This window comes from Hyla sarda, chromosome 2 (genome assembly GCF_029499605.1).
Source record: "Hyla sarda isolate aHylSar1 chromosome 2, aHylSar1.hap1, whole genome shotgun sequence".
NCBI classification, from domain to species: domain Eukaryota; kingdom Metazoa; phylum Chordata; class Amphibia; order Anura; family Hylidae; genus Hyla; species Hyla sarda.
In genome coordinates this window covers 449829263-449973441 of record NC_079190.1, presented here as the reverse complement: position 1 = coordinate 449973441, position 144179 = coordinate 449829263, and the positions used below count along the sequence as shown (strand labels likewise).

The window sequence follows — 144179 nt, the reverse complement described above, 5'->3', positions numbered from 1 at the left end:
AAGTGCATACCACATACCTACATCTAAGTGGTGTACTATTTTGTACCTGTTAATCTGTCAAGGGCCCTGGATACTGTGAAAGGCCAGGCAAAACTACTCACCAGCTGGTGCTGCACTCAAATATTTTAAGCGTACTGTAGTGCATTTTTCTCCCCTCATAAGTGCATACCACATACCTACATCTAAGTGGTGTACTATTTTGTACCTGTTAAACTCTCAAGGGCCTAGATACTGTAAAAGTCCAGGCAAAAGTACTTACCGGCTGGTGTTGTACTCAAATACTTTTAAGCATACTGTAGCACATTTTTCTCCCCACATAAGTGCATACCACATAAGTACATCTAAGTAGTGTACTATTTTGCACCTGTTAATCTGTCAAGGGCCTAGATACTGTGAAAGGAAAGCCAAAAGTACACACCTGCTGGTGTTGTAGAAAAATACTGTTTTAAGCATAGTGGAGCGCATTCTACTGAGCTTATAAGTGCATACCACATACGTACATCTAAGTGTTGTACCATTTTGTTCCTGATAAAGTCTTAAGGGCCTAGTTACTGTAAAATGCCAAAAGTACACACCTGCTGCTGTTCTAGACAAATACTGTTTTAAGCTTAGTGAAGCGTATTGTACTCCCCTCATATACGCACTAAGTATGTCAGGCAGAGAAGTGCCAGGACGTACACAGAGGAGTGACAGAGGCCTAAATTCATCAGGCACAGGCAGAGGTCGCAGCAGACTAGGGGTAAGTGGCAGCAGGAGTCGCAGAGAGAGGCCTGATTGCCTGGTATAAGCTAGCAGTCGTGTCTCGACCAGCAACCCATCTGCCGTCATCCATTGGTTAACACGGTCATCCACTTCATCCCAAGTGACATCTGATACCCCCAGTAAATAGTAAATAGAGTTCCGCAGACACAACCCTCAGTTGGCATGGCCTGGGAGCAGTCCCTGTCCTCCCATTTCCCCTGTACATATGGTGTTCCCTCCCCTACAGAAGTATCTCATGCTGTGGTTTCAGCTCCACTATTGTGAGGACGATCTAATAGTGAACAGTCAGCAGCTACTGCACAGCCAAGAAGTGGAGGAGACATCCGCCGTTTCCTCTGCTTGGCAGGCAAGTAGTGATGAGGAGAGTGGAGTGGGAGGTGGTGTTGCCAGCGTTCAGGGTCATGAAGCAAACAGGAACCTGAGGAGGAGATCAGTGACGTGCAGACACTTGTTGATGATGACAAAGCCGATCGTTATTGGGAGCCGGGTGCAGAAGGGGCTTCATCATCATCAGGAGAAGATGGTTGCAGATTGCTCGTGAGGCAGCAGCTGAGCCAGAAAGGTGGTAGCATGGTTGGCAGTCAGCATGATGGCAGAAGTGGAAATTCTCCCAAATGTGCCCAGGGGAGACCACCTGATTCTCAGCTGCCTAACTTCCCAGGAGGTAGAGGAACAGGGGTTCCCAGAGTCGGTGGCAGTAGCAGTCAATGAGTGCAGACTGTTGGTGGGAAAATCAGCTACTCGGTGGTGTGGCAGTCTTTCATCAAGCATCTGGAGCAGGTTAACATGCAAGATGTGCCGGCAGAAGGGGAAGCATGGCCAGGGTCCTAATGTTGGCACCACGGCCCTGCGACAACATATGCTGAGACACGATAAAGGGGCCTGAGAGAACCATGGCTCGGATGGGGTGGTCCAGCCTGCTGCATCACCCAGCGGTATGTCGCTCCCTCTTTTAGCCAGCCAAGGCTCCACCACCTCAGCCGAAGGGAGCTGTGTGTCACACCCTACTTCTGTCACTCCAAATGCTCCTGCTCCTCCTGCTTTTAGTCGGTCATTCCGTCAGCAATCCATCGGTGAAGCCATGTCCAAGAGACAACAGTATGCACCCACTCATCCAACGACGCACAAGCTGAAATGTACTCCTGTCTAAGTTGCTGGTGCTGCAGTCCCTCCTTTTCAAGAGGTAGACTCTGCACCTTTCAGAGAATTGATGGCTTGTGCCGAGCTGGGTGGGAAGAGAGTCCCAAGTCGTCATTTCTTTGTGAAGAAGGCAGTATCAGCCCTGCACAATTTTGTGGAACAGAAGGTAGGCCAGTCCTTGAGCCTTTCCGTGTGCACCAAAGTGCACGGCAGCGCCGACCTGTGGAGCTGAAACTATGGTCAGGGACAATACATATCCTTTACGACTCACTGGGTGAATGTGGTTCCTGCACAGTCACAACACCAACTTACACAGGTCAAGCCGCTTCCTCCTCCACACTCCCAGGCCATTGGTCTTGTGATAGTGTGCGACTCTGCCTCCTCATCCTCCACCGTGTCCTCAGCCTTCACTGCCCAGACAAGTCTCAGTGCCCCTTCAGCATGCCATGCGTGCAGAGCACGGCGGTGTCACGCTGTTCTTCACATGGTTTTCCTTGGTGAACGGAGTTACACTGGGGAGGAACTGCTAAAAGTAATTCAAAAGAAATCAGAGCATGGCTTACTCCACAAAAACTGGAAATGGTAACCATGGTGACTGAAAATGGGAAGAACATCTTGTCTGCGCTGCGACAATGAAGGCTGAGCCATCTGCCCTGCATGGCACACGTGTTCAATCCCGTTGTCAAGCAGTTTCTGAAGTGTTCCCCACATTTGCAAGACATCCTAACAATAGGAAGGAAACTTTGCATGCACTTCAGCCACTCATACACCGAAAAGCACACCCTCCTTGAGCTGCAGCGTCAAAACGGTATCCCCCAACATAGCCTGATTTGCAACGTTGCAACATGTTGGAATTCCACACTCCATATGTTGGACCGACTATATGAACAGAGAAAAGCTATCACGGATTTCACGGATTTCTTGATAATGCAAGCCGATAGGGGTACTCACACACCAACACTTCACAAATATGGATAGTGCAAAACAGATTTAAGGCGCTGCTCCCCAGTTACAAACATTCCTCCACATCAGACCTTTTTTCACCCATCTTCGTCACCGGGTACTTGTATTGTCACCCACTGTACCACTCTGTCACAGGGTCACTTTCAGGACTCCTGATGCTGCTGCCACCTCCAGGCTGTCTCATTCAGCCATTATATGTTTTCTTCATGCTGCCGCCACCTCCACGCTGTGTCATTCAGCCACTATGTGTTTTCCTCATGCTGCCACCACCTCCATGCTGTGTCATTCAGCCACTATATGTTCTCCAGCCTTACACATTACATCCAGTTTCAAATATCCCCAATACCCATATTTGGTACCCCATTAACCTAGTTCCCACGGTTCAAAGGTTTTCTTAATTACCAATTCACCTACATTTGTCAGTCACGAGTAAAAAAAAGTAAAACCACAACACTGTAACACTCCGTCCCACCCCGGGACTCAAACCACGGCATGGTCTCCCATACACTGTACTGCCAAGACCCTCCTGCTTATTTTACAGTTTGACATTCCACGAGATCCCCATAGACCACAATGGGCCTATTGGATTCAACAGGCAAAAAATCACAGTTAATGCACTAGCCCATTAGTTCCCTCTACCATTAAAGAAGGGAGGGCTCAATATTCGCAAATATGTGCATATGCGAAGAGCAGAGAGGGATAATTGGGGATCACTGTGATGTGTACTGTGAACAAAAAAAAAAAACGAATATTCGTAATTGCAAATATATAGTGCTATATTCGCAAATTTGCGAATATACGATATTCGCAATTAAAATTCGAATTGCGAATATTCGTGAGCAACACTAGTACTACACCCCTATTGAGCCTCTCTGTGGGCCAGAAATAGCCGTTTTTAATAGTGATTTGCTGCAAATAAATTTGGTCCAAACTGAAGTTTTTCAAAAAATTCTGAGAATTGGACGAATCAAGTTTTTCAGAAATTTGTTCATCTCTAATTTTAACCAATCTTGAATGACCCATTTAATTACCTCAGGTCACTAAATATATGGGGGTCTACTACCATATGGGCACAGAGGGGGCCTAATTGCTACATGTCTTGGTATACTGGATTCCATCAGTAAACAGTACAATTGTAGTATGTACGATGAAAATATTTTCTCCTTGTATACCGGTAATATTGGTCTCAGTATACAGGATTTGTTCAGTAACAGTATGATGGTAATAGGTTTGGTGATAATATTCCTCCTTGTATACTGGTATTATTGGTAATATTAGATCTCAGTATACCTGATTGGTAAGTAACATTATGGTGGCAATATATATGGTGATAACATTTTACCCCTTGTTATTTGGTAACTGTATGACTATTATTTTGAAGTGTACAGTGTTATCTGATGCATAGAAAATTGTCTTAGCTGTGTTAACATTATATATATATATATATATATATATATATATATATATATGTGTGTGTGTCTGTGTGTATTTTATTACATTTTGTTTTGTTTTTCATGTTTGAGTGTAGAGTCGCCTCTGCGGCAGAACATGCTTTTGAGTTTAGTAGAACAATTTGTACCAGCTTGAAGTTCCAAGCTGACTCAGGGCTGATCCTAGGGTCATGAGCGCCTGGGTGCAGGATTATTTTTTTGGCACCCCATAGATGGATGTGACTATGTTATTTGTGCCTCCCCCGTACAACTGTTTTTATTTTTGCAATATAAGGGTATGCTCATATTTTCATAATCCTCTACAGATTTTCCGCAGCAAAAAGGCCTCAAATAGACTATGTTGCTACCCATTGACTTTAGGGCTATGTTCACATGACCAAAAATGTGTGGAATGTCTGGGAGAATATTCCACACATCTGAATAATCCGGTTGGTGCTAGGATCACTCGTAAATGCGCTATGCCAATCACAGCAATGCATTTACGAGTGGAATACGCTGAAAGAATAGACAAATTCTATTTAGCTTTCAATTTACAAGAACTTGTTTATGATGTGACTGTTGCAGGGTTTTGGGGATTTTGCGGTTATTTGGTAGTTTTATTTTTTGGGTGCCCATGTGTGGTTTTCCGAGAGTATATATTTAGATGTAGTCATCATGTCTTGGTTTATTGTCACAATAACTGAAAAATTGTATAAAAATTCCATGCTTTTTTTCACCACAAAACCAATGCATTTTACCACATGTTCAGTGTAGTCTCCTAAAGTTAATGGTTGTTGGTCTTTACTTACATGCAAGCAAGAAGGACTGTGGAAAAGTGTGTGCTATGTTGCCTGGCAACAATAGGGTCAGGAAGCCAGGAAGTGATCAGATACATGGGGAGCAGAGCAGTACAGGGATGGAAATTACTTTACTTATAAATTCAATTTGGGAGATTTATTAAAACCTGTGCAGAGGAAAAGTTGACCAGTTGCCCATAGTAACCGATCAGATTAATCCTTTCATTTTTAACCCCTTAAGGACCCAGCCCAAATATACCTTAAGGACCCGGCCATTTTTTGAACATCTGACCACTGTCACTTTAAGCATTAATAACTCTGGGATGCTTTTACCTTTCATTCTGATTCCGAGATTGTTTTTTCGTGACATATTCTACTTTATGTTAGTGGTAAAATTTTGTCGATACTTGCATCATTTCTTGGTGAAAAATTCCAAAATTTGATGAAAAAATTGAAAATGGATATTCCAAATAAATTATACATTGATTCACATATACAATATGTCTACTTTATGTTTGCATCATAAAATTGATGTGTTTTTACTTTTGGAAGACATCAGAGGGCTTCAAAGTTCAGCAGCAATTTTCCAATTTTTCACAAAATTTTCAAAATCGGAATTTTTCAGGGACCAGTTCAGTTTTGAAGTGGATTTGAAGGGCCTTCATATTAGAAATACCCCACAAATGACCCCATTATAAAAACTGCACCCCTCAAAGTATTCAAAATGACATTCAGTAAGTGTGTTAACCCTTTAGGTGTTTCACAGGAATAGCAGCAAAGTGAAGGAGAAAATTCAAAATCTTCATTTTTTACACTCGCATGTTCTTGTAGACCCAGTTTTTGCATTTTTACAAGGGGTAATAGATGAAAAATCCCCCCAAAATTTGTAACCCTATTTCTTTTGAGTAAGGAAATACCTCATATGTGTATGTCAAGTGTTCGGCGGGTGCACTAGAGGGCTCAGAAGGGAAGGAGCGACAATAGGATTTTGGAGAGGGAATTTTGCTGAAATGTTTTTTGGGGGGCATGTCACATTTAGGAAGCCCCTATGGTGCCAGAACAGCAGAAAACCCCAACATGGCATACCATTTTGGAAACTAGACCCCTCAAGGCACGTAACAAGGGGTCCAGTGAGCCTTAACACCCCAAAGGTGTTTGACGACTTTTCGTTAAAGTCGGATGTGTAAATGACAAAAAAATTTTTTTCACTAAAGTGAAGTTTTTCCCCCAAATTTACCATTTTTACAAAGGGTAATGGGAGAAAATGCCCCCCCAAATTTGTAACCCCATATCTTCTGAGTATGGAAATACCCCATGTTAGGATGTAAAATGCTTTGCGGGCAAACTACAATGCTCAGAAGAGAAGGAGTCACATTTGGCTTTTTGAAAGCAACTTTTGCTGAAATGGTTTTTTGGGGGCATGTCGCATTTAGGAAGCCCCTGTGGTGCCAGAACAGCAAAAAAATACCCACATGGCATACTATTTTGGAAACTACACCCCTCAAGGAACGTAACAAGGGGTCCGCTGAGCCTTAACACCCCACAGGTGTTTGACGACTTTTCGTTAAAGTTGGATGTGTAAATGAATTTTTTTTTTTTTTACTAAAATGCAGTTTTTCCCCAAAATTTTACAAGGGGTAATAGGAGAAAATGACCCCCAAAATGTGTAACCCCATTTCTTCTGAGTATGGAAATACCCCTTGTTAGGACGTAAAATGCTCTGCTGGCGAACTACAATGCTCAGAAGAGGAAGAGCACCATTGAGCTTTTGGAAAGAGAATTAGTTTGGAATGGTAGTCAGGGGCCATGTGCGTTTACAAAGCCCCCCGTGGTGCCAGAACAGTGGACCCCCCACATGTGACCCCATTTTCGAAACTACACCCCTCACAGAATTTAATAAGGGGTGCAGTGAGTATTTACACCCCATAGATCTTTGGAACAGTGGGCTGTGCAAATGAAAAAGTTTATTTTTCATTTTTACAGACCACTGTTCCAAAAATCTGTCAGACATCTGTGGGGCGTAAATTCTCAATGTACCCCTTATTACATTACGTGAGGGGTGTAGTTTCCAAAATGGGGTCACATGTGTCGGGGGTCCATTGTTCTGGCACTATGGGGGCTTTGTAAACACATGTGGCCTTCAATTCCGGAGAAATTTTCTCTACAAAATCCCAATGGCGCTCCTTCTCTTCTGTAGCATTGTAGTTCGCCCGCAGAGCACTTTAAATTCACATATGGGGTATGTTCTTACTCAGAAGAGATGGGTTTACAAATTTAGGGGGGCTTTTTTCCTATTTCCCGATGTGAAAATGAAAAATTTAGGGTAACACCAGCATTTTAGTGAAAAAATATAATTTTTTTCATTTTCCCATCCAACTTTAATGAAAATTCGTCAAACATCTGTGGGGTGTTCAGGCTCACTATACACCTTGTCACGTTCGGTGAGGGGTGTAGTTTCCAAAATGGGGTCACATGTGGGTATTTTTTTTTTTTTGCGTTTGTCAGAACCGCTGTAAAATCAGCCACCCCTGTGCAAATCACCAATTTAGGCCTCAAATGTACATGGTGCACTCTCACTCCTGAGCCTTCTTGTACGCCCGCAGAGCATTTTACGCCCACATCTGGGGTATTTCTGTACTCAGGAGAAATTGCGTTACAGATTTTGGGGGTCTTTTTTTCCTTTTACCGCTTGTGGAAATAAAAAGTATGGGGCAACACCAGCATGTTAGTGTAAAAAAATAAAAAAAATTACACTAACAGGCTGGTGTAGCCCCCAACTTTTCCTTTTCACAAGCGGTAAAAGGAAAAAAAGCCCCCCAAAATTTGTAGTGTAATTTCTCCCGAGTACGGAGATACCCCATATGTGGCCCTAAACTGTTTCCTTGAAATACGAAAGGGCTCCGAAGTAAGAGAGCACCATGCGCATTTGAGGACTAAATTAGGGATTGCATAGGGGTGGACATAGGGATATTCTACGCCAGTGATTCCCAAACAGGGTGCCTCCAGCTGTTGCTAAACTCCCAGCATGCCTGGACAGTCAGTGGCTGTCCAGAAATGCTGGGAGTTGTTGTTTTGCAACAGCTGGAGGCTCCGTTTTGGAAACCCTGCCATACAAGACGTTTTAAATTGTTTATTGGGGGGGGGGGGGCAGTGTAAGGGGTGTATATGTGGTGTTTTACCCTTTATTAGGTGTTAATGTTAATGTAAAACTACAACTCCCAGCATGTACTAATCACCGAAGGGCATGCTGGGAGATGTAGTTATGCAATAGCTGGAGGTACCCAACTACAACTCCCAGCATGCCGAGACAGCTGTTTGCTTTCTGGGCATGCTGGGAATTGCAGTTTTGCAACATCTGGAGAGCTACAGTTTTTAGACCACTGCACAGTGATCTCCAAACTGTGGACCTCCAGATGTTGCAAAACTACAACTCCCAGCATGTCCAGACAACAAACAGCTATGTGGGCATGCTAGGAGTTGTAGTTTTGCAACATCTGGAGGGATATAGTTTAGAGACCACTGTATAGTGGTCTCAAACTGCAGCCCTCCAGCTGTTGCAAAACTACATATTCCAGCATGCCCAAACAGCTGTCTGGGCATGCTGGGAGTTATAGTTTTGCAACATCTGGAGGGCTACAGTTAGAGACCACGGTCTCAGACTGTAGCCCTCCAGATCTACTTACCGGCTTCCGCAGGATCCCGGCAGCCGTCCTCTTCAGACGCACGTGATGCCGCCCGCCGATCAACGTCGCCGCAGCCTCCGGACGGGTAAGTGGACGTCGGCGCCCGGTCCCCTTCGGTTCCCCGTTCTGCCCCGCCTATTGTGGGAGGGCAGGACGGGGAAAACGAAAGTTAAACCCCCCCGCCCCCGGTCTGCTATTGGTCGTCGCCTCTGACGATCAATAGCAGACCAATAGCATGGATAGGAGGGGTGGCAACCCTGCCACCTCACTCCTATGCCTACAGGGGGATCGTGGGTGTCTTAGACAACCGCGATCCCCCTTCTATTCCGGGTCACCGGGTCACAATAGACCCGTATGACCCGGAATCGGCGCAAATCGCAAGTGTGAATTCACTTGCGATTTGCGCCGATCGCCGACGGGGGGGGGGGTCTGATGACCCCCCTGGGCATTTGCACGGGGTGCCTGCTGATTGATATCAGCAGTCACCCCGGCCCGGTCCCCGCCCGGCGCGCGGTGGGGACCGAAATTCCCACGGGCGTATGGATACGTCCTGGGTCCTTAAGTACCAGGACGTCAAGGCGTATCCATACGCCCTAGTTCCTTAAGTGGTTAAAGAGGGCTCTACAAACTTAAAGAAGTGCACTGATTGGTTGCTATGGACCATTGGTCAACTTTTCCTCTACACAGGTTTTGACAAATTGACAAAACAATGTACTTCTGATCAATTTAACACTCTTCAAACATAACCTTTATTAAACTGAGTATAAAATCCTCAAAAACAATAAATCATGCAAATAAATATGCAAAAATGTGCACCACCAGATAGTGTAACCAAATACTAAACAATCATAAACAGTCAGCAGAAGAGCAAGAAACGCCGGCACATACGGAACTAAGCAGCAGTTGAAGCGCACAGGTAGCTTGTCACGGAGGTGCGTAGCCAAACAAGAAGCGCTATGCAGGAACAGGCGTTTATTTCGGTCCAGCAGTCATAAGAGCGTTTACAGGCAGGGGAGCGGGATGGAGGGCGGAGGAGACCGGACCGGAACAAGTTGTTTCGTGCAACTGGGTGTACTTCCTCTAGCCAGAATCAGGAAGTGCGCCCAGTCGCACAAAACAACTTGTTCCGGTCCGGTCTCCCCCACCCTCCATCCCGCTCCCCCGCCTGTAACCGCTCTTATGACTGCTGGACCGAAATAAACGTCTGATTGGTGAGTGCGGACTCTGGTCTCTCTTTTTGTTCCTTCAAATACTAAACAATACCTGCCACATGTAGCACTACAGTTGTTGTTTTTGAGTCAATGCACTTCACAAAAATCTGTGAATTTTAACCACACAAAAATGGTGTAAAACCAATGATAAATCCCCCCCCCCACCCCAAGAAGTTTTGATCATTTAGCATTTGGTGTCTTTTTACAACTGCGTGTGATTCAGTATTCAGTGTGCCAAAGTATCTCCCTCTGTTTTATTTGTGCTAAGGGGTGGGGGGGGGGGGGGGGGGTCCAACCAACAGCATATGGCAGTTAAGTGTGAGAGGAGCTATGATTGGATGAGGCTGGACACCCCCCCCCCCCCCACCCCCTCAGCACTCAAGGCTGCATTTCCTGTGTTTGGGCTTCGGTCCAAAGGCTGTGTATGAGATGGGGGAAAATGTGCTCTTGAGCTTTTTAAAAGGGGTACTCCGGTGGTCAACATGTTTTTCCGTTTTTTATTTACCCTATTTGTTTTGTTTCATTTCTATTCTTGTTGTTTAGGCTACTCTATTTCCGTTCTTTGTTGTCTTTTTATCCCCCACTTTGTTTTCCTATCTTTTCTTATATTTCCTGTTTCTTGCTGTGCAGAAAACTACAAATCCCAGCATGCCACATGCCTTGCTGATTTGGGGCGGCTCCTTTTTTTGTTTGTTTGTTTGTTCTGCCCTTTACCCACCCTACTATTTTCTCGGGTCGGCCCCCTTATACACAACACACTAATATAATCTGCCCTGGTTGGGATAAACTGGCATATACACACAAAAGGGACTACAACTCCCAGCATGTGTCATTCAGGAGTCTTCAGTCTGTGGTATAACACCAGCATGCTGTCTCTGTAGGCTCCTGGGGGTTGTAGTTCACCACACCTCTATAGGGCATACACCAGTGTTTCCCAACAGGGTGCCTTCAGGTGTTGCAAAACTACTACTACCAGCATGACCGAACAGCCAAACGCTGAAGAGACCCTGGTTGGGAAACAATGCACTTTGTTTGTAATATACTGAATTGGCTAGAACAGTGTTTCCCAACCAGTGTGCCTCCAGCTGTTGCAAAACTACAACTCCCAGCATGCCCAAAGGCTTTCAGGGCATGCTGGGAGTTGTAGTTTTGCAACAGTTGGAGGCACACTGGTTTGTAAACACTAGCATACACACACATAACAGGGACTACAACTCCCAGCATGTCATTCAGGAGTCCCCGTCCCCCCCCCCCTTCACACATAGAAATCATCCCCAGTCGGAGATTTATTCCCCTGCAGTCTATACATCCCCAGCCCGTGCAATTTGGTATCCTCCCCTTCACATAACACTCTTATCTTCTCTGTCTTCTTTCAGTGCAAACCTTCGTCCTCAGAAGACAGAGCGGTGGGAGGGGAGATGAGGAGCTGTGTACGTCCTCTCTCTCCCCCTGCTCTGGCTTCTCATGCACACCTGTGTCCTCCGGGAGGGGGAGATGAGGGGGTGTGGCTTTTTTCTCTCATGCAGACCTCCGTTCTCCAGGAGGGGGAGATGGGGGGGGGGGCATGGCTTCTTTCTCTCATGCAGACCTCCATCCTCCGGGAGGGGGAGATGGGAGGGGGGGGCATGGCTTCTTTCTCTCATGCAGACCTCCATCCTCCGGGAGGGGGAGATGAGGGGGCGTGGCTTATTTCTTTCATGCAGAACTGTGTCCTCTTGGCTCTGAAAGAACAGAGAGAAAAAAAGCCCTGACACGTTGTCCACAACCTAATCCCGACATGGCCGACGCTGTGGATGACAGTAAGAGATCCAACAAAGAACTAAAGAACTTCCTGGCCCACAAACAGGGAAGAAAAAAAGACACATGCTACACAAACATATAATACATGTCAATTGCAAAAAACATGAACATTAAAAGATGCAATATAGCCAAAAATCTTAACACCGGAGTACCCCTTTAACCCCTTAAGGACTCAGGGTTTTTCCGTTTTTGCACTTTCGTTTTTTCCTCCTTACCTTTTAAAAATCATAACCCTTTCAATTTTCCACCTAAAAATCCATATTATGGCTTATTTTTTGCGTCGCCAATTCTACTTTGCAGTGACATTAGTCATTTTACCCAAAAATGCACGGCGAAACGGAAAAAAAAATCATTGTGCGACAAAATCGAAAAAAAAACGCCATTTTGTAACTTTTGGGGGCTTTCGTTTCTACGCAGTGCATATTTCGGTAAAAATTACACCTTATCTTTATTCTGTAGGTCCATACGGTTAAAATGATACCCTACTTATATAGGTTTGATTTTGTCGCACTTCTGGAAAAAATCATAACTACATGCAGGAAAATTTATATGTTTAAAAATGTCATCTTCCGACCCCTATAACTTTTTTATTTTTCCACGTATGGGGTGGTATGAGGACACATTTTTTGCGCCGTGATCTGAAGTTTTTATCGGTATGATTTTTGTTTTGATCGGACTTTTTGATCACTCTTTATTCATTTTTTAATGATATAAAAAGTGACCAAAATACGCTTTTTTGGACTTTGGAATTTTTTTGCGCGTACGCCATTGACCGTACGGCTTAATTAATGATATATTTTTATAGTTCGGACATTTACGCACGCGGCGATACCACATATGTTTATTTTTTATTTTTTTTACACTGTTTTATTTTTTTTCTGGGAAAAGGGGGGTGATTCAAACTTTTATTAGGGAAGGGGTTAAATGACCTTTATTAACACTTTTTTTTTACATTTTTTTTGCAGTGTTATAGGTCCCATAGGGACCTATAACACTGCACACACTGATCTCTAATGCTGATCACTGGCGTGTATTAACACGCCTGTGATCAGCATTATCGGCGCTTGACTGCTCCTGCCTGGATCTCAGGCACGGAGCAGTCATTCGTCGATCGGACACCGGGGAGGCAGGTAAGAGCCCTCCCGGTGTCCGATCAGCTGTTCGGGACGCCGCGATTTCACCGCGGCGGTCCCGAACAGCCCGACTGAGCAGCCGGGTCACTTTCACTTTCACTTTAGAAGCGGCGGTCAGCTTTGACCGCCGCTTCTAAAGGGTTAATACCGCACATCGCCGCGATCGGCGATGTGTGGTATTAGCCGCGGGTCCCGGCCGTTGATTAGCGCCGGGACCGACGCGATATGATGCGGGATCGCGGCGCGATCCCGCTTCATATCGCGGGAGCCGGCGCAGGACGTAAATATACGTCCTGCGTCGTTAAGGGGTTAAGCACAAATAAAACATAGAAAACTTTTTTTTTTAACAAAGTATATGAGAAATATTTTTTATTTACCATAAGGAGTGCAATCATTTTAATTAGAGTTACCATTTAAAGCTTATGACTTATGACATAAAAAAGGACTCATTCACCCACTGCAGATATCTCACTGGCATGAATCTCTCTTTAGATGTGTGGTTGGAGCTGAGGAGTAAGCATTATATAGTTACATAGTATGGCTGAAATTACATATCCATAAGTTCAACCAAGGAGGGAAGGGGTATGCTAAATAATGGGGATGTGATTCTATATTTCTACATATACAATAATGTTATTTTGTTCTAGGAATGTATCTAACCTGGTTAGGGGATGGTGTCAGCGGTGCAGTTAAGAGTTCATTTACATGTCTCAGTTGAACAGGTTTAGAATTAGGGTAAGGAGTACATTGTTTTACTCAGGATCACCCACACTAACAACCTGTATATTTAGGTTAGTGGGGTGCATCCATTTGTCAGTTTTCTTTTAACCCAGGGATATTTACCCAGCTTTTATTTAAATGATATGTTTTGCCCTCCTAATATGCCTTTGTTTTCTATACTTTAAGATAAAATTAAATATATTGTCGTCTCTATAACTGAGGATTTCATAGTTTGATTTCCAACCAGCTCCGCATGATTATAAATGACCAGATCCAACAGAGCATCACTTTTTGTTGGGTCCTCCACAAACTGGCCGATATAATGATCCTGCAATAAATTTTCTCCCCTTTGCGGTCTTAGATCAAGCAATATCTGGATAGTTAAAATGTCCCATTGTACCCACTGTACCCACAATGTCAGATCAGGTAACGTCAGCTTTGGAGAAAACATTTCTCTTTTGCCCTTCCTGTTTTAATCTATTTTCTACTACCTGGATAATGATGCATGTATTATTGTATCTCTTATTATTACTATTTTTTATATCGCCATTGTGCATCAAATACTGTGAATTTTACTGTGATGATTTATTGATTGGTACTTTCCTCTAAGCCCAAGGGACGGGCAATCCTTCAGCCATGGTTCCCTTGAGGTTTCCTCCGCAGGGGTTTTTTCTTCTCCTGCTGGGGGATGTCTCTTTGTAAGTCTCTTTGTTGTGTAAGGTAGTTGGAGTTGTTTTAAAGGAAATTAAGGGGCCTTTACCATATTCAAAATGTAATACTGTCAAAAAATGCTATACAGTATGTCGAGTAGTGCATAATATATAAAACATATCTAAAAAAACATGATGCAAGTCTATGGGAGGGGGTGTGACGGCCGCCACACCTCCTCCCATAGACTTGTATTGAGGGGGCAGGCCGTGACATCCCGAGAGGCGGAGCTGTGATGTCACGATGCTCCAGCTCCTGTATTGCCCATCATGCATAAAGTTTGCTCTGTGCAGTAATGACAGCAGGGTGCTGCAGGCGAGATCCCGGGCGTCCCCAGCTGCGGGACCCCCGTGATCAGACATCTTATCCCCTATCCTTTGGATAGGGGATAAGATGTATAGGAGCGTAGTATAGTTCACACATACACTGCATTTTACACAAACAACTGTATACTTCACATAAATTGTATAAATTTCATGGTCGCAGCAGTCACAATCATGATGGACCCCCCTGGGACTGGTCACCATTGCTGCCACAATACCTGGCTGATCTGCCGGTGACTAGTGTTGAGCGGCATAGGCCATATTCGAATTCGCGAATATTCGCGAATATATGGACGAATATTCGTCATATATTCGCGAATATTCACATATTCGTTATATTCTCGTTTTATTTTCGCATATGCGAACATTCGCGTATGCGAAAATTAACATATGTGAATATTAGCATATTTAAAATTAGCATACGCAAAACTTCGCATATGCGAATTTTCGCGAGCCAGTCTCACACAGTAGTATTACAGCCTTCTTTACACCACACAAGCTGGAAGCAGAGAGGGGTGATCACTGTGATGTGTACTGTGAAGAAAAAAAAACAAAAAAAACCGAATATTCGTAATTACGAATATATAGCGCTATATTCGCGAAATTCGCGAATTCGCGAATATGCGATATTCGCGAATAATATTCGAATTGCGAATATTCGCGAGCAACACTACCGGTGACTGTAACTGTACAGTTTCGACTTGGTTTTTTTCAGGCCCAAAAAAACCCAAGAAAAAAACGCCGGAATAAACGCACAGCATTTTCCTGTTTGGCATTTTCCTGTGTTTACTTGTGTTTTTTGTAGCGTTTTTTTTTGTCTTTGAGTGGAAATTGCCCCAAAAAAAAAAAAAGGATGCAGTATGGATGGAAAAAAATGTATTTAACAAAATTTAGATTTTTTATATCAAAATGTTAATACTTTTTTAAACAGGGATCAATTTATGTGGGCGGGCAGGGGACTTAAAAATGTAGTCAACAATAATAAAAATGTAGAAAGGGGCCATTTAAATGTAAAAGGCATACATTTTTTATAATTAATTTTGTTAAAATGTTTATTAGTAATGTCGTTTAATAATGCGTTTAATAAAGTGTGTGTGTTTTTCACTTTTTTTCTTAATTTTTTTTACATTTTTTATGCAGTATCACTATTCCCAGCATGGAACACACTGTTCCATGATAGGAGTAGTAGTTCCTGTAATAATAGACACATCGCCCCTGGTGACACACCTGACACCCGATGCGATCGTCCAAAATATAGCAAAGATGCGGAGTGGCTTTCTCAAGCGCTCGCATCTCTGCACTATACTCCAGCTGGCCAGTGATGTGAATAGAATTCACATCACTCATTCATAGTTTCCGTCCACTTTTTCATTGTGCCAGCTGGAGGGGGCGTGTCAGTCTGTCTCCCTCACAGGAGCAAGCCTGGGCAGTCAGCCAATCAGTACTCTCTACTCTGTAACCCTTTCCTCTCTGGTTTTACGCTTTGTCATGTGTCAGAGGAAGATACTTGGAGCTTGTCTGCAGTAATCAGAAGACATTATGGTGAATTCATAACAGGATAAAATGTCTAAATATAAGAATAGATCTTTATAAAATTAGTGCAAGGATTTTTTAGATAAAAGCTATCACTATGTGTGTCATTTATCTTTGACAGATTCCTGAATGTCTGATCAACTTCTTTGTCATTCATGAGTCCGAGAAAGCTTTCACTATTTCAGCATGCTGGGAGTTGTAGTTTAGTTACAACTGAAGCTGCAATATTTGTAAATAACTGTGTTAGAGCAGTGTTGCCTCCAGCTGTTTTAAAACTACAGCTCCCAGCATGTCCACGTTTATCTGTAGTTTTGCATACACAATAGAAATCTCCTATACTGAATACCGGATTGCTTTACGGCCAGTATCCAGTATGCTGTAAAATCTAGACTAGTCTGTCTGGGTAATAGACAGGCGACCCCTAGTGGAGGCTATTTTGAGCTTGAATTTCAGGTGAAAATTAAAAAAAATGTTAACAGGTGTATATTGTGAAATGTCATATTGTAATGAGTCCTGCAATATATATATGAAAAGTTTTTAACAATGACAGTACCTCTTTAATTGCAGGTACTACTGCTCCCAACATGGAGCACACTCTGCTCAATGCTGAGAGTTGTAGTACCTGCATCATTAGACAGATCGCAGCAAGTGTCACTTCTGACACCTGGTGCAATCTGTCTGTTAATACAGGTACTACAGCTCCCCGCATGGAGCAGAGTGTGCTTCATGTTGAGAACAGTAGTATCTGCAGTTAAGGAAAGATCACAGCGGGTGTGACTCCTGACACCCGCTATGATCCTCCTGTATAATGTATAGATGTAGGCGGCTGGACACTCTTTTATGGTCCCTTGCACTGACGTATTTCCGGCAGAGATTTGTGATTGGCTGGAACCATCCCACCAATCACAGCTCTCTGTGGGAAATATGAATAGGTGTACAGTATATATATATATATATATATATATATATATATATATATATATATATATATATATATATATAGCAGTGCAGGGGACCATAGAAGAGCAACCCTAAGCTATACATTATACAGAATCATATTATACCTGTGATCTGTCAATTAGTACAGGCACTACTACTCCCATCATGTAGCAGTGTGTTCCATGCTGGGAGTAGTACTACCGAAAACATTTAAAAAATAAAGAAAAAAAAGTTAAACAGACACACACACTTCATTCAACACATTATTAAAATACATTATAAAGTTTAACAAAATTAATTTTAACAAATATATAATTTTTACATTTAAATGGCCCCTTTCTACATTTTTATTATTGTTGGCTACAGTTTTAGTTCCCTGCCCACCCACATAAATTGATCCCTGTTTAAAAAATTATAAAAAAAAATTGTTATAAAAAAGATACATTTCATTAAATACAATTTTTTTCATCAATACTGTATCTTTCTTATATTTTTTTTTAATGGTACCCTATGAAATTTTATTTTAAAAAAAAGGTATCTCCATCCCTTTTTTGAATCCCTAAAGTTTTCTTACTCCCATTGAGTTCTATGGGAGAAAAACACCACAATTTCAGGGGGAAAAACACCATAGGTTCAACATACTGCGACTTTGCAAAACCGCCAAGGAGCTGAAAAATGACAAAAAAGAGGGAAAAAGCATCAAAAGGATTAAAAAATTGCCAAACTGAAAAACGCAAAATGGAAAAAGAATTTTGCGATTTCTTATTGATTTACAGCTATCATCTGTCCACAGTGTTTTTTCAATGAAAAAATTTCATGGGGGTCGTTTTGACATTTTTTGGGGAAAAACACACACACAAAAAAAAAAAAGTGGAAACTTAACCTAAGGGTAAAACTCAAAAACAAATTATCTACACGAAACAAAAAAGGGTCCACATATTGCTAAAAGGTCATTTTATTGACATAAACCAAATAAAAACATGTACCGTATATACTCGAGTATAAGCCGACCCGAATATAAGCCGAGGCCCCTAATTTTATCCCAAAAACACAGGAAAAGTTATTGACTCGACTATAAGCCTAGGGTGGGAAATACATCATCCCCCCATGTAATCATTCAGACCCCCATCATCATCCAAACCCCCGTCATCATCCCCCCCTCATCATCACCGCCTGTCAATCCCTTCATCAGTGGTCTTCAACCTGCAGACCTCCAGAACTTACAAAACTACAACTCCCAGCATGCCCGGACAGCCAACGGCTGTCCGGGCATGCTGGGAGTTGTAGTTTTGAAACCTCTGGAGGTCCGCAGGTTGAAGACCACTGCGGCCTTCATCATCATCCCCCCCCCCGCCTCATCATCACCCCCATCAATCCCTTCATCAGTGGTCTTCAACCTGCGGACCTCCAGATGTTGCAAAACTACAACTCCCGGCATGCTGGGTGTTGTAGTTTTGAAATCTCTGTAGGTCCGCAGGTTGAAGACCACTGCGGCCTTTGTCATCATCCAGCCCCCCCCCCTTTTTGTTTTGTACTCACCTCCCCTCGGCGGGAAGTTAGGGTGAGCTGCTCCGGACCATCTATGCTGCGGGCTGTCCATTTTCACCAGGTGGCCTCTTCTCCGCGCTTCGGGCCCGGACTAGTGACGTTGCCTTGACGACGATGCACAGGGACATTGCGCATGAATGTCCCTGTGCGTCGTCGTCAAGGCAACGTTACTACTCCGGGCCGGGCCCAAAGCGCGGAGAAGAGGCCCCCCCGGTGAAAATGGACAGCCCGGAAAGACTAATCCTCCCCACCGGACGGTCCATGCAGCATAGATGGCCCGGACCAGCTCACCCTAACTTCCCGCTGAGGGGAGGTGAGTACAAAACAAAAGGGGGGGGGCTGGATGATGACGAAGGCCACAGTGGTCTTCAACCTGCGGACCTCCAGAGGTTTCAAAACTGCAACACCCAGCATGGCCGGACAGGCGATGGCTGTCCGGGCATGCTGGGAGTTGTAGTTTTGCAACATCTGGAGGTCCCCAGGTTGAAGACCACTGATGAAGGGATTGACAGGTGGAGAGTTCACTCGAGTATAAGCCGAGGGGGCGTTTTCAGCACTAAAAATTGTGCTGTAAAACTCGGCTTATACTCGAGTATATACAGTATATGAAGCATCAGGAGAAAATCACAAGTAAGCACAGAGGCCACAACACATATGAAATTCACAGATAATGGGGGAGATTTATCAAATCCTGTGCAGAGGAAAAGTGGAGCAGTTGCCCATAGCAACCAATCAGATTGCTCCTTTTATTTTTAAAAAGGCCTCTGAAAAATTAAAGAAGTGATCTACAACTGCTCTACTTTCTTCTGCACAGGATTTGATAAATCTCCCCCATTATCTCTGAATTTCATGTGTGTTGTGGCCTCTGTGTTTTTCTCCTGATACCTCATATACATGTTTTATATTTTGTTGGTGTTAATAAAATGACCTTTTAGCGGTACGTGGACCCTTGTTTTTTTGGTGTAGATCTATTATGTAGTAGTAAGCCCCTATACTGCCTAATATAGCATTAGCTTCCCTATACTGCTCCCATATATTTTTTTATGGGGACAGTATGGATTCATCTGCGGTGTTCATGATAGAGTGGGGGAGGGCCAGGGCAATTTTTTGCATCAGGTGGCTTTCAGCCACACCCCTGCCTGCTGATCTATGTCCGCTGGCACTGCTCACTGATTTAAAGTGAGCAGCAGTGGCTGCCGGTTCTGATGAGTGATGCCCCCCCCCCCTAACATCAAACTGCGGTGTTGGAGGACATCACTAGTCAGTGCAGTACCAGACGAGCTCGCTAATGCGCCGAGCACCTGCACCTGAGCCTGCTGGCCAGCTTAAGGCGGCAGGGTGGAATCAGAGGTGGAGAAATAAAGTGGCAGGGGGGATCAGAGGGTGGAAATAAAGTGGCACGGCAGGGGGGGTCAGAGGGGGGGCAAATTATATAGCACAGGGGGTTGATCAAGGGGGGAGGACATAAAAGTGCACGGGAAGAAGCAGCCCGATTTGTAATGCTGATACTGGTATCATGTTGTACGTCGTAGGACACGCAACATGATATGTGCAATTGGCGGTACTGTGAAGGGTGCCCAGGCCTGAGCTGTGTAATTCCCCAAAATTTCTGATGACTATCTGCTTCTGTCTTATGTGATCAGCGATCCAGTCCTGTATGCCGACAACAATGATCAATGCAGTTCTATGGCACAGCATTGTTTGGTGTATGCATTCAAAACATTGTAAATGGTGAATAAAAGGTAAAAAAAAAAGTTCACAATTGAGAATAAGGCCCTTCCCTAATAAATGATTGAATCACCCCTCTTTTCTCCTTTATAATGCGGGCGGAAGCGGGTGGCTCTCTGCAGCGCTCAGCAATCTCCGCTGTGAACTCCGGCCAGCCAGTAATGCGAATAGAAATTCACATCACTGATTCATATTTGATGCTCAGAGCGTTGAGTGGCTCGGTGGTGCCGGCCAATCACAACTCTCAGCGCCAAATATGACTCTGTGATGTTAAGAGAACTTCACATCACAGCCAAGTAGGGCAGGAGATCAGAGAAGTGTGGCATGCCACCCGCTTCTCCAGATTGTAGAGGACGATCGCAACGGGTGTCAAGAGTGACACCCACTGCAAACTGTCTCTTAGTGCAGGTACTACAGCTCCCAGCATGGAACAGAATCTGTTCCATGCTGTGAGCAATAGTAGTATCTACATAATGACAGAAATCTATATATATATAAAACTCAACGTGTGTGTGTGTACGTATGTGTGTATGTATGTGTGTATGTATGTTCCACTAAAACTTCCAAACGGCTAAAGATATTAAAATGAAACTTGGCACACATGTTACTTATATGTCAACAACAAACATAGGATAGGTGATTTAACCCTTACTCACCCCCTTTTGCAAGGGGCGGGGTTTATGTTTAAAGTACCATACAACTCTATGGGAAATATATGTTACTGCATAACTTCCAAACGGCTGGAGATATTTCAATAATACTTGGTCACATGTTACTTATATGTCCACTTAAAATATAGGATAGTTAATTTAACCCTTAACTACCCACATTTGTGAGGGTCAGGGTTTTTGTTTAAAGTCCCATGCAAATCAATGGGAAATGTATGTTCTCACATAACTTCTGTACGGCTGGAGATATTTCAATACCTGGTACACATATTACAGGTCGGGATATGAGGACGGGATATGAGGACAGGATGGGAGGTAGAGATAAGAGGTCGAGAAAGGAGGTCAAGATAGGAGGACGGGATGGTCGGGATAGGAGGTCAGGATATGCGGACGTGATAGGAGGTGGAAATAGGAGGTGGAGATAGGAGGTCGGGATAGGAGGTGGAGATAGGAGGTCGGGATAGGAGGCTGGGATAGGAGGACGGGATAGGAGGTCAGGATAGGAGGTCGGCATAGGAGGTGGAGATAGGAGGACGGGATAGGGGGTTGAGATAGGAGGACGGGATAGGAGGTCGAGATAGGAGGACGGGATAGGAGGTCAAGATAGGAGGACGGGATAGAAGGACGGGATAGGAGGACGGGATAGGAGGTTGGGATAGGAGGTCGAGATAGGAGGACGGGATATGAGGTTGAGATAGGAGGTCGAGATAGGAGGATGGGATAGGAGGACGGGATAGGAGATCGGGATAGGAGGATGGGATAGGAGGTCGGGATAGGAGGCCGGGATAGGAGGCCGGGATAGGAGGTGGAGATAGGAAGTGGAGATAGGAAGTCGGGATAGGAGGTCGAGATAGGAGGACGGGATAGGAGGTTGAGATAGGAGGAAGGGATAGGAGGTCGAGATAGGAGGACGGGATAGAAGGACGCGATAGGAGGTCGAGATAGGAGGACTGGATAGGAGGTCGGGATAGGAGGTCGAGGTAGGGGGTCAAGATAGGAGGACAGGATGGTCGGGATAGGAGGTCGGGATATGAGGATGGGATAGGAGGTGGAGATATGAGGCCGGGATAGGAGGTCGAGATAGGAGGACGGGATAGGAGGTTGAGATGGGAGGACGGGATAGAAGGACGGGATAGGGGGTTGAGATAGGAGGATGGGATAGGGGGTTGAGATAGGAGGACGGGATAGGAGGACGGGATAGGAGGTCGAGATAGGAGGACGGGATAGGAGGTTGAGATAGAAGGACGGGATAGGAGGTCGAGATAGGAGGACGGGATAGGAGGTCGGGATAGGAGGTCGAGACAGGAGGACGGGATAGGAGTACGGGATAGGAGGACGGGATAAGAGGTCGGGATAGGAGGTCGGGATAGGAGAACGGGATATGAGGACGGGATATGAGGACGGGATATGGGGTTGGGATATGACAACAATATATGGGGATGGGATTTGAAGTCAAAAGCTTCCTCCTTTGTTGATTTTCCTACTCAACAAGGATGGAGGAAGGATAAACCGGGCAATGCCGGGTACTCCGCTAGTAGATAATAAAGTTGAAATTGAAATCAAACACAGTTTATAAAACTTATTTTAAAATACATGATTAATAAAAAGTTTAACAAAATGAATAAAAAAAATATATTATTTTGAGAAATATATGGCCCCTTTATATATTTTTAATATTGTCAGCTACATTTTTATGTCTCTGCCACTCACATAAATTGGTCTCTGATTAAAAATGAATAAAAATTGTTTTCTAAAAAATATAAATTTAAAAAATATAAATAGAAAAAATTAAAATTTCCCCTCCCCCTCCCCTTCTCTTTTTTCTTATCTTTCACCTCTTTCCCTTTTCTGTTAACCTACGTATTATTCTTTATTCCTGGCCCATGGTCTTCGACTCTGACATACCAATATACCTGATACCTGTCTGGCCTCCTTCCATCACATATTGTTAAATCGCATCTGATACCCCCTTAGCTGTGCCCCATTCCTTGTTCTAGGTGACATAATGAAGTTACACAATATTTCCTAGGTGACTATCCCTGCCACTGATTAAAACTTTCCACTCAATAATACCTCTTGCTTATGCTCTGGGAAAGAGACCATGTCAGGTTAACATTGTTGCTCTGTACCAATGATTGTTTTATTTGAATTGAATACTATTACTGTGAGAGTCTTTGACTCCCTTCTCTTTTTCTCATTTTGAATTACTACTGTTGTATGTTAACTTTCCATAAAACTCTTTGAATAAACTTTGATATTGGAAAAAAAAATATTATAGGGAAACAGGTACAGAACAGTCTAAAAGGCACAGTATGCATGCTGGTAACAAACACACAAGGAGGCTTTTTATAGTATATACCCAAAGGCATTGCATTTGAACGTCACCTTCTCACATTCACTGTTATTATCTCAAGCAAGTCTTCATTAGATTCCCAGTACTATGTAAAACTCCAGTCCTCCCTGATTAAGTTGGGCTTTCTAGGTTTGCCCAGATTTTTGTCAGTCCGCTAGGATACTAACCTCTACCCTCGGGCTTGCAATATGCAAATTCAGTGCAATTCTTATAGGATTGAGATATATTCAGGACACTTTACAGGCTACAGGGTCTGCTGTTCCTCTTAAAGGAGTACTCCCGTGGAAAACTTGTCAGTTATCAACTGGTGCAAGCAAGTTAAACAGATTTGTAAATTATTTCTTTTAAAAATTCTTAATCCTTCCAATACATTTTTGGGCTGTATAATACAAATTATTTTTCTTTTTTTTTTTGGGGATTTCTCTGATGTCACGACCACAGTGCTCTCTGCTGTCCATTTTAGGAACTTTCCAGAGCAGCATATGTTTGCTATGGGGATTTTCTCCTGCTCTGGATAGTTCCAAAAATGGACACAGGTGTCAGCAAAGAGCACTGCGGTCATGACATCAGAGAAGTACTGGAAGGATTAAGATTTTTTAATAGAAGTAATTTACAAATCTGTTTAACTTTCTGGCACCAGTTGATTTAAAAAAAAAAAAAAAGTTTTCCATGGGAGTACCCCTTTAACCCCAAGCTGACTTTTTTGAGAACCTTGGAAGCAAGTCTTCACAGGACTTCACCACAAGATACAGTAACACATGGGACAACAACACCATCTAGGTCACATGAGTCAGGCCTTGCTGTGCTGCACTTCCTAAGTTCATGGTCATTGATAGTGTTGAGCGGCATAGGCCATATTCGAATTCGCGAATATTCGCGAATATATGGACGAATATTCGTCTTATATTCGCGAATATTCGCACATTCGTTATATTCCCGTTTTATTTTCGCATATGCGAATATTCGCGTATGCGAAAATTAACATATGCTGATTTTCGCATATGCGAATTTTAGCACGCCAGTCTCACACAGTAGTATTAGAGCCTTCTTTACACCACACAAGCTGGAAGCAGAGAGGGGTGATCACTGTGATTTGTACTGTGAAGAAAAAAAAACAAAAAAAAAAACGAATATTCGTAATTACGAATATATAGCGCTATATTCGCGAAATTCGCGAATTCGCGAATATGCGATATTCGCGAATAATATTCGAATTGCGAATATTCGCGAGCAACACTAGTCATTGACAGGCTATCAGGCAACCCTCACACAGCTGCTACTCAGGTACTATTTCTTTGGCTTCCCAAAATCAAAGATACATTAACATAACATGCTTATAATACATTTTAACTATGGGGTATTTTAGGGAAACTTTATACATGTAATTGTGCTCAGGCTGCTGTTAAAGGGGTACTCAAAGGATAGAGGATAAGATGTCTGATCATGAGGGTCCGTCGCTGGGGACCCCTGCGATCTTGGGACTGGCAGCTTAGTCTTCCGGGAACACGGAAGCTTGGAGCTTCCGTGTTCATGACATTAAGCCACGCCCACTTCATTCATGCCTATGGGAGGGGGTGTGGTGGCTGTGGTCATTTGGTACAGAGCGGAGTTCGCTCCATGCACCAGAGGACTGGGGTGCCGCTGCAGAGATTGCGGGGGTCCCCAGTGGTGGGACCCCCGTGATTAGACATCTTATCCCTTATCCTTTGGATAGGGGATACATTTTTTTTCCAGCAGAGTACCCCTTTAAATAGAAGAAAAACATTTACTTATCTTCCTTGCTCTCTGCCCCACTGCATAGCACTTCCTTGATCAAGGTTAGCAAGAGAAATTTCCCACTTAGTCGGCAATGCCATATGCCATCCTGACCACAAAAATGTTGCCTAGTAGAGATGTCGCGAATTGTTCGCCGGCGAACAGTTCCTGGCGAACTTAGCATGATCGCGTTCGCATCGCCGGGCGAACATATGTATTTGCCCCCTATACTTTAACATTGCGGTAAACTTTGACCCTGTGAGTCCGAGTCAGCAGATACATTACAGCCAATCAGCAGTAGTCCCTCCCTTCCAGACCCTCCTACCTCCTGCACGGAGACTTCATTTTACCTTCATTCGGCATGCTGCAGGCTTAGAAAGTGGAGGGACAGAGAAGCTGCTCCTGCTGTAATAGGGAAAGCGATAGCTAGGTTGCTGCTAGGTGGTGTATTCAGGGTTCACTTTACTCCTAAAGCACTAGTCTAACATCTGCTTTAAGGACAGCACCCAAAAAAGCCCTTTTTAGGGCTCAAATATCAGTCTGTGTGTCTTGCAACAGCTGGAGGCACCCTGGTTGGGAGGGAACCGCTGGTTAAAAGGGGTACTCCAGTGTAAAACAAGTTCCTTCAAGCAACTAACTACAATGTTAAAAGGGCTGTAAGTTCAGTCCATGTGTCTTGCAACAGCTGGAGGCACTCTGGTTGGGAGGGAACCGCTGGTTAAAAGGGGTGCTCCAGTGTAAAACTTAATTTCCTTCAAGCAACTAACTACAGTATTAAAAGGGCTATAAGTTCACTCCGTGTGTCTTGCAACTGCTGGAGGAACCCTGGTTGGGGACCTCTGCTTAAAAGGGGAACTCCGCTGGCAACCTTTTTTGCTCATTGTCACACTAGTGCAAATCACATTAGGTGTGACAGCTGTTCAAATAAAATAAAAAAATACCTTTTTTGGCTGTGAAATAAAACCAGTGCTGCCTAAAGGGGGGCTCTAACTATGTGCTGCCTAATATGGGGGAATCTATGTGCTGCCAAAAGGGGATCTAAATATGTGCTGCCTAAAGGGGGCTCTCTGTGCGGCCTAAAGGGAGGCTCTTACTATGTGCTGCCTAATATGGGGGAATCTATGTGCTGCCTAAAGGGGGGCTCTATGTGCTGCCTAAAGGGGGGCTCTAACTATGTGCTGCCTAACATGGGGGAATCTATGTGCTTCCTAAAGGGGGGATCTAACTATGTGATGCCTAAAGGGGGGCTCTATGTGCTGCCTAAAGGGGGCTAAAGCACGTTATTCCAAAGAATTTAGGAATAATAGGTGATTTATGCCATTTATGGATTAAAACCAGACTCTGCATCAACTATGTAATTTTCCATGGGAGTTTTGCCATGGATCCCCCTCCAGCACGACACAGTCCAGGTATAAGTCCCCTTGAAACAACTTTTAAATCACTATTGGGGTCAGAAAGAGTCCCTGTGGGTTTTAAAATTCGCTTGCCCATTGAAGTCAATGGTGGTTCGCCCGGTTCACCGGTACGCGAACATTTGCGGAAGTTCGCGTACGCGAACCGAAAATGTTATGTTCGCAACATCACTACTGCCTAGTGGGAATCGGGCTCATTGAGAACAGCAGCAGTTGGGGGAGTGGGGAAATAAGTATAAGTTTTTCTTTAATTTGACAGCGGCCTGAAAACACTGGTCTATACAATTTGCCCAAGAGAATTCCCTTTAAGGGTAAAGTCACACTGAGGGCATTAGCAGTGGATTTCACAGTCAGCCATAAGAGCAAGCTCCCTGCTGCAGCTTGGTAGCTCTGTGTGTCCGCTCTTAGTGGCAGCGTTCCTGATGCGCACCTGCTACAAGCAGGCACTGTGACTATAGCAGCAAATCCACCACTATGAGCGGACACACAGAGCTACCTGGCGGCAGCAGGGAACTCGAGCTCTCTCTTGTGATTTGCCATTGGCTTGACCTTACCCTTAAGGTGCATTTAAAGTGGTACAATTATGCAGATTTTAGAAGGCAATCACTTTTTTAACATTCCAATCAAAAATACCTAAGAAACGCTGCATAAAAGTTTGTAGTTGCGGATCCAAAACTTCCACTATTTATTTTAAACTTTATGTACAGTATAATCTACAGTATTATTATTTTTTTTTTATTTATTTATTATTTTTAAATGGAGCTTCAATTTAATTTTATTGGTTACTTATATCATCAAAATTCCATGTGAAAAACTAAATCTTGTTATAGCTATAGGGAGTTTTTTTTTCTTTTCTTTTTTTTCCTATTTCCAACAGCATTACTGTTAGTTTTCGGCTCTGCGTGGTAATTTGACAGTGTAGTTTTCTAAAACAATCAGACTATTTGAACTGTACAGCCCTGAATTAGTTTCCTCGGATGTCTGTGTGACACAAACTGCTGAAAAATTCCAATCTGCGGGGCATCACATAGGCGGCTATTGATTGATTTGATATTTCAGCTTCTCAGACATGAATGGAAAGAGAGATTTCCTCTCAAATATTGGAGATTTGTGTCGCAAATTACAGCTTAGCTTTTCAAGAGAGCGTATTTTGTGTTGAGTGGCTAAAACTATTTATCATAGGATACACGCTCACTCTCAGGAGGATATTGACAATGAGCTATTATTGGCTAATAGATGTAACCATAACATTTTAGTGATAATTTTACCTATTATAATAGTTTTGTCCAAAATGAAATGAGTTTTTTTCTTTGTAAACATGTTGAAATGAAAAGTAATTGAAAAAAAAAATAAAATAAAAATTAAATGTTTCACCTATAAAATAAGCATTTATCAGACCCTCTGCTTATAAGACCCTCTGCTTATTATAAAAATAATTCAAACATACAAAAAAATCATTTTCTGTTTTAGTTAATTCGTATTCTACAATTTCTATGATGCAAAGGGAGTATCAGTGTTTCACATCTGTCCTATATTTACACTGCTGTGAAAAAAAGTATTTGACCAATCTTTCCAATATGTGGCCATGTGACCACTCTGCTCTTCACAATAGCACAGTGCTCAAATGACTGCATGCTCTCCCGTCACTAAGAGTACATGAATATTCAAATAATAGGCGGGCATTGTGCTGCATACAGGAGGAGGCTGGGAAGACCAACCATCCTCTAATGCACAATAATCCTTTTAAGCTACAAGGGACAATATTGTCCGAACTACCAGACGGATTTCTGACCCCTCATTCTACTCCTATTAACCTGCACTATAACCTAGTCCATTGGATTTAGTGCAGATGAACAGGCTGTTAGTTTCCCTTTAAGGCAGTGCAAGAAAATAATGGTGATCATGCAAAATATTGATACTTTGGGCCCAATTTTGGCTTTTCCAATTAGGGGGTACTTAACCCTATACACAACAATAAACACTGTGTAAAAACAGATGTATATTAACGATGAAATAACAGGTACTAACGGCTGAATAAATATTCATCCGTTATGACCGGTTATAACATCCCTCATGTATGGCCGTTTTAACACCTCTGCCTACAGACTCCCACAGCCAGGACTACTACTACTCCCATCATGAAACAGACTTGTTTCCATGATGGGAGTAGTAATTCCCTGGCTGCCGGAGTTTGCAGACAGCTAGGGAGGCTACAGTAGTGTTTCTACTACTACCCCCATCATGGAACATAGTCTGTTACATGATGGGAGTTGTAGTACTGGGGCTGAGGGATTGATCACACTGGGTCTCACTTCTGAGACCCAATGCGATCAGAAGTTATTAATCAGGGGAGCGGGCGGTATGGTCCGCAACCCTGCGATGTATCGTGTGTTTTAACTTTTATTTTGAAATCCTCCGCGGGGAGCCCTGAATGGCCGGTACCGAGGAGCCATTCAGGGCTCTCTGTGGGGTTTTTAAAATAAACATTGTGAGTGGCAGCGGGGACCATATGTATATAAAAAGCGCTGTGGGGGCAAGATATATAGCGCTGCAGGGGGGGCAGACATATAGTCTATATATCTAGCCCCCCAGCGCATTTATAATATGCCCCTCGCCGGCACATTAATAAAGATATGACCCCCTCTACCGCATATATATATATATATATATATATATATATATATATATATATATATATAGCAACAGAAGAATGCAGCAGCACACTGCCAGCACGAAGATATAGGTGAAACATAAATATGCAGTTAAAACATGGAGAGCTATACATCTATGGTGTAATAGATGCAAATGTGAAACTATGAAATAGTGAGGCACTTAGCTCGCAGATTTGTCTCCGCCGGCGGTCAAATAGCTTGGACGGTCCCACCGCGATAAGGTGGCCTCATTGGGATGGACCCTACACTGTTAATATGCCTCTATGTGAACAGTTCAGTAAGTATGGCAGGGTATGGAACATCCAAGACACCTTATATACACACCTGATAGAGGTGGGTGGGGTGCAAGGCCAACATGGAGGTATCCACTCCCCCGTATGTGCAATACAGACAAAGAATAAGTCAGCCAGCACTTTAGTTGATACCAAACTATTATATGGACCTGGCCTGCAGGTGCACGCTACTAGGCTAGATATACAGCAACAGAAGAATGCAGCAGCACACTGCCAGCACAAAGATATAGGTGAAACATAAATATGCAATTAAAACATGGAGAGCTATACAGCTATGGTGTAATAGATGCAAATGTGAAACTATGAAATAGTGAGGCACTTAGCTCGCAGATTTGTCTCCGCCGGCGGTCAAATAGCTTGGACCGTCCCACCGCGATAAGGTGGCCTCATTGGGACGGACCCTACACCATAGCTGTATATCTCTCCATGTTTTAACTGCATATTTATGTTTCACCTATATCTTTGTGCTGGCAGTGTGCTGCTGCATTCTTCTGTTGCTGTATATCTAGCCTAGTAGCGTGCACCTGCAGGCCAGGTCCATATAATAGTTTGGTATCAACTAAAGTGATGGCTGACTTATTCTTTGTCTATATATATATTTATATAAATATATATATATATATATATATATACACACCCAGGGCTGCCATCAGAGATTTTGGGGCCCCTTACACAGGTTAAGGCAGGGCCCCCTTCCCCCCAGTGGCCTGTCCCTGAGTCTGCCCCCAGGGACACCTCCTCCCCCTCCCCCCACATACACATAAACAGCCCCCATATACACAGCTCCCATATACATATACACAGCCCCCATATACACAGCCCCATATACACAGCCCCTATACACATCCCCCCAACACATATACACAGCCCCCACACATATACACATCTCCCATATATACACACACAGCCCCATATACACACAGCCCCCATATACACAGCCCCCATATACACACACACAGACCCCATATACACAGCCCCCATATACACATACACAGCCCCCATATACATATACACAGCCCCCATATACATATACACAGCCCCCACATACACATACACAGCCCCCATATACACATACACAGCCCCCATATACACAGCCCCCATATACACAGCCCCCATATACACATACACAGCCCCCATATACCCAGCCCCCATATACACAGCCCCCATATACACATACACAGCCCCATATACACATACACAACCCTCATATACATATACACAGCCCTCGTATACATATACACAGCCCCATATACACATACACAGCCCCCATATACACATACACAACCCTCATATACATATACACAGCCCCATATACACAGCCCCCATATACACATACACAGCCCCATATACACATACACAGCCCCATATACACATACACAGCCCCCATATACATATACACAGCCCCCATATACACATACACAATCCTCATATACATATAAACAGCCCCAATATACACATACACAGCCCCCATATACACATACACAACCCTCATATACATATGCACAGCCCCCATATACACACACACAGCCCCCATATACATATACACAGCCCCCATATACACATACACAGCAAACAATACACGCATACACTGCCCTTGCACACATAGGTTTGCCACCTTTCTTCCAAAAAATCCCATGGTAATTTGCATAATTCATTATATGTGCATGACATCACAGGAAGCTACGCACATGCCCATACACGTTGTGTCACGTAATCGCACAGAGGAATCAGAAGGGGATAAAAATGGCACCAGAGGGGGGATCAGAGGGGGCAATTGAAGTGGAACAGGGGATTAGAGGTGCAGTTGAAATTGCACAGGGGGGGATTAAAATGGCAGGGGGTAGGGTGGATCAGATGGGGGGATTGAAATGGTACAGGGGGTCAGAAGGGGGGACTGAACTGACACAGGGGGATCAGAGGGGGGGAAATAAAAAAAATAGCACAGGAGGATTCTGTCCCCTCCTGATCCTCCTGTGCCATTTTAATTGACACATTCCTGATTCAGGTCAATTAAAATGGCACAGAGGGATCAGGCGCTGCCTGTTCAGCATCTGGGGCCGCAGCCACTTAGTACAATGAGCGGCGGCGGCTGCTACTGCATCCGGCCAGGGCTAATTTTATTCTGGCGGCAAATTAAAAATACTGACTGGGTGGCAACCCTACATACACCCCCCCCCATACACACATACAAAGCCCCCACAACCACACACAGCCCCTACATACATACACAGCCCCCCACACACAGTCCCCCATACACAACTCCCATATATAGCCCCCATATACACACATACACAGCCCCATAACACATACACTGCCCCCATACACAGCCCTATAACACATACACAGCCCCTACATGCATACAAAGCCCCCCACACACAGTGCCCCATATGCAGCTCCCATATATAGCCCCCATATAGACACATACACAGCCCCCATATACACACAAAAACTTTAGAGATAGAGGATATCCCATGGGCTTGATTGAGAAACAAAAAGACAGGATAGATAGGACACAGAGAGGGCTTACTTTGGGACGCACTAGAAGATCTTTGGACCCACATTTAGCATTTATTTCAACATATAATGATCTTTCTCCAGACATTGGCAAAATTGTCAGAAAACATTGGCATCTACTTGGGGGATATTCACATATCCCAGAGCTGAGGTCACCTCCCATCATGGCCTATAGGAGACCAACCAATTTGAAGGATAGGTTGGTGAGGGCAGATATTTCTATGAAGAAAAGTGGCCAACAGTACCTTACGACCTTTAGGAAAGGCAGCTTTCCCTGTAGATCCTGCGTTAACTGTGGATTGATGGTCAAGGGTGATGTCTTTGTCCATCCATCCACAGGACAGAATTTTCTTATTAAACAATATCTTACCTGCGATACACCTTTTGTGGTCTATGTCCTGTGGTGCCCATGTGGTCTTGTTTATGTAGGTGAGACCACATGGGACCTCAAGACTAGACTAAATCAGCATAGGTATGCAATACGCAAGAAAAAACTTGATCTGCCCGTATCTAAACATTTTTCGGAATTTTCACATGGTGAGAGAGATCTAAAATTCATGGTCCTAGACCATGTACCACCTCTGAAGAGGGGTGGAGACAGACAGGGACATCTAAAAAGGTTGGAGCTGAGATGGATTTACACTTTAAATTCATTAAAACCACATGGTCTGAATGTGGACTTTAAAATTTCACATAGAGTATTGGGGAAGTAGTTGTTCTTAGATTCCCCCCCGGAATGTGTTTCACAGAAACCAGTGTACTTAACACAAGTGATTTATAGTATTATATTATGAACTGGTGGTTCTTCTTTTTTTAGGAATTCTACTAACCATGTTCTTTCTTTCTCTTTTTTCTGCAGTAACTGGATGGGAAATACAGTCACTCACTGGATTGTCATTGTCACTAAATAAATTATTGTTTTGCTATATGTATTGTTTGTTTGATCTGTTGGAAGTTTGGGGTACATAGTACTTATTGTTATACCTAGAGATTCTTCCATCCATATATAACCTATTAATTTTTTTCAATTATTTTATTTTTTATATTTTAATTAATTTTTATTTTTATCTTTATTTTTTTATTATTTTAATTTTATTATTTTTTTAATTTTCTTTTTTTCATCATTTGATACTTATATATATATATATTTTTATTTTTTTATAATTTTATTTTTTTAATTTTTTTATTTTATTTATTTATTATTTTCTTTCTGCTCTTGCCAACAGCAACGGAGTGGGTCCCGGGTGGACGCAGTTCCACTAGGAGCATGTGAATAGTCCTTGCTTGAGCCTAAGACATAACAGGGAAGGTGCAATTGTGAGCTGGTGAAAGTGATGACCTCAGACCATGGTTGCCACTGGATACCGTGCTCCAGCGGATTTGGATCCGGACATTTCATTGTGTCCGTGATCTGGAACTGTACTGGCACGACTCCTTGATAATATGTGACTTTGACTAAAACATGCCAGACTGGACCATTCCAGAGGAACACTTTATTAATTATTATTTTTTATTCATTTTATTTTATTTACTTTATTTTTACACCATCTTTATGTTCCTTTAGTTAGGACATGTGACATTATGCCATGGTGATTTGGACACTCGGTAGCCTCAGAATGAGACTTGGAGCGCAAACAGTATGTGTAGGTTCGGGGATGAAAGTGAGGCTTGGAACGCTGCGCGCGCGCGCAGAAGTACCGACACTCTTACCTTGTGTACTATCACCATGACTACAGGTCCTATGCACCCTCAGACTTCCGTTACAGATCCCTGGCGCACATGCGCAGTTTGAATCTACCCACGCTTACATTCTCCATTACTGTGGTGAGTTTTTTTCCCATTAGCGTTACTGCAGATATCTTGTTTTTAATATATTTTAATTCACATATACACATCTGTTCTGAGTAATCATCAGGACCCTATTAGGGATTACTTAATAATTTTGGGATTGCACATATATATGATTCTGTGGAAACTTTTTGATATATTTGCATTTATACACTGTGCACTATCTGTTTAGTTTGGAGTGATATATACTTTGTTATACTATGATTTTGTACACTTTTGTATTAATTGTATCTGTAATTGTGTGGCCTATAAGAATGATGGCTTTATTCACTTGTGTTATGCTTGAGAAAGACCAGGAGAGCTGGTTGAAACGTCGCTGTAACTTTCACCAAGATATGGAATAAATTTTATTTTTTGCACTTTCATCATTTTGTGTGCTGCGGATTTCTACTAATTTTTATATATATATATATATATATATATATATATATATATATATATATATATATATATATATATACACACCCAGGGCTGCCATCAGAGATTTTGGGCCCCTTACACAGGTTAAGGCAGGGCCCCCTTCCCCCCAGTGGCCTGTCCCTGAGTCTGCCCCCAGGGACACCTCCTCCCCCTCCCCCCACATACACATACACAGCCCCCATATACACAGCTCCCATATACATATACACAGCCCCCATATACACAGCCCCATATACACAGCCCCTATACACATCCCCCCAACACATATACACAGCCCCCACACATATACACATCTCCCATATATACACACACAGCCCCATATACACACAGCCCCCATATACACAGCCCCCATATACACACACACAGACCCCATATACACAGCCCCCATATACACATACACAGCCCCCATATACATATACACAGCCCCCATATACATATACACAGCCCCCACATACACATACACAGCCCCCATATACACATACACAGCCCCCATATACACAGCCCCCATATACACAGCCCCCATATACACATACACAGCCCCCATATACCCAGCCCCCATATACACAGCCCCCATATACACATACACAGCCCCATATACACATACACAACCCTCATATACATATACACAGCCCTCGTATACATATACACAGCCCCATATACACATACACAGCCCCCATATACACATACACAACCCTCATATACATATACACAGCCCCATATACACAGCCCCCATATACACATACACAGCCCCATATACACAGCCCCCATATACACATACACAGCCCCCATATACACAGCCCCCATATACATATACACAGCCCCCATATACACATACACAATCCTCATATACATATAAACAGCCCCAATATACACATACACAGCCCCCATATACACATACACAACCCTCATATACATATGCACAGCCCCCATATACACACACACAGCCCCCATATACATATACACAGCCCCCATATACACATACACAGCAAACAATACACGCATACACTGCCCTTGCACACATAGGTTTGCCACCTTTCTTCCAAAAAATCCCATGGTAATTTGCATAATTCATTATATGTGCATGACATCACAGGAAGCTACGCACATGCCCATACACGTTGTGTCACGTAATCGCACAGAGGAATCAGAAGGGGATAAAAATGGCACCAGAGGGGGGATCAGAGGGGGCAATTGAAGTGGCACAGGGGATTAGAGGTGCAGTTGAAATTGCACAGGGGGGGATTAAAATGGCAGGGGGTAGGGTGGATCAGATGGGGGGATTGAAATGGTACAGGGGGTCAGAAGGGGGGACTGAACTGACACAGGGGGATCAGAGGGGGAGAAATAAAAAAAAATAGCACAGGAGGATTCTGTCCCCTCCTGATCCTCCTGTGCCATTTTAATTGACACATTCCTGATTCAGGTCAATTAAAATGGCACAGAGGGATCAGGCGCTGCCTGTTCAGCATCTGGGGCCGCAGCCACTTAGTACAATGAGCGGCGGCGGCTGCTACTGCATCCGGCCAGGGCTAATTTTATTCTGGCGGCAAATTAAAAATACTGACTGGGTGGCAACCCTACATACACCCCCCCCCCCATACACACATACAAAGCCCCCACAACCACACACAGCCCCTACATACATACACAGCCCCCCACACACAGTCCCCCATACACAACTCCCATATATAGCCCCCATATACACACATACACAGCCCCATAACACATACACTGCCCCCATACACAGCCCTATAACACATACACAGCCCCTACATACATACAAAGCCCCCCACACACAGTGCCCCATATGCAGCTCCCATATATAGCCCCCATATAGACACATACACAGCCCCCATATACACACATACACTGCCCCATAACACATACACAGCCCCCATATACATACACAGCCCCATAACACATACACTGCCCTTGCATACATACAAAGCCCCCCACACGCAGTCCCCCATATGCAGCTCCCATATACAGCCCCCATATACACTCATACACAGCCCCATAACACGTGCACAGCCCCCATATACACAAACAAAGCCCCCATATACACAGCCCCATAACACATACACAGCCCCATAACACATTCACAGCTCACATACATACACACAGCCCCCCACACACACACAGCCCCCCCCCACACACACAGCCCCCCCACACACACAGCCCCCCCACACACAGCCCCATACCATATACACAGCCCCTACATATACACACACACAGAGAGCCAACAGACACACATACACTGCCCCCATATACACACATACACTGCCTCCATACACTTGCCCCTACCTGTGTGCAGTGTAGCAAGTTGCTCCGCTCCTCTATTGCGGGCGCCAGGTTTGGAGAGGAGGGACACGTGGGCCGATGTCACTGGCCTGCTGGTAGCTGACGGCCGCGCGCAGGCACGTCTCATACCAGCTGCAGTGTCAGTGTGCTGCCCTCCAGATGGTGCTTCCTCTCGCTCCAGCCCCCGATCCGGATCACAGCTGCAGACAGTGCAGGGCTGATCAGGCCTTTGAAGTCTTGTGCACTGCCTTTATCCTTGGCTGTTCCTTGGAGGGATCCGTCTGAGCCCTCTCTGGTGTGACTGACAGAGTACGGTCAGTCAGTCAGTCATTGTATAGTGACGCCCCCCAGCTCGCTGATTTTCAAAAAAACAAAACAAAAAAACGGTATTGAGCCCGGCGGGCCTCCCTGGGGGTCCGGGCCCCTTACTGGGGTACTGGTTGTACCCCCTGATGGCGGCCCTGTATATATCACCTGCAGCTCATTAATAAACATATTTGCCCCCCGCCAGCGCATATATATATATATATATATATATATATATATATATCCCGCCAGCGCATTAATAAACATATGACCCCCGCCAGCGCATATATATATATATATATATATATATATATATATATATATATATATGTATATACACCCCGCAGAGCATTTGTCATAATATGCCACCACTATGAATGAAAAGTATTTCTATAAGCAGTGCATAGTGCCAGCAGCCGACTGGCCAATGATGCTGATAGAAATACTTTTCATACATGCGGCGGTAAATGTATATAGAAGTGCCATGGGGGGCAGATAACGCTATATGTCTGCCCCCCCCCCCCCCAATGCATCTATAGACATATGCCACCACAGCTCTATGAATGAAAAGTATATCTATCAGCAGTGCATAGGGCCAGGTGGTCAGACAAAAAAGAACTATACAACTGTGATCAGACATTAAAAAAAAATATACAACTTCCTCTGGAGCATACAGCAGCTGATAAGTACTGGGGTAATTAAGATTTCTTAAATAGATGTAATTTACAAATCTGTTTAACTCTCTGGCAAGAGTTGATTAGAAACATTTTTTTTTCCACCTTTTAAGTTATGTGTAAAAAGGCATGAAAAGCTAAGACAACAGCTAAAATGTATCAGTAAATCAAAAGCATTCCATCTCTTTGTTAATGTCAGCTGGTTCAGTCCCAACTAATGACACCAAAAAGGTCTCATTGCCAACTTGTCACACAAGACACATCTCATCATGGGTAAAAGCAAAGAGCTGGATCAAGACCTTCACAACTTAATTGTTGTAAAACATAACAATGATGTTGGTTACAGGCACATTTCTAAGCTTTGGGATGTCCCAGTGAACATTGTTGGGGCCATAATATGGAAGTTGAAAGACAATCATTTTGCCTTAAATTTACCTTGACCAGGTGCTCCTCACAAGATTTCTGATAGAGGAATAAAAAGAATAATCAGCTTGTTTAATGTTTGCTGCAAAATGTTTGGGAAAGCCTGTGAAATACTTTGAGACTATAGTGTGGCATGAGAGCAAAATAGAACAGTTTGAATGCCCTAATACACACTAGTGTTGAGCGGCATAGGCCATATTCGAATTCGCGAATATTCGCGAATATATGGATGAATATTCGTCATATATTCGCAAATATTCGCATATTCGTTATATTGTTTTATTTTCGCATATGCGAATATTCGCGTATGCGAAAATTAGCATATGTGAATATTAGCATATACAAAATTAGCATATGCGAAAATTCGCATATGCTAATTTTCGCATATGCGAATTGTCGCACGCCAGTCTCACACAGTAGTATTACAGCCTTCTTTACACCACGCAAGCTGGAAGCAGAGAGGGATGATCACTGTGATGTGTACTGTGAAGAAAAAAAATAAAAAATAAAACGAATATTCGTAATTACGAATATATAGCGCTATATTCGCAAAATTCGCGAATTCGCGAATATGCGATATTCGCGAATAATATTCGAATTGCGAATATTCGCGAGCAACACTAATACACACTATGGAGAAGAAATGTCCATGCACATCACCCTATAAGCACCATACCAACAGTGAAGTTTGTGGGTAGGAATATTGTGATGTGAGTCGGCTTTTCAGTAAATGGTACTGGCAAACTTCACATATTTGAAGGAAGGATAAAGGGGCAAATTTACCAGGACATTCTTGACAAAAATCTGTTGCCATCCACTTGGATGATGAAGATCAAACAAGGGTGAACATTTCAGCAAGGCAATGGGGGGTACATATCAATAATGATGTTTCAATGTGTGATTTTATGTATATTTTTTGCATCAAATGGAGCATAGTTGCGCCAAAATTATCAATTGTCGCACGCAAGTTAGTAATTTTGGCAAAAATACAGCCCTACAAAAGGCGCAAACTCCTGGCCAGAATTCCAGGCAGAACTTTCTGACTGTGTGGCAGTAAAATCTGACCTTGGGACTTTGGCTTTTTTACAGAGGTAAAGCTCGCACAGCCAGGGCCTTTCTTGCTGTTTTTCATTTGTGCCTTAGTGGGATATTCATCCAGACCTCTGCCTTGGAAAAGTGTAGCATTTTCCCCTAGCAACCAATCAGGTTGCTTCTTTTATTGTTCAGGATCCTTTTTCCACTTTCTGGTTGGGCACAGTTTAAATGTTCTACATTCTATCGTTGTTGCTATTTTCTCTGTCATTTTATTTTTGGTGTGGATTTGCACCTTAATGAAGGTATTTGCACCAAAATTTGTGCCAAATCAAAAAGTCGCAATTAACGAATTCCAAACCAATGCATGATTTCAACTGAAATTACGACAAAAAAAAAGGGACAAAACACAGTCAAAAAAAACGGTGTAAAAGCCTTCATACATACCCCTCAATGATTCCAAACACACAACCAAGGAGACTCTGAAAAGGTTTCAATGAAAGAATATAAAGCTGCTAGAATGGCCAAACCAATCATCTGACTTAAATCCCATTGGAAATCAGTGGAATGAACTGAAGTTCATGGTTCATAGAAGAGGCCCAGGGAACCTTCAAGATTTAAGGACTGTTGTGTGGAAGTATCAGCCAAAATCACACCAGAAAAATGCATGCCACTAGTAAATATATACAGTCGAATCTCCCAATAGGGGTCACTCACAAGGAATAAAAAATTGTCCGCTATTGAGAGGTGTCCCTTATTGGGAAAAAAGGTTTAAAAATCTTCCTAAATGATTGAATAATGTACTGTACTCACTCCAGAGTGTAATTACCTCTAAAACACAATAAAAAGCAATATTACAGTAGAATCTCCATGTGTTGTTTAATTCCCCCCTCCCCCCATATAATTTCATCCCCCCTTTTATACCCTGTGCCATCTTATTTCTCCCTTGCATTGTGCCAAATTATCTCTCCCCCCCTTACCTCCAGTGCCACATCATTTTAACTCGATCCCACCATGCCATTTCATTCTGCCATTATCACCTTCTGAGAAGGAAGGATTGTCCGGCACCAGGTATGCTCTAAAAGATCACTTTTATTCATGCCATAGCAAGGAAACAGACATTACAGGACTGTAGTAATCTGACGCGTTTCGCTCTCTCCAGAGCTTAAACGTAGATTACGTTTAACTACGTGAGTCTACGTTTAAGCTCAGGAGATAGCGAAACGCGTCAGATTACTACAGTCCTGTGATGTCTGTTTCCTTGCTATGGCATGAATAAAAGTGATCTTTTAGAGCATACCTGGTGCCGGACAATCCTTCCTTCTCATACGCTGTTGAAGCCGGGGCGGGACCGGCAGGTCCGTGGAAGCACAGGTGTGTTGGGAATCTGCCTCCGGAGGTGAGCGGACACCATTGCATTTGGATGATTATCACCTTCTGTGTAAAATCATCACCGCCTCTTTATGAAGCGGCACAGGGGGATAAAGGGGGAACAAAATGGCACAGGGGGTGGTAAAGAGGGGGTGATAAATTTACATAGAAGGTGATAGAGGGCAATAAAGGGGGAATGAAATATCAAGGCTGGGAGAATCAAGAGGAAATTATGTGGCACAGGGGGTAATAAAGGGGGGGATGATTTGGCACAGAGGAAATAAAGTAGCACAAAGGGATCAGGGAAGGAGGGGGGGAATGATGTGGTTGACAGGGGTACTGAAGCAGGAGACCACTGTTTAAACATTGTTCTTCTGCTTCTGTGCTAGGGCTTCTCTAGGGGGGTGCAGCGGGGGCCTGGGCCCCTTACTGGGGTATTGGCTGTACCCCCTGATGGCAACCCTGTATACAAGGTAGGGCCGGCACATAAGTCTGGTTGTCCCCTATCGGGAGTGTTTTTTTCCCCTAATGGGAGTGTTCTGTCCCCTATTGTCCCCTATTGGAAGTGTTTTGTCCCCTATTGGGAGTGTTTTATCCCCTATTGTCCCCTATTAGGTGTGTACGTGTCAGCTATTGGGAATGTCCCCTATACGGAGAGTTCAATTAAAGTGTGTCTTATGGGACTCTGCTTGGGGAATTAACCCCTTAAGGACGCAGGACGTAAATGTACGTCCTGGTGCCTTGGTACTTACTCGGAGCGATGCCCGTGTCATGCGCGGCTGATCCCGGCTGCTGATCGCAGCCAGGGACCCGCCAGCAATGGCCGACGCCCGCGATCTCGCGGGCGTCCGCCATTAACCCCTCAGGTGCGGGGATCCGATCATTCAGAACGCCGCACGGAGGTCCCCTCTCCTTCCTCCGTCCGGCTCCCGGCGTCTCCTGCTCTGGTCTGAGATCGAGCAGACCAGAGCAGGAGATCGTCGATAACACTGATCTGTTCTATGTCCTATACATAGAACAGATCAGTATTAGCAATCATGGTATTGCTATGAATAGTCCCCTATAGGGACTATTCAAGTGTAAAAAAAATGTAAAAAAATGTAAAAGTAAAAGAAAAGTGAAAAATCCCCTCCCCCAATAAAAAAGTAAAACGTCCGTTTTTTCCTATTTTACCCCCAAAAAGCGTAAAAAAAATATTTTATAGACATATTTGGTATTGCCACGTGCGTAAATGTCCGAACTATTAAAATAAAATGTTAATGATCCCGTACAGTGAACGGCGTGAATGAAAAAAAAAAGTCCAAAATTGCTACTTTTTAATACATTTTATTTAAAAAATTTTATAAAAAATGTATTAAAAGTTTTTTATATGCAAATGTGGTATAAAAAAAAAAGTACAGATCCTGGTGCAAAAAATTAGCCCCATACCGCAACTTATACGGAAAAATAAAAAAGTTAGAGGTCATCAAAATAAAGGGATTATAAACGTACTAATTTGGTTTAAAAGTTTGTGATTTTTTTTAAGCACAACAATAATATAAAAGTATGTAATAATGGGTATCATTTTAATCGTATTGACCCTCAGAATAAAGAACACATGTCATTTTTACCATAAATTGTACGGAGTGAAAACGAAACCTTCCAAAATTAGCAACATTGCGTTTTTTTTTTAATTTCCCCACAAAAATTGTGTTTTTTTGTTGCGTCATACATTTTATGATATAATGAGTTATGTCATTACAAAGGACAACTGGTCGCGCAAAAAAACAAGCCCTCATACTAGTCTGTGGATGAAAATATAAAAGAGTTATGATTTTTAGAAGGCGAGGAGGAAAAAATGAAAACTTAAAAATGTAATTGTCTGAGTCCTTAAGGCCAGAATGGGCTGAGTCCTTAAGGGGTTAAAAACTGTCTGCTATTGGGAGGTGTCCCCTATTGGGAGATATCCACTAAGGGAGATTTTACTGTATCAGTAAGCATGTTTAATACTTTTTCCCTATATCCTCGAAGGAGAGGCTGGATGAACGGTAAAGAGGACATTTAAAGCTCCGGCTGTAGCAGTGGACTTCCAAGTACATGCTGCATCCATAATGTTTCACTGAAGTGACCAATTTGCACCTGGGTGAATATATCTTTTTTATACATGTGATGACACTAAAACCAGTACTGAAGATTAATGAAGATAAAGCATTGAATTCTAAGAAAATAATTTTTGTGTTGGTGTACTGCTTGTTATGAATATACTTTTTCCCTGTGTCATTTCACATTATTAGGCCCCTTTCACACTGCTGTTGCTCCCTGTCGAGAACAGCCATTAAAGTCTGTTTTAATTTTATTTTTATTATGGGACCTTAACGGCCGTTCTGGTGACGGGGAGCAATGAGCAACAACGGGTCCCGGTGGCTCCCATTTACTATTATGGGGGCTGCCGGGCACCATTGTTTTTTGATGGGAATAGGGGAAGAAAAGAACAGCACAAGCAGTAGTTTTTCTCCTGTTATTTCCCCGGGCTCCCCCGATGGCCGTTACACTGCCGAGTGAAAACGGCAGTGTGAAAGAAGCCTTACACATAACTTAATTTCTGAGCTTTATTGTTTTGGTTTCTAAATATAGTGAGAAAATGGTGACGTGTTCAATACTTATTTTACCCGCTCTTTGTATATATGTAGCTATAGCTGTCATCTATAAGTGCATGAGTGATTACAATATATACAAATATAATTATATTTAACAATGCTCTAGGTTTCTTCTTTTAGGAAAATAGATAAATAAATAAATTAATTAATTATCAATAATAATAGTATTATTATTATTAATAATAATAATAATAATAATAATATTAATAATAAATTGTAGTGTAATTTGAAATTACACATATCCAAGAGCAGCAATCACACATATGTCTAAATACTCGAAGGTTGTTATATGGAAAGTGTTTTGAGAGGAATACGTTGAGTAGATGTTTGACATTTAAGTGTAAAAATACAGAGTAAATTGCGAGTTGACAGTGTGTGGCATTCCCTAGGTATTACTACTGTGCTTTCAATATAAATAGTTCAATCCCACCATTTAGAAGAAAGCTCTGCTGAGAAACAAGTAATATTAATTAGGAGGAAACTGTAGCTGAAGTGAAGCTGTGAAGATGTATCGCATCTGTAACTAACTAGACTGCCAAATACCATCACATCTAATCCCTATGAATATCAAACATGAAGATGCTGGAAAGGAAGGGGAACAGAATGTTCCAGGAAAATTAGCGTATAAAAGTTACCAACGATACTTGTCTTTGTAAGTTGATTTTTATATATATATATATATATATATATATATATATATATATATATATATATACATATACATATATATATATATATATATATATATATATATATATATATATATATTTTAATATATACATTTTTTTTTGTTTATTTTAATTTTAAGTAATATTTTAATTTTGACAACCAGTGATGAAATGTGTTGAGCAGGACTGCATGGTTTACTAGTCTTTCTTAATTAATATTTACTTGTCTCTGCTCATCACAAAGCAATTAAGTCTGAAAACATTTCATTAGCACATTTATCTAAGTTAATATCAAAATTTGGTCAGAGAAAGTAATTAAAGTCCTGTAATAGAGCAGCATATGAGTATGAACCTGGGCCCAGACTGGCCAGAAAGTCGAATGTCTTCAGAGATAAACCAGTCACTTTAAAATAGTACAATGTGAACATACCTTTCAGAAGCAGAAGTTATCTGAATAGGAAGAGCTATTATTTCTGTTAAAGGGGTATTCCAGGCCAAAACTTTTTTTTATATATCAACTGGTAGAGACGAGCGAACTTACAGTAAATTCGATTCGTCACGAACTTCTCGGCTCGGCAGTTGATGACTTTTCCTGCATAAATTAGTTCAGCTTTCAGGTGCTCCCGTGGGCTGGAAAAGGTGGATACAGTCCTAGTTGACTTTTTCCTACGACTGTATCCACCTTTTCCAGCCCACCGGAGCACCGGAAAGCTGAACTAATTTATGCAGGAAAAGTCAGCAACCACCGAGCCGAGAAGTTTGTGAGGAATACGCCCTCATGTCCCGTCACTTAAGGACGGAGGGCGTATCCATACGCCCTCAGCATTTCCGATCACTGCCACTCGCTGGGCGGTGATCGGACAGGGATGACTACTGATAACTATCAGCAGGCATCCCGTGGCAATGCCTAGGGGGGTCATGAGACCCCCCCCCCCCCATGTCGGCGATTGCAACAAATCGCAGGTCAATTCAGACCTGCGATTTACCGCGATCCGGGCAAATCGGGTCACTGGTGACCCGATCTCCCGGAAAATAAGACTGATCGGAGCTGTCAGAGCCAGCTTCGACCAGCCTAAAGGATAGGAGCGAGGTGGCAGTGTTGGCCGACCACCAATGGCAGGAGGGGGGCGGGGGATTAGAGTTCATTTACCCCGCTCTGGTCACCGATCGGAAGTCGGTACAGAGCGCCGGAACACAGACGGAGAGGGGGGAGCATGGCCCGGCTTACCCGGACCTTCGGAGGCGGCATCGGCGGCATCCACGGAGCAGCGGCGCAAGCAGGAGGAGCGGCGGCCGGAAAGTGCGACTGAGAAGGCTGCAGTGAAGATCGCGATAAGTGATCTTCACTGTGGCCTTCTAAAAGCTGCAAAACTACAATTCCCAGCATGCCCACACAGCCAAAGGCTGTCTGGGCATGCTGGGAGTTGTAGTTTTGCAACATCTGGAGGGTCACAGTTTGGAGACCACATTATGGTGGTCTCCAAACTGTAGCCCTCCAGATGTTGCAAAACTACAACTCCCAGCATGCCCAGACAGTCAGGGATGCTGGGCGTGTAGTTCTACAATATCTGGCCCTTCAGATGTTGCAGAACTACAACTCCCAGCATGCCTGGACAGTCTGGGCATGCTTGGAGTTGTAGTTTTGCAACATCTGGAGGGCTACAGTTTGGAGGCCACTACTTAGCGGTCTCCAAACTCAGTGATTCCAACCCTTGTGCCTCCAGCTGTTGCAAAACTACAACTCCCAGACTGCACTAACAGACCATATATGCTGGGAGTTGTAGTCTTGCAACAGCTGGAGGCACATGGGTTGGAATCACTGAGCTAGAGTCTGTTTTCTAACCCAGTGGTTCCCCACCAGTGTGCCTACAGCTGTTGTAAAACTACAACTCCCAGCATGTACGGTCTGTCAGTCCATTCTGGGAGTTGTCATTTTGCCACAGCTGAAGGTTTGGGGCGCCCCCCCACCCCCCCATGTGAATGTACAGGGTACATTCACACGGGTGGGTTTACATTGGGTTTCCTTCAAGGAAACTTACTGTGAACCCCTGCCTGTGTGAATGTACCCTAAAAACACTACACTACACTAACAAATAATAAAAAGTAAAACACTACCCATACACCCCCTTAAACTTCGCCTGTCCCCCCCATTTAAAAATGAAAAATGGCTCATATGGCAGTGTTTCCTAAACGGCGCCTCCAGCTGTTGCAAAACCACAACTCCCAGTGTTGCCGGACAGCCATAGACTGTCCTGGCAGGCTGGGAGTCTTGCAACAGCTGGAGGCACCCTGTTTGGGAAACACTGCTGTAGGGCTTTGGTGGAGACAAGCCCCGTCCTTGTAACCGGGTCCACCCCTATTGCAAATTCCTTATTCAGGCCTCAAATGCGCATGGAGCTCTCTCACTTCAGAGCCCTGTCGTATTTCAACGCAACAGTTTAGGGCCACATATGTGGTATCTCCGTACTCGGGAGAAATTACCTTACAAATTTTGGGAGATTTTTCTCCCATTACCCTTTGTAGAAATGGTAAATTTCGGAAAAAAAAACTGCACTTTAGTGAAATTTTTTTTTTCATTTACACATCCGAATTTAACGAAAAGTCATCAAACACCTGTGGGGTATTAAGGCTCACCGGACCCCTTGTTACGTGCCTTGAGGGGTGTTGTTTCCAAAATAGTATGCCATGTGTTTTTTTTTTGTTTTTTTTTGCTGTTCTGGCACAATAGGGGCTTCCTAAATGTGACATGCCCCCAAAAACCATTTCAGCAAAATTCCCTCTCCAAAATCCCATTGTCGCTCCTTCCCTTCTGAGCCCTCTACTGCGCCCGCCGAACACTTGAAATACACATATGAAGTATTTCCATACTCGAGAGAAATTGGGTTACAAATTTTGGGAGGCTTTTTCTCCTATTACCCGTTGTAAAATTTCAAAAACTGGGTCTACAAGAACATGCGATTGTAAAAAATGAAGATTTTGAATTTTCTCCTTCACTTTGTTGCTATTCCTGTGAAACACCTAAAGGGTTAACAAACTTACTGAATGTCTTTTTGAATACTTTGAGGGGTGCAGTTTTTATATAGGGGTAATTTATGGGGTATTTCTAATATGAGGGCCCTTCAAATCCACTTCAAATCTGAACTGGCCCCTGAAAAATTCCGATTTAGAAAATTTTGAGAAAAATTGGAAAATAGCTTCTGAACTTTTAAGCCCTCTGATGTCTTCCAAAAGTAAAAACATGTCAACTTTATGATGCAAACATAAAGTAGACATATTGTATTTGTAAATCCATATATAATTCATTTGGAATGTCTGTTTTCCTTACAAGCAGAGAGCTTCAAAGTTAGAAAAATGCAAAATGTACAATTTTTTCATCAAATTTTGGAATTTTTCACCAAGAAATGATGCAAGTATCGACAAAAATTTACCACTAACATAAAGTAGAATATGTCACGAAAAAACCATCTCGGAATCAGAATGAAAAGTAAAAGCATCCCAGAGTTATTAATGCTTAAAGTGATAGTGGTCAGAATTGCAAAAAATGCTCCCGTCCTTAGGGTTATAATGGGCTCCGTCCCCAAGGAGTTAAGGACATTTTTTTTTGCACTTGAGTATTTTCCTCTACGTCTTTTAAAAGCCATAACACTTAAAATTTTCCATTTACACAACCATAAAATGGCTTGTTTTTTGCACCACTAATTGTACTTTTTAGTGACATCACTCATTTTACCACCAAATTTACAGTGAAATGAAAAGAAAATGTGGGTAGAAATTGGAGGAAAAAAAAAAGCTTATGTTTCTACGTAGTGCACTTTTTGGTACAAATGAGATGTTATATCTATTCTCTAGGTCGATACGATGAGAACAATACCAAACTTATATAGACTTTGTTTTATTTTCCAACTTTTAAAAAATATTTAAATTTTTGTATAAAAATTTATATGTGCAAAATTGACCTCTTCTGACCTAAAACTTCTTTAATTTACCTTACATGGGGATGTATGAGGGCTGATTTTTTTTGTGTCATCATCATAAGTTTTTTACTGACAATATTTTTGTTTTGATGGGACTTTTTGATCGCTTTTTATTAAAATATTTTCTGGTATTAGAAGCGACCAAAAATACACAATTTTTGACTTTGGTATTTTTTTTCTGTGCGGTTAAATTAACATTATATATATTCTTTAAAGTATTTATTTATAACTTTTTGGTGTAAAAGATAAACAAAAACATACAATAGACATGTAGCTCGAGCAGAAAGCTCCCCGACCTCCCACAATAACAGAGGAAAATTAATGAAAGTGAAGCATCGCAGGAATAAAAAAAAAGGAGATCCGCTCCAAGACAAACATAAAGACAAAAGACATACACACAAACAAAACGGACACACTCCCGGAGCAACCCCCCCATCTCACAGGCTAAGAAAGAAACAAACGCAGGAGAACTAACCCGTTCTGGGGGCACCACCCATTCACCTATCAGTAACCAGGGCATCCAAACTTTGCCAAATTTCTTTGGGCATTTGCAACTAATGTAAAGAGTCCTATATATTGGTACATATTTATTAACCAGATTGAACCACCACGCGATGGGAGGAGGAGAGGTATCCTTCCAGGCCATAATGATAACCTTATGGGCACAGAACAATAAAAAACAAATGAGTAGGCGCCTATGCAAGCCCAAGGCCAGATCATTAATAACACCTAACAGACATACAACAGGGGAAAACACAAAGGGACACTCTAAATGATCTGTCAACAACTGCATCACCTCTCTCCAAAAGGGTTCCACACAAAGGCAACTCCCCATAGCATGTATAAGAGAACCCACATCTGCTTGACACCTAAAACAAGAATCAGAAGAAGAAACACCAATACAGAACAGCTTAACTGGAGTGTAATACAAATGTAGAATTAACCTAGCTTGGATAAGCATATCCCTAGCACTGACCACCGTAGGCTAATAGGTTTTAGTAACTTCTCGCCACTGGTCCTTCTTCAGATCACGAATATCAGCCACTTTACAAAAGCCAACTCAAACGGGTCAGGGCCCACCGATTGAAGTTATGCATATGCCTTAGGTTTGGGAAGGTCAGGGGTACCTAGAAGTAGCATCAAGAGAGCCAAACTGCACCACTACTGCATGTCTCAGCTGAAAGTACTGAAATTGAGCACCTCGAGGGAGATTAACCCCTTAAGGACACAGGGCGTACCTGTACGTCCTGAGTCCTCTCCCTTTCTATAACCCAGGGCCACGGCGTGGCCCCACATCATAGTGGGTAAGGCCCAGCTTCTAACAACAGCCGGGACCTGTTGCTAATAGCTATTAACCCTTTAGACACAGCATTCAAAATTGATTGCCGTGACTAAAGTAAAAGTAAACTATCCCCCGCTAGCTCAGTGGGCTGTTTGGGACCGCTGCGGCAAAATTATGGCATCCCGAACAGATGGAGAACACGTGGAGGATCCCCTACCTTCCTCCTGTGTGTCCGATCACCGAATCACTGCTCCGTGCCTGAGATCCAGGCATGAGCAGTCAAGTGGCAGAATCATCGATCAATGTTATCCTATGGGATGACAATGATCAATGTAAAAGATCAGTGTGTGCAGTGTTATATCCCCCTATGGGTGCTTAATGTTGCAAAAAAAAGTGAAAAAAGTTAATAAAGATCATTTACCCCTTTCCTAATAAAAGTAAGAATCACCCCCCTTTTCCCATAAAAAAACAAAAAACTGTGTACATAAAAATTACACAGTTATATGTGGTATCGCCGTTTGTGGAAATGTCCAAATTAGAAAAATAAATTGTTAATTAAACTGCACGGTGAATGGCATACTCGCAAAAAAATTCCAAAGTCCAAAATAGCGTATTTTTGGTCACTTTTTATTACTTGAAAAAATGAATAAAAAGTGATCAAAAAGTCTGATCAATACAAAGAAATGGTACTGCTAAAAACTTCAAATAACAGAGCAAAAATGAGCCCTCATACCACCCCGTACGCCGAAAAAAGGAAAAAGTTATAGGGGTCAGAAGATGACAATTTTAAATGTATAAATTTTCCTGCATGTAGTTATGATTTTTTCCACAAGTACAACAAAATCAAACCTATATAAGTAGGGTATCATTTTATTTATATGGATCTACAGAATTAATAGAAGGTGAAATTTTTACCGAAAAATGTACTGCATAGAAACAGAAGCCCCCAAAATTTACAAAATTGTGTTTTTTCTTCTATTTTGTTGCAAAATGATTTTTTTAGGCTCTGTGTCGTCATATATTTTTGGGTAAAATTACTAATGTCATTACAAAGAAGAATTGGTGGCGCAAAAAACAAGCCATCATATGGATTTTAGGTGCAAAATTTAAAGAGTTATGATTTTTTAAGGTAAGGAGGAAAAAACTGGTCCCCTGGGTTAAAGCGGTCTTGTAATTCTGAGAAAGAGGGGAAAGAAGGGAATTCCCCAAACAAATGCATGGCAAATTTGACTCCATGATCACTCCAGAAACCAGCAGCCTCCAACTTCTGCAGGTGCTCAAAATGAGGGTTCCCCGACAGAGGTGCTCCAGGGTACATCACCGGTACCGGAAAACGTTTAGAGCCAACCGACCAGACCTCAGCCACAGTTTTAATAGGGACCAACAACCGAGAAATAGAAGGGTATCTATACAGGATATTAGTCAAGGTTTCATACGAACCCATGAGAACTCCTGCTAGGGCAGCAGATGCATTCACCAGATCCAGGTCGATCCACCAGGCAGCATACACCAATTGAGATGTTAAAAAGTAATTGTACATGTTAGGAGCAGCCAAGCCAGCCCGTTGCTTGGATGCCTGGAGCAGCGCCTAACCCAATCGTGGCCGTTTAGCCTGTCAATAGAAGGATCTCAAAGCGCCATTCAGCTTTACAAAATACTTCTTAGAAGAAAGTTGGAAAAGACAAAAACTTAGATAAATATATCATTTTAAAGATATTAATCCTGCCAGCTAGGGAAAGGGGCAAAGAGGACAGGCCTGTAATTTGACCGTCACCAGTGACAAAACGGGATCAAAGTTCAACCTTACATAGTCCCTCACACATGCACAAACCTTCACTCCCAAATATCTAAATTGAGTAACTGTTTGCAACCCATGAGGAAGAGACGGAATGGGGTCCATTGCCCCCGATAGTGGCATCAGGGAAGACTTAGCCAATTAAACTTGAGATCGAAAAAAGAACTAAATTCATCTAAGAGGACAAACAAGGCCCCCAAGGAACCCTGAACATCAGCCAAATAAACCAGTGTGTCATATGCGTACATGGATACTTTCTCCTTTAAGGAGCCCCTACGTACCCCCTGAATACAAGAGGACATCTGGATGGCCGCCACTAGCGGTTCTACCGACAGGGATAATAAAAAGGGAGACAGGGGACAACCCTGCCTCGTACCCCTACCTAGCTGGAAAGACTTTGAGATCTCCAGATTTGTTTGTACCCTGGCTCTAGGGCTATCATATAGCAAGCATACCCCTGCCCATAACCGTGGACAAAAACGAAGGACCCCCCCTAAGATACACCTTTTCCACAGTCAAAAGCTTAATACACATCTAAGCTTACTACACAACCCCTTCCGCAGCGGCTATATTAAGATATAAGTGCTGGACATTAATATCCGTGGCATGAAGCTGGTCTGGTCAGGATGAACGATAGTGGCTATGACCTTTCGTAACTGATTAGCTAATGTTTTAGCCAGAAGTTTGATATCTACATTAAGGAGGGAAATAGGCCTGTAAGAATCCGGTAAAGTCAAATCCTTTCCCAGTTTGGGAAGAACCACAATAAGGGCCTCCCTCATGGAATCAGGAAGCCTCCCAGTCTCCATAGCCACACTGAAAAGGTTTTGTAAAATAGGTATCAGCCGCTCCTCATTCGCCCTGTACCAGTCTCCAATCATTCCACCTAAACCCGGAGTTTTCCCCGTCTGTAGAGAAGCAATAGCCATAAAAACTTCCTCATTGGAAAAAGGGACATCTAAATTTGCTGCCTGAGCCGTAGTTAAGGGAGTAAGAGGCAAACCCCTCAAAAATGACACTAAGCCTTCCGGAACAGCCGGCAATTGAGAGGTATAGAGACCACTATAAAAGTCTCGAAATACATTATTAATAGCGATAGGGTCAGTCTCCAATATCCCAGAAGCCCCCCTAATATAAGGCAAAGCAACCACTGGCCTACTCTCTCTAGCAAAATATTCCAATAACCAACCATTTTTATCCTCAAATTCGAATATGGCCGCCTCTCTGTCCACCATGAGCTTCCAGCAAGAATGTCATCACCACCTCCTCCTGCAGCCAGCCGGGATGCATCCTCCAGACTTTGAAGGAGTGGCGAGGGCCTAAATCTAAGGTAAGTATAGGAGCTGAGTGGTCAGAGATCCCCCTAGTGGTATGCATGACATCTCTTACCAGAAGTAGAAGATCAGAAGAGGCATATGCCAAATCAATCCTGGAGAACGAGATATGTACCGCTGAGTAAAAGGAGAATAATGGGTCAGACGGATGCTTCCCACGCCAAACAGTGCCGCACTCCAGGCATTAGGTCCAGGGGAGCCGGAATCCGCTGCACCCGTGTGCTCGATACTCGGATCTGGGACCGCATTAAAGTCACAGGCAGTGGGGGAAATGTCAGCACATGAAACCACAAGCCCAACGATATTACAGGTGCGTGCATTTGACTGGGCCTTCAATACGCCCTCACTTTCAGGCAGACCAGGTAAGCAGCGTCCTAGGCTCTCCCCCTCCTCCCATGCAGCATCTAGGGCTATAGAGAAAGGGGAACCCACTGACCTCCCAGACCCCTTCCAACATTTTCCTGCCTCTGAAACCTCACTGACAGAGAATTCACTTAAGAATATGCTTCAATAGAGCTTGTATTCCTCTATTTATAGCAGCCTTCTTCTCACCTTACAACCACTTCAGACATCTGTTACCGAACTTGAATCTTTTATGCTTCAGGTTAGAAACAGAGAATCGCTTTCTGCCAAATTCTTCAGAATGTCCATATATGCGGATCTATCTGCAGTTACGCTTCAGTTTAGGCATAGCTTAATCCCCATAACTCGAGCTCTGAGGGATCACACTATCCCCTACAAGTGGGGTTATTTAACCCGCCTTCTTATTCAATACCATGACGGGTCGCATTCCATCAGATCACTGGAAGAAGGCACGAAATTGCTCCATAAATGAGACATTCTGGTTAAAGAACACATGGAATGCACCTGTGCTTCAGCTACTAGAATTCATCAAGAGTGGCAGACCGCCGGACCGTCGCGCAGTGGGTGCCACTGACTGTTTCTGAGCATATAGCTCTGACTGGTTCCATACTTTGCTGCAGTTTGCTAGTGTCAATTCCTCGGTTGGCTCCCAAGGAACTACATTCCCTTCCCCCCCTAGGATGCTACTTTGGTGACATCCATTTTCCTTGTGTTGTTGGCTCCTATCCCCTACTGGAGCTGTTTTTATGTTCTCTTATGTTTGTCTGTTTCGTCTGTTTATGTTTTTTTCCAGGTTCACCTTCGCAAGTGACGGACAAGTGTCTGACCGACTAAAGCTGCTGATACTTCTTAAAACACCTCAAGATGGAGAGACTGTGTTTTCTAGCTTACAGATGGACTCTCTATGGTTGTGAAGGTCTTGTCTATTAACTCAAATGGTCTTAACACGCCTCAAAAGAGGGCTCACCTTCAGGGCAGGATGCGACATCCTCTGCGTTCAAGAAACGCATATAGTGCATTTGACGTGTTTCGGGTGCGCAGCCAGTCCATCCCACTCATCTACCAATCCCACTTTGCTACTAAGTCCCGTGGAGTACTTTTAGCGATTAATAGTTCAGTTGCCTTTCAAGAGATATCTGTCACTATACACATGAATGGTAGATATATTGTGCTAGTGTGCTCATGTAACAATGTAGTGTACACAATTGTATCTGTGTATGCACCTAACAAGGGACAAATATGTTTCTTTCATAAGATAGTTTACAAATAGGGCTCCTCCTCTTGTGCACAGATGAAAGATTATCCTTAATAGAAACAAGAAAAACACAAGTTGAAAAAAGGTTTTAAAAACGTAAAGAAAAAGAAATATTCAAAAGTGCAACCCCCCTATTATGTTATTTTTCTATAGCACAAGATGCTCTATCGCCTCCTAAAGGTATAAGAGACATATACATTATATTGTATTGCCTTTCTTTTCCTTTGATTTTCCAAGTTTGCCAAGACAATGGATTGGCTCCCTGCAATCAAAGCAATCAAAAACTGCTGAACCACCAATATCTGTTTAAAATTAGCAGTGGACATCCACCAGGTGTAGTATGGTGTGAGCTCAGTTACTTATCTGGCTCCCTACACTGGTAATGACACCATGATGTACAAGTACCTAATGGTGCTTTACGGATTTCTCGCTCTGCTGTACTAGGAGATCTAATATGACAGCTACAGGGGCCTTTAGAAGCTTTTGACTGCCATGACAAATGACTTGCACCCGTTATGTAACCGATTATATGCCATGGTTGCTGCTGACTGCGGCCTCTAGGTGGTCAAATAACCATTATCAAAGGTAATTTAATACTTACTTCCTGAGTCAACTTCTTCTGTAAGTGTATGGCAAATGTTTTCAAGGGGTTATAATATAATTTCATTAAACTGTTTAGCGCAATGTAAAACAAGTCTATATTCATTATTATGCTGTATTAAAAATCATACATATCACTATTCTATAAAATAAATAAATTAGATTCCAGGATACCTTCAATCTTCAATAACTCTTCATTTTTTCTATAACACAGGGAATTCCACACAGATCTGAATATCAAGGCCAAGTACAAATTAGCAAAAGCAGGCAGCCATTGAGTTTTCCAGTGACTTGCTACCGAAGAACCCAAGTAGCACAAAAGTGGTCTCAGTACTCATCAAAGCTCATTTTCAAGAACATGATAAGATTCCACACCAATTTAGTAAAGTAAAAAAGCGAAATATATCAAGATATGTCAAACAGCATTATTTTACGTTTTTTTAATTCAAGACATTTTACAGTAACTTGTACTGGAGAAGTTGATAGATAATGTCTGCACCAATGTCCTAGTTTTAGCTATCTGGTTTTGAAAAACAGCCTCTTTATATATAATATGTTGCTTGCATGGACTTGTTTAATAGATGACTCCCTAAATCTAATCTATAGCTTATTAACTTTAATTGTATTTTATTTTTAAAGTGCACTAAATTATACTGCGCTAAGGCATGTTAATTGCTCCTAACTAAATTTATGCCAGCCCTTGTTCATAGAGGAGCAATATATAACTATTTAAACAGTATTATTAACATAGATTATCACAAAGAGGGTGAGCAAAAAGGCATCCATCTTGTGTTATTAAATCACAATTAAATCTTAAATAAATAATGACCCATAGCTTAGCATTTAACAGAGACTTTACAGTGTATGTTACACTACACAGCCTATGGCCTTCATTCAATACTTCAGAACAAGATTTGTAACTGCAGTGGTTTAACCCTTTGCCCTCCTGCCCATTGACTTTAAATGTTCAGATGGACAGGCCAGGAATTAAAGGGGTATTTCAGGAAATTTTTATTTGACTATGCTACAGGGGCTGTAAAGTTAGTGTAGTTCATAATATAGTGTCTTGTACCTGTGTGTGACAGTTTTCTCACAATTCTTCTGCGATTTTCACCACAATATTTATTTTTAACAGCATACAAAATGACAGTTGTCTCAGATTTTTCCCAGGTTGCAATGCGGCCGAGACCTGACTCACTAGTCAGCTGATGACAGGGAGCCGTCTGCTTCAATGGGTGGAGGGATCGCTTGGTGGGAGAGAGATCAATCTGCAACTAATGCAACAGCTGTAGGCACCCCGATTGAAAACCACAGGTCTTTGAATGGATGCAGCTCATTTATTTTTCAATGGGTGGGGTGGCTGATGTGTGGGAGGAAAATGGAATTATGGGATTTGTAGGCAAAAAAAGAAAACTCAAACAGGAAATTCCAGGTCACAAAAAGCTAGCCACAGTGTTATGGTAATCTCATGACATAGCCTTCTAGCCCCAAGACAAGCGTAGATCCTTTCTAATCATGTCCATTACTGTCTGCAAGTTACATTCTAAAATCACCTTATGGTGGATAACCCCTTTAACTCTGCACAGCTATTCTTCCATGGCTGTTAAGAGCGACAGAATGATCGTTCTACTGGCTGTCAGTGACAGCCCCACTGTCCAGAGAAAAGGAAGGGATAATGTATGCATCTCAGAAGGAAGAAATACTGCTTCCTGCTTCTTGGCCAGCCAATTATGTGATGATATAGATGCAGACCAGCTATTGGTACCATAACTGGGTTTACTATGTCAGACCCAGTTATAGGGGAAATAAGCAATAACAAAATAGCATTTATGTGAGAAAATATTTTATGACCACATGAGGAGACACAAAATTTTAAATAAAAAAGTATAAACATATTTAAAGCATACCTGTCATATCCCACAAAAAATATTATGTAGCTCAATACCTAATCATGTACATATCATTTTATGTGTCTAGCTCTTATATTTCTCTAACAAATACCTTCTATCTGTTGCTCACTTGGTTTGTCATTCTGTGCTTTGGAGGGGGGCATGTCCTCACTCTGCATGACTCATCTTCCTCCCTGAGTCTGCTGTACTGTGTTGGGTCTTTTCATCCAATCACTTCAGGCTGCTCTGTAACCCCTCCTCTCTGTTTTCATGTTGCAGTCTGATAGGACAGGAGTGAGCATGCATGTGGAGTGCTAATCCTGCCCTTACTTCCTGGACTTTGCCCATGCCTGTGTCTCAGCCGGACAGTATTATGTTTTGGATTTTATGGGGACCCCTAGCGTGGATTTCTATAAAAAGGAGAAAAAATGCTTATGAAGTACACTAGAAAGGTTAATGTTTTGCCAAGATGTACAACATATAAAAAAATCTTTGAATCTGCCAGTGCCCATTTAACCATTTAATGACAAGCCCTGTGTAGGCTCTAACAACCAATGCTTTAACCCCTTAAGTTTTTTACTCATCACCTTCTTAAAATCATAACGCTTTAAATTTTGCACCTACAGATGCATATGAGGGCTTTTTTTTGTGCCAACAATAGTACTTTGTAATGGCATTTCACCACAAAATTTATGGCAAAACCAGAAAAACATTTTGTGGGGCAAAATTGGAAAAAAAAAACAAAATTTTGTAAATTTGTGGGCTTACGATTCTACGCAGTGCAATTTTCGGTAAAAATGACACCATATCTTTATTCTCTAGGTCCATATGGTTACAAGGATACCTAATTGATATAGGATTTATTTTATTTTACTACTTTAAAAAAATTATAACTACATGCACCAAAATTAGTTACAGGGATGTATGAGGACTAATTTTTTGCACCGTGATCTGAAGATTTTATCAGTACCATTTTTGTCGTGATGGGACATTTTGATTGCTTTTTATAAAAAAAAAAATTAGGGTTTAATTAACATTATATTTTTATAGTTTGGACATTTACACACATGGCATTACCACATGTGTTTATTTTTATTTTTGTTTACATATTATTATTTTTTAAAGGAAAAAGGGGGGTGATTCAAACTTTTATTACTGAAGGGGTTACATTACACTTATTGGGCCTCATTTACTAAGTGAAAAGTGACCAGTTTTTGTTGGGTTATATTGGTCCAGAGTGACTGCAACATGTCTGAGCCAGTCTGCACCAGTGTGCGACACTGTGCACCAGGGAAATACGATACAACCCAACATTGCACTGTGAAAAGCTGAAAAATGGGCATGGCCTGTCACCAGGGGGGTGTGACTGTCCCAAAAGGGCACGTGGTTTCACAACCCAACCTATTTACTATTGAATTCACAGAAAATCCTGTGGATAAATGGCTGGAAAATTCGACCTAGAAAAAGCTGGCCAGAAACTTTGTAAATCTGTGAATCCCCATAAATATGGTGGTAGAACATTCCACACTAGTAAAAACCCTACACTCTTAGTAAATGAGGCCCATAAACTATTTTTTTCTTTACTTTTTTTTTTTTACACTTTTTTTTTAAGTCCACATAGGAGACTATTATATGCAATCCTTGGATTGCATACACTGTTCAGTGCTATGCCATAGCATAGCATTGATCAGTGTTATCGGTGCTCTGCTGCTCCAGCCTGGATCTCAGGCATGGAGCAGCAGAGCGACGATCGGACGGCGGAAAGAAAGGTACGAAGCCTCCCGCTGTGCTCTCAGCTGTTTGGGCCGCCCATTATGGGGCTAAAGAAGTAAAGTGAAAATAAAAAAAATTATGATTTAGAATGAAAACTAGAAAATAAAATTATGAAATACAATCTTCATTTATTTTTAATATTGAGCACTGAATTTTCTGGTCCCTGCCCGCTCCCGAAAATTTAAAGACAAAAAAAAAAAAAACTACATTTTTAAACAGGAATCAATCTATGTGGATTGACAGTGACCTAAAAATGTAGCCAACAATAATAAAAATATAGAAAGAGGCCATTTCAATGTAAAAATAATATATTTTTTATAAAAAAAATTTTTTAATTTTTTTATTATCATTGTATTTTAAAGGGGTACTCCGGTGGAAAACGTATTTATTTATATTTTTTAAATCAACTGGTGTCAGAAGCTTCTATTAAAAATCACAATCCTTCCAGTACTTATTAGCTGCTGAATACTACAGAGGAAATTATTTTCTCTTTGGAACAAAGTGCTCTCTGCTGACATCATGACCACAGTGCTCTCTGCTTACATCTCTGTCCATTTTAAGAACTGTCCAGAGCAGCATATGTTTGCTATGGGGATTTTTTACTACTCTGAACAGTTCTTATCCCCTTAAGGACCGGGGGTTTTTCTGTTTTTGCATTTTCGTTTTTTGCTCCTTGCCTTTAAAAAATCATAACTCTTTCAATTTTGCACCTAAAAATCCATATGATTGCTTATTTTTTTGCGCCACCAATTCTACTTTGTAATGACGTCAGTCATTTTGCCCAAAAATCTACGGTGAAACGGAAAAAAAAATAATTATGCGACAAAATTGAAAAAAAAAAAACGCTGTTTTGTAACTTTTGGGGGCTTCCGTTTCTACGTAGTACATTTTTCGGTAAAAATGACACCTTATCTTTATTCTGTAGGTCCATACAATTAACATTATACCCTACTTATATAGGTTTGATTTTTTCGTACTTCTGGAAAAAATCATAACTACATGCAGGAAAATTAATACGTTTAAAATTGTCATCTTCTGACCCCTATAACTTTTTAATTTTTCCATGTATGTGGCGGTATGATGGCTCATTTTTTGCGCCGTGATCTGAAGTTTTTAACAGTACCATTTTTGCATTGATAGGACTTATTGATCGCTTTTTATTCATTTTTAAATGATATAAAAAGTGACCAAAAATGCACTATTTTGGACTTTGGAATTTTTTTGCGCGCACGCCATTGACCGAGCGGTTTAATTAATGATATATTTTTATAATTCGGACATTTCCGCACGTGGTGATACCAGATATGTTTATTTTTATTTTTATTTACACTGTGTTTTTTTTTATGGGGAAAGGGGGGTGATTCAAACTTTTAATAGGGGAGGGGTTAAATGATATTCATTCACTTTTTTTTGCAGTGTTATAGCTCCCATAGGGACCTATAACACTGCACACACTGATCTTCATCATTGATCACTGGTTTCTCATAGGAAACCATTGATCGATGATTCTGCCGCATGACTGCTCATGCCTGGATCTCAGGCACTGAGCAGTCATTCGGCGATCGGACAGCGAGGAGGCAGGTAGGGGCCCTCCCGCTGTCCTGTAAGCTGTTCGGGATGCAGCGATTTCGCCGCGGCTATCCCGAAAAGCCCACTGAGTTAACCGGCAGCTTTCGCTTTTAGCCGCGCGGCTCAGCTCTGAGTGCGCGGCTAAAGGGTTAATAGCGCGTGGCGCTGCGTTCGGCACTGCGCGCTATTAGCGGCGGGTCCCGGCCTCACTATGAAGCCGGGCGCCTCGTGATATGATGCGGGGTTACCGTGTAACCCCGCGTTATATCACCGGAGCAGTACCAAGGACGTACCGGTACGCCCTTGGTCCTTAAGGGGTTAAAATGGACAGAGATGTCAGCAGAGAGCACTGTGCTCGTGATGTCAGCAGAGGGCTCTGTGTTTCAAAAAGAAAATAATTTCCTCTGTAGTATTCAGCTGCTAATAAGTACTGGAAGAATTAAGATTTTTTTTAATAGAAGTAATTTACAAATCTGCTTAACTTTCTTGTACCAGTTGATAATATAAAAATAAATAAATAAAAGTTTTCCACCCTTTAATGTTGTGTTTAATAAAGTGTGTTTGTGTGTGTTTCACTTTTTTTCTCTATTCTTTAAATTTTTTAGGCAGTACTATTACTCCCAGCATGGAAAAGACTGTTCCATGATGGGATCTGCAGTATTTGTACTAATAGACAGATAGCCCCGGGTGTCACTCCTTACAACCGATGCGATTGTCCTTTCTATAGCAGAGATGGAGCTGCTTTCTCCTGCGCTCGCATCTCTGCACTATACTCCGGCCGGCTAGTGATGTGAATAGAATTCACATCACTTATTCATATTTCCCGCAGAAAGTGGTGATTGGCTAGATGGCTGGAACCAATTACAGCTCTCTGCAGGAAACATGAATAATAGGTATACTGTATATGCAGCATATACTCTTACTACAGTGGGACCAGAGAAGAGCAGCTGGCAGCCCGCATCTATACATTATACAGGACAATCGCATCAGGTGTCAGAAGTGACACACGCTGCGATCAGTCTATTAATGCATATACTACAGCTCCCAGCATGGAGCAGAGTGTTCTCCATGTTGGGAGCAGTAGAACCTGCACTTAAGGACAGATCACAGCAGGTGTACACTCCTGACATCTGCTACGATCATCCTATCTATTGCAGAGATGTGAGCGCAGGAGAAAGCCCCTAGCATCTATACATTATACTAGATGATCGCAGGGGTGTCACTAATGAAGAAATCCGTTTTTTCGAATCGAGTCGAAGTTCGGATGAAATCAAATTTTTCATGAAATTCGAAATGGATTTGACTTCGTCCGATTCGATTCATTCATCTCTAGTGACAGTCAATGACCAACATTAAAGGGGTACTCCGCTGTTAGACATCTTATCCCCTATCCAAGGGATAGGGGATAAGATGTATGATCACAGGGAGCCCACCGCTGGGGACCCCTGCAATTCCCCCTGATTTTTCCGAGGCTGATGACGGGCGGTGCAGGGTGACATCACGGCCCCACCCCCTCGTGATGTCACGTCTGTCACCCTCAATGCAGGGGGTGGGGCATGATGTAACAAGGGGGCGGGCCGTGACGTCATGATGCCCTGTCCCCGGCACCACCCATCATCAGTCTCGGAAGAAACTTAGCTCCGGGATGCTGAGGTACCGGGCTACTGAGGTACCGGGATGTGTAACAGCAGAGTACCCCTTTAATGTCTTAAGATATTTAAGATGTTCAGTGACAGGCGAGGTGCCGATCCAGTTAACATGGCAGTCTGAGGCCTTTGTACTGGCAACTCAGTAATCTTCTAGCATAGCACATATCTCACTGATCTTTGTCTGATGAATGGCATAGCTATATTTAGTAAAAGCAATCCAAGTATTGTGTATTTTATATATATATATATATATATATATATATACATATTATATATATATATATATATATATATATATACATATTATATATATATATATATATATATATATATATATATATATATATATATATATATATATATATATATATATATATATATATATATAAAAGATTTCCCAATGAAAAAGTTAAATCAAACCCCTTTTTCCAATTTTCAAAAAAAATAAAATAATAATAATAATAATAATAATATATATATATATATATATATATATATCATTTGATATTTACACTTGTGGAATTAATAAACTATAACATTAGTTATATTGTACGGTGAACACATTTTAATATTTTTAGTCACATTCCATCCTGAAATAAATGGAATTTAGTGATGGAGCAAAAAGTCCCATATATCCCCAGGGCACAAAATTAGCCCTCAAACAACCCCATAGCCCCAATAGACATAAACATAAAAAAATGAAAGGGGTCAAAATAGGGCGATTTAAACATTCTTAGGCTATGCTCACACAATGTATGTATTTTCAGGCGTATTATCAAGTGTCGGGAAAATCATGAAAATGTAGTTGTCTGTGCACACAGTATATAAAAATAAAGCGGTCATATTTTTTTCCATCCGTGTAAGTAAATTACATGTCATATAAGCTGCTTTATCAATAATAGCTCACAATATTTGCTGGGCACTCTTAGAGTAGGGTGCAAAGAAAAGTACATGCAAGAGCAGGGATTCCTGTCAAAGGCTGAAGTCCCTGCTCTTGTATACTGATTTACAGGCCATATACCTATTAAAGGGATAGGGGATAAGATGTCTGATCACGGGGGCCTGCTGCTAGGACCACCCGCAATCTCTGTGCAGCACCCGCATTCTATGCGGGGCTGCTTCTTCAGTCTTGGAAACCTCTGTGTTTCTGGGACTGGAGACGTGACGTCACGCCACGCCCCCTCGTGATGTCATGTCACGCCCACTCCATTCATGCCTATGGGAAGGGGCGTGACGGCCGTCACGCTCCTTCCCATAGACATAAATGGAGGGAGAATGGCGTCACATCTCCAGTCCTGGAAACACAGAGGTTTCCGAGACTGGAGTAGCAGTCCCACATAAAATGCAGTTGCTGCAAGGAGATCAGGGAGGAGCCCAGCGTCGGGCCCCCCGCGATCATATAGCGTATCCCCTATCCTTTGCATAGGGGATAAGATGTATTTGGACAGAATACCCCTTTAACTGTATGGCAAAGATCCCCCTCCTCCAACCTTTACCCACTGGAAACCACAAAAATGTTGTGTGAAAAGAGCTGTATCTACATATGGTGTGACCTTTCTTCAAGATGAAGCATATTCCTACAAAATGACTACCTTAGAAAAAATATGATATCATAGTATTCAACCCAGTGGTTATGATGCAAATTGCTGAGTGTTGAGGGCTTTGCTAATATATCACGCTATTATAGTGTATTAAATTTAAAACCATAAAGGGGTTTTCTAGCCAAAAAACTATTGATGGGCTATCCACAGGAACCTTAGCGCTGGAAATGACCAATGTACGGAAGCCAGAAGCCTTGGCTATGTACATTGTTTTTAGTGGTTGTGTTGAGTTACTGCTGAAAAGCTCCCTTTGAAGTAAATGGCCACAATTTTTTCTTGAGGCAGTGGCAGCTTCCTTCCATTAACACCATTTTTTGTTTAATGTATAAATATACATATACAGTCTATGCAATGTGACACAGCTAAATGGAGATTTCACTATATCATTTGTGTAGTAAGAGAATACTATGAAAAACAATAGACACTGGCATTCAATAACGACCTAATTGTTGTAGAAGAAAGCCAAAACAGAAAATATTGTACAGAACTTCTGCAATGAATTGTATACAAGCTTTAGCAAAGCTCAATATGCATATATATTTTTTTATTATTGTGTTTAAAGGGGTACTCCGGTGCTAAGATGTCTTATTCCCTATCCAAAAGATAGGGCATAAGATGCCTGATCGCGGGGGTCCCGCCGCTGTCAAGCCCCCTCCATAGGCTTGCATTGAGGGGGCGGAGTGTGCTGTCACACAGGGCGGAGCCGTGACGTCACTATGCTCTGTCCAAGTGATCACCAGTAATCCACGCCGCACCCCATTAGAATCAGCCCCCGAAGCGTGCTCGCTCTGGGGGCTGATTCTAACAGGATGCGGCATGGAAGATCAAGGGGGTCCCCAGCGGCGGGACCCCCGCAATCAGGCATCTTATCCCCTATCCTTTGGAAAAGGGATAAGATGTCTTAGTGCCGGAGTACCCCTTTAAAGGTATATTTTACTGATAAAGAGTGTACGCTGGTATTTATGTTTCCACTCCAGTCCATAACGCACATTTCAGAATTCACCGATTGCACTTCAATGCTAGGTGATTTACTTTTATAATGCTATTAATAAAATAAGCCCTGTCTTTGCTTTGGCACGACACTAAGACATGTAAAGACATTAAAATTAAAATGCTTCAGAAATCTCAATTTGTGCGAAAAAAATTATACTGTTCTATTTGTGATAATCTCCTTTCTCATGTCAAATGCTCTCTTTGCTTTATAAGCTTATATCACAAAGGGTTGAGCGTCTAGAGTGTTTAAATGTAGATTCTTTTATAATACATTTTATGGAGGGAACGGAAGAAGAAGAAAAAAAAAAAAAAAGTAGTGAAGTATTAAAAGAAAGATTGCTGAGATAACCAAGACAACTGTCACAAAGTACCATCCATTAGAGTAAATAAAGAATTCCTCTTGAAAGAGCTATTGAATAATTGATACAGCATATGATTACATGGTAGGGCTTGCTGTCACACCAGCAATACATTTTGTACTGATTGTGAATTTGCAGTGACTGCTTAGTTCGCATTGGTTCATAATTTATTGGGAATCGGAAATAATGAAAAGGGGTGACTTAATTGAATTTAAGGAGGACAAAAATTAAACATTTAAATGCAGTCACTATGTTCTGAAGGTCTTCATTTTATCAGGAATGAAATATAAAACACTTCATGGAATATTCCTTTTGGAAAAGAAGTATGCGTGACCTGTTACAGCCATTATTAATATACAATGTAGTTTCAACTTTGGTGAACTTACCTTTATATATTGGAGAGCTGCATGCAGTATACAGACATTGTGTTATATACTTATATTGTTGGAGACTAGAGATGGAGCACTGTGGTAATAGAGCATTGAATTGCTGAAAAAATAACTTTCTTTTCACTCTGTGTCCATTGACGGAATGCAGAATGCAGTAAATATGACCCTTGTATATCATTGTATAGTAGAAGATTGCAGTATATGCAGTATTCACTATATTGCAATAGAATTTTGTGTTGCTCATAGACCGTTGACATCTTCAGATGAATTTCAATTTGTGTTCTATCTTCTGGGCCACACAATTCTATCATTGATTTCAAGAATAGACAATTGACCTCCGAGTAAGTTTTTGTACCAGGTGAAAGGAAACGAGGGGTACAACATGCAAGTTTTTGTACCTGACAGTGCCCATTTAAAGGTCTTCTTGAGCCATATATATCGGGGTAGCAAGTTCCAATATATGGAAAGTTCCAATTTAGGAAAAATCTTAGAGACGGTTGTGTGAGGCTCGGGTGAGGGGAGAGAAAAGGTGGACGTCTTGAGAGGACTGGAGATTACATGAGGGACAGTTTTGGGAAAAGGTCAGAGATGTACAAAGGGAAAGGTTGTGAACAGTATGTAATGGTCAACAGTCAATGCACATATGCTTGTGGTCTTCTGTAAGAACACCCCAGTACTTTACAGAGCAAGCAGGACATGTCCTATGATTTCTACCCTGAGCTATTATTGCTGTTGGATTTATGATAGAGGCTCCTATAACAAAAATGTGTTCAGGACCTGATTGATATTTTTTGAATAATTTTGCTCTCTGTTGTTAGGAATTCAAAATACATTTTTAGATAATGTATTGTTCAACATGTAACGTAAAGGAAAATTGATTCTGAAAATACTACTGGAATTAGTAAAAGTGTGCTATAAATATTGTGACCTTGAGTTTTTTCCATACATGAACATTTGTAACCGCCTTCTAAGATTTGTTCTTATTTGCATAGCTATAGCAGGTAATGTAGACACTTATAATGATGTATTGTATCTCACATAATCTATCTATAGAATATTTTTCACATGAATCAGCATTTGTGTGAGAACATGTCTCTAGCTCTATTTATAATGAGCAGGGACATAGACTGTATCTTGGATTTGGTACCAAATCCAAGGTCAGTGCATACAGTATGACTATAGAAAACACAGAAGCACCTAGCATTGCTTTCTGATAACAAGTCTAATAAAACAGCAAATGTAAGCCTGTAATTGATGTTTACATTGTTGTAATTAATTATTTTAGCAGTACCAGAAATAGTAATTTAATATACAGTGGTCCCTCAACATACGATGGTAATCCGTTCCAAACGGACCATCGTTTGTTGAAACCATCGTATGTTGAGGGATCCGTGCAATGTAAAGTATAGGACAGTGGTCTACAACCTGCGGACCTCCAGATGTTGCAAAACTGCAACATCCAGCATGCCCGGACAGCCAACGGGTGTTGTAGTGTTGTAGTTTTGCAACATCTGGAGGTCCGCAGGTTGTAGACCACTGTTAGTGAAAGTTGTACTCACCTGTCCCCGCTGCTTCGGACCGTCACCGCTCATCACCGCTACCCGGGATGTCGCCGTCCATCGCTGTCGCAGCGTCCCCGAGGTGTCTCCGACGCTGCGGCAAGGCCTCTGCTTCCCCAGCAACCGCACTCTCCGTCGCCGCCATCACGTCACTACGCACGGCGCTCCTATTGGATGATGGGACAGTGTGCGCAGCGACGTGATGTCATCGATGGAGAGCACCGACAATGCAGGGGATCCCGAAGAGGACGCGCCGGAGCCCCGAGGACAGGTGAGTAACCATCACCGGAGCTCACGGGGCACCGTAAACCGTTATCTGGTGGCAGCTGAAGCAGTCAGTGCTGCCGCATACCCGTTTATGCGATGGCCCCGACATAAAAAAGCATTGTATGTTGATGCTGCCTTCAACATGCGATGGCCTCTGAGAGGCCATCGCATGTTGAAATTATCATATGTCGGGGCCATTGTATGTCGTGGGGTCACTGTATTTCCGTGAAGGGAACAGACCCAAAACATGATAAAGTGCATGACCTTACATTGTACCTCCCTTCACGATGTGAATCTCCTGTGATCCCGCTGATTCCTGCCATTACCTTTCAGATGCCGTGATCAATACAGATCATGACATCTGAAGTATTGTGGATGTGTACAGACACATCGGACCACCAGGGATGCTCGTCAAGCCTACAGTCACGAAAACCCAGCATTCTAAATGTACAGCGGCTGGACCCCCACGATCAGACATCTTATCCCCTATCCTTTGGGGTCATTAGCGTTACATTTTCCAGAACATATCATTCAATAACCTGAATGTCGGTCTTTTTGTGTATTTTCTGAACAATTTTGTAAAAATTCCCTTGTACATCTCATTGAAGGAGCTGCGAATTGAATTAATGTGAAGAGCTGCAATCAACAGTCAACACTCCTTGATGGAATTTCCCAATGATAATTAGAGAAATGTTCATTTGTTAATTAAGTATTAACTAGACAAGAATGTAAATGCCTGATGATTGCTGTGAAGAGGTGATCATATATCATCCTGTAGTGCGGCTTTACATACAGTATCAGACTAATGATCTCCAGGGTAACTTTACAAAGTATGCAGTCTTTATTCAGCTATATTATCCTAATGCATCTTATAGATCAATCTTGATCATATGGTAGCAATAAAGACATTTTCTTGTATTGTCTGTTACAAAATGATTCTTCAAAAACATTCATCACCTTTGAAATCAATAAAAATCCATGTTCCATGTTACTATACTTAGTAACATATTGGGCTGAATGCGTTTCAACATAATAGGGGAGTCTCACAAAGGATTTAGCAGCATTTTGTTGCATTTTGCATTACATTTTATTTTATTTTAAGTGCACACTTAGGTTGCACCAACCATGTGGGTTGGAAGATAGGTTAACTTGAGTCACTTTAGTAGACTGCTCCATGTTGCTGCACATCATGGCTCTGTGAGGGTTAAGTCTGAACTGTTTAGCGCTAAACAAGTTAAGAGGCTTGCTTTGCAAATGACTTGGGCACTGATTGGTAATATTGCATTATTTTTTAAAGCAACATGAAACTCATTTGAAATTGTGTTGCACATTACTCACTTTCGCCCACACACTAAAAACTCACCTGGATCGAAATTGTCAGCCCAGTTGGATGAGTATCTGTGTACAGAACTGTGGAATATGTTTAGGTAAATAAATACTTAAATGGTCACTGTTGTTTGAAACAACTTCCCTCCATTGGATAGTCTATATGATTCCTAACATGTCTGCCTGTTGTTTCAGTGCTTTGTGTGACTCTTCCTTGCTCTGCTGCTGCTATTTGTGTGAACTGACTATTTCCTGTCTCCCTCCAACTACAATCCCAAGATCCCTGATTTCTAGGTGATAGGTGACTTATCTCCCTCCCACACATCATCAACCGAACCCATTGCAACACAGCTAGGCTTCCTTCCATGTGTGCTGCGCTTGAAACTTTCCTCCAGCCCTGTGGAGAAGGATCTTCCTTCCACCCAGCGGTCGCTCCACCCATTGAAGCACAAACATGCTCCCTTTCAACACCTGACTAGTGATGTAATGTCTTGGGCTGCACTGCATCCTGGGAAAGACCTGAGACAACACTCATTTTGTATGCTGTTAAAAATAAACATCCGGGGCAAAGTAAACACAACAATTGCAAGACCCACTCGCCTTCGCTAACTCTTCCTTGCTGCCAGAACAGTTTACCGAGATAGTGGAGATCTACTTTCCCTCCTACCCTTTTGTCCTGGTTCCAGGAAATAGAACACCTCCATAAGATGGAGGAGCTCCTAGCCGACTCTAAACGACATGTAGATAAACATGATAAAATCTGGTCCCCATGGCTTCAGTTTATCTCTTCTCCGGATTTTAGTGACTTAAACTCCCAATAAATTCCTTCATGCTACTGAGTGGCTCCTCTCTGATTTGTCCAGCCTAACATTAGTTCTCTTTTTTCACTGCCTTAAATCCTCTCCTGTAGGTTGAGGGACATGGCCGATCCCAGTGGTAAGTTTTTCATGTGTTTTATCTGCGCTTTTTCACTTTTCCACTCCCTTTTCTTTTCTTCTTTTTTTCTCCACCCCTTCTTCTTTCTTGTTCCTACTGCTCCCCCAGTTTTCTACTTACTTTTCTGTCCTTCCATTTTCCTCCTTTTCCCCCTTTCCCCTTTATTCTGACATGTTCTTGATCCCCACAGTGTTTTCTCATGTTTCAGCATCCCTCCTGTATCTTGAAATGGCGTATTTATCGGCATATAACACGCATTTTTTAGGATAAAATTTTTAGCCTAAAGTCTACCTGCGTGTTATACGCCGATAAGCAGCTGCAGTTCAATGATTTAAAGCGGGAGCTTTAAATCAATGAACTGCAGCGGCTTTTTCAGGTGCAGAGACTGCCAGCGCTGCCGGCTTCTCTGCCCCTGTCTGTCCTGGGGTCCTTGCTGCCACTGCTTCTCTCCCCCTGCTATCGGCGCCGCTGCCCCTTCTCTCCCCCTGTCTATCGGTGCCGCTGCCCCTTCTCTCCCCCTGTCTATCGGTGCCGCTGCCCCTTCTCTCCCCCGTCTATCGGTGCCGCTGCCCCTTCTCTCCCCCTAGCTATCGGTGCCGCTGCCCCATTGCCGGCGCCGATAGCCAGGGTGAGAGAAGCGGCACCGGCAATGGGGCAGCGGCGGCGACAGACAGGGGGAGAGAAGGGGCAGCGGCACCCATTGCCGGCGCCGCTGACCCGTAGCTTACCCCATCCCCGGTTGTATAATTACCTGTTGCCGGGGTCGGGTCGGCGCTGCTTCAGGCCTCCGGTGTGCGTCCCCTGCGTCTTTGCTATGCGCGGCACAATGACGAGTGACGTCACTCATCATAGTGTCTCGCAGCGCATAGCAACGACGCAGGGGAAGCCCCACCGGAGGCCAGAAGCGGACCCGACCCCGGCAACAGGTAATTATACAACCGAGGATGGGGGAGGCAACGGGGCAGCGGCGCCGGCAATGGGTGCCGCTGCCCCTTCTCTCCCCCTGTCTGTCGGCGCCGGCAATGGGGCAGCGACACCAATAGACAGAGGGGGGAGAAGCGGTGGCAGCAGGGCTCTAGACCCCAGGAAAGGCAGGGGGAGAGAAGCGGGCAGCGACAGCCTCTCTCCCCCTGCCTTTCCTGGGGGCTTCTGTGGGGTAAGAAACAGTGTATCGGGGTATACACACGCACACACGCACCCTCATTTTACCAGGGATATTTGGATAAAAAACTTTTTTTTTACCCAAATATCCTTGGTAAAATGAGGGGGTGTGTTATAGGCCGGTGCGTGGTATACCCTGATAAATACTGTACATTCTCGTTGTGTTTTTCTGATTCGATGTCTCTGCTGAACCATTGCTCTTTATATACCTTCAATAAAAACTTTACTTTAAAAAAAAAAAAAAGAATTGCAAGACCAACCATCAAACACAGACACTATATAAGGAACTACTCTAAAATTACAGCCCCTATAGCACAGTCAAATAAAAGAAGATGCCGGAATTCCCCCTTAAGTTGTAGAAAAGTAGTTCTGTAAGAGCAGCTCTGTAATATTCTGTATAATTCTACAACAATCTGTATATATAACTTCATTTTTAATAATTCCATCATAGTGATGCTATATACAATCAAAATAAAATTTCCCTACTGTGCCCAATACATACAAATAATGATACCCTACCGAGGTCAGAGGAAGTCCTTTTTCTTGGAGTTGACTGGCTAGAAGTGTACTATACATATTTTACAGACTACCACAATATCCAAAGATTGAATGGATAATGTGAGTATAAAATTGGGTTTCATTTATGATAAGAAGGAGCAAAAATTCCAAGGAGAGGTTCCAGAATATACTAAAAGCAGAGCATTGGAAATTAACAGAAGAAAACAAAAAAAAACCTAAACAGTCCCAGTTTGAAGTTGGTCTTGTGCGAGTGACTTTATTATCATTATAGAAATTCATTATCCCCTTACAAAACTTCCCCTGTTTTCATTTCTGCATCAATAAACTTTTAGTTACAATAAAATATAAAACTTGAGCTGTATTTTTTGTTATATAATAATGTTATTCTCAATATGCAAATCTGGATTCCCTTTAACAGCTAAAAAATGAAAATTCAATAATATAGTAAGTCACAATGGGCAAAATGTATTTGTTTTGTTATGCTGCAGTGTGAATCATGGGAATTATTTTCTTTATGCTGTTTACTAATGTTATTTTGTTGACAAGTAGAACATCTGTGCTATACCATCTGCAAATGGCTTGACAGGAATATTAAAAGTCAAAACCATCCCAGCATTGTATGTTGCACAGTGTCAAATTAACTTGACTTGTTTCTGTTACAATCCATGAGTAACCAGTATAAATCCCTGAAACTAGTTGGGATGTAGGCTCATTTGGACACTAAAGCTTTGTACATGGTTCCCGGGGGATGGCCCAATCACCTAAAAAATGAATGGACTTTATGTCGGAAGGTTATTACTGTCATCAGGGCTGCCATCAAAAATTCCGGGGCCCCTTACACAGCTGAAGGCCTGGGCCCCCCTCCTTCTCTCCCCATGGCACATGCTGGATATTATTATAGTGTCGGGCTCAGAAACATAAAATAATACCTCCACTTCAGGGCGTCTTCTCTGTTTGGAAACGTTCACTTTTCTATTTCTTCTCCATCTGTTCTGGGTCATCATGAAGACGTCTCCCGACCACAACTCATCTTCACCGAATTGGCCAAAAAAACATTTTAGGATTCTCGCTACAGCAAAATCCTCACCTTCATTCAACCCCCCAATATGTATTATACTGCCCCATATAGTATTAGATCCCTCTGTGGCCCTGTATAGTACTAGGCCCCCTCACATTGCCCCTGTATAGCATTAGGCCCATTTATATTGCTCCAATAAAGCTCTCTCCCCCTGTCCCCAGAGTATGCCCCCTTACAATGCCCCATAGAATATTATGCACCCTTACTTTTCCCCAATAGATTATTATATTCCCTTACATTGCCCCCATAGATCATTATGCCCCCTTACATTGCCCCATAGATCATTGTGACCCTTACATTGCCCCATAGAACATTATGCCCCTTACATTACCCCATAGATCATTATGCCCACTAACATTGCTCCATAGATCATTATGCCCACTTACATTGAATAGAATAGAAAAAGAAAAAAACACCACTCACCTCACCTTCGCTCCCCCGCAGTTCCTGTCCTTCTTCTTCTGTCTCAGCTTCCTGCACAAGCAGAATCATTTGAAGCCAGTGCCGCGTAGCCCGGGCTACAGTGACAGGATCCATTACCCCCTGGAAGGTTCCATGCAAACCAAATGGCAAGTCAACATAATGGAACAACCCATCAGGAGTGGCAAAGGCAGTGTTCTCTTTGGCCTCATTTGTCAGGGAAATTTGCCAGTGTCCCCTGGTTAGGTCTAGAGTGGTTATATACCTGGCATTTCCAAGCCTGTCAATGAGCTCATCAACACGGGGCATTGGGTAAGCATCAAACTTACATATGGCGTTCAGCTTCCGAAAGTCATTGCAAAACCTCCAGCTGCCATCTGGTTTGGGGATCAGAACTATGGGACTGGAACACTTGCTATAGGACTCTTCAATCACAACTACCACCATAATTTGTTCTCACCACTGCATATCTGTTTAGCTGTATTTAAATAATCAACCTGGTATGTCACTCATCTTGTGATTGTGTACTCCCATTCCCCCATCATTGCATTGTCATGTATATTTATTACTGTTATCTGGCTAATGTTTCTATTTTGTTTGATCACAATTTATTTCCCCTGAGTGATCCCAAACTGTTTATTTTTTCTTAACTTTATTCCCCAAACTTTATTGCTCCCCACCCTGTTTCACACCTGATTGCACTCCTCTGCCAATTCTCTGGCTTACCCTAGCACTATATATCAGAGGCTATAGGTCTGTTAGACCTTAGATCTGAAGACATTAAAATATGCCATCTAAAGCTGCTATCTAAAGTGCTTCTTAAGTGTGACATGAAGAATTATACCAGAATTGAACCAGAAGGGAACAAAAAGGAACTAACTCAACAGTATAACAAAAGTAAGTCACTCTTTTTCAGAAAAAAAAACCAAAAAACAAACATGCACTCACTTATTACTTACATCATTGCGATATATTTTCTCTTATATCCCCCACCGATTTCTCCAGTGGACTCTATATACATCTGTCCATGCCTCCTTCCCTCACCTATGTATTGCTCGCATGCACTGCTCACCATCATAAATCACCCAAAGTCACCTCATTCCATGGTACAGCACAGAAGTCGCTTCATCACTTCACCCAGCCATCTGCTCTCCCTCTTCTTTCTTCTGCTTTTAGCTGCTGGGGACATTGCTCCTAACCCTGGCCCACCTTTCACGAATATTTGCTCTACACTACCTGCCTCTTGCGGAACCACTACAAACTTTAACTGCGCTCTTCTAAACTCTCGATCTGTGTGCAATAAGCTCACCCAGATTCATGACTTATTTCTCACTAATTCTCTTAATCTGCTGGCTCTCAAAGAAACATGGATACAACCTTCTGACACTGCTTCTCTTGCTGCTTTATCTTATGGTGACCTTCACTTTTCCCATACCCCTAGATCTGACACCAGGCATGGTAGAGGAGTACGGGTGCTTCTAGCCCCACAATGCACTTTTCAAGTCATCCCCCCATTACCCTCACTCACATTTCCCTCTTTTGAGGTCCACACCCTCAGGCTTCTCCGCCCATTGTCTCTCAGAGTGGCGGTCATCTATCGTCCTCCTGGTTCTCCCCAAATGTTCCTGGATCATTTTGCCACCTAGCTCCCTCACTTTCTTTCCTCAGAAACACCTACACTCATCATGGGTGATTTTATTATCCCCATTGATACCCCAATCTCCTCTTCTGCCTCTCGGCTTCTGTCTCAAACCTCCTCCTTTGCCCTTTCACAGCTTACTGACTCTCCCACACACAAGGATGGGAATACACTGGACTTGATCTCCTCTAGACTTTGCTCTGTCTCTAAATTCACTAATTTTCCTTTTGAGCTCTCTGACCACAACCTTCTCTCCTTCTCTGTCTATCCTCTTCCAGACACTCCAACCTTGTACACTTACAGAAACCTGTGTGCCATAAACGCTAGTCAATTTATAGACATTCTACAATCTTCACTATCACCAATCTCTTCTCTCTCCTGCCCTAATCTAGCAGCCAAACATTACCATGACACCCTCAAGTCTACCCTGGATCAAATGGCACCCCCTAAAACACGAACCTCCCGACACAGACGGCAGCAACCCTGGCACACACTAACAACCCGCTTTCTCAGGCGATGCTCTAGGTGTGCTGAACGTCTGTGGAGGAAAACTAAGACTTCTTCAGACTATCTGCACTATAAATTCATGCTTAAATTCTATTACTCCGCTCTTCATCTCGTCAAACAAACATATTTTACCTCCCTCATCTCCTCTCTGTCTAACAACCCAAAACGCCTTTTTGACACGTTCAACTCTCTTCTTCGGCCTAAAGTACAGACCCCAATCACTGATCTCTGTGCTGAAAACCTGGCCAAATACTTCAAAACTAAAATCGATGACATTTGTGATGAAATCCTCTCCCAGTCCCCTAAACGTTCTGATCCAATTCCCAGCCACGTCTCCTCTTCATCACTCTCAGTTTTTGAGCCTGTAACGGAGGATGAGGTTTCCAGGCTCCTCTCCTCCGCCCGCTCCACTACCTGCTCTAGTGACCCCATGCCTTCACACCTCATCCAGTCTCTCTCTCCTGCTATCAGCTGTCACCTAACTAAAATCTTTAACCTCTCCCTCTCTTCTGGGGTCTTTCCCTCCTCCTTCAAACATTCTATCATAACCCCACTATTGAAAAAAACATCTTTGGACCCGTCCTGTGCAGCCAACTATCGACCAGTCTCAAATCTCCCCTTGATCTCCAAACTCCTGGAACGCTTGGTCTACTCCCGCCTTACCCGCTATCTCTCCGAGAACTCTCTCCTTGACCCCTTACAGTCTGGTTTCCGCTCCCTTCACTCCACAGAAATGGCCCTAACCAAAGTCACTAACGATCTTCTGACGGCCAAATCAAATGGCAATTTCTCTTTACTGATTCTCTTGGACCTGTCTGCGGCTTTTGACACTGTGGATCACCAACTCCTCCTCAGTAGTCTCCGCTCCATCGGTCTCAAGGACTCTGCTCTCGCCTGGTTTTCCTCCTATCTCTCTGGCAGCTTCTTTAGCGTCTCATTTTTTGGCTCTACCTCTTCTACTCTTCCCCTTGCTGTCTGGGTTCCCCAGGGATCGGTCCTGGGTCCTCTACTCTTTTCACTCTAAACATCCCCCATTGGAAAAACAATCATTAGATTTGGTTTCCAGTACCACCTCTATGCTGATGACACCCAACTTTATAACTCTTCCTCCAACATCACCCCTGCACTCCTACAGAATACCAGTCTCTCTGCCGTCTCAGACATCATGTCCTCTTTATATCGGAAACTAAATCTTTCTAAAACAGAACTTCTTGTCTTTTCTCCATTAACTGATACTGTACCTAACCCTGACATTTCCATCTCGGTATGTGGTACTACCATAACTCCCGGGCAGCAGGTTCGCTGTCTTGGAGTTATACTTGACTCTGATCTGTCTTTCACTCCCCATATTCAGTCTCTTTCACGTTCTTGTCACCTGCATCTCAAAAACTTTTCAAGAATCCGCCCGTTTCTCACTATTGAAACTGCTAAAACTCTCATTATTGCTTTGATTCACTCCCACCTCGACTACTGTAACTCTTTACTAATAGGCCTTCCTTTCTCCAAACTCTCTCCTCTCCAGTCCATCCTTAATGCCGCAGCCAGACTCATCTTCCTCTCCAGCCGCTACACCGATGCCTCCTCCCTGTGCCAGTCACTACACTGGTTATCAATTCAGTCCAGAATACAGTACAAAATCCTCAGTCTCACACACAAAGCTCTCCACAATGCTGCACCTCCCTACATCTCCTCTCTCATCTCCGTCTACCATCCTACACGTTCTCTCCGATATGCTAATGACCTCACACTAACATCTTCTATAATCCGAACTTCTCACTCCCGTCTCCAAGACTTCACTGGTGCTGCACCGGTTCTCTGGAATGCTATCCCTCAATCCCTAGACTCAACAACAACATCCATAGTTTCAAACCTGGCCTAAAAACACATCTCTTCAGACAGGCCTACAACAGTCTCTAATTGGACTCAACATATCCCCAACATATCCCCAACATATCTCCACACCTCTTGTTTGAATAGTTATTGTGTAATATTATGTCTGATACTTGTCTTTGTTTGTACCCCATAATTGTAAGCGCTGCGGAATCTGTAGGTGCTATATAAATAAATAAATAAAATTACCCCAAGTTCCAAAATTTTCCTCACCTCTTCAGAGATGACCCCTCTCCTGGCCTCTGGTATTCTGTAGGTTCGCAGCTTAACCTTTCCCCCCTGGTTCTGTCATGTTTTATGGCAGACTATCGACCTGGGATCTCTGAGAAAAAAATCCCTATTTTTAAAGAGGAACCCCTGAACGTCTACATTTTGTGTCTTGGACAGGGAGTCCGGCACTGTTACCTCTAGCAACAGGGGCTTCCCAGAGCACCACTGCTCTAGTGGGAAGGTTGTGTCGGCAGCAAGTGATAGTTGATTTTTCCATGGTTTTATAAGATTGACGTGGTATATTTGCTCAGGCTTCCTCTTACCTGGCTGGTACGCAAAGGTACATATTCGGGCACTGCGGTTATACACCCTTTGTTGTGCCCCCTGAGCCTGGGCCATATGTTCACGTCCAATAGGCATCACTGCAGATATGTGGTCCTGCATTTGGGCCACATGTTCAATTACACTTTTATAGGGGGTAACTTATTCTTCCCAAGTTTCTTTTGCTATATCTAGCAGACCCCTAGGGTGGCGACCATATAGCAACTCAAATGACTGAGGGACTTCACGGATAGCAAACATGAGATAGGGGAGAATAAAATCCCAGTTTTTAACATCTTTGTCCACCACTTTCTTAAGCATGGCTTTTAGAGTTTTATTAAATCTCTCTACCAGTCCATCAGTTTGTGGATGGTAGACAGAGGTACACAGCTGTTTCACTTTGAACAGTTTGCATAACAACTTTATGATGCGTGACATAAAGGAGGTACCCTGATCTGTTAGGATCTCTTTTTGTAGTCCCACACGACTGAACACATTACCAACTCTTTAGCTATGGCCTTGGATGATGTATTACGTAAGGGTATAGCTTCAGGGTAACGAGTAGCGTAGTCCATGATTACGAGAATATGTTGGTGGCCTCGAGCAGTTCTTACAATAGGCCCCACCAGATCCATGGCTATTCTCTCAAATGGTATCTCAATGATTGGTAGAGATACCAGGGGACTACGATGGTGTGGCCTATGAGCCAAAATTTGGCACTCTGGACAGGTGTCACAATAATCTTTAACATCTTTATGGACCCCATGCCAAAAGAACCTTTGAAGGACTCTGTCTGTAGTCTTTTCAGCTCCCAAATGTCCCCCCCCCCAATTAGTACTGTTCGTCTGTACACTTTAGGAACCACTAGTTGTTCCATCAGATCCTCTCCCCTTTTTATCACCCGGTACAATAAGTCATGTTTCACAGCCATATGCGGGTAGCAAAGTCTTCTTTCAGGTTCCACCAGTTTACCATCGATGGACTTCACATTTTCCCTGGCTCTAATAAGGGTGGGATCTTTTAACTGCTCAGCACCAAATTGCTCTTTCCTTACTGCAAGGTCTGGCAGATTGTCAATAACGTATCCTTCTCTTTCTGGACTGCTTTGACCCTCTTCTATCCCATCACTATGGTCAGAGACCTCAGGCTCCCCCACCATGACAGACAAGGGAAATCATTTATCAACAGAAGTCCCTCTTAAAAACCCACACCCTTCGGTACCCGGTGGTAGGTCATCCCCTTCCTGATTAGTGTTGGGCACGAATATTCGCAATGCGAATATTTATCGTGAATATCGCGAATATTGCAAATATAGCGCTATATATTTGCAAATACGGATATTCGCTTTTTTTTTTCACAGTACACATCACAGTGATCATCCCTCCTTGCTTCCAGCTTGTGGTCTAAACAAGGCTCCAATACTAGTAACTGTGTCAGACAGGCACGCACGCGAAAATTGGCATTTGCAAATATTCTAATTTGTGAATATTCAATCACTTCTGTCAACAACATCCCTAGCAACCTATAGTAAAGTTGCCCACCCCCTCACTATTTTCTCTCACCTCCAAAATGCGATTGTGCGAACATGCTAATATGCAAATATTCTAATATGAGAATATTCTAATATGTGAATACACAAATATGCGAAATCCGCCAATATAGGATGAATATTCGTCTATATATTCGTGAAATATCGCAAATTCGAATATGGCCAATGCCGCTCATCACTATTCCTGACGGGCATTTGAAAGTTTATGTTCCCATAGCTGCCAGAAATGTGGGAAATCACACCCCATGGTGACATCATGCATTAACTTTGGTACTAAACCAACCATATTTTTTTCTGCCCACAACTATTTACATCTACCACAGCAGTGTGATAATTATGGGTGTCTCCATGTATGCAGGTCACCGCAATGGTTTTCACTTGCCATTTCCTGGGATTTACCAAGTCCTTTTTTACTAGGATAACCAGATTGCCTGAGTCACTCGCATCTTTACCTTCCACAGTAATAACACACATTTGTTTCTCCCCCCCAGTATTTGGATATGCCACACACGCATGCTGAGCATACAGTGATAAATGGCGGTTTATATAGGACAGTGATGGTGAACCTTTTTGAGCCCGAACCGTAATGCACGCCAAGTTTTTTCCCCTCAAAGTGCCAGCACAGAAATTAAATCAGAATAGTGAGGTTTAAGTTTAGAAAAAACAACTTAGGTAGGCAGTATCTTTCCCCACATTAGGTTGTAGTTCCCCCACATTAGGTAGGCAGTATAGTTTCCCCACATTAGGTTGTAGTTCCTCCACATTAGGTTGGCAGTATAGGTCCGCCACATTAGGTTGTAGTTCCCCCACATTAGGTTGGCAGTATAGTTCCTCCACATTAGGTTGTAGTTTCCCAACATTAGGTTGGCAGTATATTCCCCCACATTAGGTTTTAGTTCCCCCACATTAGGTTGCAGTTCCCCCACATTAGGGTGCAGTTCCCCCACATTAGGTTGGCAGCATAGTTCGAAACGCGTTTGTTTTTAATGCACCTATAGGTTTTTGGTTTTTTTTGTCCATATTTTTTACCCATGTGAAGTAAAAGCTAAGTTTTATCTATTTATGTGAGCTGGACCTCCAACCTCTATTGTTTGTTCCATATCTTCCTGGATACGGCCCACTTTGTCCGTGCTCCAAGTCTATCTGCAATACCGCACGAGAGCCGCAATCCTATCCATTGATGTCCATAGCGAGTGGGGAACTGAACAATGTTCTTTTCTTTTTGTCTATTGCCAGTATAGTTCCCCTACATTAGGTTGTAGTTCTCCCACATTAGGTTGACAGCATGTTCCCCCACATTAGGTTGTAGTCCACCCCCACATTAGGTGCAGTACAGTGTATGGCTGGAGGCTGTATGTCTGTGTACTGCCTCACAGTGCTCCGTCCACTGCTCCTCCAGTCAGGAGTCACGACCTAATGCTATGGCCTATAGGCCATAGCATTAGGTCCCGGGACCGGAGGAGCGGTGGTCGGAGCATCGAAGCTGAAGTGTAGCTGGTAACTTACCATGCCAGCCAGCGCGCGTCTTCCTGCTCGATGCTCCGCTCCTCCGATATGGGCACATGCACGGGACGTCAGCCAAATCTCAGCGTGCACTACTTCCCGGCGGCCCCTGCGCTTTTAAAGTTAACATGGGGCCGCAGAAAGGTAACCGGGACATCCTTGTGTTCCGAAGAGATCTTTCGGGACACAGGGATGTCCCGTTTTGCCCCACCTGGTGAACTATGGCCGCATGCCCACAAAGGGGGCTTGGCTTGCCACCTGTGGCACATGTGCCATAGGTTCGCCATCACTGATATAGGAGGCATCACATTGCATTGGTTCGACATACACTGGGCAATTGGCAACAACATGACCTGGCATTTGACATCTGAAACATTTTATTAAGTCTTGATTAAATCTCTTATAGGCCACAGACCTCCCTGGAACAGCTGGCCAGCTTCTAGAGCTTGGGCCTCCAGTCTTTCCATTTGCACCCACAGATATTTTACCTCTGCCAGACCCCTTTTCTCCCTTTTCCCTTAGAACAGTCTTACCAGGTAGTCCTGAAGATCTTCGCTCTGGGGCTAGGGGGTGCTGTGGTAGGGTCAGTAGCTCCTCCATGGCTGTGTGGGTCACCATGGCTCACCCACTTACGCAAGGTAACCAGGAGGGCCCTTAAGTATTGGTCCATCACAACCCACCCCACCATCTGGATGCCTGTCAGGATCTCTGGCTGCAACCACTTCTTGCAATACAGAAATGTAGGTGCACTACTGTGGTAGATGTATACAATGACATTGGCTAATCCCTCAACACTGATGTTAAAATTGAGACATTCGCCAGTGTATCCTTATATTAAGGACACACCAGAGCCCGCACTTCTTGGTCAGGTGTATGAGGTTGTGCATTTGGTAACGGGGAGGTTTATCCATGCTGTAGTCACAGATGTGCAGATGCTGTGCACGGACCAAAAGAGTAACTCCGAGTCGTGTAAGGATCTCCTTTTTTAGCTTATCATAGTCCATAGCATCATGATTCTCCAAGTCAAAATATGTCTTTTGGGGTTCCCCGGAAAGGAAGGGTGCCAACAGTCCTGCTCATTGTACCTTTGGCCAACCTTCTCGCTCAGCAGGTAGGCTTCCACATCATCTGTGGTTGTCATCTTTTGCAAAAAGACGGAGAAATGAGTGGCGTCCGCCATACCTGGGTTTCGTCCGGCGACACTGGTTAGTTGCTGCACAACAACTGTTAAGGTCTCCTGGTCTTTTCTTTGGGCCTCTTGTGCAGCCTCAAGTTGGGCTGTCAGCCTGCGGCTGGTTTCCTCAAGCGCCTTTTGCTGTTCTCTGGTAGCATCCTGCTGCACTCGGGTAGCCTCCTGTTGAGATGCAACAGCTTGCAACATAGTTTTAACCACATTCTCCATTTTCCCAGAGGCAGAAAAACAGTATTTGGTGCCCTGCACAAAAAAGATTCTGTCCCTTTACATGTTCAGTTTTTGGCTTTCTTATACCAGAATTTCTGTTGCCCGCATCCTCCACCACTTGTAAGGGATTAGGTAATGGGGATGTTGTCTCCTGGGTAGACAGGCACAGTTTAGCAGGCACACTGTAGAAATTGCAGTCCAAACTGCAGGGAATTCATTTAACTGACCTAAGCCAGTTTAATTGTCAGGTTGAGGTACAGAACATAAAATATAAAAACAAAATCCAAAGCCTGTCCAGCTCTAACTAAACAACAGGAAACATCACTAACCAAGTGCCAGCCTAATACCGGGTACCAAACAAAATAGCAAAGTCCATTCCACTTGAAGTTCTCCCACAGGCTCCATGCAGATAACCTGTTCCCAGGCTGAGAGAGAGCTGTGTCTGCATTCTCAGCCTTATATCAGGATAGCATACCTGAGGAGTGATTACCTGACAGCCAAAATCCTGGACTGTTCGGATGGAGTGGGGGCCCACCCTTCTCTCCCCACTCCAGCAACACATGTCCTAAAAAAAAATAGGTTTTATACAAACCTGAATTGCAGAGATGTCTGCATAGACCTCTGATGAACATTTCCCTGGTTGCTTTAAATTACAGAAGTGAGGAACATAGGGCACACATAGACCCCATCCACTGCTTCTCCAGACACTCTTTCACACTATCTATCTATCTATCTATCTATCTATCTATCTATCTATATCAGTTAGAATAAATAACTAGAACACACATATTTTTATATTTCCAAGTTGAATTGACACACATTCTCGCCATCACCGGTAATGGCCCCTTTTTTGTGGTCATTTAGCTTACTTTATAGTTGATAAAATGTAAATACTTGTGAGGATCTAAAAATCAGTTTATTTTTTTTTTTTAGGGGTAGATATTTCAGACCTGACAGAATTTCAAAGTGTTGATGTTTTTGAGAGGGGGCGGGGGGTTGGCTACAATCTGACAAAGTGCTCTTCTGTCTCTTGCTTCAAGCTTTGACCTTCAACCACACCTACTTCTTCTGTCTGCAGATATTTTGATGGTCTTTGCACACAATGATGTCAACCTCAACACAGCCATCAACTCGGTTCACAGATGCCCCTACCAGGTACACACCAACAGTCATAATTTTTTTAAACTCTATCAGGTCTGACATATAATCCTTAAATGGTCTCTGTCAGATCCAAAACCTTTTATATGTTGTTACTGATGAAAATTTTAAACATTTTGTAATATGGTCGTTTTAAAAAAAATGAGTATTTAATAAAGAAAACGGTTCCTGAAAATCCCACCACTATGGGTCCTCTACTGGGACATTAACTAGTCCTGCAGCAGCCTCAGGCTTGTCCATGAGTCATGGACTAGAGATGAATCCTGGAAAAGGCTGCATGAGCAGACACACCAATCACCTCCCACCACCACAAGGTAGGGACACGTCCTCTTCCCCTGAGAGGATTTCTAACATTGTGAGCCAATGAAAAGAGGAATTTTTATAGTAAATATTATAGATGAGTGAAGTTACAGTACTTTGATTCTGCACAAACCTCGTGGCTCGGCAGTTGCTGACTTTAGCCTGCATAAATTGGTTCAGCTTTCAGGAGCTCCGATGGGCTGGAAAAGGTGGATACAGTCCTAGGAAAGCAAAGGGACCAGGACGACTGATCCGTGTAAAGGAATGAATGGGGCCATGTATCGTGAGATTTTGAGTGAAAACCTCCTTCCATCAGCAAGGGCATTGAAGATGAAACGTGGCTGGGTCTTTCAGCATGACAATGATCCCAAACACATCACCTGGGCAACAAAGGAGTGGCTTCGTTAGAAGCATTTCAAGGTTCTTGAGTAGCCTAGCCAGTCTCTAAATTTCAACCCCATAGAAATCCTTTGGAGGGAGTTTAAAGTCCATGTTGCCCAGCAACAGCCCCAAAACATCACTGCTCTCGAGGAGAGCTTTGTGGCCATGCCCCTGCCTCCTTAATGCAGAAGTTCCAATACTCCCAACTCAGGCATTTCTACAATACTTCCAGAGATGGACTGGACTTGCATCGCTCCCTTACCTCGTTTGAGAAATTGTGTGTTACCACATCCCGATGATTCGTCTGATCAGCTCTATATATGTCCTTCTTCTAGACGCACTCATTCTCTGCCCTTCCAGAGTGGATGGGAGCGAGAACTAGACATGGTATTCTCGGATGAGGAATGGGGAGAGCAATGCGACTCTGTCATAAACTCTCTACTTTGTGCAAGGCGCAGGAAACTAAATATTGACGAGATGGTATAGAGTCCCCTCACTTTTACATAAATTCTACCCGGATGTGCCAGACACTTGCTGGAGATGTGGAGAACCAGGAGGCTCGATGTCCCACATATGGCTGACATATCCGAGTTTGACCACTTTATGGAGCCAGGTCCTTGAGATTATCCACAGGTTGAAATCTATACATTTGCCCAAATCCCTGGGCCCTCTCCTACTCTCCATATTCCCGCCTGCCCTACCCTGATGGCCTGCCCACCTAGCCCGATTCATGGTCCTAGCCGCGAGGACAGTCATACCCAGATTGTGGAAGTCACCCACCCCTCCCTCTCCCACCTTCACAGGATGGAGGAGTTGCTGGCTGACTCTAGAAGGCAAATAGACAAACATCACCTCATCTGAGGTCCGTGGATTAACTTCCTATCGACGGACACCTACAGAACCCTGCATATTAGTCCCCCAGATCCATAAGCTCCAGGGCTCCTCGGACATGTACCCTTGCATTCAGTGTCGGCCCATCGCCCGGAAGAGGCTCCACCTGTTCGCTCCACTAAGAGATCACTCACCTACATGCCTTTATCTCTTTATCTCCTTTGCTTCCACATCCCCCTCTACTCTGTGCTGTACTTCTTTCCTTCTTCCTTTCCCCTTCTTCTTCCCCTCTCGCTCCTTTCGTACCCCGCCCCCACCCCCCGGGATCTACCGTAGCTTCCGATATTGAACAGCTATGTCCATATGGCTACATTACTGTATTAGTGTTTGGTGTGACACTTCATGGCCCGCATGTAGTTCCATATATTCTTGGTTTTAATTTTTTACTTCCATTGCATCTACATGTCACGCTACCTGTCTCGCTCGCGCCCGTTGTATTGCCTTTCATTACCATGTGCTTCGGTACTATGTTTTTGGGAAAATTTACAATAAAAATGTCATTCTGAAAAAAAAAAAAGAAAATGAATTCTGCAGTTAGAATCCAGAATCCAGAACATCCTAAGACTACAATCTCAATATGGAGATAATTACTTAATTAATTAATTAATTAATTAATTATTTTAATTTATTCGCCAACCTAAATGGTATAATTCCATCCACATTATGCAAATTAGTCTTAATTAAATGGAATACCATTTTGTGTCTCTTACCCCTCTCATGTGAGAATAAATGTTCTCCGTCTTGGAAAGTTGGATGGTCTATTATCGCATAATCATTGGTAGCCATTGTTCTGTATTGAGTTATCATTCCGGCTTGCTGGGATCTACTTAGATCTTACTATGGCTGTCCTATCTTGTTAGACCTCTTTCAGAGGCAGGAAGATAGTTTTTGACAACTTTCTGTAATTAAAAATTGAATTTCCCAGACAACTTGGGGCCATGTGGACTTCTTTACACACGCCAAATTTATGGGAAACATAAGGGTTCAATAGACTCTTCTCTTACATAGATGTGTGAAGTCTCTCTGTCCATTTAAATGGGTAATTATTTTTTTGTTAGAATAACATCCACAAACCCTAGCCAGCTTAGGTCAGAGACTCATTATCAAATTCTATACATGAGGAACTAAGGTTCATTAATGGACAAACATTTTTGGTTCATAGTTTCTTCAACTTAGCCCCCCCTTAACTTGGGTGAATTGTGCCAGTGTCCAGAGAATGAAACTATCCCTCTCTATTGTCTTATCTCAACAGCCAAAAATATCTAAGGAGACAACGAGTACATTCCTCTCTAAGAAAGAAACTTTTGTAGAGAAGAAACTCTAGAATAAATTGTGACCTTTTCATGAACTTACTTGGGCCTACTGGTATACATACAAAATGGCCACCACTCACAACATGGCCGACACAATGTTATTGAACAGACCTTTGAATCATTTTGTGTATAAATGGTCAGCATGAGGTACTGAGTAAGATATTATTTTATTTCATTAATTTTTGGGGGATCTGACAGATACGCTTTAAGGCAGATAAGTATAACAGCACAAACAGAGGTGTTCTGGTTATTTTGTCCTATCTATCTATCATCTATCTATCTATGCATCCATTTATGCATCTATCTTTGTGTGAAATGTTTTACATAATACAAAAATTACCTACTATATTTTTACAGTCACTGGCAGCTATGATAATGTCTCATAATTTTATTACATTTTATGCTCAACCATACAATATGTCCGACAAGGCTTTCCTGAATAATATCTTAAACGTTGGTGTTCTTTTACAGCTACATAGAATTCAGTGATAGCTGTCATAATTCTAAAGTGGACACTCAGCCAACTGTCAGGAGAGATGGAAGTTCCTGGCAGAAAGATGTATCATGTCTATTTGGAAACGTAGCGCTCTGATCTTTACTCAGCCCAATAGTAGTCAAGCGGAGATGGAGTACACTTAATCAGCATTCTCCCTTATCTCTCCTGAGTTTTCCTTTCTGGAAGACAGCATCTAAAATCATCCAATTATTCTGCCGTAATCACGTGTATGGAATAATAGTAACAGAAATTGGGAGCAGATAAGTACCATTTATCACAATCAAGCGAACTACTTAACTCGATGACTTCAATGTTTTTAAAACCCCCTTGCTCCCTATAACGCTACATTTTGCCTACTTTTTAGATTTATAATTCATTTCTCTGTATCTTCTAAGTGCAAATTACACTGGCGGCATCATGTCAGCTTTGTAATTGGATTTTTCTGAAAATTCAGTAAAAATTAGCAAAAAGAAGAAAAGATAAATAAATAGCCAGACTAATATTTTCCAGGAATGATTAGTTAGGGGGTTGAGGCTTTGTTGCTGCTGTTTCAGAAATTCCAACTGGCTCTTTTTAACTGGAAAATGGGATACATATCTTTTATTATAAACTATTGTATTGTGAAGGATAATCATTTATCAAGAGATATGTTTTTACACATAATGTTTTCTTTGATTTATGATCTTCCTTTATGTAAAGCTGCTTTGTTGCAAATATTAGTAAACTGCATCACTATCATTTTCATTTCAGAATGTTAGAGCAAGATTACCTGACAGCTCATGATCATGGCCATATTATAGCTTCATAGAACCATTGTATTGAACGCTTATCCGGACCGGTTCTGGAGCACCCAGGCTCATTGCACACATGAACCAGACCCATGGCGGATTCTGTACTAGCTTAAAGTTTATGGGTTTGGAAAAAGTATTGCCCCTCCAGAACAGAGGAGATCATGGCAGAGCTCTGCTGCAAAGAGAAGTGCGATGGATTGCCAGGCTGAATGCCACAGGCAACATCGGCTTGAATGACCGTAATGAATATATCACCTTTTTGTAAGGACTGCTAACAGGTCTGCATTTGAGATGTTTGTATTATTGCTTTTTATGTATGCTTTTCTATGTTGGTCATCTGACCGTTTGCACTGCCATGTGATCTTTTTGTATACCAAGTTACTAAGCAACTGCGGAGCGCCGTCTCTATGAATAAGGAGGCAATGCACGCAGCTGCTATTCCGGAATTAGGAAGTGCGTAAGCCACACAAAACAATTTGTTCCGGTCATCCCAGTCCTCCGCTACTGCTCCCCTGCCTGGTACCTGTATGACGTCCCTCCGACTTGAATAAACACATTCCTGCCTAGTGAGTGCCACCTATTAGAGATGAGTGAACTTTTGAAAAATTCAACTAGGCCAATTCGCTGAATTTTCCGAAAAAAATAGTTTCGGGTCAAATTTATTTGCGGCAAATCTATATTAAAAATGGCTATTTCTGGCCTACAGAGAGCCTCAATAGGGGTGTAAAACACTTTTCTTTGTTCTAACATGCATATGGAGTATGCTGGGGTAGTGACATAATACTGTTATTCAGTATAACATGAAGTTTACAGGCATTGCTATTAGAATCATTGTTGCAGAGCAACCTGGAAGTGGCATCTGTATGAGGAGACCATATAGTGGCTGAATGTCACAGTGTGGAGATCTTGGCTGCTGATAGGTTGCATCCTGCATGTGATTCAGGGTCATCCCGCCGACTTCCCTTCCTGCCTTCGCCCCATGTACTGACATGTGGATCTGCCATTTTAGATGCCCTGGAGCATGGACCGCAGTAAATCGTGGCGATATTCGCATTTGTTGCAAATCGAATATTTCATGAAATTCGTAATGAATTTGGGTTTGTCAACTTCGTTTCATTCATCTCTACCGCCTATCTTTGCATTGTTTGCTTTTTTGTATTTAACAATAATACATCACCTATAGACTTGTGTTATACCTGAATATTTATCCTTTTAATACGGTGGCATATGGAGTATTATTATATTGAGTTTCATATGAATTTTAAAGAAAAATGTGGATTGCTCCTTTACATGAATTGATTCTAGAGGACAATAATTCTGCAAAATCTCACCATACAATAACACACAAATTGTCTGCAGCTCTATAAAACAAAAAGGTAGCCTCTTCGAATAATATCTGACTACAAAAAAAAACAAGGTCTATTAGTTAACTTCAAGTAGCACAAACACACAGGAGCAGCACAAGTGTAAAGACAAAAATTGCTTTAGATTTAGATGTATTAAAGTATAAACATTTTATAATTTGTTATTATTGTCCCCAACAAGTCTAAAGTTATACATGAACTTTAACCCCTTCCAGCAAATGGATGTATAGTTATGTCCACTACGGGCTTCCGCTGTATGGCGCACGCTCAGCAGCTGAGTGCGCATCATACCTGGTGGGTACTGGTTGCTATCATTAACCAGGACCAACGGCTAATGCCAGACATTGCCGATCAGGCTGATGTCCAGCATTAACCCTTTAGACACCACAACCAACGTTGATAGCGGCGTCTAAAATCGGTAATATCCATTTCTGGCTAGCTCAGTGGGCTAATTTCGACTGCTGCGGCGAAACCTTGGCTACCCAGTCAGCTGAGAGGACAACGGAAGGTATCTTTCCTTCCTCCCTGCCACCTGATCGGTGTTCTAACCTTGCATTCAGCTATGCTAGGCTGAAACAATGGAGCACCGATAACAATGATCAATGCTCTCCTGTGGAGAAACATTGATTAGTGTGTGCAATTTAAATATTGCATGTTATAGCCCCTTAAGGGAAAAAAAAGTATAAAAAAATAAATAAAATAAAAGTAATAAATATGCATTACCCCCTAAACGACAATGGACGTAAATGTACGTCATGGTGCCGTGGTAACGACCGTGAGCATCGGACCGATGCTTGCGTCATGCACAGCAAGTCCTGGCTGTTATCAGCGATCATGCTGATGTCTGCCGTTAACCCCTCCAATGCTATGATCAATATAGATCATGGCATCTGTGGCAGTGCGGCACTTAAAATGGATGATCGGATCGCCCATAGCGCTGCCGTGAGGATCCGGTCATCCAGCATGATGGCCGGAGGTCCCCTCACCTGCCTCCGGCCATCTCCTGAGGTCTTCTGCTCTGGTCTGAGATCGAGCAGACCAGAGTAGAAGATCGTCAATAATACCGATCAGTGCAATGCCCTATGCAAAGCACTGAACAGTATTAGCAGTCAAATGATTGTTGTAAATAGTCCCCTATGTTTAAAAAAAAGTAAAAAAATGAAATAAAGTAACAAAATTTGAAAAATACCCTCCCCCAATAAAAATGTAAATCGTCCATTTTTCCCATTTTACCCCAAAAAAGCATAAAAAAATATTAATAAACATATTTGGTATTGCCACATGTGTAATTGTCCGAACTATCAAAATATAATGTTAATTATTGTAATAAAGAGAGGAGCACCAGGCACTGTCTACTCGGCTGTAAGTCAGATTATCCTGTCCGGACTATCCGGGGTGTGTAACCTGCTGCACTGGGTGCTGTGGGGAGCGTCTACGTCTGTTTAAGAGCAAAGTCTTTCATACAATATCAAGTAGAAATGAAGATAGACGGACGACTCACCCAGGTAGCAAAATATTCTTCTTTATTCAGCGCTTGCAGCTTAAAATAACAGCAGGTTCAGGGGGGTCTGTCAGCAGGAACGCAGGGCTGTGGAGTGCAACGACCGTATCGCTTCGGACTGAAGCTTCTTCCTGGCCTACAACGGAGGAAAAATGAGAAAGTCATAGGTGGTCAAAATTTTAATCGTATTGACCAACAGAATTAAGAAAACATGTATTTTTTACCGTAAATGTACAGCGTGAAAACAAAACCTTTCAAAATTTCATAAATTGGGGTTTTCTTTTCAATTTCCCTACATAAATAATGTTTTTTTGGTTGTGTTGTACATTTTATGGTAAAATTAGTGATGTCATGACAAAGTAAAATTGATGATGCAAAAAACAATCCCTCATATGGGTCTGTGTATGAAAATATAAAAGAGTTATGATTTTTAGGAGAAGGAAAAAACGAAAATGCTAAAATAATAGTGGCCTGGTCCTTAACCCCTTAAGGACCAAGGACGTACCGGTAAGTCCTTGGTCCTGCTCTTCTGATATAACGTGGGGTTACACAGTAACCCCGCATCATATCACGGCGGGCCCGGCGTCATAGTGAAGCCGGGACCCGGCTCTAACAGCGCGCAGTGCCAATCGCGGCGCCGCGCACTATTAACCCTTTAGCCGCGCGCTCAGAGCTGAGCCGCGCGGCTAAAAGTGAAAGTGAAAGTTCCCGGCTAGCTCAGTCGGGCTGTTCGGGATAGCCGCGGCTAATCTCGGCATCCCGGACAGCTGACAGGACAGCGGGAGGTCCCCTTCCTGCCTCCGCGCTGTCCGATCGCCGAATGACTGCTCAGTGCCTGAGATCCAGGCATGAGCAGTCATGCGGCAGGATCGTTGATCACTGGTTTCTTATGAGAAACCAGTGATCAATGATGAAGATCAGTGTGGGCAGTGTTATAGGTTCCTATGGGACCTATAACACTGCAAAAAAAAAGTGAAAAAAAAAGTTAAAGATCATTTAACTCCTCCCCTATTAAAAGTTTGAATCACCCCCCTTTTCCAATAAAAAAAAACACAGTGTAAATAAAAAGAAACATATATGGTATCACCGCGTGTGGAAATGTCCGAATTATAAAAATATATCATTAATTAAACCGTTCGGTCAATGGCGTGCGCGCAAAAAAATTCCAAAGTCCAAAATAGTGAATTTTTTGGTCATTTTTTATATCATTTAAAAATCAATAAGTCCTATCAATGCAAAAATGGTACCGTTAAAAACTTCAGATCACGGCGCAAAAAATTAGCCCTCATAACGCCCCATACACGGAAAAATAAAAAAGTTATAGGGGTCAGAAGATATTAATTTTCCTGCATGTAGTTATGATTTTTTCCAGAAGTCCGACAAAATCAAACCTATATAAGTAGGGTATCATTTTAATTGTATGGACCTACAGAATAAATATCAGGTGTAATTTTTACCGCAAAATGTACTACGTAGAAACGGAAGCCCCCAAAAGTTACAAAACAGCGTTTTTTTTTCAATTTCGTCGCACAATGATTTTTTTCCCATTTCACCGTAGATTTTTTGGCAATACGACTGATGTCATTACAAAGTAGAATTGGTGGCGCAAAAAATAAGCCATCATATGGATTTTTAGGTGCAAAATTGAAAGAGTTATGATTTTTTAAAGGCAAGGAGCAAAAAACGAAAATGTAAAAACGGAAGAAACCCCGGTCCTTAAGGGGTTAAAGGGGTACTCCACCCCTAGCATCTTATCTCCTATCCAAAGGATAGGGGATAAGATGTCAGATCGCCGCGGTCCCGCTGCTGGGGACCCCGGGGATCGCCGCTGCTGCACTGCACTATCATTACTGCACAGATTGAGTTCGCTCTGTGCGTAATGACGAGCGATACAGGGGACGGAGCAGTGTGATGTCATGGCTCCGCCCCTCTTGACATCACGGCCCGCCCCCTTAATGCAAGTCTATGGCAGGGGCGTGACGACCACCACGCCCCCTCCCATAGACTCGTATTGAGGGGGCGGGCCGTGATGTCACGAGGGGCGGAGCCGTGACATAACGATGCTCAGGCCCTTGTATTGCCCATCATTATGTGCAGAGCGAACTCGCTCTGTGTAGTAATGACAGCGGGGTGCCACAGTGGCAATCCCCGGGGTCCCCAGCAGCGGGACCGCAGCGATCTGACATCTTATCCCCTATCCTTTGGATAGGGTATAAGATGTCAAGGGGCGGAGTACCCCTTTAAGGCCAAAATGGGCCCAGTCCTTAAGGGGTTAACCCCTTTCCTAATAAAAGTTTAAATCACCCCCCTTTCCCATTTTTCAAATAAAAAAAACCTAATAAAATAAAAACTAAACATGTGTGGTATCGCCACGTGCATAAATGCCCAAACTATTAAAATATAATCTTAATTAACCCCTTAAGGACCGGGCGTTTTTCAGTTTTTGCTCTTTCGTTTTTTCCTCCTTACCTTTAAAAAATCCTAACTCTAAATTTTGCCCCTAAAAACTGTATTATGGCTTATTTTTTGCACCACCAATTCTACTTTGTAATGATATCAGTCATTTTACCCAAAAAATCTACGACGAAATGGGAAAAAAAAAATCATTGTGCGACAAAATTGAAAAAATACAGCCATTTTGTAACTTTTGGGGGCTTCCGTTTCTACGTAGTACATTTTTCGGTAAAAATGACACCTTATATTTATTCTCTAGGTCCATACGGTTAAAATGATACCCTAATTGTATAGGTTTGATTTTGTATTACTTCAGAAAAAAATCATAACTACATGCAGAAAAATTTATACGTTTAAAATTGTCATATTCTGACCCCTATAACTTTTTTATTTTTCCGTGTTCAGGGTTCTATGAGGGTTCATTTTTTGTGCCGTGATCTGAATTTTTTGTCGGTATCATTTTTGCATTGATCTGACTTTTTGATCGCTTTTTATTCATCTTTTCATTATATAAATAGTGATCCAAAATATGCTATTTTGGACTTTGGATTTTTTTTGCGCGTACGCCATTGACCGTGCGGTTTAATTAGCAGAATATTTTTTTTAATTCTGACATTTCCGCACGTGGCGATACCACATATGTTTATTTTTGTTTTTATTTACACTGTTTTTTTTATTTTTATTATTGGAAATGCCGGGTGATTCAAACTTTTATTGGGGGAAGGGATAATTCAAAGGGTTAATGATTTTTTTACACTTTTCTTTTGCAATATTATAGCCCCCATAGGGCGCTATAACATTGCATTTACTGATCTTTAACACTGTTCAATGCATCTCCATAGGGATGCAATGATCAGTGTTTTCAGCGATTGATTGCTCAAGCCTCGATCTCAGGCTTGAAGCATTCAATCGGGGATCGGACTGCAGGAAGGAAGGTAAGAGACCTTCCACCTGTAGTACAGCTGTTCGGGATGCCATGATTATACCGCGGCGATCCCGAACAGCTCCCTGAGCTAGCCGGCACTTTTTACTTTCACTTTTAGCTGCGTGGCTCAGCTTTGAGCACACGGCTAAAGGGTTAATAGCGCGCGGCACCACGATCAGTGCCGCGCGCTATTAGAGGCGGGTCCCGGCTTCACTATGACGCCGGGCCTGCTTTGATATGATGCAGGGTCACCGTGGGACCCCGCGTTATATCACGGAAGTGGGACCAAGTATGTACTCATACGTCCTTGGTCCTTAAGGAGTTAAGCCGTGCGGTTATAGACGCAAGCGTAAAAAAAATTTCAAAGTCCAGAAATGCGTATTTTTGGTCACTTCATACACTAGAAAAAAATGAAAAAAACATGATGAAAAGGTGCCATCAAAATAAAAATGGTCTCAATAAAAACTACAGATCACGGCGCGAAAAAATGAGCCCTCATATATTCCCGTATATGGAAATATAAAAAAAGTTATAGGGGTCAGAAGTGGACAATTTTAAGTATACACATTTTTTTTAAATAGTAAAATAAAACAAAACCTTTTCATTGAATGGACCTACAGAATAAAGATAATGTGTCACTTTTACCGAAAGGGGCACTGGGTAGAAACGGAAGCCCCCAAAATTTGCAAATGGGTGTTTATTTTTTTTGTTTGTTTTTTTTTTGCCCTGCAAAATTTTTGTTGTTGTTTCACTGTACTCTTGGAGGTAAAATGAGGGATGTCATTACTAAGTACAATGGGAGACGCAAAAAATAAGCCCTAATACTGGTCTTTAGATGGAAAAATGAAAAAGTTATGTCTATTAGGAGGCGAGGAGGAAAAAAAAAATGGTGTACAAACAAAACCTTCCTGCATGGAATATCCTGAGATCAACTCTTAGTGACTTAAAAGAGCAGACAACAAAGGTAATCTGTCAGTTTTATATTATGTTTAAAACTTAAGTGCCAAGGAGGCCGTGTCAACCTGTTGCATGCAGGACTTCTCTTTCCCCAAGCAGGGGGGATGGGGGAGGAGGGATGCATTTGGCAGCACAGCACCCCCTCCTTGACGTTTGAGAAGAAAGGAATTCTCCACAAAGCAACGTTTTTCACAGTAAAACACAGACTGCAAGCAAATACAAACCATGTTGCATTGTGGGAAATAAGACTGTCTGAAACCTGTGGTCAGGGTCTTGCCAGCGCCTCGTGCAATCCCATCAGGGTTTGGAGGATTGTTTTGTCCGGTTTTATAATATACAAAGAAGGAACATACTTAGCAGGCCGAAAATGACACAAAAATCACACCAAAAACCATCCAGGGGTTCTTTACGTGAACAAATGGCTCAGCCATGTTTCCTCTCCACACTATCCTGTATCTGGCTGTATAACAGTTTGCTGCAAATGGTCGAATATGTACACCCACTGCAGGCTCCCGCTGTATGACGTGCGCTTAGCTATCAGCAACCAGGACCCACGGCTAATTCTGGGCATTGCCGATTGGGCTGATGTCTGTCATTAACCCTTTAGACGCCACAATCAAAATTGATTGCGGAGTCTAAAAGCGGTAAATATCGTTCAGTGGGCTGATCTGGACTGCTGCAGCAAAACTGCAGCATCTCGATCAGCTGAGAGGATGGCGGGAGGTCTCATACCTTCCTCTCTGCTGTCCGATTAGTGCTCTTGCCAGGCTGAAGCAATGGAGCACTGATAACACTGATCAATGCTCTCCTATGGAAACATTGATCAGTGTATGCAATCTAAACTACAGATAAATCAGCAAGACATTAACCTCACTGTTATCTACACAATTCCTTCAAAAATCTAAAAAAGTTTAAAAAAAGTTTAGACAAGTCTAGCTCCTGTTTAATTTTATCATGAACTATAAAATTGAATATTCCCTGAACTCACTGCAAATTATATAAAAATAAATAAAAAAATAAAAAATTCTCTGATGTAGCATTCCTTGGGGAAGAAAAATTTAACTTTCTATTAAGTGAAGCATGTACCAGCAGCTGCATCAAAATAAATTGTTTTATATTTACATGTTTTATTATGGGCAATGTAATGCAATATCCCAAAACAAGGTGCATGAGATCTTTTTTTTTTTTTTTTTTTTAATAAGTGACTTATATTCAAGAGAAAAATGTTTTTTCTAGTCACCAGCAAGCAAGGAATATGTTTATTTGTATTAGTAAAAATGTTAACAATAAATAAATAAAAGTAATAATTTAAGTAAGTTAAAAAAAATTATCTAATCAGCTCCAAGTTTCATAAGTCCCTCACAACTTGCAGGCTGCCATAATGTTTAACATGAACAGGAATAAGATTTATCTCCAGACTTTCTTCCATCCTTCAGTGCTCCCTGGACACCTCTCTGTATGAGCCCTAATTACTCAGTAGATGGAAGGCGGCAAGTGAATCACATTTATAGTTGTTACCAAACACCACAGTCCCTCCATCAATTTATCAGGCAACAATGTGTTCAGGAAATCACTTATTATTAACGGAATGGGAACAGCCCAATACCTAAAAAGAACTTTTACTTTGAAAACATAGAAAAATCCTCCAATATTATATATATATATATATATATATATATATATATATATATATATATATATATATATATATATATATATATATAATTTTATGGAGAAATACCAGACTTTATCTGTAAATAGCGTATTATTCAACTCACAGAAATGATTGTTCTTGTCAGGCTCCGAGGCTATTTAGACAATAGCATTTCAAAATTTTGCTAAATGTTGTATAGAAATCTGTTAAAAATATGTATGTATAAACTTACATCAACTAACCAATATCTTAATATATTTAAAATGAATTTGTAAAAAAAAATCTACACGGCTTGGGTGATGTAAAAAAAAAAGAAAACAATTTATAATTAGCTACCTCAGTCCCCCTCAGCTGACGCATCTGTCACTAATTCTTCCCGGTTCCAGTGACATCATCTGACCGAGGTTGGATGTTGCTACTGCCAGTGATTGAAAAGTCCTGAAGCAGGCAGAGGAGACAAGCATTGGGGAACACATGTAGCTAACAGCAGCTGCAGTGGGACCTGTGGAAGACCAGGGATAAGTAAGTATAGCTTTTTTGTTTTTATTTTGTATACAGCCTTGAAATTATATGAAGATGTTGGGACACTGGAACACACTTTATAACCTGTAGATCCCAGTTGCTATTAACAACCAGAACCCGCGGCTAAAGCCAGACATTGCCGATCGGACTGATATCCAGCATTAATCCCTTAGATGCCATGATCAAAGTTGATTGCAGCATCTAAAATGGGTGAAAACTTAACCGAGCTAGTGGGCTGATCGGGACCACCATGACGAAATTGCAATGTTCCGATCAGCTGAGCGGGGAGGTCTCTTTCCTAGAATTGGCACTCCAAGGTTGCAGTCAGCCATGGCAGGCTGAAGCAATGGAGCGTCAATAACAATGATCAATGCTGTGCTATGGCATAGCATTACTGAAAGTCTCCACATGATCCACTGCCGGTAAACAACTATGTGGGACAGATGAGCTCGGGGGTGTGGGGGAAATGAGAAAAGGGCAACGCTTGTATGCAGGTTCTCTCGGAGACTGAAATTATTAACTGCAGGACACTGACTTGAAAATAAGAAAGGTTTATTAACCATTTTCAGCCCAAGAGCGTACACGTACGCCTTGACGCCCTGGTACTTAAGGACCAAGGGCATACCTGTACGCCTGTGGGAATTTTGGTTCCCGACGCGCGCTGGGCGGGGACTGGAAGGGGATGCCTGCTGAAATCATTCAGCAGGCATCCCATGCAAAGGCCTGGGGGGGGGGGGGGCCTGAAACCCCCCCATGATGGCACAAATCGCCAGTCAATTCAGATTGGCGATTTGCGGCGATTCCGGGTTGATCGGGTCTCTGGTGACCCGATCGCCGGAAAATAGGGATGATCCAAACTGTCAGAGACAGCCCCGATCATCCTAAAGGATAGGAAGGGGGTGGCAGGGTTGCCATCTCCTCCTATCCCCTGCGATTGACCGGTCAGGACTAACTGGAAAATCGCAGGGCAGGCGCGGGGGTGACAGTTCATTTCCCCTGCTCTGCCTGCCTGGAAGTCTGGGCAGAGCAGGGGAAGATGGCGGCAACGGATGCGGGGGCCGCTGTGGTGGGGGTACCAGCGGCAGATACCTGATCACCTGCAGGGACAGGTGCAGACAGCGGGGGACCAGCGCAGGCAAGTGGATGCAGCAGCGGCAGCAGTGTCAGATGCAGCAGTGAAGATCTACAACTCCAAGCATGCCCAGACAGCCTTTGATTGTCTGGACATGCTGCGAGTTGTAGTTTTTCAACATCTGGAGAGCCACAGTTTGGAGACCACTGTGCAGTGGTCTTCAATGTGTGCCTTTCTAGATGTTGCAAAACTACAACTCCCAGCATGCCTGGACAGTCTCAGCATGCTGGAAGCTGTAGTTTTGCAACATCTGGAGTGCTACAGTTTGGAGACTACTATACAGTGGTGTCCAAACTGTATCCCTCCAGATGTTGCAAAACTACAATTCAAAGCATGCTGAGACTGTCCAGGCATGCTGGGAGTAGCAGTTTGGCAACATCTGGCATCTGGAATTGAAGTTTTACAACATCTGGAGTTGGACACAACTATAAAGTGGTCTCCAAACTGTTCTCCTCCAGTTGTTGCATAACTACAACTCCCAACATGCCATTCTGCTGTCTAGGCATGCTGGGACACTTGAGGGACACTGGTTGGGAAGCATTGTCTGTTACCTAACTCAGTGTTTCGCATCCAGTGTGCCTCTAACTGTTGCAAACTACAACTTTCAGCATGCACTGACAGAGCGTACTTGGTAGGAGTTGTAGTTTTGCAACAGCTGGAGGCACGCTGGTTGCGAAACACTGAGTTAGGTAACAGATAGTGTTCCTCCAAATGTTGCATAACTACAACCCCCAGCATGCATGGACATCCATAGGGCATGCTGGGAGTTGTAGTTTTGCGAGAGATTGAGGTCCCCCCCCCCCCCCCATGTGACAGGGTACATTCACATGGGCTGGGGTTTATAGTGAGTTTCTCGCTGCAAGTTTGAGCTGTGGCAAATTTTCTGTTGCAGCTCAAACTCCCAGCAGGAAACTCACTGTAAACCCCCGTCTGTGTGAATGTACCCTAAAAATACTTCACTACAATAACACAAAATAAAAAGTAAAACACTACATATACACATACCCCTACACAGTTACCTCCCCCTCCCCCCCAATAAAAATGAAAAACGTATGGTATGGCACTGTTTCCAAAACGGAGCCTCCACCTGTTGCAAAACAACAACTCCCAGTATTACCAGACAGCCATTGACTGTCCAGGCATGTTGGGAGTTTTGCAACAGTTGGAGGCACCCTGTTTGGGAAACACTGCCGCAGGGTAATTTTGGTATTGGAGGCAAGTGGAATTCTTGCATCTGGGTCCGTCCCTATGCAACTTCCTTATTTAGGCCTCAATTGCGCATGGCGCTCTCTCACTTTGGAACCCTGTCGTATTTCAAGGCAACAGTTTAGGGCCACATATGGGGTATTTCTGTAAATTTTGGGGGTCTTTTTCTCCTTTCACCCCTTATGAAAAGGTAAAGTTGGGGGTTTACTCCAGCATGTTATTGTAAAAACAATTACATTTTTTACACCAACATATTGGTGTTGCCCCACACTTTTCATTTTCACAAGAGGTAAAAGGAAAAAAATACCCACAAAATTTGTAAGGAAATTTCTACAGAGTACAGAAATGCCCCATATGTGGTCCTAAATTGTTGCCTTGAAATACGACAGGGCTCCAAAGTGAGAGAGCGAAATGTGCAATTGAGGCCTAAATTAGGGATTTGCATAAGGATGGACCCTGATGCAAGAATTCCACTTGCCTCCGATACCAAAATTACCCTGCGGCAGTGTTTCCCAAACAGGGTGCCTCCAGTTGGGTGCCTCCAGCAATTTCTCCTGAGTACGGAAATACCCCATATGTGGACGTAAAATGCTCTGCGGGAGCACAACAAGACTCAGGAGTGAGAAGGCCATGTACATTTGAGGTGATTTGCACAGGGGTGGTTCTGACATAAATGCAAAAAAAAAAAAACACATGTGACCCCATTTTGGAAACTACACCCCTAAACAAGGGGTATTGTGAGCCCACAGGTTTTTGAAGAATTTTCTTTAAGTTGGATGTGAAAATGCGGGTGTTATCCCAAATTTTTCATTTTCACAAGGTGTAATAAGAAAAAAAGCCCCCCAAAATTTTTAAAAACATTTCTTCTGAGTATACAAATACACCATGTGTGGACGTAAAGTGCTCTGCGGGCGAACTACAATGCTCAGAAGAGAAGGAGCGCCATTTGGCTTTTGGAGAGAAAATTTAGCTGGAATTTAAGGCCATGTGCATTTACAAAGCCCTCGTGATGCCAGAACAGTGGACCCCTCCCATATGTGACCCCGTTTTGGAAACTACACCCCTCACATAATGTAATAAGGGGCACAGTGAGCATTTCTTGAACAGTGGTCCAAGAAAATGAAAAATTTAATTTAAAGATTTAAATATCTGTCAAACGCCAGTGGAGTGTAAATGATCACTGCACCCCTTATTACATTCTGTGAGGGGTGTAGTTTCCGATATAGGGTCACATGTGGGGGGTCTACTGTTCTTGCACCATGGGGTTTTTTGTAAATGTACATGGCCCCCAACTTCTATTCCAAACAAATTATCTCTCCAAAAGCTCATTGTCACTCCTTCCCTTCTGAGCATTGTAGTTCTCCCGCAGAGCACTTTACATCAACATATGGGTTACAAATTTTGGGAGGATTTTTCTCCTATTACCCCTTGTGAAAATGAACAATTTGGGGTAACACCAGCATTTTAGTGAAAAAAAAAAATGCATTTACACATCCGACTTTAATGAAAAGTCATCAAACACCTTTGGGGTGTTAAGGCTCACTGTACCCCCTCCGTTAAGTTCCTTGAGTGGTGTAGTTTCCAAAATAGTATGCCATGTGTTTTTTTTTTCTGGCACCATAGGGGCTTCCTAAATTCAACATGCGCCCCAATAACCATTTCAGCAAAATTTGCTTTCCAAAAGCCAAATGTGATTCCTTGTATTGTAGTGCACCCGCAGTGCACTTGACGTCCACGCATGGGGAATTTCCATACTCAGAAAAGATGGGGTTACAAATTTTGGGTGTCATCTTCTGCTATACCCCTTGTAAAAATTTGAAATTTTGGGAAAAAAAGGGTTAACAAACTTACTGAATGTCATTTTGAATACTTTGAGGGGTGCAATTTTTATATTGGGGTCATTTATGGGGTATGTCTAATATGAAGGCCCTTTAAATCCCCTTCAAACTGAACTGGTCCCTGAAAAATTCAGATTTTGAATATGTTATTCAAAATTGGAAAATTGCTGCTGAACTTTTAAGCCCTCTGATGTTTTCTAAAAGTAAAAACATGTCAACTTCATAAAGTAGACATATTACATATGTGAATCAATATGTGATTTATTTGGGATGTCTATTTTCCTTATAAGCAGAGAGTTTCAAAGTAAAAAAACAAATGCTAAATTTTTCATCAAATTTTTGAATTTTTCACAAAGAAATGATGCAAGTATTGACGGAAATTTACCACTAACATAAAGTAAAATATGTCATGAAAAAACATTCTTGGAATCAGAATGAAAAGGAAAAGCATCACAGAGTTATTAATGCTTAAAATGACAGTGGTTAGATGTGCAAAAAATGCTCCTTAACCCCTTAAGGACCAAGGACGTACCGGTACGTCCTTGGTCCTGCTCTCCTGATATAACGCGGGGCTACACAGTAACCCCGCATCATATTACGGCGGGCTCAGCGTCATAGTGAAGCCGGGACCCGCCTCTAATAGCGCGCAGTGCCGATCGCGGAGCCGCGCGTTATTAACACTTGCGGTTTGCGCGATTCCGGTCATTATGGGTCTATGGTGACCCGGTGACGCGGAAAATAAGAGGGATCGCGGTTGTCCAAGACACCCACACTCCCCCTGAAGGGATAGGAGTGAGGTGGCAGGGGTGCCACCCCTCCTACCCCTGCTATTGGTCGCCATAAGCGACGACCGATAGCAGATCGGGGGAGGGGGGGTTAACTTTCGTTTTCCCCCTCCTGCCCACCCACAATAGGCGGGGCAGGACGGGGAAACGAAGGGAACCTGCGCCGAAGATGCACTTACCCTGCGGGCGAGGCTGCGGGTGACGATTGGTGTCATAGATCGGCCCGGGCGGCATGTCATGCGGCTGGATCCAACGGAAGCTGGTAAGTTGCTTAGCAACATCTAGGGGACTACAGTTTGAGACCACTATACAGTGGTCTCTACACTGTTGCCCTCCAGATGTTGCAAAACTACAACTCCCAGCATGCCCAGAAAGCTGTCATGCTGGGATTTGTAGTTTTGCAACAGCTGGAGGGTCACAGTTTGGAGATCACTGTGCTGTGAACTATGGCCTTCTAGATCTTGCAAAACTACAACTTCCAGCATGCCCACATAGCAGTTTTCTGTCTGGGCATGCTGGGATTTGTAGTTTTGCAACATCTGGAGGTCTACAGTTTGGAAATCACTGGGCAGTGGTCTCTAAACTGTAGACCTCCAGATGTTGCAAAACTGCAAATCCCAGCATGTCCAAACAGCAAACAGCTGTCTCGTCATGCTGGGAGTTGTAGTTGCGTGCCAGCTGTTGCATTAACTACATCTCCCAGCATGCACTTCGACGATCAGTACATGCTGGGAGTTGTAGTTTTGCAACAGCTGGAGGCACACTGGTTGGAAAATACTGAGTTAGGTAACAGAACCTAACTGAAGGTTTTCCAACCAGTGTGCCTCCAGCTGTTGAAAAAGTACAACTCCCAGCATGCATGGTCTGTCAGTACATACTAGGAGTTGTAGTTTTGAAACAGCTGGAGGCTTGCCCCCCATGTGAATGTACAGGGTACATTCACACGGATGGGTTTACAGTAAGATTCCTGCTTCAAGTATGAGCTGCGACAATTTTTTTGCTAGCGGTAAGCTCACTGTAACACGCCAGTGCGAATGTACCCTAAAAACACTACACTGCACTACACTAACACATAATGAAGAGTAAAAGACTACATATACACCCCCTTACACTGTCCCCTCCCCCCCAACAAAAATGAAAAATGTCTTGTAAGGCAGTGTTTCCAAAACGGAGCCTCCAGCTGTTGTAAAACAACAACTCCCAGCATTTCCGGACAGCCACTGACTGTCCAGGCATGCTGGGAGTTTAGCAACAGCTGGAGGCACCCTGTTTGGAAATCACTGGCATAGAATACCCCTATGTCCACCCCTATGCAATCCCTAATTCAGTCCTCAAATGCGCATGGCGCTCTCTCACTTCGGAGCCCTGTCGTATTTCAAGGAAACAGTTTAGTGCCACATATGGGGTATTTCCGCATTCGGGAGAAATTGCACTCCAAATTTTGGGGGGCTTTTTCTCCTTTTACCCCTTATGAAAAGGAAAAGTAGGGGTCTATACCAGCCTGTTAGGGTAAAAAAAAAAAAAATTACACTAACATGCTGGTGTTGCCCTAAATTTTTCCTTTTCACAAGGGAAAAAAGGAAAAAAGCCTAAGTAAGAACATACCCCATATAAGGATGTAAAGTGCTCTGCGGGCGAACTACAATGCTCAGAAGATAAAGTGCGGCATTGGGACTTTGAAGCAAAAATTTGTCCAGAATTGAAGGCCATGTGTGTTTATAAATCCCCCATAGTGCCAGAAAAATGGATCCCTCCCACATGAGACCCCTTTTTGGAAACTACACCCCTCACATAATGTAATAAGGAGTACAGTGAGCATTTACGCCCCATGGGTGTCTGACAGTTTTCTGGAACATTGGTCCATGAAAATGAAAAATGCATTTGCTCAGCCCACTTTTCCAAAGATCTGTCAAACGCCAGGGGAGTGTAAATACTCACTGCACCCCTTATTAAATTCTGCGAGGGGTGTAGTTTCCAAAATGGGGTCACATGTTGGGGGGTCCACTTTTCTGGCACCACGGGGGGCTTTGCAAACGCACATGGCCCCTGACTTCCATTCCAAACAAATTCCCTTTCCAAAAACTCAATGCCGCTCCTCCTTTTCTGAGCATTGTACTGCGCCAGCAGAGCACTTGACGTCCACATATGGGGTATTTCCATATTCAGAAGATATGGGGTTACAAATTTTGGGGGTAATTTTCTCCTATTACCTCTTGTAAAAATGTAAAATTTGGGGAAAAACCAGCATTTTAGTGAAAAAAAAATGTTTCTTTCATTTACACATCCAAATTTAACAAAAAGTTGTGAAATACCTGTGAAGTGTTAAGGCTCACTGTACCTCTTGTTACGTTCCTTGAGGGGTGTAGTTTCCAAAATAGTATGCCATGTGTTTTTTTTTTTTTTTTTCTGTTCTGGCACTATAGGGGCTTCCTACATGCGACATGCCCCCCAAAAACCATTTCAGCTAAATTTGCTTTCAAAAAGCCAAATGTGACTCCTTCTCTTCTGAGCATTGTAGTTTGCCCGCAGAGCATTTTACGTCCTAAGATGGGGTGTTTCCATACTCAGAAGAGATGAGGTTACAAATTTTGGGGGTAATTTTCTCCTATTACCCCTTTTAAAAATGTAAAATTTGGGGAAAAACCAACACTTTAGTGAAATGTTTTTTTTTTCATTTACACATCCGACTTTAACGAAAAGTCATCAAACACCTGTGGGGTGTAAAGGCTCACTGGACCCCTTGTTATGTGCCTCGAGGGGTGTAGTTTCCAAAATGGTATGTCATGTGTGGGTTTTCTGCTGTTCTGGCACCATAGGGGCTTCCTAAATGTGACATGCCCCCGAAAAACTATTTCAGAAAAACTCACTCTCCAAAATCCCATCGTCTCTCCTTCCCTTCTGAGCCCTCTATAGCGCCCGCGGAACACTTGACATACACAGAGAAATTGGGATACAAATTTTGAGAGGATTTGTCTCCTTTTACCTCTTATAAAAATTCAAAAACTGGGTCTACATGACCATGCGAGTGTATAAAATGAAGATTTAGAATTTTCTCCTTTATTTTGTTGTTCTTCCTGTGAAACACCTAAAGGGTTAACAAGCTTACTGAATGTCATTTTGAATACTTTGAGGGGTGCAGTTTTTATAATGGGGTCATTTGTGGGGTATTTCTAATCCACTTCAAACCTGGACTGATCCATGAAAAATTCCGATTTTGAAAATTTTGTGAAAAATTGGAAAATTGCTGCTATACTTTGAAGCCCTCTGATGTCTTCCAAAAGTAAAAACATGTCAACTTTATAAAGAAGACATATTGTATTTGTGAATCAAAATATAATTTATTTGGAATGTCTATTTTCCTTACAAACAGAGAGCTTCAAAGTTAGAAAAATGCTAAATTTTTATTTTTTTCATAAAATTTTGGAATTTTTCACCAAGTAATGATACAAGTTTCGACAAAATTTTACCACTAACATAAAGTAGAATATGTCATGAAAACACATTCTCGGAATTAGAATGAAAGGTAAAAGCATTCCAGAGTTATTCATGCTTAAAGTGACAGTGATCAGATGTGCAAAAAACGCTCTGGTCCTACAGTGAAAATTGGCCTGGTCCTTAAGGGTTTAACCTCTTAAGGACGCAGGGCATATGGATACGCCCTGCATTCCGAGTCCTTAAGGACGCAGGGCGTATCCATACGCCCGTGGGAATTCCGGTCCCCACCGCTAGCCGGTTGGGGACCGGAGCGGGATGCCTGCTGAAATCATTCAGCAGGCATCCCGGCATATTGCGCCCAGGGAGGGGGGTCATTATGCCCCCCCATGTCGGCGATGGCCGCAGATCGCTGGACAATTCAGTCCAGCGATCTGTGGCGATTCCGGGTCAATCGGGTCTCCAGTGACCCGGTGACCCGGAATTACTGGCTGATCGGGGCCGTCTCTGATGGCCCCGAACAGCCAGAGCCTGCAGGGGTGAGGTGGCACTGGTGCCACCTCACGATCGCCCTGATTCGTCGGCCGGATTACCGGCCGACCAATCAGGGCGCCTGCTGCGGGTGTCACTCCCGCACCCGCTCCGCCCCTCTTCCAGAGGACGTGAGCGGGTGCGGGAAGACGACCCCGGGTACTGGGGACCCCGATCCCCCGCGTCCATGTTGGGATCGGGGCCCCAGGAGCGACGGAGGCGGTGAGGGACAATCCTGCAATGGAGCAGCAGCAGGAGGTGAGTTACAGCCTCCTGCTGTTGCTTAGCAACAGCTCCCAGCATGCAAAAAGGGCATGCTGGGAGCTGTAGTTATGCAACAGCAGGAGGCAGACCACCACAACTCCCAGCATTCCCTTATGGGCATGCTGGGACTTATGGTTTTGCATCAGCTGCAGGCACATTTTTTCTATGGAAAAGTGTACCTTCAGCTGTTGTATAACTACAACTCCCAGCTTGCACAAACAGCTAAAGTGCATGCTGGGAGTTGTAGTGGTGCATCTGCTGGTTGCATAACTACAACTCCCAGCATGCCCATTGGCTGTCGGTGACTGCTGAGAGTTGTAGTTTTGCAACAGCTGAAGGCACACTGGTTGTGAAACTCAGTTTTTTTTTACCTAACTCAGTGTTTCCCGACCGGTGTTGGCCCCAGCTGTTGCAAACTACAACTCCCAGCAGTCACCTTACACCATGCACCGTACATGCTGGGAGTTGTAGTTTTGCAACAGCTGGAGGCACACTAGTTTTGAAACACTGAGTAAGGTCACAAACTCAGTGATACATAACCAGTGTGCCTACAGCTGTTGCAAAACTAAAACTCTCAGCATGTACAGTCTGTCAGCGCATGCTGGGAGTTGTAGTTTTGCAACAGCTGGATGTCCTGCCCCCCCCCCCCCAATGTGAATGTACAGGGTACACTCACATGGGCGGAGGTTTACAGTAAGTATCGAGCTGCAAGTTTGAGCTGCGGCAAATTTTCTGCAACAGCTCAAACTTCCAGCGAGAAACTACTGTGAACCCCCGCCCGTGCGACTGTACCCTAAAAACACTACATTACACTACCACAAAAAATAAAAAGTAAAAAACACTACATATACACATACCCCTACACAGCCCCCTTCCCCTCCCCAATAAAAATGAAAAACGTCTGGTACGCCACGGTTTCCAAAACGGAGCCTCCAGCTGTTGCAAAACAACTACTCCCAGTATTGCCAGACAGCCACTGGCTGTCCAGGCATGCTGTGAGTTTTACAACAGCTGGAGGCACCCTGTTTGGGAATCACTGGCGTAGAATTCCCCTATGTCCACCCCTATGCAATCCCTAATTTAGGCCTCACATGCGCATGGCGCTCTCACTTTGGAGCCCTGTCGTATTTCAAGGCAACAGTTTAGGGTCACATATGGGGTATCGCCGTACTCGGGAGAAATTGTGTTACAAATTTTGGGGGGTATTTTCTGCTTTTACCCTTTTTAAAAATGTAAAAATTTTGGGAAAAGAAGCATTTTAGGTAAAATTATTATTTTTTTTTACATATGCAATAGTCGTGAAACGCCTGTGGGGTATTAAGGTTCACTTAACCCTTGTTACATTCTCTGAGGGCTCTAGTTTCCAAAATAGTATGCCATGTGTTTTCTTTTTGCTGTCCTGGCACCATAGGGGCTTCCTAAATGCAGCATGCCCCCAGAGCAAAATTTGCTTTCAAAAAGCCAAATGTGACTCCTTCTCTTCTGAGACCTGTAGTGCGCCAGCAGAGCACTTTTCACCCCCATATGGGGTGTTTTCTGAATCGGGAGAAATTGGGCTTCAAATTTTGGGGGGTATTTTCTGCTTTAACCCTTTGTAAAAATGTACATTTTTTGGGAAACCCAGCATTTTAGGTAATATGATTTATTTTTTTACATATGCAAAAGTCGTGAAACACCTGTAGGGTAATAAGGTTCACTTTACCCCTTGTTATGTTCCCCGAGGGCTCTAGTTTCCAAAATGGTATGCCATGTGTTTTTTTTTTGCTGTCTTGGCACCATAGGGGCTTCCTAAAAGCTGCATGCCCCCAAAGCAAAATTTCCTTCAAAAAAGCCAAATGTGACTCCTTCTCTTCTGAGACCTGTAGTGCGTCAGCAGAGCACTTTCACTCCCATATGGGGTGTTTTCTGAATCTGGAGAAATTGGGCTTCAAATTTTGGGGGGTATTTTCTGCTATTACCCTTTTTAAAAATGTAAAACTTTTGGGAAACCAAGCATTTTAGGTATTCTTTTTTTTTTTTTTTTACATATGCAAAAGTCGTGAATCACCTTTGGGGTATTAAGGTTCACATTACCCCTTGTTACGTTCCCCGAGGGGTCTAGTTTCCAAAATGGTATGCCATGTGGGGTTTTTTGCTGTTCTGGCACCATAGGGGCTTCCTAAAGGTGACATGCCCCCCAAAAACCATTTGACGCTCCTTCCCTTCTGAGCCCTCTACTGCGCCCGCAGAACAATTAACATAGACATATGAGGTGTGTGCTTACTCGAGAGAAATTGGGTTTCAAATACAAGTAAAAATTCTCCTTTTTACCCCTTGCAAAAATAAAAAAATTGGGTCTACAAGAACATGCGAGAGTAAGATTGTGAATTTTCTCCTTCACTTTGCTGCTATTCCTGTGAAGCCCCTAAAGGGTTAAAACACTTACTGAATGTCATTTTGAATACTTTGGGGGGTGCAGTTTTTATATTGGGGTCATTTATGAATTATTTCTAATATGCAGACCCTTCAAATCCACTTCAAACCTGAACTGGTCCCTGAAAAAAAGCGAGTTTCAAAATTTTGTGAAAAATTGGAAAATTGCTGCGGAACTTTGAAGCCCTCTGGTGTCTTCCAAAAGTAAAAACTCATCAATTTTATGATGCAAACATAAAGTAGACATATTGTATATGTGAATAAAAAAAAAATATTTGGAATATCCATTTTCCTTACAAGCAGAGAGCTTCAAAGTTAGAAAAATGCAAAATTTTAAAATTTTTCATCAAATTTGGGGATTTTTCACCAAGAAAGGATGCAAGTTACCACAAAATGTTACCACTATGTTAAAGTAGAACATGTAACGAAAAAACTGTCTCGGAATCAGAATGATAACTAAAAGCATTCCAGAGTTATTAATGTTTAAAGTGACAGTGGTTAGATTTGCAAAAAATGGCCGAGTCCTTAAGGTGAAAAAGGGCTCAGTCCTTAAGGGGTTAAAGGGCAACTCCAGTGGAAAACATTTTTTTTTTTTTATCAACTGGTGCCAGAAAGTTAAACTGATTTTTAAATTACTACTATTTAAATATCTTAATCCTTCCAGTACTTATCAGCTGCTGTATGCCCCACAGGAAGTTGTTTTCTTTTTTTCTCTTCCTATCTGTCTGACCACAGTGCTTTCTGCTGACACCTCTGTCCATTTCAGGAACTGTCCAGAGCAGGAGAGGTTTGCTATGGGGATTTTCTCCTACTCCGGACTGTACCTGAAATGGACAGAGGTGTCAGCAGAGAGCACTGAGGTCAGACCGGAACACACAGCAGCTGAAAGGATTTGGCACCAGTTGATTAAAAAAAAGATATATATTTTTCACTGGAGTCCCCATTTAAGGGGTTAAACCCTCAGCAGTGGCAACAGTAGTAGCTCAGAGCTTTACGTAACTTTTTTGTGGTCCTGTTGCTGTTTCTTTCCTTTCTGCTCATTGTTGATTTCTGCTGTTTTCTTTGTGCACTTTATATTGCAATGTATTAACAATTGTATTAATTTATTTTTGCAAGTCTGCATCTTAGTGCTAATTCTGCCAGGGATTGTGGAATATTATTTAAAATATAGAGAGGTAGGGCATTTCTGCCCCCTCATGTTCTTTTGGTCTGACTTTGTTAAAGCATTTTAGTGGTTTTATCCATTACAGTCTTTTGCATGTATTTTGTGTCAATAAAATATGAGTTTACATTTTGAAATAGTATTTAGTGGGGGTGCGCTTTCTTTTTAGTCTGTCAGTTTTCTCTTTTGAATTACATTTGTGACATGTGGTACCCACCACCCTCCTCACCCCATACATATTGTAGGTTGAGCCCCCCCCCCCCCCCCCCCACACACACACACACTTCTTTCTGTCAAAACTAATTTAAAAATGACAGAAAATGACTTGAATGGCTTAGGCAGTAATCCTGTGTATGTAATTACACTTGACTCAGAATTAATAACATAGCAACAAAATACCCAACAGTTCAAAAAGTTAAACAATGACAAACAAACAAGAAAGCAGATAATGAAATAATAGTTTACTTGTGCCAGCTTTAAGATTTCCATTTCATAGCTTATTATCTGGAGACATTGAGGGACAGAAACTTTTACAAACAAGAATATTCGTCATGAATTTGTAAACATCAAGTTGTTATCAAAACTTTCCATTAATTGCAAAATAATATCCAGATCTCCGTCGAATCAATGAGTCCTCGCCGGGGAATCATTCCTGGGCTGAGAAGCATTTCGACTGCAGAGTTTAGCTATAATGCATTACCATAACATTTACAGCACAACACACCGACTGCTAACACAAAAACCTCTTAAGTATTGGACTGTGCATGTCGAGAACGTGGACGAGGATGTAGTTAAAATAAAATGTCAGTCTTGTTTATTCACAAATTGTTACAGATATCCTCCCTGGAGGTGAAGTTGTCTAATTAGGTTGTTCTTTGGGTGGAAAAGATTGCACAGCTTTGCTGTTTTAGAGAAAATTGTGTGAAGCCATTTTCCAAATACTTTTGAAAGAGACAGATGAACCCTAGATGTAACTTGAGGCAGTTCAGAAATCTGTACTAATCTACATAATAGCAGACTTTTGCCGAGTCCTGTTGCCGTGATTTCCTTTGAGTTGTTGGAGGACTGTGGGGTTACCTCCAGGCTACTGGAAACTTTCTCTAATGAAGTGGAGATGTGAATTGAGAGATAGAGACAGTTCTCTCTCATTGTTTCCCACTTCAATGAACATTTTAATCAGCATCTGTATGAAGCAGTAAAGCTACTGTGCAGCTAGACTAGACTGCTGGTCTACTTGTTAAAAGACAAATAAATCTTAATTTAGAAACATTTTCAGGAACACTACTTTATTTTCAAATCAGATTTAAAAAAATCTATCTATCTATCTATCTATCTATCTAGAAAAATTAAATGGACAGTGGCACACCAGGTGTCAGCAAAAAAATGTGATTTATTCCAAAGACGTGTAGGCAACGTTTCAGCTGGCTCACCCAGCCATTTTCAAGCCTTGAAAATGGCTGGGTGAGCCAGCTGAAACGTTGCCTACACGTCTTTGGAATAAATCACATTTTTTTGCTGACACCTGGTGTGCCACTGTCCATTTAATTTTTCTGTGTTTGGAGGGGTCCCCAACCTAGACCCGACACAGTAGGCACCCGAGCACCTTTTCTTACCCTGGAGTGCTGCTTTCTTGCTCTATCTATCTATCTATCTATCTGTCTAGGAAGGATAGGAGCAGCACATCCAAAAAATAAATGGGAGAACGCACGCACTGCGCTGGTCTGTGTTGCGGCGCAGCCGCAGCACTTCACACGCCGACTGGCGTTTGGTCTCCATGTTTACTGTGAAATTAATCATCCCGTTGAGTTCTTTTTGCTTTCATGACCCTTGCCCCCTGATAATTGGCCTATGCGATATACTTAAAGGGGCACTCTGCCCCTAGACATCTTATCCCCTATCCAAAGGATAGGGGATACGATGTCAGATCGCCAGAGTCCTGCTGCTGGGGACCCCCGGGATCTCCACTGCTCCACCCCGCTATCATTACTGCACAGAGCACACTCGCTCTGTGCGTAATGACCTGTGATAAAGGGGCCGGAGCATCGTTACATTATGGCTCCGCCCCTTGTGATGTCACATCCCGCCCCCTTAATGCAAGTCTATGGGAGGGGGCGTGATGGCCACCACACCCCCTCCCATAGACTTGTATTGAGGGGGCGGGCCATGACGTCACAAGGGGGTGGAGCCATGACATAACGATGCTCTGGCCCCTGTATCGCCGATCATTACGCAAAGAGCAAGTGTGCTCTGTGCAGTAATGATAGCGGGGTGCCGCAGCGGAAATCCCGGGGGTCCCCAGCAGCGGGACCCCGGCGATCTGACAGCTTATCCCCTATCCTTTGGATAGGGGATAAGATGCTAGGGGCGGAGTACCCCTTTAAGTATTAATTATGTACAGGATCTTGTTTTTAATTGTACACTTGGCATTTTTCCACTATTGTTTTTATACTATGTATACCTGGCAGCTTTTGTCTTCCTCCAATACCATGCAATTTGATACTGTATGCACTTTTACTAATGTATAGTCCTATATTTTTACCAATTAATTGTTATTATGTTTTCTTCCTTAATTGAATTGCTTAGCGCATAAATACTACTGAATTCAGTCACTATGTATGCGTGAGAAAGGCTGTACAGGCAGCAGAAACTTTGCATCTGTAATCTTGGCATGAAATAAAGCTGCTTATATTTTTTCACCATTTTTGAGTTCTGCAGTTACTCTTTTGCCTTTGACTATCTATCTATCCTCGCCACACACATCCAACATTCACTACCTGGGCATTACCCCCCCCCCCCCCATTTCCCTTTGTACCCAACATTTGAGAGAAGAGAATCCCAAATTCACAACAAAAAAGAAAAGTCTTTATCAGTTAAAGGTCAGATTTTCTACGAGTTTCTTTAAAAAAGTTAAACTCCAAGAAAAAGTTTTTAAAATCAAATATTATACATGTGAATTTAATAGTGATCTATGTAATTACAATATAAGAGCAAAATAATAAATTTTCCTAATTTAAAATTACAATAGTTCGATTGGACCGAGCAGGCCAGGCAGAGACATTTCTGGGAAACACTTGCTGCAAATGAGGAGTATTATCCTGCCGAAAAAATGATAGTTAGAAGCCTTCCGTGAAAGTTGTTAGTGTCACTTGTATCACATTCTGGGCATGTAGAATCCAGTTACATGAAAACAACCTTGCATGGATGGGTGAAGTTTGTGACCAAAATGTAGGCAGCTTCTCCAAATATTCAACGCAAACAAACAAAAGAGGTAAGTCTGTTCAATAAGGTTGCCTTGACATGGGAGGTGAGTTCATACAATGTGATCTACATGTGCGCTAAGAAGCTCTGTTTTACATGTATAGTAAATATATCAGTAATGCAGTTCAAAAATGTATATACCGTATTTCTCGCCGTATAAGACGCACTTTTTCTTCCCCAAAACTGGGGGGGGGGGGGAAAGTCGGTGCGTCTTATACGGCGAATACACCCCTATCGCGACGGTCCCTGCGGCCATCATTGGCTGGGACCCGCGGCTAATACAGGACATCACCGATCGCGGTGATGCCCTGTATTAACCCTTCAGACGCGGCGATCAAAGCGTCTGAAGGGAAAGTGACACTAACCCGGCTGTTTATTCGGGCTGTTCGGGACCGCCGCAATTTCACCGTGGCGGTCCCGAACAGCCCGACTGAATAGCCGGGTTAGTGCTTACAGGACACCGGGAGGGACCTTACCTGCCTCCTGTGTCTTCTCCGTTCAGGGATCCCCTGTATGGCCGGCGCTCTCCTTCCTCGTCATCACGTCGTCGCGTACGTGCGTCGGCGTGCGTAACGACGTGATGGTGGTGACGGAGAGCGAGGATACCAGGCCGGCAGCAGAGACGTTCCGGAGCGACAGGGACACGGCAACAGCGATGGAGCGACATGCAGGGCAGCGGTGACGGGTCCGAAGCGGCGGGGACACGTGAGTATTATCTCCTATGCAGTGGTCTCCAATCTGCGGACCTCCAGATGTTGCAAAACTACAACTCCCAGCATGCCCGGAAAGCCAACGGCTGTCCGGGCATGCTGGGAGTTTTAGTTTTGCAACATCTGAAGGTCCGTAGGTTGAAGACCACTATTGGGTTCAAAATCTTAATTTTTTTTTGATTTTTTTGTTGACAAAAAAAGATTGACAAAAAAGTTAAACTCCAAGAAAAAGTTTTTAAAATCAAATATTATACATGTGAATTTAATAGTGATTCCCGAACAGCCCAACTGAACTGCCGGGAAGGTTTTACTTTCACTTTAGATGTGTGGATCAACTTTTAACACCGCGTCTAAGAGGTTATTGCCGGGCATAACCACGATTAGTGATGTTCGGCATTGGACACGGTCCCGGCTGTTGACCCTGCGTCATAGCTGGGGAGTGGGTGCAGGGAGCGTACAGGTACACCCTGCATCCTGAAGAGGTTAATATACATTTTTTGGTCGGTTGAATCTATTTTAGTAACACTGTGTGCCAATGTTTGTTAATGACATATGCTTAATTTTGGTTATAATTTTTATGGCAAACGCAAAGAATGATAAAGACATTTAGGTTAGGTAAATAAATACCTTTATTCTGCTAGAAGTCTCTTTCACATCTTTTCAAATTTCCACCATAAGAAAAAAATCTTTGCAGCAAAAAATGTTTCTAAAACATCAATTCAGCCTAAGTATGTGTCATATCAAGGCGATATAATAATGATGCATTCCTTAAAGCAGATGTGACTTCTCCAGAATAATTATGAGGTAAAATTTGAATCCTGCAGTCAGAAAGGTGTAAAGGAACGGGGAGAAAAGAGCAGTAAAAATAGTCGCTAAACTAAACAAAAAAAAATCTAAGACATGTCATATCCATAGTTACTGAAAATTGAAAGGCTCACCTGTTTTAAGTATGACAAGAGTTTTCATCTGTGCTTTAAAGGTGATGGAGCTGCTATTGAGCAAGTTTTACCCTTTTTAAGTTCTGACAATTTCAAGTCAGCAGAACTCATTTGAATTAAAGATTTAATGCAGAAAGAGCATAACAAAGAGACACAATCATTTAGCATCACAAAACTTCCTCAATTCATTACTTTCTTTATAGTTATCAAGTTAAATAGATTTCTGTACTTATTACAAAATAACAGACAGCATCGAGTGTGGATTTAGCTATTTATTGTATACACTATAGGGGGAGATTTATCCAAACCTGTCCAGAGGAAATGTTGCCGAGTTGCCCATAGCAACCAATTAGATCGCTTCTTTCATTTGTCAGAGGACTTTAAAAAAAAATAAAAGATAAAAATAAAATAGATAGTAGATGGATAGACGGATTGATGTCTCCATGCAGCGCTGCCGTGTCGATCCGATCATCCAGAATGGCAGACAGAGGTCCACTCACCTGGCTCCGCTGCCTTCCGGGAGTCTTCTGCTCTGATCTGCCTTCCCGCAGACCAGAGCAGAAGATGACCGATAATGCTGATCAGTGCTATGTCCTATACATAGCATTGAACAGGATTAGCAATCAAGTGTAAAAATAAAAAAGTAAAAAAATAAAGTAAAAAAATATGTGAAAAACCCCCTCCCCCAATAAAAACGTAAATTGTCCCATTTTCCCTATTTCACCCCCAAAAAGTGTTAAAAAAATATTGTATATACATATTTAGTATCGCCGCGTGCGTAAATATCTGAACTATTAAAATTAAATGTTAATGATACCGTATGGTGAACGGCGTGAACGTAAAAAAAAAGTCCAAAATAGCTGCCTTTTTAGAACATTTTATTCCAAAAAAATTATTAAAAAATTTATTAAATGTTTTATATGAGCAAATATGGTATCAATAAAAAGTACAGATCACAGCGCAAAAAATGAGCCCTCATAGCGCTGCTTATACGAAAAAATAGGGGGATTTTAAACATACTAATTTGGTTAAAAAATTTGTGATTTTTTTTAAGCGAAACAGTAATAGAAAAGTTTGTTATCATTGGTATCATTTTAATCGTATTGACCCAAAGAAAAAATAACACATGTCATTTTTACCATAAATTTTACGGTGTGAAAACGAAGCCTTCCAAAATTTGCAAAATTGCGGTTTTCTTTTTAATTTCCCCACACAAATTGTATTTTATTGGTTGCGCCATACATTTTATGGTAAAGTGAGTGATGGCATTACAACGGACAACTGGTCGTGCAAAAAAAAAAGCCCTCAGACTAGTCTGTGGATGAAAATATAAAAGATTTATGATTTTTTTAAGGCGAGGAGGAAAAATCGAAAACGTAAAAATAAAATTGTCTGCGTCCTTAAGGCCCAAATGGGCTGCGTCCTTAAGGTGTTAAAGAGGGTTAAACCTTATAATGCTGTAATGACAACTTTGTAATGTATATTTACATCCCTGAAATGGCATAGGACTTTATGTAAGTTTCACTTTCACTTTTATTTTTACTACCAGCATCTCCCTATATCCCCAGGTAGAGGCCGGTATAATAGACCTGTTGTTAATGCAGGATAAGGTATCAAACCAGTATATATTTATAAAGGTAGAACCAGCTCACCCCTTAATTGCCACCAGCCGCTTCACGGATTCAGCCCGGACAATGCTGACAGATAGTATATGCGGAAAGAAGAAATATCCAGCGCAGCAGACGCTCGAATGCATGAAATTTTTATTCCAATACAGCAGCACACAGGAATCAGAACAGCAGTGACGCGTTTCAATCTTCTAAGCAATCTTAGTCATACTGGCACAAGAGTCGTGGTGTTGGAAGGCCTATATAGGGGAGGTACTCACAGTTACAGGTGCGAACCCTATACATAGCACTGAACAGTATTAGCAATCAACTGATAGCTATAAATAATCGACTATGGGGACTATTAAAGTGAATAAAAAAAACAAAGAACCGCGAATAGCGCCGGGTATACCAGTCGTTCACATAATTGCAGCTACTGTTGCATCCCACGGGTCGAACTTTTCACCTCCGGTTGTCTCTGGCAGTTGAGAAGTTCTGCTTAACACCTTCACGCAGAACAAAGCCTTTATATGGCGAATGACATGAAACCTTTGCACATTCCGCCGTATACAGGCAGCGTTCTTTAATTGCGTGCTCCCGCAGTGCTGATCGGGTTAATTAGCTAAAGTCCCAGGGTGTCCGGCGGGAGACCAATCCCGTCCGACCCCCCAGGACCCCATTTGATTAACCCGATCAGCGATCTGGTGTGCAGGGGCGGCAGGTGTGTGGCGGGTGCGAGGCGGGTTCGGTGAGTGCATGGAGATCCGGAGGTCCGGCGGCAGCAATGGCGGGTGCGCGGCGATGACGGGGGTAAGTGCCCTCCCACTGACAAGTTGCAAAACTACAACTCCCAGCATGTCCAGACAGTCTGGGCATGCTGGGACTTATAGTTTTGCAACATCTGGAGAACCACTGTGTAGTGGTTTCCAAACTGTGGCCCTCCAGATGTTGCAAAACTACAACTCCCATCATGCCCAGACAGCCAATGCCTGTCTGGGCATGGCGGGAGTTGTAGTTTTGCAAGATCTGGAGGACCACAGTTTAGAAACCACTACACAGTGGTCTCTAAACTGTAGTCCTCCAGATGTTGCAAAGCTACAACTCACAGCATGCCCGGCTTGCAACGGCTGTCTCCCATGCTGGGAGTTTTAGTTGTGTGCCTCCAGCTGTTGCAAAACTACAACTCCCAGCGTGCCCAGACAGCCATTTGCTGTCTGGGCATGCTGGGATTTTTAGTTTTGCAAGATCAGGAGGACCACAGTATGGAAATCACTGTGCAGCGGTCTCTAAATTGTGGCCCTCCAGATCTTGCAAAACTACCAGAATGCCCGGCAACAAGCGGTTGTCAGTACATGCTGGGAGTTGTAGTTTTGCTGGAGGAACACTGTTGGGTAAAGACTGAGTTAGTCTGTTACCTAATTCAGTGTTTTTCCACCAGTGTGACTCCAGTTGTAGCAGAACTACAACTCCCATCATGCACAGTGTGTCTGTTTTGAGTTGTAGTTTTGCAACAGTCAGAGGTTTAAGCCCGTAAACACCCCCTACCCCCACAATGTGAATGTACAGTGAACGGCGTGAACATAAAAAAAAAGTCCAAAATTGCTGCTTTTTTGTTACAGTTTTAAAAAAAAAATTATAAAAAAAATGTATAAAAGTTTTATATACACAAAAGTGGTATCAATAAAAAGTACAGATCATGGCACAAAAAATGTGCTCCATACCACTGCTTATACAGAAAAATGAAAAAGTTATAGATCATCAAAGTAGAGGGATTTTTAACGTACTAATTTGGTTAAAAAGTTTGTGATTTTTTTAAGCCCAACAATAATAGAAAAGTATGTAATCATGGGTATCATTTTAATCGTATTGACCCACAGAATAAAGGAGATACGTCATTTTTACCGTAAATTGTACGCCGTGAAAACGAAACCTTCCAAAATTTGCAAAATCGTGGTTTTCTTTTTAATTTCCCCACACAAATAGTGTTTTTTTTTTTGTTGAATAATAATCAGATATGCAAGATTTTTAGACAGAGCCTGCAAGGGGCTCATTCCTCCCAGCAATTTGGAATGCAAAAAAAATCCTTCTAGTGGAAAATATCCAACTAAGAGAAATAATAGGGGGTGCTTTAAAACGTAACTTTTAATATGTTACCTAAAATCACACCCTAAATAATATTGTGTATAATAATACCAACACCAAAATAATATTTAACTGCTGCCAAGATTCATACCACTGGTGAGTAGATTTAATGCAGACCACACCAAATATCGCAACAACCTTACGCATTTCTGCTCTGATGTTGAGCGTCATCAGGGGATTAGTACAACTTATACGTGTGGATGACTCAAATAATATAGTATCATATAACATACAGTGGCACCCGAAACTCAGTGCTCACTATCAATGCTTATGAAGTGGCACCCATTCATCAGTGCTCACTATATAAGGTGTGCTCAAAGTGGCGGCCGATGCAACAACCAGTAATGGCAATCCGGACCTGTAGGAAAGAAAGAAATACCTTACAGCAAAAAGCTTTCTCCCAATATATGATGACTACAGTTCTTATAGTGCTGGGTACTGTACTTACAGTCCCGGTTTATATGCCCGTCACCTGGGGAGGAAACACATAAAATGCCTATTACTGTTCAAGGTCCGGGATACCTGCAAAGAAGTCTAGCTGGTATGCTGCTAGAGAGCTTACTCACTGTTGTCCGCTCCATCACCTGTATGGGGTCTCGGATGGGGCACATACCCACAGTGGTGGGGAGCTGTAATACTAATGTTGGCTGCTCTGTGCTCGCCATGCGAGACTCCCGGCGTCTGGCGTCATATCCTGTCGCCCCGACACTACTTCACTCAAGCAACGCCCTCTACAGACGCTTACAGGGAGTGGAGCTAAGTCCCGAGCGCTATGCCTGATAGAGGACCAGAGGATTGCAATGGTGATTGCGGCTAGCTAAATTACTATATCTAATTCCAGGTATCAAAACATAAACAAACCTATAGTATAGTGATTTATAGAGCTGGCAAGTCCTACTTAATTATCTTATATCTTATTTATATGTGGGTTTCTCAAGACAAAACCTGACGAGTGATAACGCATCCTTTCACATTATATGGATACAGGGTCCCGCATTCATTGTGTCACCACGCACTGATTGAGAAAGCCTCCATATCAAAACCCTCATAGTAAATGATATATATGTTAACTGTCTATTTTAAGTAGAACAGAGTTAGAACAGTTATTTATGAACAAACCAGGGTCCTAAATGATTAACAGGGTTCCCTAGACTGTAATTGCTACAAGTATGCCCATGAATAAGTCCACCCTAAGTGGGAAAACCCAGCAAGCCATAGATGGGGTCACACATATGTGAGGAAATGGAACTATTACATCGGTTCAGTGTGTAACACTAGCCTTTTGTGCATTATTATTACTAGGGTACAGTGGCCCCCTCGGGGTACCTAGCCTAGGGGTGGGAAGGGATAAAACAGTGGCCCTAAGGAACCTATAACACCCTACTCTATCTGATTCCCTAACCCTAGGCGGAGTGTATGCCCTAAAAAGGGCGGCCCTGCGCTGGTGCCTCCTACTTGACCTGTACTGACCCAAGTCTATCGGTGACTCTATCTACTAGACCCACTAGGGTCTCACCTAACTGCCTATATGTCACCGGTGGGTGAGGGGACCACCTAAATAAAACAGGCAAAGTTTAATTGGTCGTTCAGACCATTAGGGGATAAAGTGCCTAGTTCATATATCCACCTACATTCCCTCTGCAAGAGGATCCTATCAAAATCTCCTCCTCTTGCCGGTGGGTCAATCTTTTCAAGGCCAAAGAACTTTAGTTGTGATTCATTACCTCTATGGGCGTGATTCATGTGGCGGGCAAGTGGGGTATCTCTCTCTCTACGGATGTCTGCTAGATGTTCCAACATCCTTTTCTTGATTTCTCTAAAAGTCTTGCCCACATATTTCTTTTTGCACGGGCACACCGCCAAATAGATCACGCCCCGTGTATTACAGTAAATGAAATCACGAATCAAATACCTCCTACCGGTGACCTCATTTACAAATTCCTTCACTCTCATCAAATTGGGACATGCTTTGCAGTGGCCACATGGAAAATTCCCCGGTGGTATGGGTCCTCTATTCAACCAAGTGGTCCTACTTGTAATATTCAGGGAAAGATGGCTGTGTGTGATCATGTCCCCGATATTTTTCGGAAGGTAATCTGTGGAAAATCTGTAATGATTAGTGTTGCTCGCAAATTTTATTCGGGAATATCGCATATTCGCGAATTCACGAATTTTCGCGAATATAGCACTATATATTCGTAATAACGAATATTCGTTTTTTTTTTTTTTTTTACAGTACACATCATAGTGATCATCCCTCTCTGCTTCCAGCTTGTGTGGTGTAAAGAAGACTCTAATACTACTGTGTGAGACTGGTGGACTGGCCAGATTTTCGCATATGCAAATGTTCGCATATGGGGATTTTCGCATATGCGAAAATTAAACGCGACTATTACGAATATGCGAATTTTGCGAATATATGACGAATATTCGTCCATATATTCGCAAAATATCGCAAATTCGAATATGGCCTATGCCGCTCAACACTAGTAATGATCTCTTTGAGGTCAGGGTCCAACTGAAGGATGTTCCAATGGCATAGTAAGATTTCCCGCATATGTGTGGCTCCGGTGTCATAGGTAGCTATAACTCTGGTTGGATTAACCATATTATCCGGTTGTTTGGGTGTTAGTAATGATTCCCTGGGCATCCTTAGAGCATTGTGGTAAGCAAAACATAATCTAGGTATCCTCTATCAATAACCTACGCCTTAAATCTTGTGCTTCTTTCACAGAATCAGTTTTAACAGAACAGTTCCTCCTGAGGCGGAGATACTGCCCCGGTGGGATCCCCTTTTTGAGGGGTCCCGGGTGGCAGCTCTCCCACCTAAGGAGGCTGTTGGTAGCTGTACTCTTTCTGTGTACGTAAATTACCATCAGATTTTTTATGTATACAGATGTCCAAAAAGGGTAATTTAGTCTCATGATATTCATACGTGAAGGCCAAACCTATAGAATTATGGTTTAATAGTCCCACAAACTCCTCAAACTGTGCAGTACTTCCTTGCCAAAGAACAAAAATGTCATCAATAAAGCGCGCTCATAACAGGGCGCGCTCACTGAAGCGCTCACTGTCGCCCACAAATACCATGGTGGATTCCCACCAGGCCAGAGTGAGATTTGCATAACTGGGGGCACTAGGGCTCCCCATTGCGGTCCCTCTGAGCTGGTGAAAATATTTATTGTTAAACAAGAAGTAATTGTGGGTCAACGTGAAACGCATCAGTTCTATGACAAAATCATTATGAGGTTTCATTTGGGTTCCTCTAAAGGACAGAAAATGTGCTATGGCCTTCAGCCCTATCTCGTGTGGTATTGATGAATATAGAGCTTCCACATCAATACTAGAGAGCAATGTATCTTAATCAATGGTGATATCTTTGATCTTCTGTAAGAGATCCATGGTGTACTTTGTATATGACGGGAGGGACACCACAAATTCTCTAAGTATTTGATCGATATAGATACCCGGGTTCTGTCCCAAACCCCTATGCCTGCCACTATGGGTCTCCCCTTCAGGGGTGTGACCCCCAAGAGAAGGAGATTTTGATAAGATCCTCTTGCAGAGGGAATGTAGGTGGATATATGAACTAGGCACTTTATCCCCTAATGGTCTGAACGACCAATTAAACTTTGCCTGTTTCATTTAAGTGGTCCCCTCACCCACCAGTGACACATAGGCAGTTAGGTGAGACCCTAGTGGGTCTAGTAGATAGAGTCACCGATAGACTTGGGTCAGTACAGGTCGGTAGGAGGCAGGTCGGTGCAGTAGGAGGCACCAGCGCGGGGCAGCCCTTTTTAGGGCGTACACTCCGCCTAGGGTTAGGGAATCAAATAGAGTAGGGTATTATAGATTCCTTAGGGCCACTGTTTTATCCCTTCCCACCCTCAGGCTAGGTACCCCGAGGGGGCCACTGTACACTAGTAATAATAATGCACAAAAGGCTAGTGGTACACACTGAACCGGTGTAATAGTTCCATTTCCGCATATATGTGTGACCCCATCTATGGCTCGCTGGGTTTTCCCACTTAGGGTGGACTTATGCATGGGCGTACTTGTAGCAATTACAGTCTAGGGAACCCTGTTATTCATTAAGGACCCTGGTTTGTTCATAAGTAACTGTTCTAACTCTGTTCTACTTAAAATAGACAGTTAACATCTATATCATTTACTATGAGGGTTTTGATATGGAGGCTTTCTCAATCAGAGCGTGGTGACACAATGAATGCGGGACCCAGTATCCATTTAATGTGAAAGGATACGTTATCACTCGCTCATCAGGCTTTGTCTTGAGAAACCCACATAGAAATAAGATATAAGATAATTAAGTAGGACTTGCCAGCTCTATAAAACACTATACTATAGGTTTGTTTATGTTTTGATACCTGGAATTAGATATAGTAATTTAGCTAGCCGCAATCACCATTGCAATCCTCTGGTCCTCTATCAGGCATAGCGCTTGGGACTTAGCTCCGCCCCCTGTAAGCGTCAGTAGAGGGCGTTGCTTGAGTGACGTAGTGCTGGGGCGACAGGATATGACACCAGATGCCGGGAGTCTCGCATGGGTTACACCGAGCGCTCCGGGTCCCTGCTCCTCCCCGGAGCGCTCACGGCGTTCCCCTCTCTGCAGCGCTGCACTGTCACTGCCCGCGGGTTGCATCCCAATCTACTCACCTGTCTCGTTCTCCGGCTGTCGCGTCCTGGCGCGCATGGCTCCGCTCTCTAGGGCGCTCTCTAAGATTTAAAGGGCCAGTGCACCACTAATTGGTGTCAGGCCCAATCAGTGTCAATTAGCTTCCCTACTCCACCAGTATATAATCCCACTTCCCCTTCCTGATCTTGTTGCCTCAGTGCCTAGTGAAAGCGTTTTGTGCGTGCCCTTACCAGTGTTACCAGACCTTCTGCTGTTGCCCTTGACTACGAACCTTGCCGCCTGCCCTGACCTTCTGCTACGTCTGACCTCGCCTCTGTCTAGTCCTCCTGTACCATGCCAGTCTCAGCAGTCAGTGAGGTTGAGCCGCTGCCGGTGGACACGACCTGGTTGCTACCGCCGCAGCAAGACCATCCCGCTTTGCGGCGGGCTCTGGTGAAAACCAGTAGCAGCTTAGAACCGGTCCACCGGTACGGTCCACGCCAATCCCTCTCTGACACAGAGGATCCACCATCAGCCTGCCGAATCGTGACAGCATGGTGAACACAGAGCAGCCAACATTAGTAGTACGGCTCCCCACCACTGTGGGTATGTGCCCCATCCGAGACCCCATACCGGTGATGAGGCAGACAACAGTGAGTAAGCTCTCTAGCAGCATACCAGCTAGACTTCTTTGCAGGTATCCCGGACCTTGAACATTAATAGGCATTTTATGTGTTTCCTCCCCAGGTGACGGGCATATAAACCGGGACTGTAAGTACAGTACCCAGCACTATCAGAAGTATAGTCATCATATATTGGGACAAAGCTTTTTGCTGTAAGGTATTTCTTTCCTACAGGTCCGGATTGCCATTACTGGTTGTTGCATCGGCCGCCACTTTGAGCACACCTTATATAGTGAGCACTGATGAATGGGTGCCACTTCATAAGCATTGATAGTGAGCACTGAGTGTCGGGTGCCACTGTATGTTATATGATACTATATTATTTGAGTCATCCACATGTATAAATTGTACTAATCCCCTTATGACGCTCAACATCAGAGCAGAAACGCGTAGGGTTGTTGCGATATTTGATGTGGTCTGCATTAAATCCACTCACCAGTGGTATGAATCTTGGTAGCAGTTAAATATTATTTTGGTGTTGGTATTATTATACACAATATTATTTAAGGTGTGATTTTAGGTAACATATTAAAAGTTACGTTTTAAAGCACCCCCCTATTATTTCTCTTAGTATGATATTTTCCACTAGAAGGATTTTTTTGTATTTTTTTGTTGCACCATACATTTTATCGTAAAATTTGTGATGTCAATACAAAGGACAACTGGTCGCACAAAAAAAAGAGTTTAAAAGAGTTATGATTTTTAGAAGGCGAGGAGGAAAAAGTGAAAATGCAAAAATAAAATTGGCCTGGTCCTTAAAGGGGTTATCCAGGAAAAACTTTGTTTTTATATATCAACTGGCTTCAGAAAGTTAAACAGATTTGTAAATTACTTCTGTTAAAAAATCTTATTCCTTTCAGTACTTATGAGCTTCTGAAGTTAAGGTTGTTCTTTTCTGTCTAAGTCATCTCTGATGACACGTGTCTCGGGAAATGCCCGGTGTAGAAGCAAATCCCCATAGCAAACCTCTTCTAAACTGGGCGTTTCCCGAGACATGTGTCATCAGAGAGCACTTAGACAGAAAAGAACAACCTTAACTTCAGCAGCTCATAAGTACTGAAAGGATTAATATGTTTTAATAGAATTAATTTACAAATCTGTTTAACTTTCTGGAGCCAGTTGATATATAAGAAAAAGTGTTTTTCCTGGAATACCCCTTTAAGGTTAAAATGGGCTTGGTCCTTAACCCCTTAAGGACAATGGACGTACTCCTACGCCCCCGTTTCCGAGTCCTTAAGGACCAAAGACGTAGGAGTACGTCCTGTCCATTCCCGGCCCCCCCGCCGCTAGCCGGTGCCCGATGCCTGCTGAAATCGTTCAGCAGGCATCGCAGCATATCGCCCAGGGGGGTCATTATGCCCCCATGTCGGCGATGGCCGCAGATCGCTGGACAATTCAGTCCAGCAATCTGCGGCTATTCCGGGTCAATCGGGTCTCCAGTGACCCGGTGACCCGGAATTACTGGCTGATAGGGGCCGTCAGAGACGGCCCCGAACAGCCAGAGCCTGCAGGGGTGAGGTGGCACTGGTGCCACCTCACGATTGCCCTGATTCGTCGGCCGGATTCCCGGCCGACCAATCAGAGCGCCTGCTGCGGGTGTCATTCCCGCACCCGCTCCGCCCCTCTTCCGGAGGACGTGAGCGGGTGCGGGACGTGCACCCCGGGTGCTGGGGACCCCGATCCCCGGCGTTAATGTTGGGATCGGGGCCCCAGGAGCGACGACGGCGGCGGCGGGACTGACCTGCAGCGTCGATCAGCAGCAGCAGGAGGTGAGTGACAGCCTCCTGCTGTTGCTTAGCAACAGCTCCCAGCATGCAAAAAGGGCATGCTGGGAGCTGTAGTTATGCAACAGGAGGAGGCAGACCACCACAACTCCCAGCATTCCCTTATGGGCATTTGGGGGACTTATGGTTTTGCAACAGCTGGAGGCACATTCTTTCTATGGAAAAGTGTACCTTCAGCTGTTGTGTAACTACAACTCCAAGCTTGCACAAACAGCTAAAGTGCATGCTGGGAGTTGTAGTGGTGCATCTGCTGGTTGCATAACTACAACTCCCAGCATGCCCGTTGGCTGTCGGTGACTGCTGAGAGTTGTAGTTTTGCAACAGCTGAAGGCACACTGAGTTAAGTAGCAAACCAGTGTGTCTCCAGCTGTTGCATAACTACAATCCCCAGCATCCCCAGCCAAAGTAGTATGTCTCCCGCTGTTGCATAACTACAACACCCAGCATGCCCTTCCGCTGTCCTTACATGCTAGGGGTTGTAGCTTTTGCAACAGCTGAAGGCACACTGGTTGCAAAACACTGAGTTTGTTGCCAAACTCGGTGTTTCACAACCAGTGTGCCTCCAGCTGTTGCAAAACTACAACTCACAGCATGCACTGATAGACCGTACATGCTGGGAGTTGTAGTTTTGCTACAGCTGGATGTCCCCCCCCCCCCCAATGTGAATGTACAGGGTACACTCACATGGGCGGAGGATTACAGTAAGTATCCGGCTGCAAGTTTGATCTGCGGCAAATTGCGGCAAAACTGCCAGCGAGAAAATTCTGTGAACCCCCCGCCCGTGCGACTGTACCCTAAAAACACTACACTACACTAACACAAAATAAAATAAAAAGTAAAAAACACTACATATACACATACCCCTACACAGCCCCCCTCCCCAATAAAAATGAAAAACGTCTGGTACGCCACTGTTTCCAAAACGGAGCCTCCAGCTGTTGCAAAACTACAACTCCCAGCATGCACTTATAGACCCTACATGCTGGGAGTTGTAGTTTGCAACAGCTGGATGTCCCCCCCCCCCCCCAAATGTGAACGTACAGGGTACACTCACATGGGCGGAGGATTACAGTAAGTATCTGGCTGCAAGTTTGAGCTGCGGCAAATTTTCTGCCGCAGCTCAAACTGCCAGCGAGAAACTACTGTGAACCCCCCGCCCGTGCGACTGTACCCTAAAAACACTACACTACCACAAAATAAAAAGTAAAAAACACTACATATACACATTCCCCTACACAGCCCCCCTCCCCAATAAAAATGAAAAACATCTGGTACGCCACTGTTTCCAAAACGGAGCCTCCAGCTGTTGCAAAACAACTACTCCCAGTATTACCAGACAGCCACTGACTGTCCAGACATGCTGGGACTTTTACAACAGGTGGAGGCACCCTGTTTGGGAATCACTGGCGTAGAATACCCCTATGTCCACCCCTATGCAAGTACCTAATTTAGGCCTCAAATGCGCATGGCGCTCTCACTTTGGAGCCCTGTCGTATTTCAAGGCAACAGTTTAGGGCCACATATGGGGTATCGCCGTACTCGGGAGAAATTGTGTTACAAATTTTGGGGGGTATTTTCTGCTATTACCCTTTTTAAAAAATGTTAAATTTTTGGGAAACCAAGCATTTTAGGTAAACATTTTTTTTTTTTTTTACATATGCAAAAGTTGTGAATCACCTGTGGGGTATTAAGGTTCACATTACCCCTTGTTACGTTCCCTGAGGGGTCTAGTTTCCAAAATGGTATGCCATGTAGGTTTTTTTTGCGGTTCTGGCACCATAGGGGCTTCCTAAATGCGGCATGCCCCCAGAGCAAAGTTTGCTTTCAAAAAGCCAAATGTGACTCCTTCTCTTCTGAGACCTGTAGTGCGCCAGCAGATCACTTTTCACCCCCATATGGGGTGTTTTCTGAATCGGAAGAAATTGGGCTTCAAATTTTGGGGGGTATTTTCTGCTATTACCCTTTTTAAAAATGTTAAAATTTTTAGAAACCAAGCATTTTAGGTAAAAAAAAATTTTTTTTTTTACATATGCAAAAGTCGTGAAACACCTGTAGGGTATTAAGGTTCACTTGACCCCTTTTTACAACACATGTAGGGTATTAAGGTTCACTTGACCCCTTTTTACATTCCCCGAGGGTCTAGTTTCCAAAATGGTATGCCATGTGTTTTTTTTTTTTTTGCGGTTCTGGCACCATAGGGGCTTCCTAAATGCGGCATGCCCCCAGAGCAAAATTTGCTTTCAAAAAGCCAAATGTGACTCCTTCCCTTCTGAGACCTGTAGTGCGCCAGCAGAGCACTTTTCACCCCCATATGGGGTGTTTTCTGAATCGGGAGAAATTGGGCTTCAAATTTTATGGGGTATTTTCTGCTATTACCCTTTTTAAAAATGTAAAAATTTTGGGAAGCCAAGCATTTTTTTTTACAAATGGAAAAGTCGTGAAACACCTGTAGGGTATTAAGGTTCACTTTACCCCTTTTTACGTTCCCCGAGGGGTCTAGTTTCCAAAATGGTATGCCATGTGGTTTTTTTTTGCGGTTCTGGCACCATAGGGGCTTCCTAAATGCGGCATGCCCCCAGAGCAAAATTTGCTTTCAAAAATCCAAATGTGACTCCTTCTCTTCTGAGACCTGTAGTGCGCCAGCAGAGCACTTTTCACCCCTATATGGGGTGTTTTCTGAATCGGAAGAAATTGGGCTTCAAATTTTGGGGGGTATTTTCTGCTATTACCCTTTTTAAAAATGTAAAGATTTTGGGAAACCAAGCATTTTTTTTTACATATGGAAAAGTCGTGAAACACCTGTAGGGTATTAAGGTTCACTTTACCCCTTTTTACGTTCCCCGAGGGGTCTAGTTTCCAAAATGGTATGCCATGTGTTTTTTTTTTGCGGTTCTGGCACCATAGGGGCTTCCTAAATGCGGCATGCCCCCAGAGCAAAATTTGCTTTCAAAAATCCAAATGTGACTCCTTCTCTTCTGAGACCTGTAGTGCGCCAGCAGAGCACTTTCACCCCCATATGGGGTGTTTTCTGACCGGGAGAAATTGGGCTTCAATTTTTTTTTTTCCTGCTATTTCCCTTTTTAAAAATGTAAAAATTTTGGGAAACCAAGCATTTCAGGTAAAACTTTTTTTTTTCTTACATATGCAAAAGTCGTGAAACACCTGTAGGGTATTAAGGATCAATTTACCCCTTGTTACGTTCCCCAAGGGGTCTAGTTTCCAAAATGGTATGCCATGTGGTTTTTTTTAAGGTTCTGGCACCATAGGGGCTTCCTAAATGCGGCATGCCCCAGAGCAAAATTTGCTTTCAAAAAGCCAAATGTGACTCCTTCTCTTCTGAGACCTGTAGTGCGCCAGCAGAGCACTTTTCACCCCCATGTGGGGTGTTTTCTGAATCAGGAGAAATTGGGCTTCAAATTTTGGGGGGTATTTTCTGCTATTATCCTTTTTAAAAATGTTAAATTTTTGGGAAACCAAGCATTTTAGGTAAAACATTATTTTTTTTTTTTTTTACATATGCAAAAGTCGTGAATCACCTGTGGGGTATTAAGGTTCACTTTACCCCTTGTTACGTTCCCCGAGGGGTCTAGTTTCCAAAATGGTGTGCCATGTGTTTTTTTTTTTGCTGTCCTGGCACCATAGGGGCTTCCTAAAGTGACATGCCCCCCAAAAACCATTTGTCGCTCCTTCCCTTCTGAGCCCCCTACTGCGCCCGCCGAACAATTAACATAGACATATGAGGTATGTGCTTACTCGAGAGAAATTGGGTTTCAAATACAAGTAAAAAATTTCTCCTTTCTACCAATTGCAAAAATTCAAAAATTGGGTCTACAAGAACATGCGAGTGTAAAAAATGAAGATTGTCAATTTTCTCCTTCACTTTTCTGCTATTCCTGTGAAACACCTAAAGGGTTAATACACTTATTGAATGTCATTTTGAATACTTTGGGGGGTGTGGTTTTTATAATGGGGTCATTTATGGGGTATTTCTAATATGAAGACCCTTCAAATCCACTTCAAACCTGAACTGGTCCATGAAAAATAGCGAGTTTGAAAATTTTGTGAAAAATTTCCAAATTGCTGCTGAATTTTGAAGCCCTCTGGTGTCTTCCAAAAGTAAAAACTCATAAATTTTATGATGCAAACATAAAGTAGACATATTGTATATGTGAACCAAAAAATGTTTTATTTTGAATATCCATTTTCCTTACAAGCAGAGAGCTTCAAAGTTAGAAAAATGCAAAATTTTCATTTTTTTCATCAAATTTTGGGATTTTTCACCAAGAAAGAATGCAAGTTACCATAACATTTTACCACTAAGTTAAAGTAGAATATGTCACGAAAAAACAATCTCAGAATCAGAATGATAACTAAAAGCATTCCAGAGTTATTAATGTTTAAAGTGACAGTGGTCAGAATTGCAAAAAACGCTCTGGTCCTTAAGGTGTAAAATGGCCTGGTCCTTAAGGGGTTAAGGGGTTAAAGGGATTTGCCACCTTTACACAAATTTTATTATAACACTGCTGTAAGTAACTAAACTGATAGAGGAACTGATAGAGCACACTAAATAACTTAATCAAGCAAACAGACAAAGCAGCATATAAATACCAAAGACAAAACCAGCAGAGGTCCCCGGTCCTAATGGATACTGTATATAGAGAAATGATAGCACGGCAATCACCCTTTTCCAGTTTTATTTCCGATCACGGTGCGGTACATACAAAGATCACGCCATTACAGTGGGAGCGGGGAGAGACAGGAAAGTGGGCTCAGCGGAGCCCGTGCAGCAACGTTTTGCGGTAAAAAACGCTTGGTCACGCCATACAGACCTATGCACACTGCCTGGTAATATCCTCTTACCTGGCAGTGTCAGAACTGCGCCGGGGTGATTGACACCCGATTGACCAATAGGAGGATAGTGATACGCTCCTACTGTCTTGTGTGATCGCGAATCAGGGACGCTCAGAGTCACAGTGGGCTCCGTTCCGTGTCCCTCCAGCAGTTCACTCGCAAATTGGTGTGCTATTTAGTATAAGTGCACAAAGAGAACAGTAGTGATCTGAGCGCTTCCGATGTTGCCGTCGCTATAGCATACAGGTAAAAAGATGCCAACCAGGCATTAGCATGTATCCCTGTATCCGTAGCTATATAGGCTCTGTGGATCGGGGGACTTCAATCGGAATTAACAGGGCAGGAGCCTTGCATAATGTACATAATAGAAACATTAAACACATTTGTAAAAATGTAATTACTGTGTAACTTTTGATGGCTTGTTCCTGTCCTGCAAAACATAAAGAGGGTGGGGAAAGACAAGGGAGGCATAGACATTGACTATTTGTGATAGTCCGGATCATCAGACATCTGTCCCATGACATAAAACTCTGTCCAAGGGGATCAAAAGGGGATGAGGGAAAGTAGTCGCAACTTGCAACTCCAGGAAGAGGGGAGACGATTGTCACTCAGGTCGGCATGACAGCAAGGATGCCGGATTAGCGGATCCGTGCTGTATTATTTTAACAGAAGATGTTGAGCTCATTTCTCTCATTGAAACTGGCAGGACTGATGGCGTTTAGTCGGGATATCCACCTTGCTTCTTTTTGTAACAATGTTGTTTTCTTATTCTGCCCAGATATCGCTGTCCTTACGCATTCCAAGCCGAAGAAAGAAAGTACTGCCGGATCACCTGCGTGTTCTTCGTGGACGTGTTGTGAAACTCGTGGTACTCCGGTGCCCAGGCGGTTAAGTCTGTAATGTTCTCTAAACCTATGAAACAAAGGTCTTGCTGTGGATCCAATATAGTACATCTGGCAGGAACACTTTATGCAATATATTACGTGGTCAGTCCTGCAGGTGATAAAATCCTTAACATGTACTTTGGTCCCGCCTATTTGGTAATTTTTTTCAGGAAGGAGATATTTACAAAAGGAACAATTCCCGCATCTATAGTCTCCAACCGGACTGGATTCATTCAACCAGGTTCTTTTGCTGTTTTTGCCCTCATTTTTAGATTTATAAGTACTCCTTACTAATAGTGTTGAGCGGCATAGGCCATATTCAAATTCGTGAATATTCGCGAATATATGGGCGAATATTCGTCATATATTCACGAATATTCGCATATTCGTAGTAATCTCGTTTTATTTTCGCATATGCGAACATTTTCATATGCGAAAATTTTCATATGTGAAAATTAGCATATACGAAAATTAGCATAGACGTACATTCGCATATACGAAAATTTGCATATGTAAATTTTCGCATATGCGAAAATTCGCACACCAGTCTCATACGTATTAGATAGAGCCTTCTTTACACCACACAAGCTGGAAGCAGACAGGGGTGATCACTGTGATGTGTACTGTGAAAAAAAAAAAAGAATATTCGTAATTACGAATATATAGCGCTATATTCGCGAATATTCGCGAATTCGCGAATATGCGATATTCGCGAATAAATTTTGTATTGCGAATATTCGCGAGCAACACTACTTACTAATACATTCTTGATAGTGGTGGTTTTGCGGTATGCAATAACAGGTTTATTTTTTTGCTGTATCCTTGAGAATGGGATCTTCTTCTACTATGTGCCAGTGCCTGTGAATGGCACGCCTGATTTCATTCGCCATATGGCTATATTTAAAGGAGAATTCAAATTTTAGTTTTTTTTTTACTTCTGTTTGTTCTTTTCTGTTTCTTTCCAGCATAGATTCCCTATTCACTTTACTGGCTTTGTCCAGGGCTGTATTTAAGATATTTTCAGGGTATCCCCTGGATGCAAGATGTGTTTTTAAGGTATCTGCTTGAGCCAGAAAATCTTCCTCTCTGCTATTTATTCTCCTCAATCTGAGGAATTGGCTATATGGCACTGCTTCCTTAGTATGGGAGGAGTGAAAAGAGTCAAAGTGCAGATAAAAGAGAGGAGCTGAAGGTTTTCTATAGCTTTTGGTGGTGACACATCCATCTTGCAAAGACACCCCTACATCAAGAAATGATAATTCTATTTCACTGAAGGCATACGTGAAAACCATGTTCATATGGTTGAATTTGTTCAAGTATTTCACAAATTGTTGGAAATCATGTTCTGAACCGTGCCAAATAATGAACACATCATCCACGAATCTTTTGTACATTTTGAGATGACGTAAGTAGGGGTTGTTGCTTGAGTAAATCATTTTTGCTTCCAGGAATGCCAGGAAAATATTAGTGAATGTGCACGAGACCGGTGTGCCCATGGCCATGCCAGTGCACTGTTTATACCATGACCCATCAAATTGGAAAAAAATTGTTCTTCATAGTGAAGTTCAAAGCTTCTGTCACAAATTCTGTGACTTGATCAGGTTTCTTTGCTGCAATTAAGAATTCCTTGATTGTTTCAGTACCTAGATCCTGGGGGATTCGAGTGTATAAAGACTTGACGTCTATTGAGGCTATTTTGTCGCCCGGTCCTAATGGGTTAGCGATACCTGCGGGGTGCATGTATCAGGTGAAGTATCATACAGACAATAATAAAAAAGAAAGGGAGTGGAGTGAACACTACAACATATGTTGAAAGGTTTTCTGATCCTAATTCAATGCTCATTCATATTATTGTTTTGGGGGCACACTGTTATATATACACAGATTTCTCCATGTAATCTCTGCAGGCACATAAGAGGTTAATGCCTCTTTAGTTGTGTGTCAGCAGCATGTTCACAGGTGTATTTTTCCTTGTTGATTCAAGGGGGCAGTACTATACTGAGTAAGGTTATTTATTCCTACCTAAGGTTTATTTTCTTCATGCTTTGATAAAGGTTATATGAACGTTGTTGGTTTTATCTGCGCTGCCTTTTTTGTGATTTTATCTCTATGGAATGAATAGAGAAGTGTTTTTTATACTATACTCCGGAGTGCTGGACTTATCGTTTTAGATTTTTTCTATTACCCAATAACTAAAAAGAGCATACGTGCACTCACTGCTGGGACAGTATCAGCACGTCCGGAAGTCCAGGGCTACGGGGTCATGCAGAGATGAGGTGGAGCGCACAGAGGCAACACCAGCTGTTTTGTACAACAATGCGTACTTCTACCAGCCTCAGATCTTACGTCATCATGCTAGATGCCTGTGGAGGTTGCCATAGTAAGATATCAACAATACGGTGAGCAAAGAGGAACAAAACGGAGAAAAGAAAGGAATAATCAAATAACACTGGAAAGGCCCTATTACATATAGTGATTCAGTAAGTGAACAAGGATACTAATGTATAATACCTATCAATACAGGAATGGGGACATGTTGAGGCGGTCCTTAAACCCTGCTGGGTCCTGAGAATTACATCTCAGAACCCATCGAGCCTCGCATTGTAATAACAGGACTTCCCTGTCCCCCCATTTTCAGGCACAAATACTCTCTCTAAGCCTTTGAATCTGAGAAAATCAACATCCTTGTTATGGCAGGTTTGTAGTTGTTCTGGTTTAAATGATCTTTATTGTTTTTTGAGAACATTTTTACAACAAGAAGTGTTGGCCAAAGAAAATAAAACAAGGCCAAAAGAACATTACAAAACAATGTATCATATTCGTATAGATATAGAATCGAACAAACACTCGGTAGTATTATAGGTTTTTCTATTTATAAAATTGAATAAAAAATTATAAGGATATTGTATAGTCATATCCGGTTACATTATATAAATTAGATTGAGTAAAATAATTAAAGTTTCATATATTCATAATCACTAAGTATTAAATAATCATACTTATGAGGTGTCAGCAATTGGTCTATTATTATGAATCCAGATCTTGTTGTCCTCCCCTCTCTCATCTCGTCATGTTCCATGGAATCATTTGTGGAATGTATCACATAATGTATGTACCTATTATAAGTGAATATAAGCAAGTATAAATAGTATAAATAAATATAATAAATGTAAGAATAAATATAAGTATGAGTATAAATAATGGCACACAGTAAGCTAATATCTCTCAATGGAATATCATAAATAGTACAATATTTTCAGGGACCTTGGTAAAAACATAAAACTCAGGTACATTGCAATGAAAACAATGTAGGTAAACAGCTGGAGATATTTATTTCACAGGGTAATGCTTCCTCCAACTTCTCCATTTTGACTCGCAGGACAGTCTGTTGTTCATCTTCCAGGCATATGATGTCTCATAAAAGCAGCTAGATTTAACAGCTTCTATGATGTCGGCTGTAGAAGGTACGGAGGTTGTTTTCCACCTGGATGCAATAAGTGTCCTGTATGCTATCAAAATGTGACATAACGGTTAGACATGAGCAAACTTTTCAAAAATTTGATTTGGCCAATTCGCCAAATTTTCCCGAAAAGTTTGTTTCGATCCGAATTTGTTTGCGGCAAATCAATATTAAAAATGGCTATTTCTAGCCTACCTACAGCCTCTATAGGGGTATAGAACACTTTGCTGTGTCCTAAAACGCATATTGAGTGTGCTGGGGTAGTGAAATAATACTGTTATTCAGAATAGCATGCAGATTACCGGCATCGCTCCTAGAATCACTGGCGCACAGCAGCACAATGACAGAGCCTGGTTGTGGCATCAGAGTCAGGAGACCATATAGTGACTGAATGACATAGCATGGGCATGTTGGCAGCAAGAAGAGACCATATATTGGCTGAATGGCACAGCGTGGAGGTGTTGCAGCATGAGGACACCATATAGTGGCTGAATGGCACAGTGTGGAGGTGTTGGCAGCATGAGGACACCATATAGTGGCTGAATGGTACAGCGTGGAGGTGTTGGCAGCATGAGGACACCATATAGTGGCTGAATGGCACAGCGTGGAAGTGTTGGCAGCATGAGGACACCATATAGTGGCTGAATGGCACAGCATGGAGGTATAGGCAGCATGAGGACACCATATAGTGGCTGAATGGCACAGTGTGGAGGTGTTGGCAGCATGAGGACACCATATAGTGGCTGAATGGCACAGCGTGGAGGTGTTGGCAGCATGAGGGGACCATATAGTGGCTGAATGGCACAGCGTGGAGGTGTTGCCAGCATGAGGACACCATATAGTGGATGAATGACATAGCGTGGAGGTGTTGGCAGCATGAGGACACCATATAGTGGCTAAATGGCACAGCGTGGAGGTGTTGGCAGCATGAGGACACCATATAGTGGCTGAATGGCACAGCGTGGAGGTGTTGGCAGCATGAGGACACCATATAGTGGCTGAATGGCACAGCATGGAGGTGCTGGCAGCATGAGGACACCATATAGTGACTGAATGACATAGCGTGGACATGTTGGCAGCAAGAGGAGACCATTTAGTGGCTGAATGGCACAGCATGGAGTTGGCTGATGCACTAGTACACTACACACCAGGGCTTCACAATCCCCCCAAAAAAATGTTTGACAAATTTTTGACAAAGATTTCTCATAGGTAGCACCCACTATCCAAAAATGAGAAATTTCCAGACCCAGGCCCCACCTTTGCGGCATCAGGAACCCAAATATTGGCTGAAGGACATAGCCTGAAGTTGGCTGATGCACCAGTACACACCCGGGCTTCACAATCCCCTCCAAAAAACAACAACATTTTTGAATTTTTTTAAAGAAATACCTTTGTGTAAGAACAAGTGCATATCCAACAGTTCACAAGACTCTATAATGCAGGACGGTGGACCACCCAAAGACATTCTTCTCAAAAATAATAAACCACACAATGTTTGAAATTGTTTTACAAAAACTAATTCAATATGTGCGTAAGCGCATCTGTCTCCAAAAGATCAGATCACCAAACCCCCTACCTTTGCACGATCAATTACGAGATCGAGCAATACCAGGTGTGTTATGCCCTCAGATTTCCGGGGCCGCACTAGCGCTCCACTGAACGGATTAGCGTGTCTCTATCTTTCAAGGACAGGTGCGTGTTGCACGCTGAAACCAGTTCGTGATAGGGATCTGGGATTGCAATTATTTAACCTTAAAACGAGGAATTACCAGTAAGTGAGGGTCATAAGCTGGCGTTGATTAAATCCCTGCCCATTGTACACACCACCCGTCGCTATAAGCGATTGGATTAGTTAGTGAGTTGGTTAGTGAGGTCCTCGGATCGGCCCAGGCGGGGTAGGAGAAGGCCCTGGCAGAGCGCCGAGAATTTAACGATCATTGTTGAAATTTGCATTAAGCATGTATTTAGCTACTGCTAAACATCCAAAAATTTAAGGCCCAAGGCCAGAGGCACCGGGGAGGCAAGTAGTTCCTGAAAGACACAGAATTAGTCTGGATCATGCATTTGCAGTACCCAAGAGGTTTTCATAACCCCTTACATTTAAAGATCAATGTTTACATTTGCATTAAGCATGTATTTAGCTACTGCTAAACTTCAAAAAATTATAGGCCCAAGGCCTGAGGCACCAAGGAGGCAAGTAGTTTGTGAAAGACACAGAATGAGTCTGGAGCAGTCATTCGCAGTACCCAAGAGGGTTTCATAACCCCTTACATTTAAAGATCAATGTTGACATTTGCATTAACCCCTTAAGGACTCAGACCATTTTGGCCTTAAGGACTCAGACAATTTAAAGGGGTATTCCGGGAAAAAAACTTTTTTAGATATATCAACTGGCTCCAGAAAGTTAAACAGATTTGTAAATTACTTCTATTAAAAAATCGTAATCCTTTCAGTACTTATGAGCTTCTGAAGTTAAGGTTGTTCTTTTCTGTCTAAATCCTATCTGATGACACCTGTCTCGGGAAACGCCCAGTGGGGATTTGCTTCTAAACAGGGCTTTTCCCGAGACAGGTGTCATCAGAGAAGAAAAGAACAGCCTTAACTTCAGAAGCTCATAAGTACTGAAAGGATTAAGATCTTTTAATAGAAGTAAATTACAAATCTGTTTAACTTTCTGTAGCCAGTTGACTAGAATGAGGGCTTGTTTTCTGCATGACCAGTTGTCCATTGTGATGATATCCCTCATTATATCATAAAATGTATGGCGCAACCAAAAAACTAAATTTTTCTGGGGAAATTAAAAAGAAAAACGCAATTTTGGTAATTTTGGAAGGTTTCGTTTTCACGCCATACAATTTACGGTAACAATGACATTTGTTCTTTATTCTGAGGGTCAATACAATTAAAATGATACCCTTTATTACATACTTTTATATTTTTGTGTTGCTTAAAAAAAAATCACAAACTTTTTAACCAAATTTGTATGTTTATAATCCTTTTATTTTGATGACCTATAACTTTTTCATTTTTCAGTATAAGCGGCGGTATGAGGGCTCATTTTCTGCTCCATGATCTGTACTTTTATATTATAAATTTACATATTAAAAACTTTTAATAATTTTTTTTAAAATAAAATGTATTAAAAAAAGTAGCAATTTTGGAAATTTTTTTTTCTTTATATTCATGCCGTTCACCGTACGGGATCATTAATATTTTATTTTAATAGTTCGGACATTTACGCAAGCGGCGATACCAAATATGTCTATTACATTTATTTTTTACGCTTTTTGGGGGTAAAATAGGAAAAAACGGGGGGGGGGGGGATTTTTCACTTTTTTTACTTTTAATTTTACATTTTTTAAATTTTTTTTTTACACTTGAATAGTCCCCATAGGGGACTATTCATAGCAATACCATGATTGCTAATACTGATCTGTTCTATGTATAGGACATAGAACAGATCAGTGTTATCGGTCATCTTCTGCTCTGATCTGCTCGATCTCTGACCAGAGCAGAAGACGCCGGGAGCCGGACAGAGGCAGGTGAGGGGACCTCCGTGCGGCGTTCTGAATGATCGGATCCCCGCAGCAGCGCTGCGGGCGATCATTCATTGAAATCGCGTACTGCCGCAGATACCGGGATCTATATTGATCCCGGCATCTGAGGGGTTAATGGCGGACGCCCGCGAGATCGCGGAGGTCGGCCATTGCCGGCGGATCCCGGGCTGCAATCAGCAGCCGGGATCAGCCGCGCATGACATGGGCATCGCTCCGATGCCCGCGGTTATGTACAGGACGTAAATGTACATCCTGGTGCGTTAAGTACCACTGCACCAGGACGTGCATTTACGTCCTGCGTCCTTAAGGGGTTAAGCATGTATTTAGCTACTCCTAAACTTCAAAAAATTTTAGGCCCAAGGCCAGAAGCATCAGTTTTCCCCATATTAGGAGCATAGTTGTCCCCCAGATTAGGCAGCATACATGTCCCCCAGATTAGGAGCATAGTTGTCCCCCAGATAAGGAGCATAGTTGTCCCCCAGAGAAGGCCCTGGCAGAGCGCCGAGAATTTAACGATCATTGTTGAAATTTGCATTAAGCATGTATTTAGCTACTGCTAAACATCCAAAAATTTAAGGCCCAAGGCCAGAGGCACCGGGGAGGCAAGTAGTTCCTGAAAGACACAGAATTAGTCTGGATCATGCATTTGCAGTACCCAAGAGGTTTTCATAACCCCTTACATTTAAAGATCAATGTTTACATTTGCATTAAGCATGTATTTAGCTACTGCTAAACTTCAAAAAATTATAGGCCCAAGGCCTGAGGCACCAAGGAGGCAAGTAGTTTGTGAAAGACACAGAATGAGTCTGGAGCAGTCATTCGCAGTACCCAAGAGGGTTTCATAACCCCTTACATTTAAAGATCAATGTTGACATTTGCATTAACCCCTTAAGGACTCAGACCATTTTGGCCTTAAGGACTCAGACAATTTAAAGGGGTATTCCGGGAAAAAAACTTTTTTAGATATATCAACTGGCTCCAGAAAGTTAAACAGATTTGTAAATTACTTCTATTAAAAAATCGTAATCCTTTCAGTACTTATGAGCTTCTGAAGTTAAGGTTGTTCTTTTCTGTCTAAATCCTATCTGATGACACCTGTCTCGGGAAACGCCCAGTGGGGATTTGCTTCTAAACAGGGCTTTTCCCGAGACAGGTGTCATCAGAGAAGAAAAGAACAGCCTTAACTTCAGAAGCTCATAAGTACTGAAAGGATTAAGATCTTTTAATAGAAGTAAATTACAAATCTGTTTAACTTTCTGTAGCCAGTTGACTAGAATGAGGGCTTGTTTTCTGCATGACCAGTTGTCCATTGTGATGATATCCCTCATTATATCATAAAATGTATGGCGCAACCAAAAAACTAAATTTTTCTGGGGAAATTAAAAAGAAAAACGCAATTTTGGTAATTTTGGAAGGTTTCATTTTCACGCCATACAATTTACGGTAACAATGACATTTGTTCTTTATTCTGAGGGTCAATACAATTAAAATGATACCCTTTATTACATACTTTTATATTTTTGTGTTGCTTAAAAAAAAATCACAAACTTTTTAACCAAATTTGTATGTTTATAATCCTTTTATTTTGATGACCTATAACTTTTTCATTTTTCAGTATAAGCGGCGGTATGAGGGCTCATTTTCTGCTCCATGATCTGTACTTTTATATTATAAATTTACATATTAAAAACTTTTAATACATTTTTTTAAAATAAAATGTATTAAAAAAAGTAGCAATTTTGGAAATTTTTTTTTTCTTTACATTCATGCCGTTCACCGTACGGGATCATTAATATTTTATTTTAATAGTTCGGACATTTACGCAAGCGGTGATACCAAATATGTCTATTACATTTATTTTTTACGCTTTTTGGGGGTAAAATAGGAAAAAACGGGGGGGGGGGGGATTTTTCACTTTTTTTACTTTTAATTTTACATTTTTTAAATTTTTTTTTACACTTGAATAGTCCCCATAGGGGACTATTCATAGCAATACCATGATTGCTAATACTGATCTGTTCTATGTATAGGACATAGAACAGATCAGTGTTATCGGTCATCTTCTGCTCTGATCTGCTCGATCTCTGACCAGAGCAGAAGACGCCGGGAGCCGGACAGAGGCAGGTGAGGGGACCTCCGTGCGGCGTTCTGAATGATCGGATCCCCGCAGCAGCGCTGCGGGCGATCATTCATTGAAATCGCGTACTGCCGCAGATACCGGGATCTGTATTGATCCCGGCATCTGAGGGGTTAATGGCGGACGCCCGCGAGATCGCGGGGGTCGGCCATTGCCGGCGGATCCCGGGCTGCAATCAGCAGCCGGGATCAGCCGCGCATGACACGGGCATCGCTCCGATGCCCGCGGTTATGTACAGGATGTAAATGTACATCCTGGTGCGTTAAGTACCACTGCACCAGGACATGCATTTACGTCCTGCGTCCTTAAGGGGTTAAGCATGTATTTAGCTACTCCTAAACTTCAAAAAATTATAGGCCCAAGGCCAGAAGCATCAGTTTTCCCCATATTAGGAGCATAGTTGTCCCCCAGATTAGGCAGCATACATGTCCCCCAGATTAGGAGCATAGTTGTCCCCCAGATAAGGAGCATAGTTGTCCCCCAGAGTAGGCAGCATAGATGTCCCCCGGATTAGGAGCATACTTGTCCCCCAGATTAGGCAGCATGGATGTCCACCAGATTATGATCTTAGTTGTCCCCCAGATTAGGAGCATAGTTGTCCCCCAGATTAGGCAGCATATATGTCATCCAGATTAGGCAGCATAGATGTCCCCCAGATTAGGCAGCATAGATGTCCCCCAGATTAGGCAGCATAGATGTCCCCCAGATTAGGAGCATAGTTGTCCCCCAGAGTAGGCAGCATAGATGTCCCCCAGATTAGGAGCATACTTGTCCCCCAGATTAGGCAGCATAGATGTCCACCAGATTAGGAGCTTAGTTGTCCCCCAGATTAGGAGCATAGTTGTCCCCCAGATAAGGAGCATAGTTGTCCCCCAGATTAGGCAGCATAGATGTCACCCAGATTAGGAGCATAGTTGTCCCCCAGATTAGGCAGCATAGATTTCACCCAGATTAGGCAGCATAGATGTCCCCCAGTTTAGGAGCATACTTGTCCCCTAGAGTAGGCAGCATAGATGTCCCCCAGATTAGGAGCATACTTGTCCCCCAGATTAGGCAGCATAGATGTCCACCAGATTAGGATCTTAGTTGTCCCCCAGATTAGGAGCATAGTTGTCCCCCAGATAAGGAGCATAGTTGTCCCCCAGATTAGGCAGCATAGATGTCACCCAGATTAGGCAGCATAGATGTCCCCCAGATTAGGCAGCATAGATGTCCCCCAGATTAGGCAGCATAGATGTCCTCCAGATTAGGAGCATAGTTGTCCCCCAGATTAGGCAGCATACAGACGAGTTCGCCTTGGGGTGACTATGGCCCCGGCCACAATAAACACCCGCTCTGATGGCACACTACTGGCCAGGCAGCACAGCTTTTCCAGGGCAAACTCCGCTATTTTTTGCCATAAATCGAGTTTGGCTGCCCAGAAGTCCAGCGGATCTTCAACGGTTGTTGGCAGGGTCATGTTGAGGTAAGCCACCACCTGCTGGTTCCTAGTCCATGTCCACCTGCTGCTGATGAGTAGTTTCACTATGCGGCGGAAGGAAGCTACTTATCAGCGACTGTAGACTCAGGCTGCTGCTGATTGAGCCGGTACTGCTCCTGCCTGCCTTCTCCGGCAGCCGTGGCAGTGGAAGGTAAGCGCAGAGGGCCCCCCGAGTCAGACCTGTGAGTGGATGGACCATGTGACCGATAGACATCAGCCAACCGACTATGTAGAAGCTCCCTGAAGTAAGTCAGTTTTTCCTCCCTCTCAGTGAGTGTAGAAAAGGGCCCCATTTTGGGCCGGTAGCGAGGGTCTAATAAGGTGGAGATCCAGAAGTCATCGCGCTGCCGAATTTTGACAATTCGGGGGTCACTACGCAAGCAACTCAGCATGCATCGTGCCATTTGTGACAGTGACTCGCTGGGACTACCTGCCTCCATCTCCACTGCATACTGCCACAGTGTTTCTGGGTCCTCTGTCTCACCTCCCTCGAAATAACCCTCTAGCTCCTTTGGCTGTTCCTGCTCCTCCTCTCCTGTCCAATGACCAGAAACACTGACCATCTCATCCACCGTAAACTGTGCTCCGCTCTGCCCCTCATCATCCTCCTCCAGTTCATCCCCCACAGGACTCATGTAGCCTTCTGATGTAGGCGCAACGTCTCCATTGTCATGACCAGCCATGTTTTCAAACATTTTTTGGAGCAAATGTAGGAGGGGAATTACGTCGTTCATGGCAAGATTTGAGCGACTAACAAAAAATGTGGCTTCCTCAAAGGGCCTCAGCAAATGGTTGGTGTCACGAATGAGCTGCCACTGGTTAACATTGAAGTTACAAAGGGGAGTACTTCTATCTGCTTGGATCATGAAAACATCCGTGATGGCTTTTCTTTGTTCATATAGTCTGTCCAACATATGGAGGGTGGAATTCCAATGTGTGGCAACGTCACAAATGAGACTATGTTGTGGGATACCGTTTTGACGCTGCAGCTCAAGCAAAGTGTGCTTGGCGGTGTACGAGTGGCTGAAGTGCATGCACAGTTTCCTTGCCATTGTCAGGACGTCTTGCAAATGGGGTGAAAACTTGATGAACTTCTTGACAACCAGATTCAACACGTGTGCCATGCAGGGGGAATGGTTCACATTTCCTTGTCGCAGCGCGGCCACAATGTTCTTCCCATTGTCGGTCACCATGGTTCCCATTTCCAGATTTCGTGGAGTAAGCCATACTCGGATTTCTTCCCTAGTGAACTTCAGCAGTTCCTCCCCTGTGTGACTCCGTTCGCCAAGGCAAACCATGTGAATGACGGCTTGACACCGCTGTGCCCTACACACGTGGTACGGTGAAGGGCCACCAAGATTTGGACGTGCAGTGGAGGCCGAGGACACGGGGGAGGAGGAGTAGGCGCACACTGTAAAAGGACCAACTGCCAGGCAGCGAGAGCATGGAGGAGGAAGCGGTGTGACCTGTCCAAGTTGCTGTTGTGGCTGTGCAGGAACAACATTTACCCAGTGGGCCGTAAAAGACATGTATTGTCCATGCCCATAGTTACAGCTCCACATGTCGGCGCTGCCGTGCACTTTTGAACACACCGACAGGCTCAAGGACTGGCCCACCTTCTCTTGTACAAACTGTAAACCTCCGCCCATGTGAGTGTACCCTGTACATTCACATTGGGGGGGGGGCGGACATCCAGCTGTTGCAAAACTACAACTCCCAGCATGCGCTGACAGACTGTACCCAGCATGTACGGTGCATGGTGTACATTGACTGCTGAGAGTTGGAGTTTTCAACAGCTGGAGGCACACCGGTCGTGAAACACTGAGTTAGGTAAAAAAAAAAAAAAACTCTAAGTTTCACAACCAGTGTGCCTTCAGCTGTTGCAAAACTACAACTCTCAGCAGTCACCGACAGCCAACGGGCATGCTGGGAGTTGTAGTTATGCAACCAGCAGATGCACCACTACAACTCCCAGCATGCACTTTAGCTGTTTGTGCAAGCTGGGAGTTGTAGTTATACAACAGCTGAAGGTACACTTTTCCATAGAAAAAATGTGCCTCCAGCTGTTGCAAAACTATAAGTCCCAGCATGCACATAAGGGAATGCTGGGAGTTGTGATGGTCTGCCTCCTGCTGTTGCATAACTACAGCTCCCAGCAAGCCCTTTTTGCATGCTGGGAGCTGTTGCTAAGCAACAGCAGGAGGCTGTCACTCACCTCCAAAGATCCACGCCGGAAAGTCAGTCCCTCGTCGTCGCCGCCGCCACTGCTCCTGGGGCCCCAATCCCAACATTGACGCCGGGGATCGGGGTCCCCAGCACCCGGGGTGCATGTCCCGCACCCGCTCACGTCCTCCGGAAGAGGGGCGGAGCGGGTTGCAGGAGTGACACCCGCAGCAGGCGCCCTGATTGGTCGGCCAGTATTCCGGCTGACAAATCAGGGCGATCGTGAGGTGGCACCAGTGCCACCTCACCCCTGCAGGCTCTGGCTGTTCGGGGCTGTCAGAGACGGCCCCAAACAGCCAGTAATTTCAAGTCACCGCGTGACTGGAGACCCGATTGACCCGGAATCGCCGCAGATCGCTGGACTGAATTGTCCAGCGATCTGCGGCGATCGCCGACATGGGGGGGGGGCATAATGACCCCCCTGGGCGATATGCCGGGATGCCTGCTGAACGATTTCAGCAGGCATCGGGCACCGGCTCCCCTCCGGCTAGCGGTGGGGACCGGAATTCCCACGGGCGTATGGATACGCCTTCGGTCTTTAAAGACTCGGAATGCAGGGCGTATCCATACGCCCTATGTCCTGAAGAGGTTAAAGGGGTATTCCAGGAAAAAACTTTTATATATATATATTTTATATAACTATATATATAACTTATATTTTATATAACTATATTTATATAACTTTTATATCTATTAAAAAATCTTAATCCTTTCAGTACTTATGAGCTTCTAAAGTTATGGTTGTTCTTTTCTGTCTAAGTGCTCTCTGATGACATGTGTCTCGCAAAACGCCCAGTTTAGAAGAGGTTTGCTATGGGGATTTGCTTCTAAACTGGGCAGTTCCCGAGACACGTGTCATCAGAGATCTCTTAGACAGAAAAGAACAACCTTAACTTCAGAAGCTCATAAGTACTGAAAGGATTAAGATTTTTTATTAGAAGTAAATTACAAATCTGTTTAACTTTCTTTAGCCAGTTGATATATAAAAAAAAGTTTTTTCCTGGATAACCCCTTTAAGAGATTTGAGAGCTTGAGCCCATTCATAGTTAGAAATGATTAGATATAATTATTTTTCCCATTTGGAGTGTTGAATTCCATTGTTGACATAGAAGTCATTGTTGTAAAACTGATATAAAGGTTTAAGGGTGAGTTTTGAGATAGAATCAGACGATATGTTCATTAGATCAGTCAAAGTTTGAGGTATTGATACTGTAGTCTGAGGGAAAGCTTTCAAATGTTTGATGGTGGTGTAAGTTTTTCTCACTGTGTCCGGAAAATTATGTGTAGAAGTGCTTTAAAGGAGATAATCTTTATTATCTCTGTAAAAAAATGTTAATAGGGTGAAACCCTTGTCTATCCATAAGTGGAGGTCAGAGAGCGGGGTGACGAGTGAAATGGATTCCAAAGTAAGATTGATAGAGCTATCAGTCACGGAGTTACTACTCTTTGTGGGTCTAATATTCCATAATTTGATGTTATCTGATTAC

At 42.8% G+C, this 144179-nt stretch overlaps 3 long non-coding RNA genes across 3 annotated transcripts; 1 reads left to right on the top strand and 2 right to left on the bottom strand.

Annotated features, from left to right (window-relative positions):
- Nucleotides 1-56363: 56363 nt before the first annotated feature.
- LOC130358056 (uncharacterized) lies at nucleotides 56364-95557 on the bottom strand. The gene is made up of 3 exons (XR_008889388.1): nucleotides 95398-95557; nucleotides 89072-89207; nucleotides 56364-56666 (listed from the first exon to the last, which is right to left on the bottom strand). It is a non-coding gene; the product is annotated as an uncharacterized LOC130358056 (long non-coding RNA).
- Nucleotides 95558-112980: 17423 nt separating this feature from the next.
- Nucleotides 112981-117468, bottom strand: LOC130358055 (uncharacterized). Its single transcript, XR_008889387.1, has 4 exons — nucleotides 117449-117468; nucleotides 117092-117358; nucleotides 114904-115118; nucleotides 112981-113131 (listed from the first exon to the last, which is right to left on the bottom strand). It is a non-coding gene; the product is annotated as an uncharacterized LOC130358055 (long non-coding RNA).
- Nucleotides 117469-122185: 4717 nt separating this feature from the next.
- LOC130358054 (uncharacterized) lies at nucleotides 122186-122666 on the top strand. The gene is made up of 3 exons (XR_008889386.1): nucleotides 122186-122286; nucleotides 122381-122404; nucleotides 122491-122666. It is a non-coding gene; the product is annotated as an uncharacterized LOC130358054 (long non-coding RNA).
- Nucleotides 122667-144179: the final 21513 nt, after the last annotated feature.